General features: G+C 35.0%; 6 protein-coding genes across 13 annotated transcripts; 4 read left to right on the top strand and 2 right to left on the bottom strand.

Annotated features, from left to right (window-relative positions):
• Positions 1 to 57,118: 57,118 nt before the first annotated feature.
• On the bottom strand, positions 57,119 to 85,269 carry LOC147406255 (2-methoxy-6-polyprenyl-1,4-benzoquinol methylase, mitochondrial-like). Of its 4 annotated transcripts, none has more exons than XM_086434218.1 (10): positions 84,879 to 85,269; positions 77,137 to 77,272; positions 72,117 to 72,235; positions 70,434 to 70,560; positions 70,270 to 70,331; positions 59,894 to 60,052; positions 59,642 to 59,786; positions 59,026 to 59,097; positions 58,419 to 58,527; positions 57,119 to 57,673 (listed from the first exon to the last, which is right to left on the bottom strand). In XM_086434218.1, the coding sequence occupies exons 3-10, from the start codon at positions 72,208 to 72,210 to the stop codon at positions 57,572 to 57,574; spliced, it is 870 nt and encodes a 289-aa protein (XP_086290344.1). In that variant the 5' UTR covers positions 72,211 to 72,235; positions 77,137 to 77,272; positions 84,879 to 85,269; the 3' UTR covers positions 57,119 to 57,571. The 4 variants fall into 4 exon arrangements, with proteins under 4 accessions (XP_086290344.1, XP_086290345.1, XP_086290342.1 ...); XM_086434219.1 differs by lacking the exon at positions 84,879 to 85,269 and adding an exon at positions 78,396 to 83,739; XM_086434216.1 differs by lacking the exon at positions 77,137 to 77,272 and having other exon boundaries at positions 84,879 to 85,267.
• A 6,473-nt stretch (positions 85,270 to 91,742) lies between these two features.
• Positions 91,743 to 98,630, top strand: LOC147406254 (uncharacterized). 5 transcript variants are annotated; one of them, XR_015176374.1, is made up of 4 exons: positions 91,743 to 91,903; positions 93,365 to 96,785; positions 96,898 to 96,961; positions 97,685 to 98,630. XR_015176374.1 is itself a non-coding variant. In XM_086434215.1 (2 exons), the coding sequence occupies exons 1-2, from the start codon at positions 91,890 to 91,892 to the stop codon at positions 95,619 to 95,621; spliced, it is 2,271 nt and encodes a 756-aa protein (XP_086290341.1). In that variant the 5' UTR covers positions 91,743 to 91,889; the 3' UTR covers positions 95,622 to 98,630. The 5 variants fall into 5 exon arrangements, 1 of the variants encoding a protein (XP_086290341.1); XR_015176375.1 differs by lacking the exon at positions 96,898 to 96,961; XR_015176373.1 differs by having other exon boundaries at positions 96,898 to 98,630.
• Positions 98,631 to 101,709: 3,079 nt separating this feature from the next.
• Positions 101,710 to 102,096, top strand: LOC147406253 (uncharacterized). Its single transcript, XM_086432766.1, has one exon. The coding sequence runs from the start codon at positions 101,798 to 101,800 to the stop codon at positions 102,014 to 102,016; it is 219 nt and encodes a 72-aa protein (XP_086288892.1). The 5' UTR covers positions 101,710 to 101,797; the 3' UTR covers positions 102,017 to 102,096.
• Positions 102,097 to 105,796: 3,700 nt separating this feature from the next.
• Positions 105,797 to 106,195, top strand: LOC147406252 (uncharacterized). Its single transcript, XM_086432765.1, has one exon. The coding sequence runs from the start codon at positions 105,897 to 105,899 to the stop codon at positions 106,113 to 106,115; it is 219 nt and encodes a 72-aa protein (XP_086288891.1). The 5' UTR covers positions 105,797 to 105,896; the 3' UTR covers positions 106,116 to 106,195.
• A 9,031-nt stretch (positions 106,196 to 115,226) lies between these two features.
• On the top strand, positions 115,227 to 127,918 carry LOC147406251 (beta-glucuronosyltransferase GlcAT14A-like). The gene is made up of 4 exons (XM_086434214.1): positions 115,227 to 116,133; positions 126,643 to 126,718; positions 126,829 to 126,944; positions 127,045 to 127,918. The coding sequence occupies exons 1-4, from the start codon at positions 115,635 to 115,637 to the stop codon at positions 127,563 to 127,565; spliced, it is 1,212 nt and encodes a 403-aa protein (XP_086290340.1). The 5' UTR covers positions 115,227 to 115,634; the 3' UTR covers positions 127,566 to 127,918.
• Positions 127,919 to 129,895: 1,977 nt separating this feature from the next.
• LOC147406250 (Endosomal targeting BRO1-like domain-containing protein) lies at positions 129,896 to 143,937 on the bottom strand. The gene is made up of 8 exons (XM_086434213.1): positions 143,186 to 143,937; positions 141,471 to 142,421; positions 137,313 to 137,402; positions 135,752 to 135,820; positions 133,518 to 133,658; positions 131,601 to 131,649; positions 130,808 to 130,911; positions 129,896 to 130,707 (listed from the first exon to the last, which is right to left on the bottom strand). Exons 1-8 carry the CDS (start codon positions 143,861 to 143,863, stop codon positions 130,180 to 130,182), a joined length of 2,610 nt encoding a protein of 869 aa, XP_086290339.1. The 5' UTR covers positions 143,864 to 143,937; the 3' UTR covers positions 129,896 to 130,179.
• Between the last annotated feature and the right edge of the window lie 242 nt (positions 143,938 to 144,179).

Here is a 144,179-nt window from a genome sequence, read left to right as displayed (position 1 = left end):
AAAATACACTTCCACCCTTACTTTATGAGTTATTTACAAATGAACCAAGGGCTACTTTTCACCTACCACTTCACCTTTACACATGTCATTCTCCCATTCACCCTCCCAAAAGTACTTTTGTTCCCCCATGGTCCATTTCAAAAATACACTTCCACCCTTGTTTTATGAGTTATTTACAAATAAACCAAAGTCTACGTTTTACTTATCACTCCACCTTTACACATGTCACTCCCTTATTCACCCTCCCAAAAGTGTTTTTGTTCTCTCACCTCTATTTATCAACAAATCAAGGACCAAATAATGCTTTTAGGATTTCTTCACAAATGTCATCTTTACCCCCATACAAATGAAAAATCTAAAAAGAAATAACCTAAATCTTATGTCCATTCTTGTTATTTTTAGGGTTGGACCACTTTATCCCCAAAAGTTCTCCAAAAACTCTATAAATACCCTTATTTTCTAATAACAATTCATGTTCTCAAGCCCCCTTCTCTCAACCTAAAACTCTACCAAAATCTATACTCATCTCTCATTTCTCAACCTTCAACTCTCTCAACCCTCAACTACATCCTTCAACTCTACAGTTCATTTCTCAAGCTCAAGTTCATTCAAGACCTCCAAGGGGACAATGTGGGATAATAGTTAAACCACCTATGACTGAACAAGAGATGAACACTATATTCATCTCTACTCTGGGCCACTCATTTTACACTCACCTGGTGGGCCATACGACTGCAAGCTTCTCGTCATTGGTCCAAGTGGCGGATCGAGTTGACGACAGTATCCGATCAGGTCTGATTTACGACCTGTCCAGTCTAGGGGCACCAACAGGGGGATCTACTCAACGAAAATCGGTGGTCTTGAATAAGAAGAAAAATGATGCCCAAGTTAACAATGTGCAACCTATTCATCCTTTCTTCATCTCAACACCAAACCAGAGGTCGCCAATACCTCAAGTCCCTTTCAGGATAAACTCACCTCAAGCTGCACCGGCTCCACCGACATTTCAGTTCGGACAAAATCCAATGTTTGGGTAAAACCCACAATTTGCCCAGAATCATCAAACTGAGCAGCGCCGACCCAACAGGATCCCTCGAGTCTTCACCCGCTTACCTATGACTTTGTCAGAACTACTCCCAACATTACTCAGGGGAGAATATCTTACTAACAGACAACCATACCCTGAGACGATAAAGGGACCAGGGTATAATCCCAATCAATTCTGTGAGTTCCATATGGATGCACCGGGGCATGCCACCGACCAATGCTGGCAAGTCAAGCACCAAGTTCAGAATCTAATCGATAGGAAAACGATCATCTTGGATGGTCTGGCAACCCAAGCACCTCAGTAGAATATCTATCAGAACCCGCAACCAACGCATAATGAGAGAGGTAATGGGTCAACAGTCAATGCCATAAAGAGGGATGTGTAGACACCCCATTTTTGCATTCATCTAATTAATCAACTTGTCAATCCGATCGCAACGATTCCCAATGATGGATGTTTATTCCATTGCTTTATTTTGTTACTAGATATGTTTCAGAAATTCGGATGAGGTATCTCAAACTGACAAAACCTTAGAAACCACGCTACACTAGGAAAATATAATCCTAGAAGCTTAGAAATCATCATTTTTCAAACATAAAGAAGCTTCACGATAAAAATTACTAAAAAATTACCAAATTACCAAAATACCCCTAATCTTAAAATATTCCTAGAACCTACGTTATGCTTAGGAAAACCCATTCAAACACAAAAAATAACAAATCGAAATCAAATAAATCATTTTACCAATTTTCAATAGAATTTGATAAAATTATGAAAATGCCCCTCATAAAGTTCACGTTCATTTCATACAAAAAATTTCATAAATGACACAAACCAATATTTCCATTGATTTCTTACGAAAAATCGATTCTAAAACATCTTAGAACATTAAAAATCGACTTAAAACGCGAAAAATCCTCTCTGGGGTAAAACGATAATTTCACAATTTTTATAATTAAAATTTTCAAAATTAATAAATAAAATATTAAATAATTAAAAAGAAATATTAATGAAATTAATTTAAAATTTTGAACTAAAAAAATCGATCAATCAGGCTCTCAGGCAAAATTGTTGAGGGTTTGAAAGATATTTCTTTAAGGACCCCTCCATTTGGGGGTCCAAAGAATTAAAGATATAATAGAGGGGGGTTCTCTAAAAAATTAAAGTCAATCAAGCAAGACTAAAGTCAATCAAATAAGATTAAAGTCAAAATTAAAGTCAATTAAGTAAGACTAAAGTCAAGATATTAAAGTCAATCAATTAAGATTAAAGTCAAAATCTTAAAGTCAATCAAATAAGACCAAAATTCAAAACCCTAATAGAGTTTCAATTAAATAATAATTCTATTTAATAGATTTCTAACTAAAATATAACTCTAACTAAAAGAATTCTAATTAAACACTAATTCTATCTAAATAAACCCTTAAAAAAATCTATAAATAGGGGTCCTCACACCCTATTTTCGTATCAAATCATAAACCCTAAGAAAAATAGGTCAAGACACCTCCCCAACCTTCCCAAAACCCTAATTTTGAAGTCCTAACTCCTTACCTAACATCCATACCTCAACTTTAGCCCAAAAAAACACCCAAAAACCTTTCCAAAATACCTTCAAATCCATAAGAAAATTAGAAAACTCACAGATCTAAGAAAAAGATACCTCAACTTTGAGATCAGAAATCAAATCCGGTGACGGGCGAATAGCAAGGAAATACATACGCAGATACTCTTCGCTGGTGCTGAGGAAATCGTTGTAATCAGCAAGGTAACTTTCTTTTATATTTTTTTAATTATAATTATTTATTATTTTTGATCTATTTTGTAATGTAACCGATTTTTGGGAAGGAGTAGAGACCGGCACTTGCCGGGCGGGATTGGTGCCTAACACCTTCCAACCCCGTAACGTGATCCTCGGACCCGTATTTTCTTTCGTAGATTAGTTGTCTTTGTTTTTAGAGTCAATGATCGGTTCCTAGACCATAATAACTAGGTGGCGACTCCCAAACCTCAAAGGTCAAAAGCGAATCCGCGCACCCCACGGATCGAGAGCGCTTTCAATGGCGACTCCGCTGGGGACTATTGAGGATCAGACTTGAAAAACCCCCCAAGTATGGGATGCATTGCCAGTAGAACATTTTTTTATTTGATTTTTAGTTATTTGTTTATTTGTTTATTTTTATCATTTTTTTTGCTTAATTATGGATCATTTGTTTGGATTCCAAATACTTTGTTTTGGCACATTTTCATGGTTCAATCTATGATCATTCGGAATGACCCCAAATAATGCAGGATGTCAAGAGGATAATAATGTGGAAAAAATTGTTGTTAAACCATTATCATTATTTGGTTTATTTTATATTTTTTTGGTCGTATTATTTTATTTTTTTTTCTTGGCATTATTTGGATTGATTTTGGATACGTCATTTCGGAGTATCCTTTTTTATGATTCAATTTAGGGTCGTTTTGAGATGACCCTAAATAATGAAATATTCAAATTGACATAAATTGAGGATGGAATGATGGTGGTTGAGATGAGAGTTATGATTATTATTATTATTTTTTTAAATTGGATGATTTTTTTTTGGTGCGTTACTAGGCATATGCGGTGAGTTGTGAAAAAAAAAATTATTTTTTTAGTGATGCACTAAAAAAATGAAAAAATTGACTTTTTTAATGTTGTTCGTGATGGAGAGAGGATTCCAAGAAAAAAAATCATAAAAAAATTTTACAAAAAAAAATATTTTTACGTGGTGTGCCGTTAGCAGAAAATAGTCTTTACTATTTTTATCTTCTTTTCCACAAAGAAGAAGACGAAAATCAGCAGCAAAAAGACATCTCTCTCTTTCTCTCTCTCTCTCTCACTTCTCACTCACCTCCCCAATCTGCAATCGATTTCAAAGGTTTCAAGATGTTTTGAAATCACCTTCTCTAAAGTATTCATCTTTGTGGACTCACAAGGGTTACATCTCCAGGTCTTGACTCGAGTCCAAATTGACTCACTCCTTGATGCCGTTTGCTGCACTATTGTTTCCTAGCTCTCCAACTCCAAGTTTGACTCGCACGTGCTATCTGAACCAAGCTTATTCGCTCACCCTCTTAAGATAATCATCAAGACCCGTGGAACAACTAAGCTACTCTTATCGATCCCACCAATTCTTGAACTCGCTGACTCATTCTCTCTTTCAGCTTTCTCTGTGAAATATTCTCGTGGGAGCTTTATTTTTCCCAGTGCCCAACCTGTCCCTCAGCGTAGCTTTTCCGAAGAAGTCTCCGTTCTAAACAGATACTTTGGGGATCTTTCTTCTAGTGGGAACGCGTATGTAATTGATCCGTCCATACCGAATCATTTATTCGGCATCTCAGAAGTCCAAAATCTATTTCATTTAAGATGGATCCAACTGCTATTTTTTTTATTTATAAAAATTTGGTGCATATGTTTTGTGTGTGCTGGCAGCAACACATTAAAAAAAAGGGGGTTGAGTGTTGGGTTGTGTTGGCAGCCACATGATAATGATAAAAAAAAAAATTTGTGAGTGGTACATGCGTTTGGTATTGCTAGCAGCTATATGTGTAAAAATTTTTTTTGTTATATGTTGCTAATAGCAGCATATTTATATATTCTTTTAAAGAAAAATTGGATGTATGTTATGACAGCACCATAGAAAAATAAAAAATAAAAATCTGAAATGTGCAATTTTGGCAGCAATGTACACATAAATTTTTTGAATTGTTGTGTTGGCAACATGTTGTTGGAGGCAACAACATACAAGTAAAACAAAAAAAAAATATGTTTTCCTAAATAAAAAAAAAGTTTTTCTTTCCTGCCTTCAAAAAAATCTAGAGAGTGAGACTGGCCTTACTAACTTAGTAAGTTTTCCTTTGTTATTGAGAGTTGTTGAGCTCATCACGTACCATTTGAAATCACGATTCAAGGTCATAGGCCTATGGAGGTTGAAAGTCGATTTTTTTTAATGTGTTCATTAATCCTTATCTCAATAATGACTATTCTATCATCGATTCAATATTTATTGAAATCTCGACTTGTTTAAGATCACCCAAAATGATTTTTGATTGGACCATGAAAAAAAAATAATTGTACTTGGATCTGATTGATTATTCTGTGTTAGATCTGATTGATTTTCCATCTAATATGCTATGATCTCTACAGATATATTTTGGATATGCTTGTTTTGATTTTGATGCTATGAATTGTGTATGCTTTAATTAATATTAATGTGAGATTCATATTGTGATGGTTTGATCTAGCCTATGGGCTCATTTGTTTAAAAAAGGCCCCGGGCACACCCCACCTTATTTTGCACACACCACTAGCACGTTTACTATTTTGCACGCTTGCACATCCCATATAGCCAACGTGGCACTAGTACGTGGCCCGGTCTCTTCGGAGATGCGACGTCATTCATGAAAATCACAACTCCAATCACGTACCTTAGGGTATATCAAACTGGGGCATCAGTATCGTCTGATCAGGTGACTCTGAAAGGTATATTGATGCACCTAGGCTGGAGCGACTTGAGCATTTGACCTATTGTGAGCCACACAGTCACATGTCCCGATTGCCAACGTAGTACTAGTACGTGGTCGGTCCCCTCATGGGATGTCAAACCATTTATGAAAGCTACAACTCTTGACTCGTACCTGTAGGTATATACAAGATAATCCAAGTATATCAATTGCATTTCTTGGTCAAAACTGGTGCCTAAGCGAGATCCTGCCCCGTTGTACCCTACTGTACGAGGAGGATAAACTACGTCTATTCTAGACGAGAGGTATTTAAGTGGGCCCTTACTCAGCATCGTGCCTCACCTCTCAACTGGGGATCAAACTGGCTATTTTTGGCTTCAGAAAAGTGAATTGAGGTTTTAGATTATCACCTATACGGTATATCAAACCAAGTCACCACGTATCGAGAGGTATATAGGTGTATTTGGGCAAGGGTGGCCAGATAAAAATGCATTGCACTTAGTACGCTTAGAGTCTAGAAACCTTCCCTGTAGGTCACGACTCGAACTTATCGTGGGTGTTCCCGGGTTGTTCATTGAATGGGACCTTGTGAATGATGAATGTATGTGAATGATGAGATCAGAATACATGTGAATGATGAGGTGAATGTATGTGAATGATGAGATCATAATGTACGGTTTTGTCCTCAAGGAACAATCTTTTCTGTTTAACTTGATCACTAGGTGCACCAACCCAATAAAAAATCCATTTTTAACTAGACACAGTCCATCTCGATCCAACGATCATTATGGGCCGAGCCATTTGAATCAAAATGAAATTCAAACTTTTTTCTAATTCGGATTTTTAACCTATTTTAAAAGAAGAAAAAATATTTTCCAGAAGAGAAATGCTTTTCAAAAGTAAAATATTTTCCGGAAGAATAAGATTTTCCAAAAGAAAATGTTTTCCCAAAAAAGTTTTCTAAAAAAAAAAAAGAAGAAAAATATTTTTCAGAAAAAAATGGTTTACAAAAAATCTATTTTTGCATGAAAAATTATTGAAATATGTTTGTAGAAGTTGTTATTCAATGAAAACATTATTTGTCAATATTTTTCAAGAGTGCAATAAAATTATTTTTCTGGATTGGTGCACAGAATTCAATAAAATCTCAGGATTCATTTAAAATGTTATCAAGGGGGTGATACTGAAACTAGTTAAATTCACCTTCAATGAGGTTTAAGGGTTATCATTGTACGTTGTAACTCCGATCAGTTAGAACAAACGTCAATATCAAGTCAATACTCAGAATGACCTCAAAATTTCTCAATATCGCCCAGTTGTTCCTTAAAGATCATAGTGCCTCAGTCCTACTGGTTGTAAGCAATATCTCGAGTCCGTCATCCGTAATCAAGCCCGTTGTGGGTACTTGTCTCAAGTTTTCATGAATCATGTAGTTTAACTTGAGTCCAATTCCTTTTATCAATCCATCAAGGTCATGTCTTCTTTAGATTGAGTCTATTCTTTTCTATGAGTCGAATTCGTTTGTTAAGTCTAGAATGACGTGTGTCGCCCCATTTGAATAAAGAAAATTTTTGAATACCTCGAGCGCATTAACGAATTAACTAATAATCTGGTTTCAAAGATATATTTTTCTCTTGAACAAAAAGATAAGGGTTGGGCTCAACAACTTTCAATCAGAAAGTAAAGGTTATTAACCTCGGAACAGAAAATAATTCATAAAGAGATTCAAATAGAAACCATTCTATCCCTAGAGAAACACAAGGGGATAATGAATTTTCTTAGAAATTTCAAAAGACTTGTTCGTGTAGGCCTATGAGGATATGTTAAGTGCAAGCTTGAGTGTTGTCTGACACAGAATAGATGCTGGCTTGAGAAAATGAGATCAAGGAAGATGTTACAAAATGTATTAGTGCTACACTTCTTAAAATGGTAGAGCTCCCAGAATAGATTACCATTCTCAGATTAATGACACAGTTAAAGCGGTATTGATCTCTGATAATGAGTCGTACATTTAAGCTTAGGTTATCACTTTGTATTCAAAGTTCGAGACTCGACATCACGTTATCTCTCTACCATCCTCAGCTTAATGGAAAGGTTGAAGTAGCCAATAAAATATCTCAAAACAATCATCAAGGAAATGTGTCAATCATACCAGGATTAGTTAGAGAAGTTACCATTCACACTAGGGGCGCATCATACTTCAATACAATCTTCCACTGGAGCTATTCCCTACTTTCTAGTGTATGATATGGAAGTAATCTTACCAGTTGAAATGGAAATCCCGTATCTCAAGGCCTTCAAAGAAAGTCAATTGTCAGAAGCAGATTGAGTTCGTCAACGGTATGAAGAATTAAAGTTGATTTAAGAAAAATGACTAAGAGCTTTGTATCACGTGTAAGCTTATCAAAGAAGAGTGGCCCGTGCGTTTGACAAAAAGATCAAGGCCCGTCATTTCAAGTCGGGGATTTAGTACTCAAAGACAATCGGACACCTATCTTTGACCCTAGAGGGAAGTTAAAACCTGGGGAGGGTCGTTCATCATCAAGGAAATATTACTAAGAAAAGCTGTCAGGCTTCAAGATCATGATGGAATCGAATTACTAGAACCAACCAACCAACCTTGACCAAATCAAACGGTACTACATTTAGGAAGCCATCTTTAGCTGAATCAATCCTCATATTACTTAGTTACCCAATTCAACATATCCTTTCTCAACCCCTTTGCAGTCTTTTCAAAAAGAAAATTTATGCCTTTTTCTTTCTCAGTCCGATCACCTAACCTAGGGGAGAGAAGATTCGAATTACGTTTTGGTCTGATCCCAAAATTTTAGGGTACGTAGGCAACCTGAGAAGTTACTTCAAGCCCGACCACATCAAAATAAAAAAAATCTATTTCTCCACACAATAAAAAATCAAGAAAAATTAAAAAAAAAGAAAAATATCTTCAAAATGGGAAAGAAAATTCAAGGCAAAATAAAAGAAATGCCACACAAGGGCATTCGGGTTATTGAGCCTCAAAATCCCTTTCTTTTTATACCCAGTCCTAACCTTACCTATAAAAGTCCTCCTAAGTACCGTGCGAAAAGTCAAGGAAGATAGCAAAGCATGATCAGACAGCAATTCCATAAGGAAGAAAAGAAAAAAAAAAGCCTGCTACGTTGAAAACCCCAAAAGGGCGTCTTAGGCAAAAATTAAGGCAAGCTCGTAAGGTTGAAAATCTGAAATGACAACTTTGGCAACAATCAGAGAAAAGAAAAAAAAAAGAGGCTTGCTAGATTGAAAACCTGGAAAGGTGATCTAGGCAAAAGTTAGAGCAGGCTCGCTAGATTGAAAACCTAAAAAGGTGATCTAGGCAAAATTTAGAGCAACAAGGAAAAAATAAAAGAAAATCTTCAGGGAGTTAAAAAGTTAAGAACGGTCCGAGCTGAAACATGAGAAGTCCGAATAATCAAGTTCAATACTCAGCTTAAATCAGGCACAGACTCGGAAGCCACAAGCATCTTCTCTACGATCAATCTGAAATTTTTTACTTCCCCAAGTAAACCAAGGGAGATAAGGGTGAATTCTACGATGAGTCTCAAAAGAAAATAATTTTGTTCTCTTGAACCTGACTCAAAACTTTCAATAAAATTAATAAAAATTAAAAGTTGAGTCTTTATTGCGCTTGTGGTAATCAAATATTTCAACCTTCATACAAGGGGCATTTTCTTTCTTCTTTAATGTAATTTTCCCCCTTATACTAGGGGCATTTTTTTAATTTCTGCATGATGTATTTAATTATTTTCAATGCCATGTTTATGGTCAAACTAGGGGCATTTTATTTTTGAGCAATGTTAATCCTAAAAGATAATGAGAACCCCAAACTTAAGGTTACCCTCTTGATAACAGTTTTTCGAAAAACTATTGAAGTTCAAAAGAAATAAAAACTCAGGTTTTAAATTCATAAAACTTTTGGATAAATCCTTGAGATTCAAACAAAGAGGTTTTTGGGTGTTTTTTGGGCTAAAATCGGAGTAGGAGTGTTAGGGAAGGAGTTGGGACTCCAAAATTAGGGTTTTGGGGAGGCTATGGAGGCTTCTTTACCTACTTTTTCTAGGGTTTTTTCTTTGATACGAAAATAGGGTGTGGAGGCTCCTATTTATAAAGTTTTTAGAAGCATTAGGGTTTGATTAGGGTTTCTTTTAGGGTTTCAATTAGGGTTTGACTTAGTCTTTAGGGTTTTAGGGTTTTGACTTTAGTCTTATGAGATTGACTTGATTAGTTTAGATTAGGATTTTGATTTAGGGTTTTGACCTTAGTCTTATGAGATTGACTCGATTAGTTTAGATTAGGGTTTTGATTTAGGGTTTTGACTTTAGTCTTATGAGATTGACTTTAATATTTAACTCTAGTCTTACTTAATTGACTTTAATTTTGACTTTAGTCTTGCTTAATTGACTTTAATACCTTGACTTCAGTCTTGCTTGATTTACTTTTAATTTTTGGAGAACCCCCCTCTGAAATATCTTTAATTTTTTGGACCCCCAAATGGAGGGGTCCTTAAAGAAATATCCCACGAACCCTCAACAATTTTACCCGAAAGTCTGATTGATCAATTTTTTAGGTTCAAAATTTTAAATTAATTTTATTAATGTTTTACTTTAATTATTTAATGTTTTATTTATTAATTTCAAATTTTTTAATTATGAAAATTATGAAATTACCATTTTGCCCTCGGAGAGGATTTTTTACGTTTTAAGTCGTTTTTCAATGTTCCAAGATGTTTTGGAATCAGTTTTTCGTAAGGAATTTAATGGGAATGTTGGTTTTTGTCATTTATGAAGTTTTTTGTATGAAATGATTGTGAACTTTATGAGGGGTATTTTCGTAATTTTGTCAAATTTTGTGAAAATTGGCGAAGTGGTTTACTTGGTTTCGATTTGTTGTTTAATGTGTTTGAGTGGGTTTTCCTAAGCTTAATGCAGGCTCTAGGGTTGTTTTGATGTTAGGGGTAATTTGGTAATTTTAGTGATTTTTATCGTGAAGCTTTTTTTTGGTTTGCAAGATGATGATTTCTATGTTTCTGGGGTCGTATTTTCCTAGCGTAGCGTGGTTTCTAAGTTTTGTCAGTTCGAGATACCTCATCCGAATTTCTGAAACATATCTGGTAACAAAATAAAGCATTGGAATAGACATCCATCATTGGGAACCTTTGCGATCGGGTCGACGAGTTGATTAATCAGGCGAATGCAAAAATGGGGTGTCTACAGATGCCCCTCTTTGGCAGAGGGTTGAAGCAAACTAGATAGCAAATCTATTTTGGTAGATAGTGCGATATCTGAATGCCAAAGCTAGTGACAGTTCATTTTGCAGCCTGATTGAGCAATTAGTCGGGGTGTTCGGATCCTTGAGGGTAAACTCTCCCCGAACTAAAAGAAAATTTCAGGTCCTTGAGCACGAGCTCTCACTGACAGTGTCAAATCCTTGAATTTAAAAAATTCTCATTGACTGATATAACAACTGTGCAAGTGTGTGATTTAAAATCTGAGATAAATTTGAGTAAAATATGAGTATAATTTGAGCATAATCTGAGCATAAACTGAGCATAATTCTGAGAAAACTTTCGACGAAAACTGAGCAAAATCTAAGATAACCCTTAACGGCATCTGAGCAAAATCCAAGATAACCCTTGGCAGAAACTTAGCAAAATCCAAGATAACCCTTGGCGGCAACTGAGCAAAATCCAAGATAACCCTTGGCAGAAACTGAGCAAAATCCAAGATAACCCTTGGCGGCAACTGAGCAAAATCCAAGATAACCCTTGGCGGAAACTGAGCAAAATCCAAGGTAACCCTTGGCGGCAACTAAGAAAAATCCAAGATAACCCTTGGCGGTAACTAAGCAAAATCCAAGATAACCCTTGGCGGAAACTGAGCAAAATCCAAGTTAACCCTTGGCGGCAACTGGCGGAGCATAATCCGAGCAAACCCTCGGTGGCATCTGGCTGAGCAAAATCCGAGATAACCCTCGGCGGCAACTAGCTGAGCATAATCCGAGCAAACCCTCGGTGGCATCTGGCTGAGCATAATCCGAGCAAATCCTCGGCGGCAACTGGCTGAGCAAAATCCAAGATAACCCTTGGCGGCAACTGAGCAAAATCCGAGATAACCCTCGGCGGCAACTGGCGGAGCATAATCCGAGCAAACCCTCGGTGGCATCTGGCTGAGCAAAATCCGAGCAAACCCTCGGCGGCAACTGGCTGAGCAAAATCCAAGATAACCCTTGGCGGCAACTGAGCAAAATCTGAGATAACCCTCGGCGGCAACTGGCTGAACATAATCCGAGCAAACCCTCGGCGGCAACTGGCTGAGCAAAATCCAAGATAACCCTTGGCGGTAACTGGTTGAGCATAATCCGAGCAAACCCTCGGCGGCAACTGGCTGAGCAAAATCCAAGATAACCCTTGGCGGCAACTGAGCAAAATCCGAGATAACCCTCGGCAGCAACTGGCTGAGCATAATCCGAGCAAATCCTCGGCGGCAACTGGCTGAGCATAATCCGAGATAACCCTTGGCGGCAACTGAGCAAAATCCGAGATAACCCTCGGCGGCAACTGGCGGAGCATAATCCGAGCAAACCCTCGGTGGCATCTGGCTGAGCAAAATCCGAGCAAACCCTCGGCGGCAACTGGCTGAGCAAAATCCAAGATAACCTTGGCGGCAACTGAGAAAAATCCGAGATAACCCTTGGCGGCAACTGGCTGAGCAAAATCCAAGATAACCCTTGGCGGCATCTGCGCAAAATCCAAGATAACCCTTGGCGGAAACTGAGCAAAATCCAAGATAATCCTTAGCGGCAACTGAGCAAAATCCAAGATAACCCTTGGCGGCAACTGAGCAAAATCCAAGATAACCCTTGACAGAAACTGAGCAAAGTCCAAGATAACCCTTGGCGGCATCTGAGCAAAATCCAAGATAACCCTTGGCGGCATCTGAGCAAAATCAAAGATAACCCTTGGCGGCAACTGAGCAAAATTCAAGATAACCCTTGGCGAAAACTGACTGAGTAAAACTGAGAACAAAGAAATAAATCTGGGAGAGAAACGATTGAAAATGAGTCTGGAGTGAAAATGAGTCTGGAGAAGAGTGGTTGAATCTGGGAATGAATAAATTTGGGACAGAATGGATGTCCTATCTCCTATGTGAGATTCAGAATGCATTTGTTTGAACCTCAAGATTTTAAAAAAGTTTTGTAAATTTAAAATCTGAGTTTGAACCTCAAGAGTTTTTTGAAAAACTGCTATCAAGAGGGTAACCTTAAGTTTGGAATTCTCATTTTAGGATTAACATTGCTCAAAAACAAAATGTCCTTAGTTTGACAATAAACATGGCATTGAAAATAATTGAACACATCATAAAGAAGATGCCCCTGGTATAAGGAGGAAATTACATATCTAGATGAAAAAGAAAAATGCCCCTGGTATGAAGATTTGAAATATTTGATTACCACAAGCGCAATAAAGAATCAACTTTTAATTTTGATTAATTTTATTAAAGATTTTGAGTCAGGCTCAAGAGAACAAAATATTTCCTTTTGAGATTCATCATAGAATTCACCATTCTCTCCATTGGTTTACTTAGGGAAGTAAGAATTTTCAGATCGATCGTAGACAAGATACTTGTGGCTTCTGAATCTATGCCTGGTTTAAGCTGAGTATTGAACTTGATTATTCGGATTTCTGACGTTTCGGCTCGAACTGCTCTCAGCTTGGGATTTTCTTCTGTTTTTTTTTTATTGCTCTAATTTTTGCCTAGATCGCCTTTCCAGGTTTTCAATCTATCGAGCTTGCTCTAACTTTTGCCTAGATCGCCTTTTCAGGTTTTCAATCTAGCGAGCTTTTTCTTTTTTTTCTTAGCTCTGATTGTTGCCAAAGTTGTCCTTTCAGATTTTCAACTTTGCGAGCTTGCCTTAATTTTTGCCTAAGTCGCCCTTTTCGGGTTTTCAACTTAGCAGGCTTCATCATTTTTTTTTTATCTTTTTTTCTTTTCCTCTGACCTTCTAGAATCATTGTCTGATCATGTTCTACTACCCTCCTTGACTTTTTCACACGGTACTTAGGAGGACTTTTATAGGTAGGCTTGGGACTAGGCATAAAATGAAAGGGATTTTGAGGCTCAAAAACCCAAATTCCCCTTGTGTGGCATTTCATTTAAACTTTTTCTTGAATTTTCTTTCCCATTTTGGATGATATTTTTTTGCATTTGTTTTTTAGATTTTTTCTTCATCAGGGAATCTATTTTTTATTTTAATGTGGTCGGGCTTGAAGTAACTTCTCAGGTTGCCTACGTACCCCAAATTTTTGGGATCAGACCAAAACGTAGTTCAGATTTTTCCCTCCACTAGGTTAGGTGAACGGGCTGAGAAAGAAAAAGGCATAATTTTTTTTTTTTGAAAATACTGCAAAAGGGTTGAGAAAGGATATATTGAACTGGGTAATAGGAGAATTGATTCGGCCAAAGATGGCCTCCTTAAATGTAGTACCGCTTGATCTGGTCAAGGTTGGTTGGTTCTGGTAGTTCACTTCCATCATGATCTTGAAGTCTGACGACTTTTCCAGACAGTATTTCCTTAATGAATGAATTTCTCCAATTGGGTTCAGACTTTCTCTTATAATCGAGGAGGAGTGTTCAATTTTCTTTGAAGTCTGATAGTTAAATCCTTGACTTGTAAATGATGAGCTTTGACCTTTTTGTCAAATACACGAGTGACTCTTCTTAGATAAGCTTGCACATGGTACAGGGCTTTAACTCGTTTTCTTCGATCAAGTTTAATTCTTCATGCTGCTGACGAACCCAATCTGTTTCTAACAAATGATTTTCCAAACAGACCCTGAGAGACGAAATTTCCATTTCAACTGGCAAGACTGCTTCCATGCCATACATTAAAGAGTAGGGAGTAGCTCCAGTAGAAGATCGAATTGAAGCTCGATATGTTCATAGCGTGAATGATAATTTTTCTGACCAATCTCGATGTGATTGACACAATTTTCCTGATGATAGTCTTAGACTCTTACTAACTGCTTCAATCGTTCCATTGATCTGAGGACGGTAGGGGGATGATTTGTGCTTCCGGATCTTCAACTTTAAACATAGAGTAATGATTTATGCTTTGAAGTACGACCCATTATCAGAGATCAGTTCAAAAGGTACCCCCATATCGACTGATAATATGTGATTTGAAACTCAAGATGTAGTAAGGATAGTGCTGATACATTTTATAACATCTTCTTTAATTCCATCGATATAGACGAGTATCTATTTCGTGTTGAACAACACCCAAGCTTGTACCTAGCATACCCTCATATGATCACACGAACAAGTCTTTTAAAATTTCTGAGTAAATTCATTATCCCCTCGTGTTCCTTTAGGGATAAGATGGTTTCTATTTGAATCTCTTTAGGAATTATTTTTTATTTCGAGGTCAAAGACCTTTCCTTTCTCGATTAAAGGTTGAGCCCGACTCTTATCTTCTTGTTCAGAAACGAAATCTATCAAATTATTAGTTAATTCGTTAATGCGCTCGAGGTATTCAAAAATTTCCTTTATCCGATCAATTTCAGATGGGACAACAGACACCTCTATAGACTCAATGAACTAACTTGACTCAATAGAAAAGAGTAGACTCAATCTAAGGAAGACATGACCTTGCTGGAAAAAGGGACTCGAGCTAACCCAAATGACTCTTGAAAACTCAAGATAAGTACTCATACGAGTTTGATTAGGACTGAGGACTGAGATATTGCTTATAACCGGTAGGATTGAAGCACTATGATCTTTAAAGAAAAACTGGACGATGTTGAGAAATTTTGAGGTCATTTCTGACTGTTTGACTTGATATTGACGTTTACTCTAACTGACCGGATTTACAGCCCTAGCTAGACGATAGACGATTGAGCTTAGATACAATGATAACCCTTAAACCTCTTTGAAGGTGAATTTAACCAATTTCAGTGTCACCCCCTTGATAACATTTTAAATGAACCCTGAGGTTTTATTGAATTTTGTGCACCAATCCATTAAAAAATTCATCCATTCAATGATTATTCAGAAGAAAAATAATTATGTTGCACTCTTGAAAAATATTGGAAAATAATGTTTTTATTTCACAAATCTGATTATTTTTTGCAACATTTTTTGGTAGTTTCCCAAGGTCCATAAAAACTTTTCATGCAAAAATAGATCTTTTGCAAATTATTTTTCCTTCTTTTTCTTTTCTTTTGGAAAACATTTTCTTCTGGAAAATATTTTTTCTCTAGAAAATAGTTTTTAATTTGGAAAGTATCTTCTCTTGGAAAATATTTTTTGGAAAACGTTTTTTCTTAGAAAACATTTTTTTTAGAGAATAATACTTTTTTTGGAAAACACTTCTTTTGGAAAATATTTTTTCTGGAAAATATTTTTTCTGGAAAATACTTTCCCTTTGTAAACTATTTTTCTTCTTTGAAAATTTGTTTTCTATTTCGATTTAAATGGCCCGGTCCATCAGGATTGTTGGATCGAGTTGGGCTGGGTCATTTGCAAGAGATGGATTTTTTATTGGGTCGGTGCACCCATTTTGATTTTCAAAAATAACATTTTTTATCCTTGAGGACAATCATACACTCTGATCTCATCATTCACATACATCCATTTCATCATTCACATGCATTCTAATCTCATCATTCACATACATTCATATCAATCACAAAGTCTCATAAAATTTCATTCAATGAACAACCCGGGAACATCCAAGATAAGTTCGAGTCGTGACCTACTAGGAAGGTTTCTAGACTCTAAGCTTACTACATGCAATGCATTTTTATCTAGCTACCTTTGCCCAAGCACACCTATATACCTTTCGATACGTGGTGACTTGGTTTGATATACCGTGTAGGTGATAATCTAAAACCTCAATTCACTTCTCTGAAGTCAAAAACAGCCAGTTTGCTCTCCAGTTGAGAGGTGGCGCACAATGCTGAGCAAGGGCCCACTTAAATACCTCTCGTCTAGAATAGACGTAGTCTATCCCTCTCGTACAGTAGGGTACAACGGGGCAAGATCTTGCTTAGGCACCGGTTTTGACCAAGAAGTGCAATTGATATACTTAGACTATCTTTTATACCTACGGGTACGAGTCAAGAGTTGTAGCTTTCATAAATGGTTTGGCATCCCACGAGGGGACCGACCACGTACTAGTACTACGTTGGCAATCGGGACATGTGACTGTGTGGCTTACAATAGGTCAAAGGCTCAGGTCGCTCCAGCCTGGGTGCATCAACATACTTCTCAGAATCACCTGATCAGATGGTATTGATGCCCCCAGTTTGATATACCCTAAGGTACGTGACTGGAGTTGTGGGTTTCATGAATAACGTCGCATCTCCGAAGAGACCGGGCCACACACTAGTACCACGTTGGCTAAATGGGACGTGTAAGTGAGTAAAACAGTAAACGTGCATGTGGTGTGTGCAAAACAGGGTGGGGTGTGCCCGGGACCTTTTTCAAACAAATGGGCCCATGGATCCAATCAAACCAATCATATATTTAATCAAAACCAAAATCATTAAAATCATATGAATATTCAATTAAGATCACATTATTCCCAGCACATAAGCACATTAACATTACGATCAACATCAATCATGTATTTCAAGCAAGATCATGGTAAATTAATCAATAAATATGGCATATGATAATGATCAAACAAACATTGCAAAAGCATAATTTTTATAATTTTTAAGGTCCAATCAATGATCACTTTTGAGTGATCCAAAATAAATCGAGATTCCAATAGGTGTTACATTGATGATAGAATGACAATGGTTGAGATGAGCTCACTCTCAAGAACATTAATTGTGCCAACATTAGATAAATTCAGATTTTCTGTGAATTAGGAAAATACAATCTGAACTTGCATCGATGATATCTAAGGCTCCCGATAATGAAATAGAGTGAACTCAAGTTCTAAATTAATCTACTCGATGGGATCTACATTTTATTAATAGGTGTCCAGACTTAGTTCTCACCAAAATGTTCTGTAAAAACGTTTTAACGTTGCTATCCCAACTTTCATTCAGAAATAATTCCAGATTTACAGATTAAACTTGCATCGATGATATCTAAGGCTTCCGATAACGAAATTGAGTGAACTCAAGTTCTAAATTAATCTACTTGATGAGATCTACGTTTTATTAACAGGTTCCCAGACTTAATTCTCACTAGAATATTCTGTAAAAAAGTTTTAACGTTGCTGTCCCAACTTTCATTCAGAAATAATTCCAGATTTACAGATTGAACTTGCATCGATGATATCTAAGGCTTCCGATAACGAAATTGAGTGAACTCAAATTCTAAATTAATCTACTCGACGAGATCTATGTTTTATTAATAGGTTTACAGACTTAATTCTCACTAAAATATTCTGTAAAAAAGTTTTAACGTTGCTGTCCCAACTTTCATTCAGAAATAATTCCATATTTACAGATTGAACTTGCATCGATGATATCTAAGGCTTCCGATAACGAAATTGAGTGAACTCAAATTCTAAATTAATATGCTCGACGATATCTATGTTTTATTAAAAGGTTTCAAGACTTAATTCTCACTAAAATGTTCTATAAAAAAGTTTTAACGTTGCTGTCCCAACTTTCATTCAGAAATAATTCCAGATTTACAGATTGAACTTGCATCGATGATATCTAAGGCTTCCGATAACGAAATTGAGTGAACTCAGATTCTAAATTAATCTACTCGACGAGATCTATGTTTTAATAAGAGGCTCCCAGACTTAATTCTCACTAGAATATTTTCTAAAAGTGTTTTACTATTTCTGTCCAACCTTCATCATTCCATCATTTTCATAGGTCAATCTGAATATTTCATTATTTAGGGGTCATCAAAAAGTGATCCTTAATTGGAGAAAAAAAAATGCAATACCAAAAATCATCTACAATCAAGATAAAAAATAAATAAATAGAAAAAATAAATAAAATAAATCCAACTAAATAATTAAAAAAAACTAGGTCATCTTGGCAATGCTCCCATACTTGGGGTTTTTCAAGTTTGATCCTCAATAGTCCCCAGTGGAGTCGCCACTGAAAGCGCCCTCGATCCGCGGGGTACGCGGATCCGCTTTTGACCCTTGAGGTTTGGGAGTCGCCACCTAGTTATTACGGTCTAGGAACCAAATTGACCCTACAATGGATAAAAGAACTAATCTACTATAGAAATCTGAATCCGGGGATCATGTTACGGGGTTGGAAGGTATTAGGCACCAACCCCGCCCGGCCAATGCCGGTCTCTACTTATCCCAAATACATCTACATTGCTAATGACAAACCTAGATTAAAAATAAATAAAAAAAATTTACCTTTTGATCTGCAAAAGTGTTATTCCCTCAGATCTGGTGAGAATGGCTCCTTGTACCGTAATCCTTACTTCGTTCTATATCCGGATCTGATTCTTGATCTCCGAGGTAAGGTATCCCCTTCTTGGATCTGGGTACTTCGAATTTGTTGTGGATTTTTGGGATGTTTTTTAGAGGTTTTTGGGTGTTTTTTGGGCTAAAATCGGAGTAGGGGTGTTAGGGAAGGAGTTGGGACTCCAAAATTAGGGTTTTGGGGAGGCTATGGAGGCTTCTTTACCTACTTTTTCTAGGGTTTTTTCTTTGATACGAAAATAGGGTGTGGAGGCTCCTATTTATAAAATTTTTAAAAGCATTAGGGTTTGATTAGGGTTTCTTTTAGGGTTTCAATTAGGGTTTGACTTAGTCTTTAGGGTTTTAGGGTTTTGACTTTAGTCTTATGAGATTGACTTGATTAGTTTAGATTAGGATTTTGATTTAGGGTTTTGACCTTAGTCTTATGAGATTGACTCGATTAGTTTAGATTAGGGTTTTGATTTAGGGTTTTGACGTTAGTCTTATAAGATTGACTTTAATATTTGACTCTAGTCTTACTTAATTGACTTTAATTTTAACTTTAGTCTTGCTTAATTGACTTTAATACCTTGACTTCAGTCTTGCTTGATTTACTTTTAATTTTTGGAGAACCCCCCTCTGAAATATCTTTAATTTTTTGGACCCCCAAATGGAGGGGTCCTTAAAGAAATATCCCACGAACCCTCAACAATTTTACCCGAAAGTCCGATTGATCAATTTTTTAAATTCAAAATTTTAAATTAATTTTATTAATGTTTTACTTTAATTATTTAATGTTTTATTTATTAATTTCAAATTTTTTAATTATGAAAATTGTGAAATTACCATTTTGCCCTCGGAGAGGATTTTTTACGTTTTAAGTCGTTTTTCAATGTTCCAAGATGTTTTGGAATCAGTTTTTCATAAGGAATTTAATGGGAATGTTGGTTTTTGTCATTTATGAAGTTTTTTGTATGAAATGATTGTGAACTTTATGAGGGGTATTTTCGTAATTTTGTCAAATTTTGTGAAAATTGGCGAAGTGGTTTACTTGGTTTCGATTTGTTGTTTAATGTGTTTGAGTGGGTTTTCCTAAGCGTAATGCAGGCTCTAGGGTTGTTTTGATGTTAGGGGTAATTTGGTAATTTTAGTGATTTTTATCGTGAAGCTTCTTTTTGGTTTGCAAGATGATGATTTCTATGTTCCTGGGGTCGTATTTTCCTAGCGTAGCGTGGCTTCTAAGTTTTGTCAGTTCGAGATACCTCATCCGAATTTCTGAAACATATCTAGTAACAAAATAAAGCATTGGAATAGACATCCATCATTGGGAACCTTTGCGATCGGGTCGACGAGTTGATTAATCAGGCGAATGCAAAAATGGGGTGTCTACAGCCGCTGAGGGTTTTCTCGAAATTATGCTCAGATGTCGTCGAGGGTTTTCTCGGAATTATGCTCAGTTACCGCCGAGGGTTTTCTCGTAATTATGCTCAGTTTATGTTCAAATTATGCTCAGATTATGCTTAGTTTATGCTCAGTATATGCTCAGTTATGCTCAGTTTTGCTAGTTTATGCTCAGTCTATGCTCAGATTATGCTCAGTTTATGCCTAATTTATATTCACTTTGTGCTCAGATTTTACTCAAACTCTCTGAAATTTATCTCAGATTTTAAGTCCACACACTTGCACAGTTGTTACATTAGTCAAGGAGAATTTTTTTAAAATTCAAGGATCTGACACTGTCAGTGAGAGTTCTCACTCGATGACCTGACAACCTTTTAATTCGGGGAGAGCTTTACCCTCAAGGATCCGAACACCTTGACGAATTGCTAAATCAGGCTGCAAAATGAACTATCACTAGCTTTGGCATTCGGATATCGCACTATCTATCAAAATAGATTTGCTATCTGGTTTGCTTCAACCCTCTGCCAAAGAGGGGTATCTGTAGACACTCAATTTTCAATTCGCCTGATTAATCAACTCGTCAACCCGATCGCAACGATTCCCAATGATGGATGTTTATTCCATTGCTTTGTTTTGTTACTAGATATGTTTCAAAAATCCGGATGAGGTATCTCGAACTGACAAAACCTTAGAAACCACGTTACGTTAGGAAAATATAACCCGAGAAGCTTAGAAATCATCATTTTTCAGACAAAAAGAAGCTTCACGATAAAAATCACTAAAAAATTACCAAATTACTAAAATACCCTTAAACTTAAAATATCCCTAGAGCCTACGTTACGCTTAGGAAAACTCATTCAAACACATAAAATAACAAATTGAAATCAAATAAATCATTTCGCCAATTTTCAACAGAATTTAATAAAATTATGAAAATGCCCCTCATAAAGTTCACGACCATTTCATACAAAAAATTTCATAAATGACACAAACCAATATTTCCATTGAATTCCTTACAAAAAATCGATTCTAAAACATCTTAAAACATTAAAAACTGACTTAAAACGCGAAAAATCATCTCTAAGGGCAAAACGGTAATTTCATAATTTTTATAATTAAAATTTTTGAAATTAATAAATAAAATATTTAATAATTAAAGTGAAACATTAATGAAATTAATTTAAAATTTTGAACTAAAAAAATCGATCAATCAGGCTCTCAGGCAAAATTGTTAAGGGTTTGCAAGATATTTCTTTAAAGACCCCTCCATTTGGGGGTCTAAAGAATTAAAGATATAATAGAGGGGGGTTCTCCAAAAAATTAAATTCAATCAAATAAGACTAAATTCAAGATATTAAAGTCAATCAAATAAGAGTAAAGTCAAAATTAAAGTCAATTAAGTAAGACTAAAGCCAAGATATTAAAGTCAATCAATTAAAACTAAAGTCAAAATCTTAAAGTCAATCAAATAAGACCAAAATTCAAAACCCTAATAGAGTTTCAATTAAATAATAACTCTATTTAATAGATTTCTAACTAACATATAACTCTACCTAAAACAATTCTAATTAAAATACAACTCTACCTAAAATAACTCTAACTAAAATACAACTCTAACTAAAAGAATTATAATTAAACACTAATTCTATCTAAATAAACTCTTAAAAAAATCTATAAATAGGGGTCCTCACACCCTATTTTCGTATCAAATCATAAACCCTAGAAAAAATAGGTCAAGAAGCTTCCCCAACCTTCCCAAAACCCTAATTTTGAAGTCCTAACTCATTACCTAACATCCATACATCAACTTTAGCTCAAAAAAACACCCAAAAACCTTTTCAAAATACCTTCAAATCCATAAGAAAAATCAGAAAACTCACAGATATAAGAAGACGATACCTCAACTTGGAGATCAGAAATCAAATCCGGTGACGGGGGAATAACAAGGAAATACATACGCAGATACTCTTCGCTGGTACTGAGGAAATCGTTGTAATCGACTAGGTAACTTTCTTTTATATATATATTTTTATTATAATTATTTGTTATTTTTGGTCTATTTTGCAATGTAACCGATTTTTGGGAAGAAGTAGAGACCGGCACTTGCCGGGGGATTGGGGGTTGGTGCCTAACACCTTCCAACCCCGTAATGTGATCCCTGGACCCATATTTTCTTTCGTAAATTAGTTGTCTTTATTTTTAGAGTCAATGATCGGTTCCTCGACCATAATAACTAGGTGGCGACTCCCAAACCTCAAAGGTCAAAAGCGGATCCGTGCACCCCCCCCGATCGAAGGCACTTTCAAATGAACCGAGCTTCAACCCTTCAGTTTTAATAGCACCAATTGGCTCTAAGGTTAGAGTCAATCTGAGGAAATAACCAACATCATCAAGTATCAATGCATTGTCACCAGATACAACCAACCAATCATCATCCCAACTTCCAATCAATTTGGCCAATCTTACCATTCACTCCAACTCCCAAACTTCAAATCCTTCACGACCACCTCTCATTATACCCTACACATTACCCACTTCAAGCTCTACCTCTCGGTCACCTCTCATTATACCCTGCATCATACCGACTTCAGGCCCTTCTTCTTGACCACCTCTAGTCATACCTAACACTGCACCGACCTCTCAAACTTCAAGCTTTTCCTCCCGACCACCCCTCATCCTATCTTACACCAACCCACAAACCCTAAACACCACTACATCAACCGTCAAGCCTAATCCACCACCTCTCACCCTTCATCAAAAACTAGACCCTCAACCCATGACCATCATATACCCTAAACCATTCTCATACCGCTCAAGTCAAACCGTCCCATGAAGTTATAAGACGATGATTGTGACATCCGTAGGAGTTGAGAAGTCGAAAGAGGCGATGATCACGGAAATTGGGCATATGACTAGATCAGGGAGGTGCTACAAAGTACCAGAAAAAGAATAAAAAAGGAAGAACGAGGAAGAGGACAGAAGAAAAGAAAAAGGGAAAGGAAAGCTGGTAGAGAAAGAACAAATACCACAAGGGGAACCAGAGAAAAATAATAGCAAAGTAACTGAAAAGGAGGGAGCTGACCTCCTCAAACTCATTCGAAAGAGTGAGTACAACGTAGTAGAACAGTTGAACATAATGCCAGCTCAAATCAGTATCTTTGACCTGCTTTTAAACTCAGAGCATCATCGGGAAGTATTACTCAAATTCCTTACTAGTGCACATGTACCTGAGACCACCTCACCAGAAGAGTTGGAAAAGACAGTAGACCAGATCATGACCCCCAATCCGATCACCTTCACCGAGGACGAATTTATCAACAAGGGGTGTGGACACATTGAACAATTACACATTATGGTAATGTGCAAAGGTATGATGGTAGCAAGGGTACTGATCGACAATGGTTCGGCTCTTAATGTCTGTCCTCTACAAACTTTGCACAAGTTAAACGCAGATTTATCTTACCTCAGGCCAACTAGAAGGACCGTAAGGGCTTTTGATTGTAGAAAAACTGAGTCGTTAAGAGAACTGGATATCACAGTCACTATTGGATCATGCACGTTTGAAGTAACATTTGAAATCCTAGACATACCCTCAGCATTCAATCTCCTTCTAGGAAGACCCTGGATCCATACCGCAGGGGGAGTCCCTTTTTCCTTGCACCAGCGAGTCAAATTCATCATGGGACAAAGGGTGATATCGGTCCTCGTAGAAAATCCCATACCAGTCGATCGATCGTCGGATGTGCCTTATATCGATGTAGATATGACCGGGGATAAAGAGGGGTTTCACGTTTTCCAGTTCACATCTATCAATCATATCCCAAGAGGAAAGGAGAAAACAAGGGCAGAATGGTCAAAAACGAACCTAATGATCGGACGAGTGATGAAGAAGGTGGGATATTGTTCGAAACAAGGGTTAGGGCCTAAAGGAAAAGGCAGGGACACTTTGATCAGCATGCAAAAACACACTCCCTACTTTGGTCTTAGTTTCAAGCTTACGAGGAAGGACATTTCTGATATAAATGATAAAAAGAGGGAGCTTCGACTTGCACGAAGACAAAACCGAGAGCCTAATGTATGGAACTTGGGCAAAGTACCACACATCAGCATTTGTTTCCCACAATCCTTGAAGAGGCCAGATAACTTATCAGAACTACCACCGACAAACCACCCAAGAAAACCAAGTATTCTAAGTATCAAACCCATTCAATTGCAAGAAGACTCATTCGTTGAGTCCCCACATTCCTTTACAGATGGCATGGAAATCTTGTTTGGAGGGGATTCCGAACGGAGTCAAGAGGAAGAAGAAAGAGAGTCCGCTAAGGCGGAAGTCGGAATATGCGAAGAAGAAAGATCACTGTCCCCCTTTCAAATTGATTGGGGATCTTTCGTAATTCCACCCACCTACAAGTACCCGGACTTGATGACAGTCATTCAGAAATGACGGTCATATCTGAACCATCAAGGAAGCCTCTCTCCCGACATATCTACCCTGCAGAAGAAGGGCAAGTTTTCAAGAATTGGGAGGAATACCTAATCACTTATGAGGCCGCCATGGGGTCCAGAATCCCTATGGCCTCCAAAACAAAACGCCATTAGCAAAATCTCATCTGCCCGAGGACCATAATGAGCTCTCGGGGCTCACCTTCGTCGCTAATGAATTTGCATGATTTATCTTCATCTTGTTTCAGGCATTCGGATAGTCCGCAAAATCCAAAAAAATTAAAAATCTTTCAAAATTCAAAAAAAATCAAAAATCTTTCAAAATTCAAAAAAATCAAAAACTCTCCAAAATTCAAAAAAATCAAATATTTTCAAAATTTCAAAAAAATCAGAAATCTTTAAAATACCTAAGGTTTCCAAAGAATTTTCTCAGTTGAATGAATCTTGTGACAGAATAAAGTATGAAAGAGATGAATACGACTTTGACCTCGAGCTCAACCTTGATCTCATGGGGATTGAAGAAGAGTTAGAAGACGATGTTGAATATCCTCCAAAAGAAATCAAAGAACTCATAGAACGTCACGAGAAAGGTGTTCAGTGAAATATAGAGGATACTAACTCAGTGAACCTAGGCACCGAAGATGACCCACAGATCGTTAAAATCGGAGCCCTATTAACAATTGAGCAGAAAGAAGAGATGACAAAATTCTTACAACAGTACCAAGATATCTTCGCATGGTCCTACCAAGATATGCCCGATTTAAACACAGATCTAGTCATTCACAAATTACCTATCAAAGCAGGAAGCAAGCCGATCAAGCAGAAATTACGAAGGTTGAAACCAGAGTGGACACTTAAGGTCAAGGATGAAGTAATGAAGCAGTTCCAAACAGGGTTTCTCGTAGTATCCACTTACCCTGAGTGGCTCACTAATGTCGTTCATGTACCAAAGAAAGACGGAAAGGTACGCATGTGTGTAGACTATCGTGATCTGAACAGAGTCAATCCTAAAGATGACTTTCCATTACCACACATCGACACCTTTGTCGATAATACAGCGGGGCACGGTATGTTCTTCTTCATGGATGGCTTCTCGGGTTATAATCAGATAAAAATGGCGGAAGAAGATCAAGAGAAGACTGCGCTCATTACACCTTGGGGTACCTTTCACTATAAGGTTATGCCATTCGGTCTCAAGAACGCTGAGGCAACTTACCAACGAGCCATGACGGCCTTATTTCATGACATGATCCACAAAGAGATAGAAGTATACGTGGACGACATGATAGCCAAATCCAATCTCGACGAGGACCATTTGGTAAACTTGAAGAAACTATTTGATCGATTAAGGAAGTACAGCTTAAGACTTAATCCGGCAAAATATGTATTTGGGGCCACGTCAGGAAAGCTATTGGGGTTCATTGTCAGCAAAAGAGGCATCGAAGTCGATCCAGCTAAAATGAAGTACATCATAAATATAGAGTCACCCAAATCAGAGAAAGAGATCAGGGGATTCCTAGGGAGAATTCAATACATTAGTCGGTTCATTGCAAAACTAACTCCGATCTGTGAGTCAGTATTCAAATTACTGAAGAAGAATGAGCCGAAAGAATGGAATGAAGACTGTCAAGAAGCTTTCGACAAGATTAAGAGATACTTGCTTAATCCACCAGTCTTAGTTCCACCTACACCAGGTCGACCTCTACTGATGTATCTTTCCGTGCAAGAAAACTCCATGGGCTGTGTACTGGGGCAACATGATGAAACTAGTTGGACAGAGCGAGCCATCTATTACCTTAGCAAGAAGTTCACAAGTTACGAGGCGAACTATTCGACTCTTAAGAAGACATGTTGTGCCCTGGTCTGGGCATAACAACGGCTACGCCACTACTTGCTTAGTTACTCGACTAGGCTCATTGCTCGGATGGACCCCTTGAAGTACCTCTTCGGGAAGGCGGCACTAATGGGACACACCGCAAAATGGCAACTACTATTATCTGAGTTTGACATCACCTATGTCACTCAAAAAGCTATTAAAGGACAAGCCATTGCTGACCATTTAGCGGAACACCCTTTACCCGATTATGAGCCACTAAAGACAAATTTTCCTGATGAAGCCATTTTGTTTGCTAAAGCCGAGAGCGACGATAAAGAATCTAATTGGAAAATGTACTTCGATGGAGCAGTAAATCAAAAGGGAAATGGAATCGGGGCAGTCCTGGTCAAGCTAGACGGAACTCATATCCCTATTGCAGTCAGGTTAAGGTTTCAGTATTCCAATAACAAAGTTGAGTACGAAGCATGCATTGTGGGGTTGAAAGTAGCAATCGACCTTGAAGTGGATGAAGTAGATGTATTTGGAGACTCAAGTCTAGTAGTCTACCAGACAACGGGAGAATGGAAGACCCGAGAGCAGAAACTAGTTCCTTATCATGAGTATCTCGAGGATCTAAGCTCAAACTTCATCCGGATCTCATTCACTTATATGTCGAGGGCTAAGAACCAGTTTGCAGATGCATTGGCTACTTTGGCATCAATGATCAGCATATCCGAAGATACCATAGTCGACCCATCTTGAGATTGGTATTCAAGATGAGCCAGCATATTGCTTGCCTGTGGGATCGAAGAACCTGAAGAAAAACCATGGTTTGCAGACATCAAGGCATTCTTAGAGGACAGAACTTTCCCACCCAATGCCACAACAACCGATCGAAAGACTATTCAAAGATTGGCAGGACAGTTTTTCTTGAGTAGCAGAGTCTTATACAAAAAGTCACACCACGAGGTCCTCCTCAGGTGTGTAACAAAAACAGAAGCTCAACATCTGATCGAAAAAGTACATGGTGGAGTCTGTGGACCTCACATGAATGGACATATGCTCGCAAAGAAGATTATGAGAATGGGTTACTACTGGATGACTATGGAGAGCGACGGGTACCAACATGTTCGAAAATGTCACTTGTGTCAAATCTATGCCAACAAAATCAATGCACCACCTTCAGAATTGCACAATATGACTTCTCCTTGGCCTTTCTCACTCTGGGGCAGGGATGTCATCGGATAGATCAATCCTCAAGCTTCCAATGGGCATCGCTTCATCTTAGTCACAATCGACTACTTTACGAAATGGGTAGAAGCAGCATCTTACGCCAATGTTACAAGGGGCAATGTCTTGAAGTTTGTGAAGAACAACATCATATGTCAGTACGGCCTCCAAAGCAGGATAGTAACCGATAATGCCAAAAATCTCAAGAACAAAGACATGTCTAAAATGTGCAAGGATTTTCAGATCACACATCACAACTCAGTCATTAACAGACCAAAGATGAATGGAGCAGTTGAAGCCGCTAACAAAAACATCAAGAAGATCATCAAGAAAATGGTCGTTACTTACAAGGATTGGCACGAAATGTTACCCTTCGCTCTACATGCTTATCGAACATCAATCCAAACTTTGACTGGGGCAACGCCTTATTCACAGGTCTACGAAATGGAAGCAGTCTTGCCCGTTGAGGTCGAGATTCCCTCCTTTCGAATATTAAAAGAAGCTGAATTGGATGAAACAGAATGGGTCCAAGCCCGATTCGATCAGTTGAACTTAATAGAGGAGAAACGTCTTTCAGCAATTTGTCACGGTCAAACGTATCAACGAAAAATATCACGTGCTTATAACAAGAAGGTTTGACGTCGGGAGTTTATACCCGGAGACTTAGTTCTGAAGAAGATTCTACCAATACAAGAAGATGCGAGAGGAAAGTTTCGTCCAAATTACGAGGGGCCATTCGTCATCCAAAAGGTACTGTCCGGAGGAGCGTTAATCCTTACAGAGATGGATGGAGAAGTTTTTCCACAACTGATCAACGCTGATACCGTAAAAAAATATTAAGCCTAAAGTCATTCCTTGAAATGAAGAGAGGCCATTTTTGTACTACCTGAACAATTATCTACCTTTAGTTAACCCTTTTTAAGCCATCACATTCATTTCTTAACCTAGGACCGGGGTAAGTCACTGTAGACACCCTATTTTCGCATCCGCCTGATTGATCAACTCGTTAACCCGATTGCAATGATTCCCAATGATGGATGCGTATTCCATTGCTTTATTTTATTACCAGATGTGTTTTAGAAATCCGGATGAGGTATCTCGAATTGACAAAACCTTATAAACCACACTACGCTAGGAAAATATGATCCCAGAAACATAGAAATCATCATCTTGCAGACCAGAAAGAAACTTCACGATAAAAATCACTAAAAATTATCAAATTACCAAAATATCCCTAACCTCAAAACAACCCTAGAGCCTACGTTACGCTTAGGAAAACTCTCTCGAACACATAAAATAACAAATCGGAACCAAATAAATCATTTCACCAATTTTAACAGAATTTGACAAAATTACGAAAATGCCTCTCATAAATTTCACAATCATTTCACACAAAAAATTTCATAAATAACACAAAATAATATTTCCATTGAATTCCTTACGAAAAATAGATTCTAAAACATCCTAGAACATTAAAAACCGACTTAAAACGTGAAAAGTCCTCTCCGGGGGTAAAACGGTAATTTCACAAATTTCATAATTAAAAAATTCGAAATTAATAAATAAAATATTAAATAATTAAAGTGAAACATTGATGAAATTAATTTAAAATTTTAAACCTAAAAAATCGATCAATCGGACTTTCGGGTAAAATTGTTGAGGGTTCGTGGGATATTTCTTTAAGGACCCCTCCATTTGGGGGTCGAAAGAATTAAAGATATTTTAGAGGGGGGTTCTCCAAAAATTAAAAGTAAATCAAGCAAGACTGAATTCAAGGTATTAAAGTCAATCAAGTGAGACTGAAGTCAAAATCAAAGTCAATTAAGCAAGACTGAAGTCAAAATATTAAAAGTCAATTAATTAAGACTAAAGTCAAAACATTAAAAGTCAATCAAATAAGACCAAAAGTCATAATAGAATTATAATTGATTAATAACTCTATCTAATAGAGTTCTAACTTAAAAACAATTCTACCTAAAACAATTCTAATTAAAACACAATTCTACCTAAAACAAGTCAAATTAAAACACAACTCTAATTAAAAGATCTCTAATTAAACACTAACTCTATCCAAATCAACCCCTAAAAACATCTATAAATAGAGGTGCTCACACCCTATTTTCGTATCAAATAATAAACCCTAAGATAAGTAGGTCTAGAAGTTCCCCTAGCCTCCCATAAACCCTGGTTTTGGAGCCCCAACTCCTTACCTAACATCCCCCCTTCAATTTTAGTCTAGAAAACGCCTAAAAATCCTTCGAAAACACCCATAAATCCGCAACAAACTTGAAGAGTTCAGATTCAAAGATAAGGAGATACCTTGATCTAGGAGATCCGAAGTCAAATCCGGAGACAGAACGAAGCAAGGGAGCACGGTACAAGGAGCTCTTTTGTCAGATCTGAGGGAACAAAGTCCTTGCTATCGGAAAGGTAAATTTTTATTTTTATTTATTTTTATCTAGGTTTTAGCAATGTAATTTATTTGGGAATTTAGTAGAGACCGACTTTGGCCGGGCGGGGTTGGTGCCTAACACCTTCCAATCCCGTAACATGATCCCCGAATTCAGTTTTTTTGGTTTTAGATTAGTTTTTATCCGTTTAGAGTCATTGATCGGTTCCTAGACCGTAATAACTAGGTGGCGACTCCCAAACCTCAAGGGTCAAAAGCGGATCCGCGCACCCCGCGGATCGAGGGCGCTTTCAGTGGCGACTCCGCTGGGGACATTGAGGATCAAACTTGAAAAGCCCCAAGTATGGAAACATTGCCGATGACCTAGTTTTTTTTTCTTAGTTAGTTTCTTTTGTTTGCTTATCATTTTTTTTTTTATTACTCTTGTCGGTCCGATCATTAACCATTCGATTCTAGTCATAATACCTTGATCCAACATTTTTATGGTTTAATTAAGAACCATCTGGAATGACCTTAAATAATATGAGATTTCAAAGTGATGGTTATATTGAGGATGGGATATGATCTTTGGGTTATGATTTTATTTTATTTTTTTCCTTTTTTATTCTTGTTTTTTGTGTGTTAATTTGCTTTTCGATATATATATATATATATATATATATATATATATATATATATTTTCTCTTTTTGTTTATTTATTTATTTTTAGGTGTCGATCTGTTTTTTTTTTTTTTTTTTCTTCTCGGAGATGTCATGGTCCTTGGACAATATTATTATTGGTTCGGAGATGTCACGGTCTTTGAACAATATTATTCTTGGTAGTTTTAAAAAAAAAATAAAAATAAAAAATAAAAAAATAGGAATTTTGAGTTGCTGTCAACGACAGCAAGGTATGGCTGGTAAATCGTTTTTATAAAAGGTGTGTTAGTGGTAAAAAATTGGTTTTTACTGTTACACCCTTAATGATTCCAATTCAAAGATGGGTGTGCTTGCAGTAAAAAATCTTTTTTATCCCAATTTATGTCATATTCTCCATCGTCTTCCTCTAGAGACCGATTTGTTCTCTCAGTCCGATCGGCTGAAATTTCAGTCTGATTAGTTTGGAGCTCCTAATAAAGTTGTCGTTCCCTCTTGATCTAGAGATCAAGCTCGAAGATTATCAGCTCCTCTCGAAACCGTTGACATTTCGAGCGAGTTTAATCCATCTTTCTTTCGTTGTCGAAGAAAGAATTTAATTGCTGGCTTTGATTGAGGACAAGATTTCAATTGATTTTTTTTTTAATCTATTTCTTTTCTGAAAATCAGATCTATTTTTTTTATTTTTCTCAAACCATCTTCTCAGATTGTTTTTTTTAACTTAAGAAAAAAACAGCAGCAAAATAAAAAACCTCTTCCCATCTCCTTTCTCTCTTCTCCCACATACTCAATACCGCCAATCCTTCTTCAAAAGAGATTTATTCTCTCTGGGTCTCTCTGGAGAGAGAAGAGGGACTGATAATTCTAGGCAATGTTTGATATAGTGAGGAAGAAGAAAACGTTTTTATTGGGGTACACGTGAACAAGTATGACTTGATATAGTTTCAGAGATTTCTAGTTCAGATTATTAGAGAACTCAAAAATTCGAAGTTAACTGGTGTGATCTCGTCTGAAGAGAGAGAGAGACGAAGAAGAGAGAGGCTTCTCCTTTGTTGCCCCTTTAGCACTTTGAAAACAAATTTTTTGCTGTTTTGGTTGATTAAAAGTAAAGGTTAAAAGATAACTCAAGTGTGAGTGGTTGCTGCCAACAATACTAAAAATAAGTAATTGTGTCTCACGGTGGCAAGCATAGAAATATGAGTCATGACTCAAGAGTCATACATTGTGAGTTGTGAGTTATGAGCATTGTGGCTGTGGCAACAATAAAACAAAAACATGTGAGTTGGATTGTGAATGTTGCTGGCAGCAACATAAAAAATAAAAAAAAATGTTTTGTTTTATAATTTGTTTGGGGGGGCTAGTTTTACTAGCTTAGCAAGGTTCATTCCTTACTAAGGGTCATTGACCTCGCCACGTGGCATTCGAAAAAGTGATCCATTACCACATGCTTGTGGTGAATGAAATTCTGAGAATTTTAAAATAAATATCTATATATATTTTTTCAAAGGAATTCTTAAAAATTAATTTTCATTTTAAATGTTGACTTTAAATTTGATTTCATAGCCGTTCATTTCCAAAACCTTGGATCAAAGCTAAAAAAAAAAAGAGTATTGTGATTTCTATTTTCGGATCCAAACTTTTCCATCAAAATCTACAAGGTTGTGATATTGGATTACTGACATGATGAACCACGTTAATTTGATGACCCTTAGCAAAATTTTGAAATCTTATTGAATTAGTCAAGCTAGCCGATTTCTTACCCCAAAGTTTCTTAGGTAATTTGTTATGGACCTCTCCACGTGGAAAAAAAAATCAATTTGTTTAAAAAAAAAAAGGGGTACATCAATCCTTATGACGATCGTTCTATCATCAATTCAATGTTCATAGAAATCTCGACTTGTTTAAGGTCATCCAAAATAATTTTTTTGATTGGACCATCAAAATAATTGTGCTAGGATTCGATTGATTATTCCTGATTGATTGCCTATCTAACATGCCATGATCTTGATTGATATATATTTTTGATATGCATGCCTTAATCTTGATCTTGATTATTTTGGATAGTTATGCTTTATGATCATATTTTTTCTAATATCCATATTTTATGATTTGATCTGACCCATAGGCCCACGTGTTTGAGAAAAGGCCCCGGGCACACCCCACCCTGTTTTGCACACACCACATGCACGTTTACTGTTTTGAGCACTTACACGTCCCATTTAGCCAACGTGGCACTAGTGCGTGGCCCGGTCACTTCGGAGATGCGACGTCATTCATGAAACCCACAACTCCAGTCACGTACCTTAGGGTATATCAAACTGGGGCATCAATACCGTCTGATCAGGTGATTCTGAGAAGTATGTTGATGCACCCAGGCTGGAGCGACCTGAGCCTTTGTCCTATTGTGAGCCACACAGTCACATGTCCCGATTGCCAACGTAGTACTAGTACGTGGTCGGTCCCCTCGTGGGATGCCAAACCATTTATGAAAGCTACAACTCTTGACTCGTACCCGTAGGTATAAAAGGTAATCTAAGTATATCAATTGCACTTCTTAGTCAAAACCGGTGCCTAAGCAAGATCTTGCCCCGCTGTACCCTACTGTACGAGGGGGATAGACTACGTCTATTCTAGACGAGAGGTATTTAAGTGGGCCCTTGCTCAGTATTGTGCGCCACCTCTCAACTGGAGATCAAACTGGCTGTTTTTGGCTTCAGAGAAGTGAATTGAGATTTTAGATTATCACCTATACGGTATATCAAACCAAGTCACCACGTATCGAAAGGTATATAGGTGTGCTTGGGCAAGGGTGGCCAGATAATAATGCATTGCACGTAGTAAGCTTAGAGTCTAGAAACCTTCCCAGTAGGTCACAACTCGAACTTATCGTGGGTGTTCCCAGGTTGTTTATTGAATGAATGCATGTGATTGATGAATGTATGTGAGTGATGTGAATGGTGAGATCAGAGTGTATGATTGTCCTCAAGGATTAAAAATATTATTTTTGAAAATCAAAATGGGTGCACCGACCCAATAAAGAATCCATTTTTTTTACAATAATGACCCAGTCCATCCCGATCCAACAATCATGGTGGGCTGGGCCATTTAAATAGAAGTCAAATTTTCAAAGAAGAAAAATGGTTTACGAAAAAGTGTTATCCAGACAAAATGTTTTCCAAAAGAAGTGTTTTCCAGAAAAAAGTGTTATTCTCTAGAAAAATATTTTCTAAGGAAAAAATATTTTCTAGAAAATGTTTTCCATAAGAACAAGATTTTCCAAGAGAAAATGTTTTCCAAATAAAAACTATTTTTCAAAGAAAAAATGTTTTCCAGAAGAAAATATTTTCCAAAAGAAAAGAAAATGAAGGAAAAATTATTTACAAAAGATATATATTTGCATGAAAAATTATTGAAATATGTTTGAAGTTGTTATTCAATGAAAACATTATTTGTCAATATTTTTCAAGAGTGCAGTAAAATTATTTTTCTTCTGAATAATCATTAAATGGATGAACTTTTTAATGGATTGGTGCACAAAATTCAATAAAATCTCAGGGTTCATTTAAAATGTTATCAAGGGGGTGACACTGAAATTGGTTAAATTCATCTTCAAAGAGGTTTAAGGGTTATCATTGTATCTAAGCTCAATCGTCCATCGTCTAGGTAGGGTTGTAAATCTGATCAGTTAGAGTAAACGTCAATATCAAGTCAACAGTCAGAAATGACCTCAAAATTTCTCAACATCATCCAATTGTTCTTTGAAAATCATAGTGCTTCAATCCTACCGGTTGTAAGTAATGTCTCAGTTCTCATCAAACCCGTTTTGGGTAGTCTTGAGTTTTCATGGGTCATTTGGGTTAACTCGAGTCCTTTTTTCCAGCAAGGTCATGTCTTCCTTAGATTGAATCTACTCTTTCCTATTAAGTCAAGTTAGTTCGTCGAGTTTATAGAGGTGTCTGTCGCCCCTTCAGAATTGATCGTACAAAAGAAATTTTTGAATATCTCGAGCGCATTAACAAATTAACTAATAATCTAGCTTTAAAGACAAGAAGATAAGAGTCGGGTTCAAGAAAGCAAAGGTCATTGACCTCGGAACGGAAATAAATTCCTAAAGAGATTCAAATAGAAACCATCTTATCTCTAGAGGAACACAAGGGGATAATGAATTTTTTCAGAAATTTCAAAAGACTTGTTCGTGTGATCATATGAGGGTATGTTAGGTACAAGCTTGAGTGTTGTTCAACATGGACTAGATACTCGTCTATATCAATGGAATCAAAGAAGATGTTATAAAATGTACCAGTGCTATCCTCACTACATCTTGAGTTGCAAATCACATATTATCAATCGATATGGGGATACCTTTTGAATTGATTTCTAATAATGGGTCGTGCTTCAAAGCATAAATCATTACTCTGTGATCAAAGTTGAAGATCCGGCATCACACATTATCTCTCTACCGTCCTCAGATTAATGAAAGGGTTGAAGCAGCTAGTAAAAAATCTCAAAACAATCATCAAGACAATGCGTCAATCACACCAGGATTAGTTAGAGAAGTTACCATTCACACTAAGGGCACATCATACTTCAATACAGTCTTCCACTGGAGCTATTCCCTACTTTCTAGTGTATGATATGGAAACAATCTTACCAGTTGAAATGTGAATTCCGTCCCTCAAGGTCTTGTTGGAAAATCATTTGTTAGAAACAGATTGGGTTCGTCAGCAATATGAAGAATTAAACTTGATCGAAGAAAACGAGTTAAAGCCCTGTACCACGTACAAGCTTATCTAAGAAGAGTCACCCGTGCATTTGACAAAAAGTTCAAAGCTCATCATTTACAAGTCAAAGATTTAACTATCAGACTTCAAAGAAAATTGAACACTCCTCCTCGATTATAGGAGAAAGTCTAAATTGGAAAAATTCATTCATTAAGGAAATACTGTCTGGAAAAGTCGTCAGACTTCAAGATCATGATGGAGGTGAACTACCAGAACCAACCAACATTGACCAAATCAAACGGTACTACATTTAAGGAGGCCATCTTTGACCGAATCAATTCTCCTGTTACTCAGTTCAATATATCCTTTCTCAACCCCTTTGCAACCTTTTTCAAAAAAAATTATGCCTTTTTCTTTCTCAGCCCGTTCACCTAACCTAGGGGAGGGAAAAATTCGAACTACGTTTTGGTCTGATCCCAAAATTTTGGGGTACGTAGGCAACCTGAGAAGTTACTTCAGGCCCGACCACATCAATAAATAAAAAAAAAATCTCTATTTCCCCACACAATAAGAAGAAAAAAAATCAAGAAAAAATTCAAAAGAAAAAATTTTCAAAATGGGGAAGAAAATTTAAAGAAAAAGAAATAATTTAAAAGGAAATGCCACACAAGAGGCATTTGGGTTTTTGAGCCTCAAAATCCCTTTCTTTTTTATACCCAGTCCTAAGCCTACCTATAAAAGTCCTCCTAAGTACCGTACGAGAAGTCAAGGAAGATAGCAAAGCATGATCAGACAGCAACTCCAGAAGTCCAGAAGGGAAGAAGAAGAAAAAAAGCCTGCTAAATTGAAAATCCGAAAAGGACGACTTAGGCAAAAATTAAGGCAAGCTCGCAATGTTGAAAATCTGAAAGGACAACTTTGGCAACAATCAGAGCAAAGAAAAAAAAAAGCTCGCTAGATCGAAAACCTGAAAAGGCGATCTAGGCAAAAGTTAGAGCAAGCTCGCTAGATTGAAAACCTGAAAAGGCGATCTAGGAAAAAGTTAGAGCAACAAAGAAAAATAGAAGAAAATCCCAAGCGGAGAGCGATCCGAGCTGAAACATCAGAAGTCCGAATAATCAAAGTCAATACTTAACTTAAACCAGGCATAGACTCAGAAATCACAAGTATCTTGTCTATGATCGATCTGAAAATGTTTACTCCCCCAAGTGAACCAAGGGAGATAAGGGTGAATTCTATGATGAAACTCGAAAGGAAATAATTTTGTACTCTTGAGCCTGACTCAAAACCTCCAATAAAATTAATCAAAATTAAAAGTTGAGTCTTTATTGCGCTTGTGGTAATAAATTATTTCAAACCTTCATACAAGGGGCATTTTCTTTCTTCTTTAATGTAACTTTTCCCCCTTATACTGGGGCATTTTTTTTATTTTTGCATGATGTGTTCAATTATCTTCAATGCCAAGTACATTGTCAAACTAGGGGCATTTTGTCTTCTAGCAATGTTAATCCTAAAAAAATAATGAGAACCCCAAATTTAAGGTAACCCTCTTGATAACAGTTTTTCAAAAAACTCTTGAGGTTCGAAAGAAATAAAAATTCAGGTTTTAAAACTTTTTGATAAATCCTTGAGGTTCAAACAAAAGCATTTCGGATCTCACATAGGAGATATAACATTCTTTCAGTCTCTAGATTCTTTTCCAGATTCAATCATTCTTGGAATCAATCATTTCTCTTCCAGATTCATTATCTTCCAGATTTATTCGTTCTCCGGTTCGTTCTAATCAGTTTTCTCCAAAATTTATTCATTCCTCTACCAGTTTTGCTCAGTTGCCACCAAGGGTTATCTTGGATTTTGCTCAGTTGCCGCCAAGGGTTAACTTGGATTTTGCTCAGTCTCCGCCAAAGGTTATCTTGGATTTTGCTCAGTTGCCGCCAAGGGTTATCTTGGATTTTGCTCAATTTCCGCCAAAGGTTATCTTGGATTTTGCTCAGTTGCCGCCAAGGGTTATCTTGGATTTTGCTCAATTTCCGCCAAGGGTTATCTTGGATTTTGCTCAGTTGCCGCCAAGGGTTATCTTGGATCTTGCTCAGTCTCCGCCAAGGGTTATCTTGGATTTTGCTCAGTTGCCGCCAAGGGTTATCTTGGATTTTGCTCAGTTTCCGCCAAGGGTTATCTTGGATTTTGCTCAGTCTCCGCCAAGAGTTATCTTGGATTTTGCTCAGTCTCCGCCAAGGGTTATCTTAGATTTTGCTCAGTTGCCGCCAAGGGTTATCTTAGATTTTGCTCAGTTGCCGCCAAGGGTTATCTTGGATTTTGCTCAGTCTCCGCCAAGGGTTATCTTGGATCTTGCTCAGTCTCCGCCAAGGGTTATCTTGGATTTTGCTCAGTTGCCGCCAAGGGTTATCTTGGATTTTGCTCAGTTTCCGCCAAGGGTTATCTTGGATTTTGCTCAGTCTCCGCCAAGGGTTATCTTGGATTTTGCTCAGTGTCTACCAAGGGTTATCTTGGATTTTGCTCAGTTGCCGCCAAGGGTTATCTTGGATTTTGCTCAGTCTCCGCCAAAGGTTATCTTGGATTTTGCTCAGTTGCCGCCAAGGGTTATCTTGGATTTTGCTCAGTCTCCACCAAGGGTTATATTTGATTTTGCTCAGTTTCCGCCAAGGGTTATCTTGGATTTTGCTCATATACCGCCGAGGGTTTTCTCGGAACTATGCTCAGTTACCGCCGAGGGTTTTCTCGAAACTATGCTCAGATACCGCCGAGGGTTTTCTCGGAACTATGCTCAGATACCGCCGAGGGTTTTCTCGGAACTATGGTCAGTTACCGCCAAGGGTTTTCTTAGAACTATGCTCAGTTACCGCCGAAGGTTTTCTCGGAACTATGCTCAGATGCCGCCGAGGGTTTTCTCGGAATTATGCTCAGTTACCGCCAAGGGTTTTCTTGGAACTATGCTCAGATGCCGCCGAGGGTTTTCTCGGAATTATGCTCAGTTTATGCTCATATTATATTCAAATTATGCTCAGTTTATATTCAAATTATGCTCAGTTTATACTCAGACTATGCTCAATTTATGCTCAGGTTTTACTCAGTTTCACACAGTGCACACACTTGCACATTTGCACTTTTTAGTCAGGAAGAATTCTCTAAAATTCAAGGATCTGACACTGTCAGTGAGAGTTTGCGCTCAAGGACCTGACAACCTTTTAATTCGGGGAGAGCTTTACCCTCAAGGATCCGAACACCTTGACGAATTGCTAAATCAGGCTGCAAAATGAACTGTCACTAACTTTGGCATTCAGATATCGCACTATCTACCAAAATAGATTTGCTATCTAGTTTGCTTCAACCCTCTGCCAAAGAGGGGCATCTGTAGACACCCCATTTTCGCATCCGCCTGATTGATCAACTCGTTAACCCGATTGCAATGATTCCCAATGATGGATGCGTATTCCATTGCTTTATTTTGTTACCAGATGTGTTTCAGAAATCCGGATGAGGTATCTCGAATTGACAAAACCTTAGAAACCACACTACGCTAGGAAAATACGATCCCAGAAACATAGAAATCATCATCTTGCAGACCAGAAAGAAACTTCACGATAAAAATCACTAAAAATTACCAAATTACCAAAATATCCCTAACCTCAAAACAACCCTAGAGCCTACGTTACGCTTAGGAAAACTCTCCCGAACACATAAAATAACAAATCGGAACCAAATAAATCATTTCACCAATTTTAACAGAATTTGACAAAATTACGAAAATGCCCCTCATAAATTTCACAATCATTTCACACAAAAAATTTCATAAATAACACAAAATAATATTTCCATTGAATTCCTTACGAAAAATAGATTCTAAAACATCATAGAACATTAAAAATCGACTTAAAACGTGAAAAGTCCTCTCCGGGGGCAAAACGGTAATTTCACAAATTTCATAATTAAAAAATTCGAAATTAATAAATAAAATATTAAATAATTAAAGTGAAACATTGATGAAATTAATTTAAAATTTTAAACCTAAAAAATCGATCAATCGGACTTTCGGGTAAAATTGTTGAGGGTTCGTGGGATATTTCTTTAAGGACCCCTCCATTTGGGGGTCGAAAGAATTAAAGATATTTTAGAGGGGGGTTCTCCAAAAATTAAAAGTAAATCAAGCAAGACTGAATTCAAGGTATTAAAGTCAATCAAGTGAGACTGAAGTCAAAATCAAAGTCAATTAAGCAAGACTGAAGTCAAAATATTAAAAGTCAATTAATTAAGACTAAAGTCAAAACATTAAAATTCAATCAAATAAAACCAAAAGTCATAATAGAATTATAATTGATTAATAACTCTATCTAATAGAGTTCTAACTTAAAAACAATTCTACCTAAAACAATTCTAATTAAAACACAATTCTACCTAAAACAAGTCAAATTAAAACACAACTCTAATTAAAAGATCTCTAATTAAACACTAACTCTATCCAAATCAACCCCTAAAAACATCTATAAATAGAGGTGCTCACACCCTATTTTCGTATCAAATAATAAACCCTAAGATAAGTAGGTCTAGAAGTTCCCCTAACCTCCCATAAACCCTGGTTTTGGAGCCCCAACTCCTTACCTAACATCCCCCCTTCAATTTTAGTCTAGAAAACGCCTAAAAATCCTTCGAAAACACCCCTAAATCCGTAACAAACTTGAAGAATTCAGATTCAAAGATAAGGAGATACCTTGATCTAGGAGATCCGAAGTCAAATCTGGAGACAGAACGAAGCAAGGGAGCACGGTACAAGGAGCTCTTTTGTCAGATCTGAGGGAACAAAGTCCTTGCTATCGGAAAGGTAAATTTTTATTTTTATTTATTTTTATCTAGGTTTTAGCAATGTAATTTATTTGGGAATTTAGTAGAGACCGGCTTTGGCCGGGCGGGGTTGGTGCCTAACACCTTCCAATCCCGTAACATGATCCCCGAATTCAGTTTTTTTGGTTTTAGATTAGTTTTTATCCGTTTAGAGTCATTGATCGGTTCCTAGACCGTAATAACTAGGTGGCGACTCCCAAACCTCAAGGGTCAAAAGTGGATCCGCGCACCCCGCGGATCGAGGGCGCTTTCAGTCACCACTATAAATAAAAATAAAAATAAAAAAATAAAAAATCATCAAAAGCCTAAACAAAAATACCAAAGTATACTCCTAGCCCGCATGAGGATAAACTGTGAACGGCTAAAAGTACAAAAAAATCAAAAAGTCGAAAATCTCGAATATTTGATTTCAAGGTCTACCCAAATCTCCTACCTAAATGAGTTCGTGAGACGCTGGAAGGAGACATAGATCATATTTTCGAAACAAAAATAGACCAACCCCGTGTCCATTCTTTACCTAAATAAATCTAGATTCAGCCTTTCTTATCCTTTCATAAACCTAACCTAAGCTCATGTTTCATCCTATTTAAAGTCCTCTTAGATCAGGGAACGGTTTAAGGCAACTCAACTACGGTGGAAGCATATAATGAGAAATATTATCAAGTGCAGTCGATCTTGCCACTCAAATCGGATTTCAAGTCCTCAAAGTCGTTGGAAGACCCGAGAGGGGAGACCAGATCGAATATTCGAAAAAAAAGAGCGACTCAAAGTGTAGAGTCATTAATCTCGAGGCTCAACTTGAGTCACCGCACCATGAAAATCGTCAGAGGAACTAGAGAGGAGAGTCCAGATTTGTTACTCAAGAAAGAGCGCTACTAGAAGAGTAGAGTGTTCGATCTCGTAGCTCAACTTGAGTCACCAAGCCACAAGAGGCACACAGAAATCGAGAAGGTATTCAAAGTGAAAATCTCTAAAGTAAGCATAGACTGAAAGGGTATGGTGAAAACCCGTCAGGGCACTGTGAGTAAAAAAATCAGTCTATGGCAAGATCAAAACCACCGGCACGATGAAAACCCAAAAAGGACGTTGATGCTCAAGAATGTGGAAATCAGGTCTGGTGAAAATCGTAACTGCCGTCAGGGGCAAAAAAAAATGAAAACAAAAAAACAAAAATAAAAAACTCCTGACCTGCAAGAGTATAAACTGTGAACGGTAAAAATCTCGAAGTCCTCAAGGTGCCGACTGATACAACTAAGATAACTCAGTCAAAATTCTCAGTCTCAGGGATGACTCTAAAGAGGCTAAGGATTAGCTGACACTTGTATCCTCAGCATTTGGTAAAGTCACCATGATCATTAACTTTCAGAGTTTTCAAACACAGTCTGTCACAGATTATTCGACAAAGGCAATCTTTTAAAATCTAAAAAAAATAAAAAATGCATCATCAAAATTACTATTTTTGGCCTATGACAAAAAATACAGGACTTTTCTTAAAATCAAGAGTTTTCGAAAGCAGTAGATATATCTGAGGTCACTACGTAAAAAACCTATTTCATTCATTTCAAAAAGTGATACATCATTCTCGTTGAAAGCAGGGTACAAGAAGGAATAACAGGTAAGGAACAACTCATACACTCCCAAAAGAAGCATAATAGGCATCAAGTCTATCCTCTAGGGCTTTGATCTGAGCAGCTTGGTCAATGATAATTCTCTCCGCATCAGAAGTACGATGATTCACTAAGTATTCAACAATCATATCAGCATGCAACCTCGAAGCAAGGCGCTCTCTCAAATCAGTTATTTCAGCTCGGAACATGGGCACCTCACCTCTAATATTCAGGGCTTCGAGCTCGGATGATAATTGGGCAATCTCAGCTTGCATATCCCTTTCAGAGTTGAGCTAAATAGCTCGGATACGACGATGATCTGCTTGAATCTCCTCTAATTGATCACGATAATCAAAGAAACGAGAAGTGTCAGGACGTGCGCGGGGCACAGTTTATACCGTCACTTGGTCGGAAATAAGTTCTCGAATCCAATGAATGTAAGTCAAAAAAGAGTGGCTTGCATAGATGGGATGATCCAAAACTTCTACTCGAGACCATTCTTTCACCAATCGACTCAAAAGTGCAGTGGAAGAATATGACAAAAGGCCAACCAACTCACTGAAGTCCTCAGGAATGAGTATGCCTTGGTCATACCCAAATTGACGAAGAACACAAAGGGGAAAATACTGGGTGGCCCCATGCAGGCCTATCAAAATAAGGAAACGAGCCCCATCAAAAGCAATCACGGGGGAACCCTTCTGTTGGAAAGCCCTAACCCACCTAACAGCCTCGTCTCCAAGATTGCACAAAAAAGAATGCCATTCTTCTTTCCCACCAGGAAACGTGGGAAGCTTTCGTCTCGCCATCATGCATACCAAATCAGCATTCACACAAAAGGGACGATGAATCACTTCCGTGGAGGACATATGATCCATGAACCTAAGCTGCAAGAAAATGGAGTATTCTAATCGCACAATTTTAAAATGAGAAAGATAGATAACTAAATAACCCAATTTATCTGCAAGAGAGGGGCACATCCAGATGTGTGGGTTATGTGGGTTATGTGGAGACTTACAACAAACAACTGGATTGCTGTGTGGATTGAGTAAAGTCTTGTAACAGACCAACTACCCTTTTTACCTGTGGTTTATTCCACCTTGGGCCAATACTACGGGAAATCTTCCTTCAAACCAAAGTTAATTCTTTTCTTGCAAGTAATAATGACAAATCCAGAGTCTAAGGATTCTAATCCAACTCTTGGAGTAAATCTTTCAACCCAACGTATCACCACTACTCTTCTTGATGGCTGAAACTTTTAGTCATGGTCCCGATCTGTGTAACTCTTTCTAGGTAGTAGAGGAAAATCTGGATGGCTCCCTGGGACTATAACTAAACCACTACTTACTGATCCTAAATTTGAATCATGAGAGATTGACAACTGCATTATCCTTGGGTGGTTATTCTACTTCATGAAGCAATGCATCTATACCATGTTCATGTATCATGAGATAATTTCATCTCTATGGTCAGCACTTAATCAGACTTACGCGCATGCCATGAATAACTCGAGGATTTATGAGTTTTATCGAGACATTGTCCAGGTTACCCAAGGGACATAAAGTGTAGCCGATTACTTTGGATTCCTTCAGTCACGTTAGAAAGAACTTTCTCATTATGAGTCTCTGGCTAAGTTGTCTTTCGATGCAATCGATTATGTGGTTAAGAGGATTGTTTGACATCAGACCTACCAATTTCTTATGGGACTCTGTCAAGAATTTGAGGCATTTCGAACACAAATCCTCAACACCACTTCCTTACCTTCTTTATTTGAGATATTTGCAACTATTAACAGTTATGAGCATTATCGCAATATGGCTCATACTCAGACTTAGGTTCTTGACATTCTTTCTGCTCCAGTTACAGATCAAATGGCCATAGCTACCAACTTGAGTTTCTCAAGAAATCGTGATTGTGGTAGCCGTAGTCATGGTAAATGGAGTGGCCTTACTTGTAGTCATTGTGGGAAGAATGGTTATGAGAAGGCTCATCATTTTCCGTTTTATCCTCATCTGATACCAAGATCTTCTTTCACTTCGTCTTTGGGACAAACTGTCCATCATGCCACTATAGTAGAGTCATCATCTTTTCTTCTCACTAACCCTCATTCACTTGGCACGATTGATTTACAACAACTACAGATTCAGATTGCTACTATTATCAGGGATCAAATTCATGCTCACACCCATTCCTCTTCGACTGTGGCCTCTGTTATTATGTCTCTAGGTACATCCTCTAGATTCAATGTTACTTAGTCTGACTCTACTCCTTTGACATGGGTTATTGATTCTGGTGCCTCTGATCACATGACTGGTGAGTCTAGCTATTTTACCTCTTCTAATTTTTTCACCACTCATTGAGATGTTTGCTTTGCTGACGGATCTCTTATACCTATCCACAACAAAGGTATCATCATTTATCCTCTAGGATTTCTCTAGATTTTTTGTTTCATGCCCCTCATTTATTTCTTAATCTTTTATCTGTAAGTAGTGTTACTAAATCTCATAATTGCTTAGTTACTTTTTTTCTACTTACTGTATTTTTCAGGATCTGACTTCGATGAGAATTTTTGACAAGAAGTATGAGAGGGATGAGTTGCACATGTTTGGATCTCAGTTTACTGCTGCTTCGGCTTCTATGATTTCATGATCTGGCAGTCACACATTTTCATCATAAACTCTAGATTTATGGCATACTTGCTTAGGACATGCCAATTTTCAAATACTTATGTACTTTATTTCTTACTTTAAAAACTGTCTATCATGGACATAAATTCCAGTGTTCTGTGTGTGAACTTTCTAAACACGCACGTACTTCTTATATTCATATGCATCGATTTAATACAATATTTGATTTAGTTCATTCTAATGTGTGTGGGCCTTCTCCTGTTACTGTCTTTAATGGTCATCGATATTATGTTACATTTATTGATGACTATTCTTATTGCACTTGGATTTCTTTTATGCGTTCTCGTTCTGAGGTGCTCTCAATTTTTGTTAACTTTCTTAAAATGATTCAGACTAAGTACAGCATAATTATTAAATCCCTTAGGTCTAATAATGGGGGGAATATATATTTGATGGGATTCACTCCCATCTTCATGAGCATGGCATGCTTCACCAGTTGACTTGTCCTTATACTCTTGAGTAGAACAAGGTGGTGAAATGAAAGAATCTCCACCTCATGAACATTGTCCGTTGTCTTCTTCGCAGAATGCATATTCTAAAGGCATATTGGAATATGACAATCCTCACTACGACTTTTCTTCTCAACTGTGTTCAGGGTCACGCCTTAGAAAGACAGATGTCTCTTCATGTCCTTCAACCTGATAGCATTCTCTTCCTATCACACCTTCAAGTTGATTTTGACAATCTTTTATCAGATCATTCTCTTTATCAAAGACTTATAAGTCATCTGATTTATCTGACTAATACTGGATTGGACTTGTCCTTTGCAGTCAGTGTAGTTAGTCAGTTCATGCATACTCCGCGTACTTCTCATCTTGATGCAATTTATAGCATACTTCGATACTTGAAGTCACATCCTGATTTTGGATTTTTCTACTCTTTCATTGCTCAGCCACATTTGTCTTGTTTTATAGATGTTGATTATGTTAAGATCTACCTCAAGTTTTTGTACTTTTTATGGGTAATAATCTTATCTTGTGGAAAAGTAAAAAAATAGAATGTGGTATCTCATTCCTCTATTAAATTTGAGTATCGTGCTATGGCCCTTGGTACATGTGAACTACTTTGGCTTCAATCTTTACTAACAGAGTTTGATTTTCCTATTTTTGATTATTCTACTATGTTCTGTGATAACAAGTTTGCTATTATGCTTACTTTTGACTTAGTTTTTCATAAAAGAACTAAGCATATTGAGGTTGATATTCATTTTCTCAAAGAGAAAATTTTAATATAATGATCTTCAGATAGTCTTCGTTCCTTCTTCAAATCCGCTTGTCGATATGCTTACGAAGTCTATTGGTTCGTCTATCACTAATTCTCATATTGTCAAGCTGGGTTTATTTGATATATTCGCTCCAGCATGAGGGGAGGTATTGAAAATAATTTAGTTGCTATTTTAGTCATAATTATTTAGTAGTAATAACCTGTTATTTTATTTCTTATTTGTAAAGGCATTTTTGTCTTTTGACTCTTTTAATTAATATAAATTCTTGTCAAGCTCTCACAAAGACACTTGACTTGATTCTACTCAAATTCTTTTCTCATTATCCAACTCAGGCTAATGGTAGAATAAGGTTTAAAACTTGAATCAATTATGTTAGTCATCCTTTGATGGCTGCAAATTCTTAGTGATTACTAATCAGCATAGGAGAGACTCCTCGCGGCTAAACTTTCAAACAATGTAGAACCTCAAATGTATTTATATTATATAAAAAACGCCTTTATACACAAGTGATCATCAGGAAAGTAGAGAAAAAAATCCTAGATCTCACAAGCTGAACTACTCTTTGAGGTATCCCATACTACCAAGGAGAATAGAACTTCAAATGTTGTCCGATATTGACCTAAAGTTTTTGAAAATATTGCACCAGATCACCCTTTTTAGGTTTTTAGGATTCATTTATGGTAAACGTTTACTTTTATTTTGTAAGTAAAAATATATGTTTCCATCTTGATACATACAAAAAAAGGTTATGGTAGTGACTTCCAATTAAGAATTACATCATTTTTATCATCTATCCATCCATTTATTGTTTTTCATGTGACGTAGCTAATACATAATACTAGAACTTCGGTTCTCTCTATCTATCCATTAATTTACTAATTAAATATATATCTTCCTAGTCATACCTATTAAAATATATCTTTTTGAATGAAACATAATTCTTTAGACCATTCATTTTGATTAAACAATTGTGACTCTAAGTCTCAACCAATTCCACTTGTGTTATTGATTGATTGGAAACCTCAAAAATTAATATAAAGCTTTCAAATCGATTGGGAATATTATGTTTAATTTGAAAATATTTTAAATGTTCTTTATATATATAAAATGGTAAATCTTTTTTTGGAACTCGTTTTTGAAGTTGGGAAATCATTGACCAAAAATCTCATTTTAAAGAAAAAAAATTATCTTTTCAAGTAGCTCTTAACTAGTCAAAGATTGTCTTCAAGGAGTTCTCGAGTAGATGAAGAGGCCTTCGAGGAGCTCTTGGTGGAGTTTTAACCACTTTCTAGAAATAGTGTAAATTATATTTTTTGCCTCTATTACCTTTGACTAACCCAAAAAATCTTTGGGTAGCTTTCGACTAGCCTGATAAACCTTCTGAGAGCTCTCGACTAGCCTACAACATTCCTTTGCTTCTCACTCATTTTCTCTCTAAATTACATTAAAATCACTTGTTAGAAAACATAATTAAAAGTTTATTTGTATCAAAATATCTAATCATAGATGGATTTCGTATAAACAAACCCATAATAGAAAACCTCAACCTAAATCCTTTGTAAAAACCCCTTTTGTTCTAGAAATTAGTAATTAAAAACTAGAAGGGGAGGTTTCCTACTTGATTCATTGTCACTACGAGGATATTGCCTCGAGAATACTATGATCTTTTCTTGAAATTCAAACTTTCATTCAATCCTATCATAATTTCTTTCACTCAATGTGTAGTTCTCAACGAGATAAAACTTTTTTCTCTTCATAGATTCTCATTTCTCAATTTTTAGTGCTCAAAATCGTTTCTTGAATGTCTAGGGTTTAAATGTTTTGTGTTGAAGATAAAAGAAAATGAAATAAGAAATATCTTAAGTGTTGGTAGTTATATAATAGCAATCACGTTGTTTTTTTCCAAGCAAGCAAAAGATGTTGTATTGCTTAAGAAAGCTTTAAAACGAGCTCACCCCCAAAATTAGAATACAATACAAACATGACGCATATTTAACCTATCTCCTAAAATGCTTTCCTTGCAATCAAGGGAAGGTTTTCTTTAGACTCTATCAAGATGGATCTACAACTTCTTATAGCAAAGTTTGCAAGATCATCGACCACAAAGTTTGTTTCTCTCCAAGCATGATGAACCATCCAATTAACTCTTGATGGTGCAACTTTGATCTTCACCATCCATGGCTGTAATCTATAATGGAGCTTACTGTCTATCATCCTGATTACTAACAAGGATGAGTCTAGTTCAATTAGAAGATTTATATCTTCAAGTTGAACTTCTCCAAAATTTCTAGTAGAGCTTGGGCTTAAGCAAAGTTATTCGTTGCATGTCCAAAAAACCAATACTCTACTTTAACCAATTTTCCATTCTCGTCTTGAAGAAATCCTTCTCCTCTAGCAAGACTTGAGTTTCCTTTACATGCCCCTTCAATGTTAAGTTTAAACCACCCACGTTATGGTTTTTCCCAAGAGGCTGAGTTTAGCCTTCTTGTTGGTAGTTGTCTTAGAGGAATGTCCAAGCTTGTCAAAATGTTGAGTTCGCTTGTAGTTGATGGGATTCTAAAATAGCTTACTCCAATCATCTCCTAAAGCCACCTAATGCACGATTTTTTAGTCTCCTCAGTTGAACATCTTTTATTTTTAAAGATGCATTCATTGCGAGCACTCAAACGCACTATAAAACCTTCCATGGTAACATTGCAACCATGGATGAGAATTTAGATTTCTTTTGTATTTAAACCAAGAAAAAATCACATTTGGGTTTAGACGAGGGACCACACAGTCAAAGTACATTGCTGAAAAATAATTCTTGATTTGCACTGTGAAGGGGCATTTGAAAAATAAGTGCATCAAAATTTCCTCGCTCTTTTCACAATAGAGACGTCTCGAGACTAAGTTTATACCCATCTCTTCCATACAATATCTATTGGGCATGCTTCATGAAACACCTTCCAAGGAGGTATTTATCATTCATATATTTATTTTCTTTTGACGATATCTTGACTCTCGCTCTTCTATCAAAATCTTATTATATGACCAATCATAAATGTTTGATTAAAATTCTTCAAGATACTAAATGGATATTCAAAATATATCACGCCCCCAAATCCAACACGAATCCCAAGAATTTCTCTGTTAGATCTCAAGACATGATAAATTAATCCAACTGATGATAACATCTAATAATACATAACAACTCATAATCTATAATTATAAAGCAGCACAAAATAAACTGACCAATATTCAGAGTTTAGGAAGCTAACATCAATCATAATCTGGATCCATAAACAAACCTCAAAGATATAAATGACACAATAAATAAAACGACACACAATGCCCTGACATAAGTTCCTTAAATGACAAAAAGAATATCCTAAACTCTAATACATCTCAGATTAAAGGAAGCTACTACTCATCGATATGTTCCTCCTCAAGGACTTCCTCATAAAATTCCTTCTTACAAACTCTTCCATAATCGAATAATTTGAAATGATAAATGATAGGGTGAGTAATGGGAAGTTACTCAGAAAGAACCATACTGTTCTAACATCTAGTCACATGCAAAGTATATTCATGCTTAAATATTTAAATAATGTAGATTTTTATCATAACATGGTATTAAAATAATGACTAAAATAAAAGTAGTAAACTTTTGCATAGTCATCAATCTATCATTTCTAACATGAAAATAATCTATCACGCTTCAGAGTTTTTAAAGTAAAATATCTATCAATATTGTATCACAAAATTAAGAAATTTAAATAATTAAATACGATGGTGTAATCAATAACAGAGTTGAGAAACACGTCGATATAATCACCTTGGTTATGACAAATCAAAATTTCAATACTTAACTTTTTATGTCAAATGTTATTATGCTTATCTGATTTTGTGATCGGTCTAACATACCACAATTAGGTGATCATTTATCCGACTTAGACCGGTTGTTGACCAAGAATCCAAACTGAGTTCAATTAATGATGAGATCAATTTTTTCACTACTATAGACTTTTAGTGATCACTAATAGTCTAAGAGAGACTTCTCGCGTCAAACCCTATCAAGAGGCAATACATGTAAATCTCGACTATCTCTACATTATAAAAAGATCACCTTTACATACAAAATTTTTCTAAGAAAAAAGAAGATAAACTCTCGAATCTCACAAGTTGTATTACTCTCCAAAGTATCTCATACTACAAATGAGTATAGAATCACAAGTGTTATCCTAGATTGACCCACCGTTTTCGAAAATATAGCAACACATCATTCTTTCTACGACCCTTTCTGATAAATAAAATAATTTTGTTGAGTATATATATATATATATTCTTCCAAAAATACAAACAATGGCAGTAATCTCTCGTCAACATTATGTTATGTACATCCATCTATCTATCCTTCAATTAATGGGATTTGAAAATTTAATAAAAATACTAAAATCTGTATTTTATTTTTGAACCCAAAAATTAGATTTTGATCGTTTGAGATTTTGATTTTTAAGTCATTTTCATTATTTTCAAATTGGAGGGGGGGTATTCCTTTATTTTCATTAAAAACATTTGTGTTTTCCATTTACTTTAAGTTATTTAATGAAAGTAAGTTATTAGATATATTTAACATTGTGTTGGAATGTATTTGACACAATGCTGAAAACGTGTCAGACATAAGAAAAATAACGATTTTGGCACATATAGATAACGAAATTGTAAAAATAACGATTTTGACATAGCAATTTTGAAATCGCTATTATAGGGACCAGGCCATTATAACGATTTGGAAATCGCTATAATGGCAATCCAAGGGGTGAAACTTTCATTCATCAAGATTTTCTCTCAGATTTTTTTCGAATTTTTTTTCAAAACTTGTTTTACCATATTTTCTTTTAAAAAACCTATAAGGAAATATAAAAATAACTCATTTAACATAAAAATAAGTAAATCTATAAAATCAAATATCTAAACATGCATGATTTAAAGCGAACCAACCTTAAATAAAAAAATCCCAACAAATAACCTATTTGATAAATCTATATTTCTAAAGAAAACTAGCAATTAAAAGGTAAAAGGGAAGATTTTCTATTTGTTTCATGTCTTCTATGATACATCTTCGTCAAAATCGACTCTCAACAATTCTTCTTGTTTGAAACCTCCAAATTTTGATCTTTGTCTTAACTCGAACTCTTCAAATCAACTCAAACTCGTCGACTTAAATTGAAGATCTCGACGAGATGAAGTTTTTTCTCTTCTTCATGAACTCTTGATTCTCGTTCAAGGCTTGCCGAATCGTTGCTTGAAGGTTTAGGATTTTAGTATTCTATGTTGGAGAAGAAAGAGAAAATCTGATTTTCTATCTTAAGTTTGGTATTTATATGATATTAGGAACATAATGGTGATTAATATAATTATTTTTTTAGTTAATAATTTAATGCTCGGACTTCGTTTTATGCAAACTTATAGTTCATCTTAGATAATTTTTAAAAAAGAATCTAATGGTGTTTTTAGATTTTTCTTAAATCTGTTTTTATCAAAAGCTCATATTTCGATTAACCACTTAAACACGTTCATCAAGGCACTTGTTAAATTTTCTTAACCCTTCTCTCCAAATATTTTGTAAAATCATTTTTAATTATTTATTATAAATTCTTAAGGATACACATAGTATAACAATCAATCACCTCGAGATACGAAATATACTTTTAAGACATTACAAGACATATTAAAGAGAGCATCCATAATATGAATTAAAATGTGGAGGGGTATCTCTAAAAAAGTTGAAAATTTTGAAAAGGCCACCTGAAGTTGTCTACCCCTCCCCTTGATTCTCCCCTAGACTAAATATTATAAGTGATTGAAATATTGAGAATAAGCTCATGCCTTTTGTAGTCTATTGGAATTTATGAAAGGAAAGGAATGAGATATCTTCGAAGGAAATGATCAATCTTTACAGGAAGTCGTTATTTGTATTTTAGGGCATGTGTTTTACAAGTGTAAACTATTTAGAGATTTTATAAAGAGCTTTTTGAGGATCTCTTCTTGAGATGGGAGTTGATTTGTAGAGGAAACTGACAATTATGTTCATTGGCTCTCCTTTAGGTGATCATCTTGGCCACCTCATTTTATTTAATTCAATAAATGTTATTTTCATTGATTAAAAAAATATTGTAATGAATGTCTATAAATTATAGAAATTTACTATCGGGTGGATTTTCTATATACATTCATCACTCGCATAGGCCGAGGGTTTTTTCTTTTTTAATAACACAAGTCAACCTAAATTTTGTGAGAGGAAAATTGTGAACCAAACCCTATTTTGTGACTCAATGTCAAATTTCAAATAGTCATTTTAAAAATTAAAAAAAAAATTAGGTGGGTCAAGCAGTGGACCAGTTGTGAACCCAACACTGCTTTTTGGGCTCAAGGTCAAAGTACATATAGTCATTTTTTTTTTTATAGATTAGGTGGGTCACGTAGTGGACCAGCTACAAGAAACTTGACCTTAAGAGAGAGAATTTTAGCCATGTAAACTGACATTATAGCTAAACCATAATTATGTGTGTTGTATAATGTGTAGTAAAAAAACAAAAAAGGAAACTTATTTAAGGGACTCATTTGGTTCATTGTGTGATATAAATAAACATAAAATAGTTAACTAATAAAAAAATTGTTAGTTGTAAAATCTTTAAAAACCATGTACCATCTTGAAGATGTGTGTTGTAAGATATGTAGTGAGAACAAAAAAAAGAAACTAATTGAAGATTACATACTAGACGCAATATGTGATACAGATAAAACAAAATGAAATACTAATAGAAAAGATTTGACAAGGTGTAAAATCTTTTGAAATTATTGTACCATATTTGTTAGTGTATTACATGATGTGCACGTAAGAAATATACTAAAGGCCGCATGTTTCGCTCATTGTGTGATACTAACCTAACAAAATAGATTATTAATCAAAAAAATTGTGACAAGTTGTATAATCATTTTAAATTAAGGTACCATATCTGTTTCTTTAAAATTCGTGAAAAAACCTTTCTATATAAAATCTCAACCCATAGTTGTTGAGGTCTTTGGTCATCTATATCTTTAATATGTCCGTCATTTCTTTTTAATTTTAGATTCAAGATGTGTTCGCATTTGTTGACACAAGTCTTGGTCATTGTTTGTGGCATTTCACAATTTAAAACCAAGTTCATTATCACTTGGAAACAAGAGGTGGCATTCAATTTCTGATTGAATTCTAGAGTGGATTATGAAACTCAAGATCATTATGAGAATGACTTCCCAAATTCTCGTTGGAGCTTAGAAGCAAAAAAAGTATATTGATTGTATTTTCTTTATAACATTTTCATAGCTAGTAAATTCTCACTACTAGTAGATTGGAGATCATTGTTCGCATATATGCTTTGCCGACTTTGACGATGAACCATGTAAAAACCTTGTCCGTTTTATCTTCTTCTTCTATTCTACTTTTTGTATGGTGCACAATTAATGAAAATAGACTACAACTATGACTTCAATTATTCATTCTCAGTAAACTACACACACACACAAACCAAATTTTTGGTTCTATTTTTTCAAATGATCAAGATCCGGTGACTCATGAAAAAAACACATGCATGATCCCAACCATTTAAATATGAAATCTAACGGGGTGAGATTTATCCTCTTGATACGTGTTTTGGAGATACTTAAAAATATTGGCAGTTGGATTTTGTGTTTATACGGTCGGGATCGTGTGTTTTCTCACTAGTCAACAGATCCCAACCCTTTTGAAAAACTCTTTCAAAAAGTTGTTTCCTCCAACACGTTATTTATGTTTGGGTAGTGTTACTAGGCCTATATTTAGTTTTTGGGTCTGGGCAGACTTGAGCTTGGAGAAGGCTCAGGTGGCACAGCCTAGTTTATAACGTATATTATATTTTTATTTTTAATGTATTAAAGCTATATTTGTAATTTTTAAGAAAATTTATGGTTGGGATTTACCCAAGGGTATTTATAAAAGCATCCCATGAATTAATAAAGACAACCCACGTCATAACCAAATTGTTTCGTATTATATGGGTAAAAAGTTTTGAACTAATCCCATCAAAACAAATTCAAAAATCTTAAATCATCCAATTTTTTTTGTAAATCAATTTTGATGGGGTTAGAAGGTTCATAATGGGCTGATTTTTGGTGAGGATGATCTCCTCATCATAGAGATCATCCTCACCAAAAATCAGCTCATTCCGAAACTTTTAACCCATATAAGACAAAACAATTCGGTTATGATGTAGATTACCCTTATTAATTCATGGGGTGCTTTTATAATTACTTTTTTTTTTAATTTATAAAAAAAACCATTAAATTAAATTTTAAAATATATAAATGTGCCCTTCTCAGCATTCACAAGTAAACCCATTTTTTTGTTTATAAAAAAAAGAGTGACATTCTAAAATATAGAAATGGTAAAAATCATTTTTTAACTGTTTAGTTTAATAACAAATAGACTGAAAGGCGGTAAATTAAACCCGTTAGATAACTATGGGGGAGGTAAGTGAATTTGTCATAATATTAGAGGGTTAACATGGAATTATTTCAAACCACAGGAGGTGAAAGAGAAAATGGACTTTGTATATGGGTCTGTGATAATGTTTCCCAAATTGAAAAACTTACAAGTCGAAGCAAACCACTGTACAAGGAAATAGTTACATTATTCTAACAAGGTTATAGTTGGGAAAGAATGAAAATAAGACACTCTGTGTTGATCAAATAACAGCGTTCATCATCACCATCAAAGACTTATCCCAAAGATTAGGGATCCACTGAACGAGTCCTATTCAAAGCCACATCTTTTGGTATTGTTAGCGAGTTCGTGTCCCCGCTTTCACTAGCTCAATCCATGTTCTTTCAATCAAGTAAAATAGTATTACTTAAAATATATACATTTTAACAATGTAGATTTGTTAAATGCGAAGAGCTTGCTGAAATAAAAGTAATGGAAAATTTATTCAAAACATAAATGAACATGTATGATGATTCCACTACTTTTGCATTTAAGTTCCCAAGGCTATTAATATATATATATATATATATATGAACAGCGTTCCTAAGACTCATATTGGGACTCACATTGCGACACACCGTTTTGTCTTATATGGGCAAAAATATTCAGAATGGGCTGATTTTTTGTGAGGATGATCTTTGTGGTGAGGGGATCATCCTTGCAAAAAATCATTACATTCCAAAACTTCTAACCCCATCAAAAGTGATTTACAAAAATTGGACGATCTAAAATTTTTCAACTTGGCTAGAAGTTTCATAATGGGCCGATTTTTGACAAGGATAATCTCCTCACCATAGAGATCATTCTCACAAAAAATCAGCCCATTCCAAACATTTTTACCCATATAAGACAAAACATGTTGTAGCTTTATGAGTAGTTTTATGTGTATACGGATCCTAATCCTATATATATATATGAACAGCGTTCCTAAGACTCATATTGGGACTCACATTGCGACACACCGTTTTGTCTTATATGGGCAAAAATATTTGGAATGGGCTGATTTTTTGTGAGGATGATCTCTATGGTGAGGAGATCATCCTTGCCAAAAATCAGCTCATTATGAAACTTCTAGACCGTCCAATTTTTGTTGAAAAATTATAGACCGTCAAATTTTTGTAAATCAATTTTGATGGGGTTAGAAGTTTTGGAATGGGATGATTTTTTGCCAGGATGATCCCCTCATCACAGAGATCATCCTCACAAAAAATCAGCTCATTCTAAACATTTTTTGCCATATAAGACAAAACGGTGTGTCGCAATGTGAGTCTCAATATGAGTCTTAGGAACGTGACCCTATATATATATATGGGTAGCGTTATTTGGCAAACAGTTTGGCAAACACATTTTTCAAAACATGGGTTAGAGGTCTTGGAATGGGCTGATTTTTGGTGAGGATGATCTCTACGGTGAGGAGATCATCATCACCAAAAATCAGCCCATTCCAAAACTTCTAACCCCATCAAAAATGGTTTACAAAAAATGGACGGTTCACGATTTTTCAACTTGTAAACTGGGGCTAGAAGTTTTGGAATGAGCTGATTTTTGGTGATGATGATCTCCTCACCGTAGAGATCATCCTCACCAAAAATCAGCCCATTCCAAGACCTCTAACCCATGTTTTGAAAAAGTGTTTGCCAAACTGTTGGCCAAATAACGGGACCCTATATATATACATATATATGAGTCCCGTTCAGCACCCTAAGTTTTACCACACTTTAACAAACGTGTTTTGTCTTACATGGGTTAGAAGTTTTGGAATGGGCTGATTTTTGGTGAGGATGATCTCTATGGTGAGGAGATCATCCTCACCAAAAATCAGCTCATTCCAAAACTTCTAACCCCATCAAAAATGGTTTACAAAAAATGGACGGTCCACAATTTTTCAACGTGTAAACATGGGGCTAAACATTTGGAATGGGCTGATTTTTGGGGAGGATGATCTTCTAATCATAGAGATCATCCTCACCAAAAATCAGCCCATTCCAAAACTTCTAACCCATGTAGGACAAAAAACGTTTGTTAAAATGTGTGGTAAAACTTAGGGTGCTGAACATTTCCCCATATATATATATATATAGGGAAATGTTCAGAACCAAACATTTTGGCAAAACATTTTTCACCACATGGGTTAGAAGGTTTGGAATGAGCTGATTTTTTGTGAGGATGATCTCCTCCGAAAATCAGCCCATTCCAAAACTTCCAACCCCATCAAAAATGGTTTACAAAAAATGGACGGTCAACGATTTTTCAACTTGTAAACATGGGGCTAGAAGTTTTGGAATGGGCTGATTTTTGGTGAGGATGATCTCTATACCGAGGAGATCATCCTCACCAAAAATCAGCCCATTCCAAAACTTCTAACCCATGTAGGACAAAAATGGTTGGCTAAAATGTTGGCCAAAATATTTGATGCTAAATGGGACCCATATATATATATATAAAATTTTAAATCAAGTAAAATATTGACTATTGATATCTACATGAAGGTTTCTAAAGGTGCTATTTTTATAGAAATTGGCATTAAAAAAAAATCCCCAAAAATCACTTTTAGAGAGAGAGAGACAGGCAAGACATTATATAACAAAGGTAAATTAATATATATATTATAAAAATTCCTTCAAAATCAAAAGACTGTACAATAGTATTATTGAAAGTTCGAAAAAATTGTGAACCCACATGAGACAAGCGCATTCCATAAATAAAAGATACTATAGGTCATAAGGGAACATTTGAGGGGGGAAAAAAGATGGCAAAATGTTAAAACATCGAACCCAAATTACCAATGAACAAATTCAAACTCAGAAAGGACTTATTTGATTATTGAATAATGAGGGACAACGGAATTGACTGAGAAACAACATATGAAATATTGAAGATTCTAAAGAAACAATAGATCAGATAGTAGTGGGGAAGGGCCTCTCACTAACACAAAGTTCTGCTGGAATCCCACATGCCCATTAACAGTCAACTTCTGATATCGTGACAGAGGTCGAGGGATGACAAGCCCTTTCGACTTCTTACGCCTTCTAAAACTTCAATCCAGAATGGATGGCAACAACCCCCCCTACAAGATTTTCATATTCAACTTTCTGAAACCCTGCTGCGGCAATCATTGACGCAAACTTTTCCTGCATCAATAGAACCCAAGAGTAGAAAATCTGAGAGATAATGGACGAGGACTATACCAAATTTAACCTTGGCATTGCATCCATGTAATAGAAGAGCATCTCAAACAAGCATCCTTAAGCCCCTTTTGGAGAGCTTAAATTGCGCCACATATCATCATCATTGAAGTCTTACTGCAAAGATTTGGTGTCGACTAACCACTTACTCAAGCAACCAAATAATAAAATTAAATTATCTTGGGTTAGGAATAATAATTATTTATTTTCCATCACCACACCCTGTTTCTTCTGACTCCGTTTCGTCCCAAATACAAGGCTAGTAGTAGTTCATAAGCGGCAGCACCATTACTTCTCTACTATTTACCTTCCAAACTTTTTAGCATGATTTATTTATCTTTTTATTTTTTTATGAAACTACATCATATTAATGGGTTTGTACCAATATCCTAATTTTGGTGAATTATACATAATTCCATCAATTGTGGTTTATATAAAATTACAACTTGGAAACACACTAAGTTGGATGAGTAACTGGATGTCTGGTCTGAGTTATGCAGCTATATTCAATTTTCTTTAGAAAAAAAAATATAATTCTCAATTTTAAAATATTAAAAACTATTTCTTTAAACATTTATTGAATTTATATATTCAAATGACTCATCATAATAGACTAGCAAGTCAAGTCAACATTGACTCGCCTCAGTGGGAATTCAAATCAATAAGAGATCTCAACAGTAGTGGAATTCACCTGGGGGGGGAACCGGCGGATGCTCTCCACTAAGTACTTGTAAGATTCCCGATCACTTGCAACTAACTCTCCCATTGCCGGAATTACTGAAAATGAATAATAATCATACCTGTGCCAGAAGAGGAGAAATGCTAAGATAAGGGTTATGTCAGTTATATCTTGCTTTCCATAGTGAATAAATTCAACATTTCAGATGTTTCTAGCATTTTTCAGAATCTAAAGACCAAAAAATCCAACATATCATTCTCCAAGCATGGTTTTAAAGTTTTGTAGCATCTCGGAATGTCTCACTCGAAATTCAAGACAATTCAGTTTACGCCAAGACCACAACGTAACATCTACCCCAAAACAATCAATGTTTCGGGAATGTTGCGAGATTTTCAGAAGTCTCGATCAAGACAGTCTCAGTTTTCTCGTGACAAAGACACTGCTTTGCGAGATTCAACCTTTACTCCAAAGAATTAAGAATTGATCAGAATTATCTGAAAGTGCACACAAGCATGCGCATGTCAGTCAACTAGGCGTTTATTTGGTTGCCTAGTTCTAACTTCTTCCCTACCTCCAAAGCAGGGTTATCCATCTCTAAGAAAAAGTCAGAGACACTCACAATTCTTTAAAGACGGGAATGTCGACATGGCTCAGCTCAAGACATAGGAATCGCCCTCCCCGTTTAAGTACTCTGAAATGAACAAACAAAATCCACCGCTGCAAGCATGAGGACGTTAAGTGATAAAGCATAGAAAATATGTTTGAAGAACTGAAGATGAGATAACTTTTACTGGATAAGCACAAAGTTTTGGACAGGATAGATAGAATCAATAAATTATGTAACAATACATTCAACCCAAAAGGTTGGCCTAGCGGCAAGCCGAGCCTTGATAAGCTACTCAATAAGGGTAGGTTAAGTGTTCGAAACCCCACGAAGCAATGAATTCCTTGGGGCCACCCTCCAGTATCCGGTGGACCCATGACTCAAGCAGTTGCACGTAGGACTCTCCCAAGGAGGCGGTGAGTGTGACCGTGGGATTAGTCTCACCCGAAGGTTGGGGAAACCCACAATAAGCAAAAAAGAAACATTCAACCCAAAAGCATCCATGGTGTGTTATCCTCAAATCTATAAAAAAAATGCTTCAAAATCCAAGAAGGTTTCCAATCGCTCCTTAATTCGAGAGGAAATATGGGTGCTCTTATGAAAAAAAAAACAGATGATTTTATGGGATTACCGATAAGCTTCCTCAAGAGCCTTTTCTATGTGTGTAACATTCCTAATCCCAAAGGCAATTGTATAGCCATCCATTGAACCATCTTCAAAGCTTAAGGCTTCTGCATCTCCCTCCACCCATATAAGAGAGCGGCTTTTTCCAAGCCCTATACATGTCAGGAGATCATTTTTCGTCATAAGCAAGAAAACAGATCATAGAGTTTGCAAAAAAGTGGAACATATAGAAGTTTCAGATTCACTCCTAGTACTTCACCTCTTTCTACGGCACGCTTTTTGCCAACGTTTAACATATTTGGGTTGATGTCGCATACATAAATTTGAGTATCATCCTGTAAGTCATCTTCGAGATTATCTAGCATGGCTCTACGACTGATGCTATTGATGGTTTCCAATATTCTGAAAGCAACATCCCCTGCAAAATTGTAAAAACATTCATTGTCAAATTGCAAAGATATAGTGGCAGATAATTCAAACAATTTTTTTTTTTTTTTTTGAATATATGTATTAAAAGGAAACTAAAAGTTCCATTCCTTCTAGATATACAAGAACCTGATCTTGATGATGATCATCATCATCATCTAGAAAGCCTTGCTTTGAAGTCCAAGGTCTTCAGAATAAGTAGGATTATGGAAAGTCTAACTTTAGAAATGATACACTTAAAAGAAGAAGGCCAGTAAGAATTGTAGGCTAGGAAATAAGTTGAAGTGGCCATTTTTGGTACTTTGGTTTTATGGGAGGTTCTATAATCCAAATATCACAAAATCCAGTAAGTGACCAATCCATCAAGAGATATTGTTTGAAAATCTAAAGGATTCGCCCTCTATACCAATCTCTAATGCCCCTATTATCCAATAAACCTTCATCTAAAGGCCTAAAGACCTTGGTTCAGCTGATGGGGTGAAGGCATGGCTCATTGAAGACACTTTCCAAAGAAAATTTGAGCAATTGCAATCAATTTCCTTGATCACCTAGTTGGGCAGTAGAAAAGTTGATGTTCAATAAACTCGAAAGGAGTTAAGAACCAATATCAGATTAATTTCCAGATGGCCTGCATACGAGGGAAGCTTTTTCCATTCCTCTAATTTGCAATTGACACAATCAATGAGAAGTTGGCAAAGTCGAAAGATCATTAGGCAAGTCAAGATACTTGACCGGTAGTTAACCAAAGCCAAATTGTAAAACTTTGGAAACCGAGCCTCTTTCAACATAGAAGATAATGATTTAGCTTTGTTAGCTTGCAATCCAGAGCATTCGAAGAAATTGTCTAGCAATAACCTAAGGCCATAAACAGATGTACCACAATCCAGAGATCATCAGAGTAAACTGTATTAGAAATAACAGAAGTATTCGAGAATCATGGAAGCTGGATTTTTTTTTTTTTTGATCGATAAAGATAATTTTATTGAAAAGAAAAGAGGGGAGATTGAATGTGGACTATTCTATGAGCAATTACTTCAGTGACTGTTTGTAGAGGAAGTTGCAAATGGTTATGGATCGGCATTCCTCAAATGCTTCGGACCAAAGTTTATATGGGTTGAGGGTTGAAAAGGTAGAATTAAGAGATGTAAGCGTTATACCATGCTCTATTTTTTGAATTGCATCCAAGACCTCATCTCCAATCCAATGTCAGAATAAGAGAATTCAACAAGCAATCCGGGCCTGGGGCCTTAATCTTGGGAGGAAACATTATGATTTAGTGATCTACTCTCGAGAAACCTGGGAATATAGCATCATAGCTGCCTGGATACTATTCAATTTAGTCTTGAAAGAAATATCAGAAGTAGGACCTGATGTCTGAGGGGAGACAATGCCTATGATATAGATAACAGCCAAACCTCCATCTGTTTGTGATCTTTAACAGTGTATCCCATAAGGTCTCCCATTTCCAAAATACTGTTTATAGATACATGATCGGAAATATAGGCGTGAAGATTTAGGTGCGCATTGATCACCTTCTTTAAGCCATCTAATTTTGGTCAAACATTGCTTCTTTTTCAGCCAGTGCAAGTGCAGAGTTAAGAGGCTGTCTTTTGACTATGACCTTCAAGTTAAGTAACTAATTGGAATTCGCAACCATCCTGTTGTTTATGAGGCCATATAGCTCAGAATTCCACTTTTTTTTTTCTTATTGCAGACTCTAGTCTTTTCAAATTTTGAACCACCCCATGGTGGTGTGATGCCCTAAATTCCGGGTATCTATGACCCGACCCGAATGGAACAGATCAACCTATATAACTCAAACCCATGTGTCAAAATTTAAGGGTAATAAATGTTTAACAAAAAACTCAAGAAAACCTAGAAATCTAACCGTCGAATATCACCCCTGAATATACACCTTTAGATTTAAAAAATCGGAATCACCGATAGAATCCTCAAAAAAATTCCTGGTATGGTTAGAAAGACATTCCAGAGAATTTTAATATAAAAATATTTAAAACGTAAGATTATTAACAAAATAATTGAGAAAATCTCGTATATTCCTATGTTACCAGTTCTACCAAAACCCACATAGATTAAATACATTGTACGAGAAAATTTTCTACAGTCAAACAGTAAGGAATTTTTGAGTTCCACCAAAAGGGGTACAAAGTGAACTTGGAAAACTAAAACTTCCGTGTTTTGACTCTTTTTGAAAACTGAAATTTTCTTAGAGCAAAATGGGGCCGAAATAGGACTCATTAGTCGAAAATGTAGAATTATAAAATTTGAATCGTTTGTTTCAAAAAATCATATAAAATTTGAATACTCTTCTGTTTTTTATGATTTTGCCTATTTTGGAAAGATTTTCGTACTTTATCTAACTATTATATTGAAATAAAAACATATATAAGAGCAGATTTATTTCATACTCGAAATAAAAACAATGATCAATCATAATTTTAACTACTATTTGATGAACTTAATAAAATAACCATAACCTTTCTCTTGGATAAGCCATCACATAGAATTTTATATAAATAATAAAATAAACCACCACATTATTTATCAAATTTCCCACAATTAACTTCAACATAAACTCAAGATTGAAATCAAAAATTGAAAATTTTCTACATCCAATTAAGGCATATCCCCTTGACGAGCATCTTAAAACAAAATTTATAAACATGAGATAACTCAATAAGTACCACCACACCTCAACCATTGATTTAACAAATATAATAGCCATATTGAGTCAAAGAAGAATATTGTAAATCAGATATTGAGTAACCGATAATAATATGCAATGCAATGATAATGAATGCAAAAGGTCTCATCCACATAACAAGGGATATGCATAAACTAGATCTAAAACTCACATAACATAGGGTCATCTGCCGGACTTTGGGGCCTTGCACCCTAGAACTCTTTAACTCCTTGTTCACATTAGGATTTTACCAATCCGTTATGCCAATCCAATAACATCATATTCCATTCATTATTATCATAATCTAGTCATCATTAAAGTATCCCTCTCTAATAAATGGTATATAAAAAGAAACACATTTTTCCTTATATCAAGACAAGATGTACAAGAAACTTCAAAAGTAAGATAAAATTATAATAGCCAAAAGATCAAAGAGAAGGTATTGCATGCACCTGCATGGAAAAATTAAATTTCATGGTATTGAGGAGATCTTTGGCTATATTATAGAGTATGACCTCTCTAGCAATTTTTTCTCTTTCGCCGAAGTCCAACGAAATTTCTATGGAACTAGATCTAAGGTTTTTGGATTCTTTAATGGTAGTAGGGTTAGTGAAAAAGACAACCTCCTTTAGTTTTAGAGATTTCCCGTTGTGACCAACCGTCTTCCATGGATCCTTGGAATGACTACATTCCAAATTTGTAAACAAATCAGAGTCACAAGATTTCTCATGTGTCATCCTCACTTGAAATATCACATGAGGCTCTAGCTTCGCCGCCCTTTCCATGGGAGAATTCTCCTAAAGACCAAGATCCAGATTTCTTGTTTTGCAAGGCCCAAATATGTTTCTTCATCTCCACTTCAGGGGACTTAGAGTAATGTAATTACTATGATAAAACATTTGATTGATAGAACAAGACTTGAGCTTTTATTCACATAGGATTGGTTGAAAATATGATTTACATCTTGCTCAGGTGTAATGCACTTTGGATAAGATCAATTAAGATCTACTTCGATTCACAACTTGACAAAAGTCAATCTCGTTCTTCTAGCTTCAGATCACATGTTAGAACTAGATTACCAACAAATGCCACAAATCATTCCCATGCATTACTTTGACTAAATGAAGGGAAAGGGGCTTGGATCTATAGTCCAGCTTACCTATCAAACAAAAAAGAAGGGGCAATCTAGGAACAAGAACCCAAGTGGAAATCATTTGAACCTTCCCTTAAAAGCTTCAGGTCCAGTGTCCACTTCCTCAAAATTAGAGACCTTCCTCACATTGACCAAACGCCTAAAGTTACAAAAGTAATCATAATCACACTATATAGAGAATTTGAACAAGAACCAATCTTCAAGGAAAAACACTTCAAAAGGGCCTTTCGTTTTCCACGTCTTTAGAACAATGGCTTTGAGACCAAAATACTAAGTCTGTTTCCCTAACATATAATCGTCAAGGGTGTTACACCATCTCTTTGACCCCTTGAAAAGGTCTTTGGGAATCTTGCAAAAACATTTGTTTTGGAGACAAAAGTGGAAGGCAATGCACAGTTGCTTTGAACCTTCACAAAAAACACAGTTACCCATCAATTTCGGTTAAAGAATCCAAAAACCTCATCTTCTTCGCTAATCTTGCCACCTTAAAAAATCCAAAAATCTTAGATCTAGTTCTGTAGAAATTTCATTGGACTTCGGCAAAAGAGAAAAAATTGCTCGAAAGGTCAAACTCTACAACATACCCAAAGATCTCCTTAATATTTAATGTTTTCCAGGTATGCGCATGATATACCTTCTCTTGTGTATCTTGTTTTTGAAGTTTCTTTTGTATCTTATCTTGAGGTAAGGAAAAATATATGTTTCTTTTTATATACCATTTATGGGAAATGAATACTTTAATGATAAATGGAATATACTGTTATTGCATTGGCACAACAGATTGTAAAAAACTCTGATGTGAGTAAAGAACTAAAACGCTCTAGGGTGCAAGGCCCCAAAACCCTACGAAAGTCCCTGTGTTATGTGGGTGTAAGACCTAGTACATGCATCCACATGTTTTATGAATGAGACATTTTGCATTACATATTATTATCGATTACTCAATATAAGGTTTACAACATTTTTCTATTACGTGATATGACTATTATATCAATTAAATCATGAGTGAGGTGTAGTAGTACCCATTGAGTATTATCTCACATTGCTTATCCAAAAAAATTCAAATGCTCGTCCTGAGGAGATGCTTGAATTAGATACAAAATATTTTAAAATTTTCATTTGTCTTCAACATATTTTGAAGAAATTATGGGAATTTTGACAAACAATGTAATGGTTTATTCTAGTCTTTATTTAAAACTCTATGTGATGGTTTATCCAAGAAGGTCATGATTATTTTACTAAGGCAGTGTTTGTTTGCGTTATTTTTCAACATTTGATGCTGAAAAAAATTAAATTCAGCACTTTTTGTCAAAATAGCGCGTTTGTTTACTCTATATTTTCAACGCTTATTCCTAAAAATAAGTGAAAAAAATTCAGCACTATTTTGATGCTGAAAAAAAGTGCTGAAGCGGTAAGCACTTCGCTTTTTTCAACACGAACAAGTATGCCCTTCGTTTTTTTTAGCATGGACAAGTATGCCTTTATTCTTAAAAGGATATTACCTCTTATATCCCATGGATAAGTAGATAAGCACCCCACAAATTAATAAACCCACACCATGGCTAAATTATTTTGTCTTATATGGGTTAAAAGTTTTGGAATAAGTTGATTTTTGAAGAGGATGATCTCTACAATGAGGAGATCATCCTCACCAAAAATCAGCACATCCTGAAACTTCTAACCCTATCAAAACAAGTTCAAGAACCGTAAATCGTCCCTTTTATTTTTTGAAAACTATTTTTGACGAGTTAGAAGTTTCAAAATGGACTGATATTTTGTGAGGATGATCTCTAGATCATATAGACCATCCTCACTAAAAATTTGCTCATTCCAAAAATTTTAACCCATATAAAACAAAAAAAATTGGCTATGGTGTGGGTTGCCCTTATTAATTCATAGGGTGCTTTTATAATTACACATCCTTCATTTCCATCGAAAATTATTCATCCAAAATTAAGTTATTTTAATGTTGATTTCAAATTTTGGTGACTTGTATGGCATTATTATTTTGAATTTGCAATTTGTGGGCTTTTATAAATAGAAATTATTATTTAAAAATGAATTGTATATTAATTTTATAAGAATTAATATATTTTATTGTGTTTGATAAGAAATAGGTATTTGAAACATGCAAACAATGTATAATATGATTGTAAGGGTAACAAAGACAATTTACCAGCTTCAGTAACGTGTAACAAATATGATTCAGCATCTAAACAAACAACTTTTTCAGCACTTAAATTCAGCGCTTATAAGTTTCAGCGCTTAATGCTATTTAGCACTTATTTTTTTCAGTTTAACAAACAACACCTAAGTTTATGAAATAGTGGATGAACTTAGAATTGATCATTGTTTTTTGTCTAAAAATGGAACAAAACTGCTCTTATATATATTTTCGGTCAATAAATTATTTTTTGGGGATTATTTCACTATAGTAGTTAGATAGAGGACAAAAATTTCTTTTCAAAATGGGCAAAATTATAAAAAACGAAAGAGTATTCAATTTTATATGACTTTTGAAATAAACAATTCAAATCTGTAATTCTACGGCCTTGACAAATGGCCCTTATTTGGCCATCTTTTGCTATAAGAAAAAATCAATTTTCAAAAATAGACAAAACAAGAAAGTTTAAGTTTTTCAAGTTCACCTTGTAATCTTTTTGGCAGAATTCAAAAAAAAAATTATAGTCTGACCATAGAAAATCTACTCGTGCAATGTATTTGATTTGTCTGACTTTCAGCATAATTAGTAAGATAGGAAAATACGAGATTTTCTCAATTATTTTATTAATAACATTAAATTTTAAATATTTTATATTAAAATAATCGGGGAATATCTTTCTAATTGTATATGCCATGAAAATTTTACTAAGGATTTGACTGATGATCTGGATTCTTTAGATCTTAAAGTGTATATTCAAGGTTGATATTCCAAAGTTAAATTACTAAGATTTCTTGAGTTTTTTTGTTAAACATGCATTACCCTTAAATTTTAATACCTGGATTTCCGATTATGGGTTAATCCTTTCCATTCGGGCAACTTGGGGATACCCGAAATTCAAGGTGTCACATGTGGGACTCCTTTCAACATGAAAATAACAAGCATTCATGAGGATGTCTTCAACCTCTAGTTGCCAGTTGAAAACTGTGAAGACTTTAGGCTCTGCAAACTAAACATCTTTGAGTTGAATAGAGATGGATGAGTGATCTAAAATACCAACAAAAGGTAACCTCAATTTTCCATTGCAAAAAACTTCAACCACCGTATATCGATCAAGGCTCTATCTAACTTGCAGAGTAGGCATCTTTGAATAGAGGACATGTTGCTCCATGACAACAATTGAGAAGAAGTGTTGAAATCCACAAGAACACAACCATGTATACACATGTGACTGGAAGCCCATTCACCTTTTCAACCTGATAGTATTAAAATCTCCAAGAACAAACCACATACCAACAATATTGATTAAAAACTTCATGTAGACATCTATCGACAACTATATGGAGGCATTAAATGAATATTGAATCTATCGACAACTACTTCGAATTTCAGGTTACCCAAATACGACTAAAGGTATATGAAAAATAGTTATCCACAAAATCCCAATCTTTCCTCGAGGTTTTGTGAACTTTCAAAAACTTATCAGCAATAATTTTGGTCCCACATAAGCCCATTAGACCAATACCATTGTTCTTGATGATCGTACATGATTGATCATTTCTTTTTGTGGTTAAACCATGAACATTCCACATTGCCGAGGACATTAAGAACAACAAATATGACAGCCATTCTTCCCTGTGAGGCAAGTTGAGGCCATGTGACATGTCAAATTGTAGAAAAGAATTTTTCTTATTCTAACCGCGTTTTCCATTCCCATCTTCTTGTTGATTAGCAACATTTCCTTTCGAATTCTTAGTAAACACTCAGAATTTAAATTCAAAATGTTCATTTCTTGAGAGTCCTCCACTGTACACAATTTGAAAGGGCATCACCTTGATAGGTTTGGCTTGAGGGATTTCAACTTCATTACTTTCCCCACATTCCATAAGAAGAGATTTTTTTCATGTTTACCTTTTTTTCAATTCGAAGTGGAGGTAAGGGGAGGGGGGTTAGGGGGATTTGGAGGATTTGGAGGATCCACCAAATATACAGTCAAATAGAAGTTGCTTGACATATGGCTTCATTAGGCAAGGGGAGTTAAGAGACCAAAATCTTATTGTAGACAACCTCCTTTAGTTTTAGAGGTTTCCCGTTGTGGCCAACCATCTTCCATTCATCCTTGGATTGGCTGCATTCCAAATTTGTAAACAAATCAGTCACAAGATTTCTCATGTGTCATCCTTACTTGAAACGACATGTGAGACTTTAGCTTCAACGCCCTTTCCATGGGAGGATGGATTCTCCCAAAGGCCAAGATTCAGATTTCTTGTTTTGCAAGCCCAAATCCGTTTCTTCCTCTCTACTTCAGGGGACTTGGGGCAATGTAGATTAATACCATCAAACATTTGACATATGGAACACGAGACCTGAGCTTCCATTCATATAGGATTGGTTAAACATATGATTCTATATCTTACACAGGTGTAATGCACTCATGACTAGATCAATAAGATTTACTTCGGTTCACAACCCAGCAAAAGCCAGCCTTGTTCTCCTAGCCATTAGATTATATGTTTAAACTAGATTACCAACAATGCCACAAATCATTCCCATGCATTACTTGGACTAGAAATGAAAGGGTAGGGGCTTGGCTTGGATCCATAGTCCAGCTTACCTATCAAAGAAAAAAGAAGGGGTAATCTAGGAAGAGAAGCCCAAGTGGGAATCATTTGAACCCTCCCTTAAAAGCTTCAAGTCTAGTGTCCACTTCCTCAAAATTAGAGGCCTTCCTCTTATTGACCAGACGCCTAAAGTTACAAAAGTAATCCTAATCACACTATGCAGAGAACCAATCTTCAAGGAAGATGGATTTGAGACCAAGATAGTAAGGTTGTTTGCCTAACATATAGTTGTCAAGGGTGTTAGACCATCTCTTCAACTCCTCGTTGAGATCTTTGGGAATCTGGACAAATCTCTGTTTTAGAAACAAGAAAAGGATAGTAATGCACAATTGCTTTGAATCTTGTCTCTTGATGGAAAATACTATTTCATAATGTACCGGAAACTTGACCCATTAGCTTGTTTTCCCCTTAGCTTAGTTGGTAAAGTCTTTGGGTGATGATACTAGAGACCTGAGTTCAAATTCTGCTAGCACCGAATTACTGAATTCAATAAAAACAGGCTTACCAATGAAAACAAAAAAGAATACTCTTCACATCTTCCTAGGTAAGTGGAACTAGAGCGTGTTTTTTTTGGGTCCTTGGGTATGTTCAAGTTGTTTATTCCGATGTCTTTGTTCATGGTGGGCCATGTCGACCTCCATTTGTTTGAGGAATGAAATTTTACTTACAAACAAATATACATGTCTATATGATAAAACGGACAGTTGTCCCCCTCATTTGACTCAATCTTTATACCTCACAAGAACGTATCTCGAGCACACAGCTTTTATCTTTACTATCTTTTCTCTTCTTCCACTTTTCAAGGATACCCCCAACTTAATTGGCTTTCATCTTCTACCCATTTCCCCTGAATACCCCTTCAACTTTAAATAACCCTCGAACTTCATTATCTTTTCTCTTTTACACCCTTAACCCCAAAGAGGATGGTTGTGCCTTAGGCATAGGCAAACTCTAGTGTTTGTATATATATATATATATATACTCTTTACATCCGATCCATTCCTCAGTATGCTCATCTCTGCAATGCAAAATCTATGAATACATCATTTATTGATTGCCAAACATTCATTTCCGTAAAGCATAGCCGGTCTTACTGTCATCTTATAAAGCTTTCTTTTAAATTTGATTGGGATGTGTTGATCATAATGCATTCTAGAAGCACACTTCAACTTTAACCATCCAGCTTCAATTATATGGACAACAGCAACATCATCAATCTTTCTACCACCATGGATAATAGAACAAAGGCAGAAATACCATCCATTTTTATAGGCTCTTTTTCTCTGTCATTACTAAAATGCAACTGCACATATTCCGTCTTGATCCTACCTATTATAAAGCCCATGGACTCCAAAACAACTCTCCAAGAGTTATAGTTTTAAGTCGTCTCCTCTCCCCCTAGTCTCATCGACTACCATCATCTTAGCTGTAAATAACATCACCAAGGGACTTGCTCTTAAAAATGAGTATATACTTCATCTATAAATAAAGCAAACAAATACGGAATCCAATCCAATTGCTTGTAAATTAGTTGTTAATTGCAAAAATTGGTTGTACCCAATAAGCTAACCTGTCCCACCAGCCACATCAAGATGCTTCATTCCAGGAAAAGGATGCAATTTGGAAACCAACCTGCAAAGTTGCACAAGAAAGAAGCGTGAAGAAATGCAAGTGAAGTGTGGAAGAGATGCATAATAAAAGCACATCTTTGGGTTCATCTGTAGAAAATTTAACCTATCTTTCCACAATCGATGCAACCCGACGCTCATTAAATCGTTCATGAGATCATAGTTTGAAGCAACTTTACTGAAGACATTACCGACCATTTTGCTTTTTTCTTCTTCTGGTACTTCTTTAAATCCTGTAAAAGTAACTCAAGTCAGTTGCTAGTTTGCCATCAGATCCATAATATTGAAGTAGGGAAAAGATGAAATTTAGTCAAAATTCAAAGCATATCAGATGTCCTTTTGTATAACACTTTTTCTTCAAGTATAAGCTTTATTAAGATCAAAAAAGCAAAAAAAAAATATAACTAAACCTTGGAGGCGAGTAGAACTACAGATGCGGGAAAATAATTAAAAAATGTATAAACTACGACCCCTCACAAAGAATAAAGCCCATGTAAAGACTGGGTCTTCGAAGGGATGCATCCTCAAAAGTATATGCCTCCTTCAGTCCATATTTATGGAAATTTTCTTCCTTTCCCTCGAAAGCCCTATGATTCCTTTCAGTCCATATATCCCAACAATAGTGAAGGGATACATCCTCAAAAGTATATGCCCTCTCGAGGAAAAGAAAGAAAACAAACATTTAGAACAGTAAAAGGCATATGGTCCTCTGCAAGATTTAAAATCTCATTTCGAAGCAATGTTTTAGTCAGGAGAAAAACTGTAATGGTGTCGACCAAAACATTCCACAGCATACATTTTAACCGAAAGAACTTCTTGCGCTATTCATGCTTTCTGTTTTTTGAAACATAAAGAAACAATCCAAAATATTCCCAAAACATTCAATGTTTCAGGGTCAATGTTCCTTTCCAGCCTTGGCCGCAACAGGAATGTTCCTAAGTCAAATTAGAACTTCATATCATAAGGGATGAGATTCGAAGTGTAAGATAGTAAGATCAATTTTCTCCCTCACAAGTTAAGAACAAGTACTCAGATAAGAATATATATAAATCCACCATGATACATCTTATAAAAACAGTTTTCTACAAAATCTTATAAATAAAAATGAACAGTATACCAGCAATCCCGATGGATTTTCATATATACTATTCCGAACTCACAGATATACAAGAAAGATATATTTTTTACAAAGAATCATGATCCAGAACAGTGTCCCATTCCTAAAGAATAGGAACGGTTCCTGCGTGGCACCTTTTGGTAGGAGTTTAAAACACATCGGGCTCCTACTCGAGCCATTTTTTTACATGGCACGCAGCCTAATGTGTTTAGTCTTCAACCAAAAAGTGCCACGTAGACACCGTATGTTGCTATAGGAACGGGATACCAGTCTGGATCATGACTCTTTCACAAAAGGAAACACAAAACCAAATATCATCAATTCATTATCAAATTAAAAGTTTGTCTCCCATCAACAAAATCGTGCATAGACATGAATTTCTTCACATCTATGCTCATTCATGTTTCTTGATAATAACATCACGATAATAATGTTTCTAATTGGACGAAAAGTTCTCGTAAAATACAATATTTATCTGAAAAAAAGCTTCGAGAGAACTTTTTGAAATTTTTTTTCTAGAAAAAACCCAATTATATCTCGCAACTAACAAGTGTATACCTCGCAACTAAATCATTCAGTTGAGGGTGATAGTAGCATTTTCACTTAGTGCAATTGGTTTTATAAAAAAAAAAGGGAAGAGCAACACAGAAAAATAGAGGACGAAAAACTAACCAAAGCTCGTGGCATGAGAATGGAGAAGAGAAGTTCGAGTGAACAAGGATGAGAGCTTACTCCCCGAATTCCTTAAGCTTGTTCGCAATGCCATGGTTGCTATTGTAATTGTGAGATTACTAGAAATGAAATGAAATAATAACATCAAATATATATATAAAAGATTTAAACACAATCAAATATAAATGAAGAGTATATAGTCTATTTAAAATATTGGGATTTTTTTGGAGCTTATACTAATTTGGTTGAGCATGAGGATAAGTACAGTTGCGGAATAGATTTTTGTCACGACCTAAAAATTCATCACGAATCTTGGGGAAATCTATAGTCAAAATTGTCAAACTTTTTGATGAGTAAACTTCACCATTGGATTCAAAGCATAGTTTAAATCTCGTCCAAGACCAAGTTGTCTCGGTATCGTCCACCAATGAGACAAATTGACAAATCGTCTCAAAGACATGGTTTGTTCTAATTCTAAGGCATTTTTTTAAATCTCGTCCAAGACAAGAGGTCAAAACGAGTTTTAAAACCAAGATTCAGAGGCAAAGAAAAAGATTAAGAGGAAAGGAAATTAGAACAATAGAAAGCTTAAAAAATGAGGAACTCTAAGGAAGCTTGAAACAAAGGTAGAAACAAAGTACAATATTTAGCTATTGAAAATTTTCAGATTTATTGTTATAATAAAAATTATGTTCATTAAAGTCTTTTGCATAAAAAATTGCCTTGTCGTAGAATCGTATTGCTTTTGTTGTTGTAAAAGTTTTAATTGAAAGAAAATATTTTGAAAATGTTTCAGCAATTCTCGTTGTTGCCGACAATACATATTCTTAAAATAAATTGAAATTGGTTTTAAAAATCGATTTCAAAGGAGATTTATATGTGTGTATCTACATACATACATATTTAATTGTTATATGTTAGTATTGAAATACAAGTATTTTGATTTTAAAAAAAATGAAGAAATGATTGTATTTGGAATGTGATAACAAGTAGTTCCCCAGGAATTTATTGATGCACATAAAACTACTCAGCTTGGTATAATCAAATTGATTGATCAATGACATCAAATTACAGAAAATCTAGTTGTGTAGTTCTAATTTAAATTGTAAGATCGAATTTAAGAGTTTGTGCTCTTGTAGGTTAATTGAATGATCATCTATTCGAACTTTCTCATTTTTCTTTGTTCTAGTTGATGGAGAGATACTCTTAGAATCAATGACCAAAATTCATTGTATCAACCATTGTAGCATTTTTCCATGCATATAAGTTATCTCCTTTAGTAAGCTCATCTTCTCATTTTGTTTGGAGTTTTTAGTCCCTTCAGCCATATTAGGATCGTCAACTCTAATACCAATTATTCCACACCTAATTCGTAATGATCAAATCTCCAAAAACAACTGAATGATGAAGAAGATAGATAATGATCTAATTTGATGTAGAACAGATATCCTAAACCAATTTGAGATGGTCAATCTCCAAAAATCCAACAAGGGACTCGAAATAATATTTCTTTGATTTTATCATTCATAGAGTCCACGTCATTAACCACTTAACCTACCTACTAACTTCTCCTAAAATAACTGAAAAACTACTTGAAAAAATTCCCTCTTAGTCTAAATAACTATTTTTTACTGACCTTCTCACTTAAGGAACTTAGCTACACATGATTTATATTCCCACGTTAACACAACCTTAATAACCTCTTCTTCATAAATTATGATACCATGATTCACGAGCAATGATCTCATATTCCCAACACATTTTGACTAAGCCATCATCCCCAACACATAGACACATATCAATACACCTTTCTTGAAAACAACCTTGTCCTTAAGGTTAAAATCTCTCCGATCCCAAATGACATTAGAAGCAATTATATCCATCTTAACGCGTTGGAATTTATGATCATGTCCTCACAATCAATGTATTGGATCTCGATATCTTGGCACTCATCGAAATAAATGGCTTGATGACATACTCCTCAAATTTGATGTGGAGAATGAAGTCAAATTCCAAATATCTTCCAAAAATAGCATTTTATCAAGGACCTTCAATATAGGAGGGTCAATTGAATGATTTTGATTGTTGACGCCTCAACAATATTGATTCTAGCTTTGTCTTCTTTAGTGACCTTGGCAATGTCAAAATTATTCATTGTTGCTGAAAGCTCGTGAAATTGTTAACCATTGGTAGGAATATCTTTAAAAGTATATGACTCCCAAATGTTGTCAAATGTGTGACTCATAACTTTACGGCTTTCATCAGTTACTCAATGAGCTGACAACAATCCTTCAAGTTACCCTGCATTGACTTATTATTTCATCTTAGACAGTGTTCTTTATTTTTCTTGGGTGATCAATTCATGGTCAACTTTAGGATTGATTGGTTAGAAAGCTTTAATTGGATTAGTTGACTTAGATCATTAAGGGTTTGGGGCTATTGGGTTGCAGGAATAAGGATAAGTACACTTTTGGGGGCTAGTGAAAATGTGTTTAATTCTTTGTCGGGACTGTTTGGGAGTAGGTTGCCTTTGGTAAATCCGGATCCTATTGGACAGTGGGTTGCCTAAGGTTGGAGTCTAAAGATTCGAAGATGCTACAATTTTTTGGGATCGGGGCTTTGGTATATGCTAATGTATGAGGACAATTGAAGTGACTCAAAGGTATTTTGGGTACGGGCTAAAGATATCTTGGGTAATGCCAAACTGTGGGGTCCACAAACTTTTCAAAAGATGGGAGCTGTGAGTAACATGAAATTGGCTTCAACCTTCATCCCCAACGTAAACGTAAATTAGCGAAGAAAGAAAACACTAACATTTTTAGTTGCAGACTATGGTGAGCAAATCTGGATAAATCGATGCATCAATGGTCAAAGCATTCGTTGAATCTATAAAAACAGGAGATGAATTGATAATGCAGCTCTAAAGAAGTTAGAATGATGAAAAATACAACGATGAAGGATTTCAGGATTTGCTATCCAGCGATGAAGACGGGTCAAGAAAGATTGATCCAAGGGTGTATGTTGTTGTAAAGGTTTGATGATGAGAGATCAAATCTAACACTCTTGTGGTTTATTGATGTTGAAGGTGATGCTAACTCAGGAACAATAGGGAATGTTTAAAAGGGGTAAAGTTGGTGATAGAAGATGATAAAGGAATTGGTATATGGTGAATTGGTATAGCAACATAGACTGGATGGATATTGAGGTGTTTGTTAGCATAATCAATGATGTGCGTTGAATGATGGCAGTTGAGGCGTGATGTATAGCAAAGGTGATTCAAAGGACAATGGTTGCAATGAGATGGTCTACACCAACAAAAGTGGGTGATTAACAGATTATCGGCAGCAATAAAAGTAGGTGACAACAATTGATGATGGAGACAATTTCTTTTCAAATTGTGTGACGATCACCACTTTTCTACCATTTTTGAAGGAAGTAAGAATGTTACGCGACTAGTTCATGCTCAACATACACCAAGATTAGATGCATTATGGTGTATTCAAGCTGTGATGTGTCAGTCTGTTGAACATGCGCAGTTAGCAAATTGGATAGGAGTTGTAAGTGTAGTTACCAGTTTGTGTACGAGTGTTGCTAAGTGGTAGCTTATGTGCGGGAATAGTTCCTAAATTATAGGAGATTATGGTCAAAGTTGTGGTGTATTTAATTTCCTTGGAGAATGGAAAACATAAGTTCATTTTTCCTTGACCCAAAAGAGTTTATCTCAGGAGGTCAGTTACCTCAAAGTAACCATGAATTCTTTCTAAATTGTAAAAGGGGAAGAAATCATGTGACATTGATATCAGAGACAACGGTCCTAACATGGCTGAAGGGAATAAAAATTCTCCAAAATTGATAAGATGAAGGGGTTATTGAAGGAGACGACTGAAATATATAGAAAAATGCTACAAGAATTGATACAACAAATCTTGGTTGTGGATTCCAAAATCAAGCATTTCTCCATCAACTAGAACAAAGAAAGGGACAAAATTTGAATGGACAATCGTTCAATCAACCAATGAGAGCACAAGCTCTAAAATTTGATTGTATAATTTAAACTAAAACTACACGGCTAGATTTTCCACTATTCAATGACATTGATCCTTTGGGTTGGTAAATATGGAGCCAAGTAGTTTTACGTCAATCAACAAATTCTATTTCTCAAAAAGTATTCATGTCTTCATTCCACATGGAAGGGAAAGCTCTTCAGTGGTTCAATTGGATGAAACCATCAGAGGCAATTACTTGTTGGGAGGAGTTTGCCAAAGCACTTCTAGTGAGGTTTGATCCATCTCAATATGAAAACCCTGCAGTTTTATTTTCTAAACAGTGCCAACCTTCTATAGTAGAACATTTATCAGACCCAATCCCAAGAGCTTGCCAATTGAACAGAGGGTATTCATGAATCACTCATTGTGAGTTGCTTCATGGGGGATTTAAAGGAAGAGATTTGTTTAATTGTTCAGATGTTAAAATTGTCAACATTCTTCGATGTTATTGGGCTTGCTAATGCAAGAAGAGACATTAAGAGCCTATGCTACAAAGTCACAATTGAGTCATATTATGTTAGCGTTAGGTATGGAGACAAATGGAGCTATTTTATTTCTTTTGGTCACTCATGCCTATAGGAAAGCATTATTATTTGTAGAATCTAGATCAATAATTCATTCAATAATTGAGACCATTTTACTTATTCTCAACATAGCTCTTAAGGGCAGTTTAATTGATATGACTAAGAGGGGGTGTGAATTAGTCTTACTCAATTTTGATTGCATTCAATGTAAAAACATAAATATTAAAGCAAATAAAAAAGAAAGAGAGACCGTAACACTCATGTGGTAAAACCCCAAACTTGAGGAAACATCCACATAGCCAATCAGGATCAGAAAACAACCACTAAACATTGAAACAATACAAATAATCTTGAGTCAACAAGATTCAATCAATCAACTCTTGTACAACTCGGATCCTGTGTGTAAACTACGCATACATCACACACAAACGCACAAATAGAGACACAAACCTCTTTGTTCTCTTCTTTGGGTATGCAGCAGAGCTCCTTCTTCTGAACCTATTTACATTGACAATGGCTTTTCGAAATAATCCCAAACGTTTGGGCGATAGTTTGATATACAGCTACAAGAATCTACTGTCAAATTCTGCTATAAGAAGTTGTTGTCAGAATCTGCTGTCAGAAACTGGAACACTGAAAGGCTTGTTTGATAGAGCTTTGTAAAAATGTTGTGTTGTTTACTAGAATCTGGTAATTATTGTTTGATATAACTTCTGGATTTTGTTGTAGTAGGGTAAAATGACCAAAATACTCTTACTGTTGATAATGCACCCAGAATGCATAACAAATTATCAAAATACCCTTATAAATATATAATTACACTAAATATATATAAATATAATAAATTTCTATTAAAAATTTATAAAAATTTATAATTCTACAAAAATTTCGACATCATCTCATCTTAAAAATAGACATATGAAATTTTCCTGATAAACAAAATACCTGCATGATACGCAATGTTGATAATGCACCCAGAATGCATCAAAAATTATCAAAATACCCTTATAAATATATAATTACATTAAATATATATAACAAATTAATATAAAAAATTATTTTAAAAAATTAATTTTAAAAAGTTTATAATTCTATAAAAAATTTATAATTCTAGAGAATTTAATATAAACCTAATATCTATATAAAATGTTAAAAATAATCTTAATCTTCATGAACATAATAATGATCTTCATGCGATCACAATATAGTGTATACACCTTATTATAATACATTGTATCACAAATATTAAAATAACTATAATTATATAACAACTTAACAAGCAAGCATTACATAGACCAAATCCATGGAAGTCTCATCCTCCTAAAATTTTCATCTACACAAGCACGAATTCTACGAAAAAAGCAAATAAATTTCAAGAGTACAATAGCTCATAAGTCTTTCAAAAGCATCAATTAGTAGATGATGAAATCCTACAATACGCAAAATCCGCTAACATGAATCGGCCGCTCGTCCTCAAAGAAACTAAGGGCCCGATTGATTCCACTTCAAAACGCGGATTTTCCTGCGTTTGCGGTGAAAAACCGAGTTTTGCAGCTGAATCAATCACACCTTCGCGCAAATTTTCCAAATTTCAAAATTTGCGTTCATAATTTGCGGTTTGAAACGCAAATTGATGAAGCGGCTGAGAGTTGCTTTTTTTTCGCGTTTGCGGGAATTAGATTACCGAATAAACGGTTCACGTGAAATACCTATTTTGCCCCTGCCCATCGATTCTATTTGCTCTCCATCGACAAACCTCACTGTCTTACCTCTCTCTCGCACCTCTCTCTCGCCATCGTTTCTATTTCTCTCCATCGACAGACCTCACTGTCTCTTCGCATCGATTATCTTCTTCGTCTCAGACCTCACTGTCTTCTTCATCTCAGATCTCATTGTCTCCATCGTTTCTATATTCTCTCCATTGACAGACCTCACTGTCTCTTCTACGTCTCAGACCTCATTGTCTTCTTCGTCTTCATCGATTTCAAACTCGCACAGTTGGTAGATCTCAAACCTGCACAGATCTACATCTCAGACCTCACTGTCTCTCTCTCTCTTGCACATCTCTCTCGACAGAGCCTTCACAGTAGGAGTGCGACCTCTGCGCCGCTCATCAACCCTTTCAGGTCTGTCTCTCTCTCTCTCTCTCCATCGAATGTTATTTTAATTTGGGTTTTTTTTTTGTGGATCGAATAGGATTTTTTGTTTGGGGTTTTTGGTTTACAGCATGAGATTACCTTGTATACCCATCACGTTATCGATCTCGAACACAACTCACCAAGATCTGAAACCCCTAATGAAAAATAGATTCAGAAGCTCCCAGGTTTTAGTCCCCTCAATTTCAAGATATATATATATATCCATCTGGAGTTCTGTAAATATGGATTTTGATGTCGATTTGCTTATCCAGATCTACAATTAACATAGGCTTATACCCCCACCTGAAGATCTACAATGTGTGCACACTATTTTTTTGTCAAATGTGCTTTTCTACAAGCTTCTTTTAAGTCCTCTAACTGTAATAGGCTAGCTAGATCAGCCATGAGGATTAAATATCAGCCCATGTATATTTGTTTGACTCAATTTCTGGTTTGGGGACCCATTTAAAGACATTAGAAGAGTGTTTATTATGCTTGTGAACTTTCAAAAAAATTAAATAAACTGAACAAAGAAGATAAGTATTTGTTTTTCTTTTTGATAAGAAAAGAGATGTTAAGTATTATGGATGAATTGCTTTTTAGAAGTTTATGATGAACAAGTATTGTTTTGGAAGAAAACATACCTGGTTATGGATGAATTGCTTTTTAGAAGTTTATGGTGAACAAGTTTATGGTGATAAGTATTTCAATATTTTTATTTTTATTTTTATTTTTATGATGAACAACAAATTCTCCTTAACTGCTCTGCTCAACTTATTATATTTAAGAAGCTAGGAACACTTCTTATGATTCTTTTTTTTTTCCTTTGGCATTGTTCGTCAAATAGGTGAATCATGGGCAAATGGAATTTAGACATGATTTTGTCCATTATGCAATATTTGGTGGACTATTGTGATATATAAATTTGAAACTAAAAAGGCAATCTGATAATAATTCATAGGGTGATTTACACATACCTCTCCATATTTCTACATCTGTTCTCTTCTTTACTAAATTTCTTTTAATTTATTCAACCTTATCTAGAACCCATCATTTTATACTTACCAAAAATTCGTATTCGAATATAAGTTGAACATGATAGAATTTAGGTCATTTTCTATTAGTCTATCATAAGTTTAGACTAGTAGACTAGTTCTTATGTGTATGAATTCTAATATTAGCCATAGATTTTTTTTATTATTTTTAGTTATTTACAGTTTTCTTTTGTTAAACTAGTCATTCTCAAACTATGCTAGGATATTTATCACATATGGTCCTTGTCCAACGCAACATACAAGTAAAAGGATTATCACACAAGGTGCTCACATTATTGTCCTATCACAACATTTTTTTTGCCTTATATGTTCTTTCAATAGAGTTGTTTTGTTTTTATAATTTAAAAATTTATAAAATAAAATAACACACTTCAAACACACACACACACATACACAATAATTACTGTATTTTGTACAATCAAAGATTGAGAACACAGGGCTCCCTCACCGTGGGACTGAGAACTGTGCGTTCTTCCGACTATCTATATGGTAACCTGACATTGCCTCCTGGTTTCTCTCTTTGATTATACACTGTGCAAAAGTTAAAATATATATATTGTTTTCCTTAACTTACACACACACACACACACACAACAATTATTGTTCAACCAATGAATCATGTTATATTATTGAAATAGAATATGACATGTTCCATTCTATGCGCTACTCTTGTTATTACCATTGGCAGATGGAAGATAACAATTCAAAGAGTGCGAAAGCAGATTGGACACCCAAACAACATGAAGTTTGGGTCGAAATCTGTTATGACTTAGTTAAGAAGGGGAGGAGACCGCATAAAGTACTTGACAAGACCGGTTATGATTTCTTGGTCAAGGAGTTTAATAAAAAAACAAACGTTTATTACGATAGAGGGCAAATGAAGAACAAATGGGATAGACAAAAAGGCATTTGGGGACGTTGGAATAAGGTTTGCACGAATACTGGCGTCTCTTATGATATTGAGACTGGCATATTAGATGCAAGTGATGAGTGGTGGGATGGGTGGTTGGAGGTACATTTTTTTGTTAATTTGACCTTTTATTTATTTTAAGATTTTTGTTTCTTTATGTAATTTAGGGTTTATATTTTTTATAGCATCATCCAAAAGATGCAATATTCCGAAAGGAACCTCTGAAGTTTGCGCAACAATTAGATTTCATTTTTGGAGGCACATATGCCACTGGTAACCGCATGTGGTCGCCTGCATCTGGTACAATGCCATATGCATCAACACCTCGGAATGAGAATCTTGATGCGGATGATCTAGATGATGTTATGGCGACCCAACCTCCAGAGTCTGATACACCTTTAGACTTTACTCCTGATGCTGATAATGAGTTTGAGGATGATGCTAACCATACTGTACCCCTACCCACATACCATGCTCGACGTAGAAGTGGTGATCATCTACCACCTCATGGTCATAGGCAAAAGATGACTACTGCAATGCAAATTAGTCAGTCATTGGAGAAACTCGCAAATGCAGTTCATGTTCAGACATATGCTGCTACCAATCCCACTAATATTAAAAAAGGCAGTATTCAAGAGTCGGTGTCTCTCTTAGATGAACTACCAAATTTAACCCCCAAGAGTGATCTTTATCGTTTTGCGTTGAAGATGTTTAGTAAGAACAAACAATTCAAAGAAATATTTTGTGCGTTACGATCAGCAGAGATTCGTCTTGGGTGGCTGGAGGACGAGATGTCTGATTTTATGACTGGGAAAGATGTTTAGACATGTTTATATGTTACTTTAATATTTTATGTGGGTTTTATGATGCACTTATAAGGTGCAATATACATTGGTTACTTTTTGGATGTGTTATGGTGTAATATACTATGAAGTTTGGATCATATATTTTTTGTTGATGGATATCTGATATTTTATTTGTTGTTGGATGGATATTGTGATTAATATTTTTTGTTAGATGGATATATAGGACTAATATGGATTTAAAAGCAGGTCATATAGATTCAGATGATACAATTGATACCACGATTACTATCGATTTAGATGATACGATCGATACCATCGGTTCAAATGGTGATACCACCAATACTGTCGAGTCAAGTGGTTTACGTATGGCCACTACAGGAGGCGTCTTAGGTTCATTATTTTATTGCGATAATTTCTTATATAAGGAGCCACATAGTAATAGTCAGTTAAAGGGGATTGACTTTGTGCGGGAAACACTAGATGATAATCGTGCGACGTGTCATGCACTATTTAGAATGGAACGACACCTATTTCTAAATCTGTGTAGTATTTTGGAAGATCAAGGTCTATTGAAGATGGGACGCTAGTTTACTATTCAAGAACAACTAGCGATATTCTTATTGGTAATAGGACATAATCAAGGTCAAAGATTAATTGCAAATCATTTCGATCACTCACCTCAAACGGTTAGCAAGTATTTCAACAAAGTTCTTTTGGCCATTGTGAACTTGTCAATGTCCTTAATTGTACCTCCCGACCTCAATGAAGTCTCTTCGCACATCCATAACAATCCTCGTTTTTTGCCATATTTTAAAGTAATTATGTATATATATTTGAAAAATATTTGTTTTATTAATGTTTATATATTAATATACCTTAAAAATATGTAGGATTGTATTGGAGCGATAGACGGAACGCATGTTAGTGCATTTATACCAATTGCAGAACAAATACGATATCAAGGACATAAAGGACTCACACAAAATGTAATGGCAACATGTTCGTTTGACATGATGTTCACTCATGTGGTGGTTGGTTGGGAAGGGTCGGCTAATGATTCACGTGTCTTCCTTGAGACAGTGAATACTCCCAGTTTAAATTTTCCATATCCTCCACCAAGTATATATTTAAAAGTTTGTCAATTATATCTGTTTATATTCAATCCTAGAAATTATTAATTTTTTTTTGGATAATAGGTAAATACTATTTGGTAGACGCTGGCTACCCACTCATGAATGGTTATCTCGCGCCTTATCGAGGTGTTCGATACCATCTACAAAACTATAGAAGATCACGGGCAAATGGTCGAAATGAGCTATTCAATCATTTACATTCATCACTTCGAAACGTGATCGAACGAACCTTTGGGGTTTTGAAAGTAAAATGGCCAATCTTGAAGTTGATGCGTTCATAAAATTTGGACAAACTACGAAACATTGTTGTTGCTTGTATGGCATTACATAATTTTATCAGAAAACAAGCGATTGTCGATGAAGAATTTGCTCTATTCGAGGAAGAAGGATCTATGGGAGCGGAAGAAAGATCTACAGGAGTGGAAGAAGAAGGTATCACTAATCAAGAGTATCCAGTTCCCCCATTAGTAGGTTGTCAGAGTCAACAAATAATGAAAATACATAGGGATTTAATAGCTGATGCCATTTTTACTGGCAATCATTGATACATTTTCATATTCTGTTTTTTTATTTTGTATTGTAATTATAAATACTATTAAACGATGTTGGAATAAAGATTATACTGTTTTTAAGTATATTTCGAAGATTCTATGATTATTTATTTATTGTCTTTGTGTATGATGAATAGCATTGATGGCAAACTATACGTATCCACCATGTTATTCATGTGGTCGAGTAATGACATTAGTCACAGCTAAAATGAAAGAAAATTATGGGAGAATGTTTTATAGGTGTCCATCTTGGCAGGTAATATGGTATTGATATTAATGTTGGGTGCGTATTTATATTTGGTGACATTGATATTAATTCATGTGTTATTTTACTTTATAGAGACATGCAGGGTCTTTTTTCTGTGGGTAGATGAAGTTGACATTATCAATGATAATGTTCCTCAAGATAAAGTAACGGAGTCAAATAAGAAGAATGAAAAATATCTTTTGTATGCATTTGTTGGATGTATATTTTTCATGTTTTTTTTTTATTTCAGTTTTACTTATTATATTAACTATGATTATTATGTTTAAATGATGTCAGAATGTATATTAGATGTTATGTGGATGTGTTATGTATATACGATGTAATGTGGATGTGTTATGTACAATGTGAATTTTAGATTGCGTATTATGCAGGTATTTTGTTTATCAGGAAAATTTCATATGTCCATTTTTAAGAGAAGATGCTGCCGAAATTTCTATAGAATTATAAATTTTTCTATAATTTTTATAGACATTTTAAAATTAAAATAATAATTATTTTAATTTTTATATAATTTTATATATATATATATATATATATATTTGGTGTAATTATATAATTATAGGAGTATTCTGGTAATTTTTAATGTATTCTGGGTGCATTATCAACCTTAAGGGTATTTTGGTCATTTTACCCTAATACAGCAAATTCTTGAAGCTGTATCAAGTAGTAATTACCAGATTCTGACAGCACAGTAGAAAGCTCTATCAAGCAAGCTTTTCAGTATTTCAGATTCTGACAGCAGATTCTAGCAGCAGATTCTGACAGCAGAAGCTGACAGCATATTCTAGCAGCTGAATCAATCAAGCCCTAAATGTTCCAATCAAGATGGCGAAACAATTGTAGTCTCAAGCCTTACAAAATTAAGAAACAAGAATGAATTTAACAAAGAAATCTAGATCCTACACATCAACAGAAAATCATCATCAATTCCAACTTAATTAAAAGCATTAAAATTCCTAGATTTGTTGTTGTTGTTGTTGTAGAAACAATAGTTAGCTAGGTCTTCCTAGTAGGATGGAAATACTTGGTAAAATTTTCCCATAATTTCAGACACAAGTTCCCCCAATTGCAACCTTATTTACTAAAAAACTAAAATTGATCAAATTTCTTTGTTACTATACCTTTAGAACCCTAATGGAACCCAAAACCAGTTACTCAGATCAAACTTTTCCATAATTTAACTCATTTAAGCAGCCAAAATTCTGACTTTAACCCTAGCCTTAAACCCATCTTTAATGAACAATTTCCATCAAAACCCTAGCCATAGAACAGAATCAAACAAAATATATGATATGAAAGCAAGAATTATAATACAAAAATCAATCAAATACCTCTCAAATTAATCTTCGAAAATGCCGAAACCAGAAATCGTTATAAACAAGAACGAAAAAAAAAAGATCTTTGGAGTGAAAATCGAAAAAGAAACGAAGAGAAAGAAATCGTCTTTAAGAGATTGCAGGAAGAATGGAGAAGAACAATGGCTGAACGGAGACTACAATGAGGATACGAGAGAGATGTGCGAGGGAGAGAGAGAGACCGACCAGCTGTGCGCAGCTGTGTGAGATTTTTGTCGACAGAGAAGAGAAGAACAGCACAGAGAGAGAGAGATTCTGTCGAGAGAGAATAGAGACGAAGAGGGGCATATACGTTATTTCAATCGAACCGTTTTTTCGATGCGAGCTGCTCCCGCATACGCGAAAAAAAAAACGCCTGATATCCGTTTTTAATATTTGCGTCTAAAAACGCAAAAACGTGACGCAGCTTCTTATATTAAACGATAATTACGGATCAAAACGCAGATTTTCAGCACAAACACACTAAAATCTGCATTTTAATGCCGAATCAAACACCCACTTTATTGTTATTATTATTTTATGCTATTTAAGTAGGATTGAGAATGGATACCAAACCACTATCAATTCAAAATCTTTGGCCTATGATCCAAATCCCATCCGATCGGATCAATGAATCTTTGATCCAAATCCCATCCAATCAAAATTTGACTTAACCCAAAATCGAACCAATCCGATACCATGAGCTTTGTTCATGTTTATTTTTATTTTTTTTTTCTTTCTAGAAATTGGGTTTTAGAAGAAAGATCGATTGGGTTTTTTAGAAGAAAGACAGAGCGAGAGAGAGACTAGGGTTTGGGGGAGAGACAATAGAAAACATGTATTACCATCTAAATATACATACAGTGACTTACATTCATAAGATCTTCATGGAGAACGAAGAAACGCAAGATCCATAACATCTCGTTGCCATAATCAGTTTAACCAGACATCAAATGAGAGAGAGAAAGAGAGATCACATCGTTGTGGATGACTTTGTTGCGTGCCTACTTAGATCGGATCACAAAAATAATAAAAAAGAAGAAAAAGATTGAGATTAATCTCGTTCGAGGGAGATCAGATCTCCTAAGACACCAATTCGAGATGGTGAATCTCCAATCCAATTAAGAACTAAATATCTTTTCTCCCTTTTCATTAATTTCACAATTAATTTAAATATAGAGAAATACTAACTTAACTACCCATTTATCCAAACTACCCACTCTCATATTCAAGGAACTATCCCATAACTATTACTCCTACACAACTAATTAAAATTATAAGACAATTAAAAAAAAATACATCAAGATGCATCAAATCTTGATACAAGAGAATAATTTCTAGACACATAACATTCTCTACCCCTTGTAAAAAACCTTGTCATCAAGGTTTCAATCTAAAAAGTATTCCCTCCCCCTTCATCTTCAATTTCATCTCTATCATCTCGCCCGTTGATTTTGCCTGTTTCCTCTTGCCAATTCCCCTCTAAAAGGAAAAGTTGTTGAACTTTACATTCATGGCGTTGGGAGAATTTCTCATCGCAATTATAACATAACCCACTGTCTCTACGCTCTTTCATCTTTACAAGTGAGAGTCGTTTGAGGGAAACTGATAATGATTTTCCTGAATGAACAATTGTGTTGGTGTCGTTTGTAGGGTTGTTTAACCGTCTTCAAGCCCATATTTTTTATTCTTACATGCAAGCGAGGCCGATCGTATCAGCGAGTGTTGTTGGTTTCAACATCTGAACACTCAAACGAATTTCTTCCTTTAGTCTTCCCACAAAATAACTCACCACGAAGAACTCATGAAGACCTTCAGTTCTGTTTGCTAATTCTCAAACTGAGTTTGATATTGCTCCACCGAAAACGTTTGTTACAATTTAGACAGCATAGTAGTTAGATCTTCGTATGGTGAAGAGCTGAATCTAACTTGCAAAGCAAAAGCAAATGACTCCCAATCTGAAATCGTTCATGACCATTCCATCCAACGAAGCCATTGGAGTGCCTTCCCTTCCATGTGAAATGAGGCTATAAGCAGCCTTTGCATGGAGGATGTCTGCTAGTGTAAGAAGAATTGCTCTGCCCTATAAAGCCAACCATTTGGATCCACTCCAATTGAAAGCGCCCTCAATCCGCGGGGTGCGCGGATCCGTTTTTGACCCTTGAGGTTTGGGAGTCGCCACCTAGTTATTACGGTCTAGGAATCAAATATAGACTTAAAACGGATAAAAACACCTAATCTACTAAAGAAAAACTGAATCCGGGGATCACATTACAGGGTTGGAAGGTGTTAGGCATCAATCCCGTCCGGCCAATGCCGGTCTCTACTTATCCCAAATAAGATTACATTACTAATAAAAAATCTAGATAAAATAAAATATAATAAATTTTACCTTCGAAATGCAACGATTTTATTCCCTCAAATATGATAAAATCGCTCCTTATACTGTACTCCTTACTTTGTTTTGTCTCCGGATCTGATTTCTGATCTCCGAGGCAAAGTATCTATTTCCTAGATCTAGGTTCTTCGAATTTTGTTATAGATTTTGAAGTATTTTTGAAGGGCTTCTAGGTGTTTTTCAATCTAAAATCAAAGTATGGGTGTTAGGTAAGGAATTGGGGCTTCAAAATTAAGGTTTATAGGAGGCTAGGGAAGTTTTTTGACCTACTTCTCCTACGATTTATTATTTGATACGAAAATAGGGTGTGGAGGCTCCTATTTATAGATTTTTTTTAAGTGTTTGTTTAGATAGAATTAGTGTTTAATTATAATTCTTTTAGTTAGAGTTATATTTTAGTTAGAATTGTTTTAAGTAGAGTTATATTTTAGTTAGAATTCTATTAGGTAGAGTTATATTTTAGTTAGAATTCTATTAAATAGAGTTATTATTTAATTAAAACTCTATTAGGTTTTTGACTTTTAGTCTTATTTGATTGACTTTAAGATTTTGACTTTAGTCTTACTTGATTGACTTTAGTCTTACTTAATTGACTTTAATTTGACTTTAGTCTTACTTGATTGACTTTAATACCTTGACTTTAGTCTTACTTGATTGACTTTAATTTTTTGGAGAACCCCCCCTCTATTATATCTTTAATTCTTTGGACTCTCAAATGGAGGGGTCCTTGAAGAAATATCTTGGCAACCCTCAACAATTTTGCCAGAGAGCCTGATTGATCGATTTTTTTAGTTTAAATTTTTAAATTAATTTTATTAATATTTCACTTTAATTGTTTAATATTTTATTTATTAATTTCTAAATTTTTAATTATAAAAATTGTGAAATTATTATTTTGCCCTCGGAGAGGATTTTTCTCGTTTTAAGTCGGTTTTTTATGTTCCAGAATGTTTTAGAATCGATTTTTCGTAAGGAATTCAATGAGAATATTGGTTTGTATCATTTATAAAAAAAATTGTGTGAAATGGTCGTGAACTTTATGATGGGTATTTTCGTAATTTTGTCGAATTTTGTGAAAATTGGCAAAATGATTTATTTGATTTTGATTTGTTATTTTATGTGTTTGAATGGATTTTTCTAAGCGTAATGTAGGATCTAGGGTTGTTTTAAGGTTAGGGGTATTTTGATAATTTGGTCATTTTTTAGTGATTTTTATCGTAAAACTTCTTTTTGTCTGTAAGATGATAATTTATATGTTTTTGGGATTATATTTTTCTAGCGTAGCGTGGTTTCTACAGTTTTGTCAGTTCGAGATACCTCATCAGGATTTTTGAAACACATCTGGTAACAAAATAAAGCAATGGAATAAACATCCATCATTGGGAATCATTGCGATCGGGTTAACGAGTTGATTAATCAGGCAAATGCAAAAATGGGGTGTCTACACCAGTAAACCTTAGAAATTCCAAGTGTACTGTCCGAGTCTGAATTCCTTTGTCAACATCAAATTGATGAGGTTTACTAGGTCAATTAATTGTTATGTTGGAACTCTCCCATATCTCCTTACCTTGTTCTTTAGAAAAGTGCTCAAATTTGGTGTACAAACTTAAAATCTTCATCACTAGCTCATTGAACATCTTCCCATGGATCTCTGTGATTTCTTTCAAAAGACCCATCATCTCATTGAGTTTGGCATTTCGTATTCCTTCTGTCATTCTAGAATCTACCGCTCTGATACTAATGTTGCGTGTCTACTTAAATCGGATCACAAAAATAATAAAAAAGAAGAAAAAGATTGAGATTGATCTCATTCGAGGGAGATTGGACCTCCTAAGCCATCAATTCGAGATGGTGAATCTCCAATTCAATTAAAGACTAAATATATTTTCTCCCTTTCATAAATCTCACAATTAATTTAAATATAGAGAAACACTACCTTAACTACCCACTTATCCAAACTACCCACTCTCCTATTCAAGGAACTATCCCATAACCATAACTCCTACACAATTCGTAACTACCCTTACCCATTACCTAAGATTCCCTAACTAATTGAAACTATAAGACAATTAAAATAAAATACATCAAGATGCATCAAATCTTGATACAAGAGAATAATTTCTAGACAAATAACAGACTTGGTGAAGGATTAGGACTTTTCTTCTTCTACTACTACTTGTAAGGTTGTTGGCTACAAATCTTTGGAAACTCTATCATCCAAGATGAGAGATTTTGGGGAAGGTCTGGTAGAGTTTATTTAAAGAGGATGGGATTTAGGGAGTTTTATTTTTAAGAGGAGGGAGAAACTAGGTTTTGTATTATAGATAAAACATTAGATCGAGTTATGTTTGATTGGATTTAGGCTCATTCGAATCCAATTCGTAATTTGGTCGGATTTTAAAATCTAAATCTGAATCCAATCCAAAACCCCAATTTCTACCTTTGAATCCTATTTTTCGAATCGGATGTCGAATAAAAGCCTGGCCATTGCCAGCCCTACCTTCACATAGGACTTAAAATGGGTCGAATATGGGTTGGTGTCCCTTGATCGAGCCGGATCCGGGTCAAATACAGACCCATCCCTATTTTCGTCTAGATCCAAATGATATATTACTTTGTAAGTCATATTTCATATTTTTTATGGTATTTATTTTACAACTAATGAGTGTTGGGCAAAGTGGCTAAGGCCTCCCTCAATAAAAGAAGAACTTTTAAGTTCAAGTCACATTTTTAGTGGTTTTTATTGAAATAATCTTGAACGATTTGAAATTATTCAACCCGACCGACTTAAATCAATTAATTCGGTTGGGTCGAATACGGGTTTGGTAAAAAATAAAAGGGTTCGGACATGGTTTTAACTAAATAAAAAATTCAAATATGGATATACTCATATCCAGTCTCAACCTGGACCCTCTTAAGCCCTATTCTCAAGACCTCAACCTCATCTCTCCTTATCTCTCCTTATAATGTTTTGAAATGCCCAAACTACCCTTTTTCTTATCTTATTCACTTAGGTTTTCCAATAACGATTACGATCATTATTTACTGTAGATGATGAATGAAGAATGACATACTCCTAATTTTAAACATTTAGTGCATTTTTTTATTTCAATAATTAAAAAATATATATATGAAGAACGAAGTTGAGATTCTAATTTTTTTGAAGATTAGGTTGTAAGTTTTGATTCGAGTGTCCGTTTCACAACTATGATTTAGGTTGGGTATTTCGAGAAAATTATCCAGTGTCGAAGTTGAAAATTAAAAAAATGAGTAAAAATAAAAATCTAGATCGCATTTATAGTTAATTGTAACCTGGATGATGAAGAACAAAACCTCTTTGTTGTTGAAATAATCATTGGCATATAGTTCTCAACTGAATCTCCATGATAACAAATGCAATAGGGAAAATGTCATTGTTTTCGTCCACCTCTATGGTGAAAGGTTTATGCCTCCAAATTTTAAGAAATTGAAACATTTTTTTTTTAAATAAATACCATAAAATTTTAAGAAATTGGCATATTGTTTTAAAATTTTAAGAAATTGGCATATTGATTTCTTAAAATTTTAAGAAATTGAAACATTTTTTTTTTTTAATAGTTTAACAAATTTGAAACATTTGAAATTTTCATCAAATCCTAAACCTTCAAAAAATTAAAATAGTTATTCATTAAAATAAAATAAAAAACAATTCCAAAGCCCTTAAACAAAATGAAAATGCATTTTTGGTCAAGATTTCAAAAACATTGAGCAAGTCAATTTAAAAGCTTTAACAAATGAATAGCGAAATTAGAAAATTTTAGGGGCTCACATTTTTATTGGTCGAACTTGTCTATATAGGTCCTATTGAAATCTTAACACATTTGGAAAGTCCTACTCATAGTGCACCTTGGGAGTTCATAGAAACAAAAAGTTTAAATAAGAAAATTCGTAAATATTAAAAGTGATGAACTCACAAGTTGGTAGATATGTAATTGTGAACAATGCACCAAAATGCATGTTTTGGGAAGTAAAATGAACAGTGTACCAAACCTGTATTTCCTCATATTCAGAGCACGAAATGGAGATTCACTCAAAGAAAAATGTAGATATAATAAAAGATAGCTGCTTTTGGCATCCCAATTTTTACTTATTACATCCTAATTAAAAAATGTAAAAACAAGAAAGTCCATGATTGAGAATAAGTAAAAGCTAGGGTGCTAACAAAAACTCTCTCTCCTGTTTAGCTTCCTATTCTATTTGTTGGATTTAGGATTTTGTATGAGCCTAATCTGTTGAAGTTGCATGCTTGTGTTATAATGCTTTGTAATGTTGAAGTAATGACTTGACCAGACTTTTGCTATGTTTGAGTTATTGAGTGGTGTGTTTTAGTCTTTAATTAATTTAAGAAATGGGGTGTGATAAGTAAAAGTTGGAGTGCCAATCTCCTTGAAAGAAGGGAAGGGATCAGTATCTACGTGCGTGTTCGTGTCCGTGGACGTGTAAGTAGTGTTGTTGGTGTGTGTAGTGCACACAGACGAATGGAAGAGTGAAGAAGAACAACGTCTCTTCAACGTAAACTTGCGTCGCTGGGTGGCTTAGATTTTCTCTGGATAGAGCGGAGAAGCATTTCGATGAGAGGAGGAGGGTAAGTGATTGAAACAGATTGTTTTTCTTTTTCTTTCTCATCAATGGGTTTGTGTTGTTTTGGTCCATTTTGTTGCAAATTTAGGGATCTGATGTTCATGATTTCTGTTATTAGTTAGTACTTAGTAGGGCATCTAATATTTATTTCAATTCAAGGTTGATCTTCTAATAATATTATAGTTTAGATTGATCTTCATCTCGTCCATCTACCTTTTGATCATGGAAATTCGTATATTTTCCCACAATTTTGCAACCCAATTTGCTATTTCAAATGAATTAGGGTTCAAAGTGAAGTCAAAAGAAGATCAAACATTGTTACTGAGATAAATATCTGAAAAGTTTTAATACAGCTAAGCCAAACCATTTTCTATTCTGCTTATAACAAAAAATATCAATATTAAAAAATTATAAAAATACTTCCTCAACTCCCCAATGGAGTACCTGATTTTGGGTGTCCGTTTTTAAAATCTTGTCTTGATGCAATGTTGGTCGGTCGGGAGAAAAACTGAGACTATCTCGATTGAGAGATTTAATATTTTGATGTTGTTCTGGTCTCAGCCAACACTGGAATGTATCGGCTTAAAATTTCAAGACAGTAGTTTGGGGGTGGATGTGAGCCTTCTGGTGACCAAAGTAGCTAACTAGGTTTATAGAAGACGCAACAATTATCAGACCAAACTGACAAGGATGCATCCACCAGTCCCACTAAATGTGGAAATAAGGATGGATATAATAGTTTTCATATGAAAGCTTCAATGCCTTGCAAGCAAGAAATAGATTACACTTTATTTTTGTTAGATCGAGTTAATTTACATGTCAAATATTGGTCTTATAATTGATGTTCAAAATGTTACAACTCCCACAGACTTCTTTATTAGAATTGTGTGATTTTCTTTACATATTGCTGCTATGGTGTAACTATCTCTGAAAGGGGTCTTTGCATTTCACCAACTCAGCATCTGTCCAAGTGGCAAGTTTCAGGGAAATAGCACAATGTCCAAAAGAGGCATGTCTTTTTGCCTATTTATGCTTTAAAAAACATTTAGAAAACTTTCATTGAATGTGATTCATCTGTGAAAGTACAATATATGTTGGGTATAGGCACGACATGGACAATGTCACTATCTACGTGGGTAGTCCAAAGGGTTGAAATGGATAATCTGGATCAGCGTTGTGTCGTTCCTCCCCCCCCAACCCAACCCAACCCGAAAAATCTCACGTAAGAGTCCATACCTTTCCAATGAATGTTCAGATTTTTAACTCCAAAAGGCCTTCTCCAAATGAGAAAAGTTTCCTTATTTTTTTTAGTACGGTACTCTGGTCTTTGCTTTACTATTATCTTTGAATGTGGAACTAAGTACTGTTATATGACTAGGAATATGATTTTCTTCTTTGGAGGTTATGGAAAATATTTTATCAAATCAAAACTACTGATGTGTTATTCCTTTTTTTCTTTCTCTAGGATCAAAATGCATGTATACGAAGGAGGAGCAAATTTATTAATAGAAGAGAAAACATTTGTTGAGAGTGAAGAAATTGAAGAAGAACCCGCAGAGCTAACTGCCACCCCACTCAAAAAATATGTAACAATAGTTAGAAGTAGGAAAGAGGGGAGCGCTTGCAAGTGGACTTGTAATTTTGGGTGCAGATCTGAGCCGTACACAGGGACATATTCTCGTATAAGAGCCCACTTGATTGGTTTGTTACCTGGACAGAAATCACAAGGAGTAGCTTTATGTCCGAAAGTGAACAAGGAAGAGAGAGAGAAGATGAAGAAAGAAGAAGTTGAAGCAAAGAGAGCTTTTGGAGGTAGTACACATAGGGTGCCTCTACCAAGTTTTCCAATTGTTTTGCCTATGTGCAAGACTAGTTCTAGAATGAAAACAGAAAGAGGGACCAAGGACTCGGTCAATTCTTGTTCGAGACATTCTAGACATGAAGTTGATGAGGTAATAGCAAGATTTTTCTACGGGAATGGGATACCTATTGATGTAGCAGAGTCGTCTTTTTGGTTCGATATGGTGAAGGCTATTAACGAAGCACCTAAAGGATACAAGTCTCCAAGTGTAGAGAAGATAACTACTACACTTCTTTATGAGGAGAAGATTAAAGTTGAACAAGCTTTAATCCCATTGAAGCAACGATGGCCAACCTATGGGGTTTCAATTGTCTTGGATGGTTGGTCAACCATCAAGAGCCAACCGATACTCAAGGTAATGGCGGTGTCAGAAGGCAAGGCAATGTTCATTACTGGTGTTTATTGCTCTGGTGAAGAGAAATCGTGTGAATTTATAGCTGAGCTTTTGCTTAAAGCTATCGAAGTTGTGGATGCAGTCAACGTCGTGCAGGTTTTGACTGATAATACATCCGTTTGTAGGAGTGCAGGGGAAATTGTTGAGACAAAACACCCTCATATATTTTGGTCTGCTTGCATGGCCCATACTTTGAGTCTCTTGATGAATGATCTTACAAACTCAATGCACCCAAGTTTGGATTTCGTTGGAAATAGTTATAAGAGGGCAAAGGCTATTGTGAAATATATAAAATGTCACAGTTCTGCTATGAATATATTTCAAACATATTCGACAATGGATGTTATTCAAGTTGAAAATGCAAGTCTTGGACATCAATTTGTAGTGTTTGAGTATGTTCTTTTGGTGAAGAATGTTCTAATCAGTATGGTATTGAGCGAGGAATGGGAAAAACTCGAAACTAGTGGTGGGTCGAATTCAAATTTGGAGCGTGAAGAGGTGAAACGGACTATTTTGGATGATGACTTTTGGAAAAAGGTGAAGACTGTATTGGAGATCTTGAAGCCATTATGGGGGATGATTCGTTTTTGTGACTCCTATGAAGCCTTTATTGGGGAAGTTTATCAAAGGATGGAAGACATGTTGAGATGCATTAAAGAGTCGTTGTCTGATAACGTCGAGACATACAAAGTTATCAAAGATATCGTTATGGCACGAAGGAATGAGATGAATCTCCCTTTATATAGTCTTGCATATGTACTTACTCCTCGTTATTATTCAGAATCTTGGTTGACGAGTTTCACTATTGAAGGAGAGAAAAGAAGGAAGCCTCATGCCGATCCCGACGTTTACAAGATTTACTTAGATGCATTGGACCAACTTGCGAAGGATTCAAAGGAAGCACATTTGGCACGTCAACAACTTAGTGATTTTGTCAGTAATAGGGGAGTATTTGCTTGCCATCAAGCAATTAAAGATAGAGAGATGATGTCTGCAGTTTCATGGTGGAATTTATATGGTGTAACCGCTAATGAACTTTACAATGTGGCAGTTAAGGTATTAAGTCAAAGTGTTAACAGCTCGTGTGATGAGAGGGTGTGGAGTACTTATGGGTACATTAATATCTTCAAGAGGAACAAGTTGGGTGTTGATTGTGTGGAATCTATGCTATATGTTCATTATAACCATCGATTGTTGACACGATACAGAGAGGAATATGAGGGGACGTATAAGAATTGGGATAATTTTGTTAATGATGATGATTTGGAAAATGATATAAAAGCTAGTGAGGCTAGAGAGTATTGCATACTTCATGAAGATCAAGTTTCACATGTTGCGCCACGATACCCATCTTCTAGCACTGCAACATACTTGCCTCCCCATGTCCCAACTCAAGGATCATCAACTTCAACAGAAGCAGTAAGAGTTCAGGAGATTGTAAATGGTAAAAGGCCACGTGTGGGGTGAAATTGAGATTATTTATAGTTGTATGCTTTTTTATTTTTTTCCTTTGAAGCACTCAGAACGTAAATCAAGTTCTGTGAGCTTGCAAGTTGAAATATTGAAGGGATGGACTTGGCATAGCATTTTTTTTTTTTTCTTTTTCTTTTTCTTTTTAGAAGTTAAACATGTAAATAGACTAATGTTGATATATCTTGTTAGATTTTACACTTGTGTAAAATCTCACAGAACCCTCGTTTCTTTTAGGGTTTTTTTTTTTTTTCCTTCCACGGATGGTTTACCAATGACCATATAACGATTTTATAGACATTGAAATGGTTTAATGTTCATGCAGAATTAGAGTTTAGAGTAGTGTAAAATCTCACAGAACCCTCATTTCTTTCAGGTTTTTTTCCATGGATGGTTTACCAATGACCTTGTACCTCTTCCAAGGAATTGATTTGTTCTATATTTAGTGTTCACTGTTAGGCCTTATTCCAATCTGATGGCTGCTTATAAATGGTAATATCTTTGATGCTGGGTTCTGTAGGAACAAGCAACCATAAAATGAGGAAGAAGATGCCCCAGAAATCACCCCATTCTTATTGTGAAATTGCTGATAACAATGTTAACTAAGGCATTTATGCTCATTAGACTAGAAATGTTGCTGGTTGTGTTAGTTGCTGTTTACAATTTTCTATTTTCTACTTCAAATCATAAGTATTTTGATTCTACTTGTTCTCTTAGAAAGCAGCAGTTTTGTAGCCGTGGGGAAAAATAATCTTGCCCCTAGACCTTGAGATGTGTGTAACATTTGATGAAGTGTCGAAGGAAGGCTTCCCCCTCACATCTTTGGTGCCATTTGTGGGATCTTTTCCACATCCCAGCTAAGAACAATAGGAATGGAATGAATGACAAGTCCCAAATCCAATGCTGGAGAGGGAAGCGAAGTGAAGTCGGAGGACTGTTGTCAAATGTGTCACACGTCTTGAGGTGTTGGAGAGTAGCTCTCCTTAGTAAGTTGTAATCGTGTGCATTCAATGCAACCTTTCACTGAGTGCATGAAGTATGCATCTGTGTAGTTTGAGTTAAATTTCCAATATCCTCACCTAATGCTTCAGATGATAAGTGCGTGCAGCATCATTCAAGAATCCCAAAGGACCAATTGAGGTACTAAATCATCGAATGCAGGTACTAATCTGAGTTTTATATCCCAATAGACTAATGCTTCTATTGTGTTTTCTCTTTGATTTTTTTCCTTTCATGACTTCATTTTAATATTTATGTGTTTCACTTACATCAGTAATCAAGTTAACATGCTTTACACAGTATGATCCAGACTTAACCAAACAGTTCTCGACCTTCGTGTAAGTGCCCGTAGTTTAAATGCCAAAAATCAAATAATAAAATCACTTCAGAACCTTATTAGGAACTAAGATATATAAGATTTTTTATTTTATTTATTTTTAAAACCCATTGAAAAAAATGATGAAATGGTTAATTTTTGTCAAATTTTGCTCTGCTGGAACTTTTAGTAAAAAAATGATAAATTACTTAAACAGATAAAACGGTAAAATGATTTTGATTTTATAAGCCTTGCTTTATTGGATAAATAATAGCAAATTGATGTGGTCTCCTCGCATAAGATGCTATGCAAAGGATGCAGAGATCAAAGCACTCACAATATTGGCCATCCCACACAGTACTCTCCATTTTTCTCAAAAACTTGGTGATAAAAGAGAAGAGAGTTTCTATTATTAACACACCGAATTTTAACATCAATCTACATGTAAACAACCGTTCAATTTCAAAAGGATTGGTGTGCTAATAGAATCTTTCTCTCAAAAAAATAAATAAATAAATCAAGTACTCACCCAACCGTTCCTTGCATACATAGAGAAGAGTGCAATCACTCTTCTACTAAAACTCTCCTTAGGTTGTCAGAAATTTTAGTGGACCAATACACTTGACTAGCGACTTCTAATTATAAGATTTGATGATGTTTTATGTTTGATTCCTAGTCTAATTTGATTATGTTTGTTACTCATCACCTCTAATTTTAAACTATCACTAAACTATTTTTTTTATAGATCCAAGAAGAAATGGTCAGCATCCCTGTTGGTGCTTGTCATGTCATCAATGCCATCCATGTGTTCAGGTGCATCTTTGACACCTTACTCTACGTGGACGCTTGAGAGAAAGATGGCTGTTTGACCTTTTACAAGGCCATAATAGACCAAGAGAGGGGCAGGCCATAGTAAAGGATTGGTGGCACATGAGAAGGTACATCACGGGGCCAATACCAGATGTTTGGCATAATACCTGGCATTCCTTAACTATGGACAAAAGGTTTTGAAAGAGAGTCAGGAGTGAGCCGTCGTGGACGGGCAGGAAAGAAATTGGAGAATCTTTCAAGGTTCTTCCATTCCCAAAGAAATCATCCTTAAGAAGATTAAAGAGTTGAGGGTAGACCAATCGTAGAATACCCTTTGGGAGTTAGTGCGTAAGAAGATAATGGAGAACTGGGACTGTAACTTCTCCACAGCCTTGCCTCATTCAATCTCCTTGTTCTGGTCTTGCCCTCCTCTCATTGAGATAAGTTGGGTTGGTGGTTCTCTCAATTCTTCCGATCTTTCCTTTTTGGAGGCTTCATGGAACCAACGTGATGAACTGGACATTAATTATTACTATCGAGCTGATTGCAATTCGTGAAGCTCTCTAAAGGTTGCTAGAACAAAGGAGCACTCAAAGCTTATAAATTAGTTGCATGCATCACCCGGCCGGTAAGGAACATCAAGGAACTTGCAGACACTTCACTTTGAATTTCAATGGAGAGAAGAAGCAAATTAGACCAGGATCGATAACAAGGATTAATTTAATTTAAGATGATCTGAATTTATTTCCCGTCAGTCTCCAATGCATTTTGTGAATATTGATCTCTCATGTAAAAGTATATGAGATTGTAATGGTTGGGTGGGGTTCCTTAACTGCAGCTTATCAATCAAAAAAAGAAACACAATTTTTTTTATCACGAAATGAATTACGTTTAGTGTGAATTGCAATATGTTCAAGTTGCTCATTTATGGAGCTTGTCAGATTGAGATGAAACTCAGAGAGGGCAGTTCTGTTCATGTTATGGTATTTTGTAAATATAGTTTGAGATGCAAAGGTTGGTTTTGATAACCATGCAGCAGCAGACGCAAGCTTCAAAAGTCGTTGATATGACTCAACCTTGTTGGATTATATAGTGTCAACTCGATACTAAATTTAGCTCATTTGAATCATTGTTGAGTTGAATTTTGAAAGTGGGATGAGTCAAATTAAAAAATTGTGAGTGCTCGACCAAATTTTTTATATTATATAGTTATTGGATTCATCTTTGTAGCAGAATGGAGGAAGAAGAAACTGGCTCTCAATAGAGTGAAATGGTGGAACAAGATTTGTTTAGCCGACTCCAAATATTTGGGATATGGTTTTGTTGTTGTATTTGTATTTCATATTCTTTATAAAAAAAAAATAAATACAAATATAATTTCATCAACCTTGAGATTCCATCTCCTTCAACCTTGAAACCTCAAGAACAAACAAGATAGAAACTTTGATTTTTTTTAAGAAGAAAAGCAAGAGGTGTTTTTATTGGAGACTGAAAAGATTTAAAAATCTCACCCCAACTTTTTTGTTTAACACCCCAATTATTCTGTCACACCAGCTTGTTATTATAATTATAACACTTCAAAAGTAGATATCTTTCCATCCCTCTCCCCTCTATTATTTTTGCTTTTGTTTTTTTTTGTTTCCTTCTCTTATTAGGAAATTCGGAGTTGATAATGTTGGTCTCATTAGGTATTTTATTATGTGGGTAAATTTCTTGTGATCTTTCAACCTTTCCTAATGTTTTCACAATCTATCCGTAAGAAAAAACTGAATTCTAAATACTTTGGTGAAGTAAAGCGAATGGGGTACCGCTTGGGTCCTTACAAAAAAAAACTATGATAATGTGTAATCTCGACTTATCGCCACATACTACAAAAAAGACTATATTTATATATTTGAAAATTAAGGGGGGCTTAGGTAAACCCCCAACCAGAAAATAAAAGGTCCTTACATTCTTTCATAAATGTGCCAGCAGGCATCCTTACATAAGATGGTCTTGAGACTACTAGGGAGGCTTGGAGGATCCAACCTAATGCTACTAGGGGCAGTAAGGTAACTAGCTAGGAAATCCGTAACTTGATTTGTCACTCTAAAGCAGATGGAGAAGTCAATCTTGTGGTACAATGAGGTTTTAGCTTTAATGGTTTTGACCAATCTCTTTTCTTTCCAAGGGATCTTGTTGAGGCCATTGATACAGTTAATAGCTATTTTTGAGTTTGCTCTAACATTCAAGGATCTAATGTGAAAGGTATCTGCCATGTCCAAACTTTTTAGGATTGCTTGAAGCTCATGGAATAGAATTGATTTCCCATGGGTGGTTTCCACTAAGGCTCTTATTGTTTTTCCTTGGTCATCTCTAATTATAGCTCATCTCCCCCCCCCCCCCCCCCACATTGCTTTTAAGGAGTCATCGATATTGATTGCACATTCGCCTTGAAAAGGCTTAATGCATTAGCATCTCACGGTGTTCTTTACCTCGAATTTGGTGATGATGTTCTAAGAGTTCATAAACTCTCTATTCGTAGCGTTGTCTTTAGTGGTTATGTCCATGCTTCTAATTCTAAAGATGACATCTCTAACGATAAAGTTTTTCAACAGATTTGAAGGAAGGAGCTATTCTTGAAGATTTTTCTACATCTTTCCAATCATCCGTGGTGTATGAATATTCTATAAGCAAGTTTTTTAACGAAAGAGCTTAGGGAGTTCCCCTTGATGTGGTTACTCAACCACTCTACCTTAGATTCTTAATCTCAATTTAAGTGGTTTATGTTGCTTCTCCTTACCAATCTCTGCCATAGCCTGAAAGCATAGTTGCACCCCAAGGAATATGTGGCTCTCATTTTCGGGGGCATTCCTACAGAAGCAACAATTCGAGCGTTGGGTAATTCTCATGACCATTAGTTTGTCATGGGTTTTAAAGCCCTTGTTCAATCAAAGTCATGAGGTAACATTATGTCTCTTGATGTTGTTAGGGAACCAAATTAGCTTGTGTCATATGACTTATGGGTTGGATTGTTGCAAGGCTTTGTAAGTAGATGTCAATGTGAAGACACCTTTTGAATTTGATTTCCATATCACTTTGTCCTCTTCAATGCCATCCAACTATAAAGTTCGAATGTTATCTCATATGGGCCCCAAGATGATAGATACATGCATAAGGAGAATCCATGAGTATTGGTGAATCAATGAACTCACTTTTGCTTCTCCATGAAGTCTTAATTCTATATTGGTCTCTTGTTGACTATTGTACATCAAAGTCCCTACAACGCTATAAGGATCATACCATATGTAGGACTTACTACCATCCCCTATTCTATGCAAGATTAGATTTTGAAAAACTTCCCTACTTTAAACAAAAAAAAAAAAAAGGAAAAAGACGAGGGACTATCAATATATATATTTTAATAAATAGACATCGATTTTTGACAAATGATTGAGCATGAGGGTGTTTAAGTCATTTTAAGCTAGCTAGCATCTTAAAGATGACTGTTGTCAAGGTTGTGAGTCTTGAATCTCATCTTGCTTCCCTCAATCAATCAATACTTAAAAAAAAAAAGAATAAGGAAAATGATGAATGACGCGTTCTTCAAAGGCGGTTAGGGTAGCGGCTGACGTGTTAAAAGTTACAGAAGCGCACATCTTTTTTCCTGTGTATCACGATCGTTCTCTGTCTTACGTGCTCCAACTATTTTCCTACCGACTACACTTGAGATCGTGTAAAAGTAATTGACTGACGTTTAAATATCTCCTCAAAATATCTCATGTGATTCCCCACCCTGGGGAGCATAGGATCCGAATTCTTTACTGTATATCTAACTGACACGTACTATCATTTTTTACTTTCCACGTGTCATTTATTATTAAAGGAGATGCGTACAGAACACGTTAATTAATAATAATAAATAAATGGTGTGTAGAATTGGCTATAAAAGAGATAGAGATGTCTTAATTAACTTATCCATGATAAAACTCATCTTCTTCCTTTACTCTCTCTCTCTCTCTCTCTCATCTTCTTCCTTTGAAATCAAATTTCTGTCTCTTTAGTTGCTATGGTTGGGTTATGTGTTCAGTGTGGAACAACAAGTAATCCATGTCGATGCAAGGTGGTGGGACCCACTCTAGGGTTCGTAGCTTTTCTTATTGCAGCGGTTGTTGAGTGGCCCGTTGGTGCACTGGTTTATTGCTTTCGTCACGCCAAAGGTCGTCGTATCATGGGTCATCCATCTACTGTTGTGTATCCCAAGGTTTCTAATGCAATCCCTATTTGAATGGATGCATGTGTATCAATTAATGCTGTACTTGGCGATACTAATTATATAAATATATAAATAAATGTCTTTTTTTTTTTTTTTTCTTTCCCTTCCCCTAATCTAATGTGTTGTTTTTGTATGAGCCGTGATGATTTTGCTTGAGAGATTTACTGGGCAGACCTATGTGTTCTAATTTTATTTTATTACAAAAACTTACTTACTTTGTCAAGTTTGTTACCGAGCAAACTTTATCTTTATCTTTATGACACAGGCTAGCATGACTAACTTAGTAGGATTTTAAATCTTACTAAGGGTTGTTGGTTCTACATGAATTATAAAATTGGAAATCCAACTTCACATCCTTCTTGATTTCATGGAAAAACTCACATTCAAAAGAATTTTAAAAAAAAAAATCCTTTTTGAACTTGATCTTAGGTGTTGTAAATTGGTGGCAATCAAACTCTAAAAATTTTACAAAATTGGATAAATTAATGATACCCCCTCACAAAATACAAGCTGAGGTCTGCCCCTTGACTTTGTTGACTTGGTCAAATCATTATCGACGTTTTTTTAATTAAATTACTTTTATAACATTTAAATTATCAAAATACCCTTCACTTACTTGACAAATCTTTATATTCAAATTTGATCTACACCGTTGGATTGAATGCATTTAGATTGTTGGATTGAAAGGCTAAACCCCAACTTCATCTTCTTTAAGAAGATGACGATGATGTTTGGATTTTTTCCATTATGGCACCTATTGAAGCTGACGTTATTGTTTGATTATTGTTGTCATTGTATTCATTAAAGTCATTGTTTCAAAAAGTTTGAACTCTTTGGTGAGCTTTTTTTTTTTTTTATATACTATTTTGACATCAAGACCCTTGTTAGCAAATTTGAAATATGGCAAAAATTCGATTCATGAAAAATTCGAATTTTAATTTATTTTGGATTACAAAAATCCAGTTTAAAATTTGGTCAAAATTTTGATTAATGAAAAATATGCGGCATATGTTTTATACATGTATTATTTGTTTTATTTCAAAATTTTAAAAATCAAAATTCTGGCCATATGATAATGATGGTAATGATGAAATTGGTGATGATAATAATGATGGTGGTGATGATGAGGACATTGAGGTTATTGTTTCATTGATTTTTAAAAGAAAATCAAAATCAAGGGATAAATCATCAATTTGAAAAATTAAGGTGTAATCTCAAATAAATGTAAAGAGTCATGTCATTATCTTTTTAATGATAAAAAAGAATATTTGTCATGTAAAAATGTGGATTTTTTTAAAATTTTGAAGCATGACCGCTTCAAAGTTGATTTGCGTTACACGTTACAACTTACAAGTTTGCACTTTGCAACATACAACAAGTTATAGTAACATTTTTTTTCCATTGAATTTTATAAAAATTCGTAAAAAAAACGTGTTTTATTCTTTTCAAACTTAAAATCCGTGAATTAATTGAAAATAGTTCAACAATCCGGAGAATAATACTTTCATTGAAAAAAAATGAAAAATTCAAGAATTAAACAGGTGCTTCCTAACAAGGATCAAGACTTAAGTTGTTGTGAAAAATAAGTCAAAAAGTTATTTTTGTTGTTTATTGTGCAGGGTGGTAGAATTAATATCCATATTTACAAGAGGGGTATTACTAAATTCATTTTCTTCATTGTTTCATCTTTTTCTCTTATGTAAAGCTTTAATTTCAATTTCAATTTCGATTTTGGGTTAGATTGAATTTGAGATTCTATATTTCATGCAATAGATGGAAGTTTGGACTCTCTTGTGAGAGTTTTTATATATACTATTTTGACATCAAGATTCAACACTTGAGTTTTTGTGAAGAATAAGTTAAAAAATTATTTTTGTTATTTGCTAATTATTAGGGGGGGGGGTAGAATTAATATTCATATTTACAAGAGGGGGTATTACTAAATTCATTGTTTTATCTTTTTCTCTCATTTTTTTGTTTCAATATTTTCCATTTGAAGATTTTAAGCATTAGGGGTCAAAAAATGGCTTTAGGTTGGGATGAAAACAATAAGATTGGGACGAACACCATGATATTAGGTTGAAAAATATGAAATTTGGTTGATAATGATGAAAATGAGTTAAAAATGATGAGATATTGCTTCAAAACAAAATTATGTTGGTTTAAATCGACGAGAAATAGGATTGAGAACTATTAGGGTTCTCATGACTATCGTGTTTAGAACAATTAAAACAAACACATTTAGGTTGTTTAAATTGAGAGACGTTTTCATAATTTCAACACATGAGGGTATTTTGGATATTTTATTATCTCTGCTAAGAAATTGACGTATTTATTAACGATTTCATCGGGTCAAAAAATGTCAAGCGAGCAAACCTCCTCTTACATTTAGTGGGGTATCATTAATTTTACCAATTTTATAGGGGGGTAAGACTAAATTTCTCAATTTAAAATTATAATTCAACCACACAAGAGTATTTGAAAAACGTGGAAGAAAGATTTAAGTATGTTGATAAATCGCTTGCGGGCACTTTGATGGCAGAGTTGATGACTATGAAGTACAATGGGGCGCGAGGAATACAATACCATATCCTCAACATGACAAACAAAACTATAAATTTAAGAACATTAGAAATAAGTGTAAATGATTCCTTATTAGTACAGTTCATCCTCATCTCTCTCCTAATTTAGTTCAGTCCCTTTAAGATTTACTACAACACTAATAAAGACAAGTGTAGCATGAACGAACTAACTAAAATGTGCATTCAAAATGAGACGAGATTAAGAAAGGAAGGAAAACAATCTATTTTTGTGATGACTCAAGAAATAAGAAAGAAATGAGAAAAGTCAAAGAAATGGAAGAAGAACTCATCAAGAAAAGATACATAATACACAATGGTAGAGTAATAGAATTAGAGAGTTAGGATTCACGACTAAATCGCTCCCAATAAGGGCATGATATTATAATACTTTACTGGCTTTTAATTCTTGATTTTGAGGTCAATTGATGCAACGTACAAAACTTGGTTGACCATTATCCGGCTCAAGCTGATCATTTGACGTGATTGTAAGCAATAGGTCTTTTTTCGATGTTTTAGAACGTTCGACTATTTTAAATTATTAGTAGTCACTAACCAATCATCTTCGTTTATGCCTATCATGCGTGCATGTGATTCCAATTATACATCAACATTTGTGTATAATCACATTTACATTACAAGTTTATTGGTAAAAATAGAAAGGAATAAATTCGGATTTCAATTGTGACTCCACTTTCATCTGCGTCCTTACCACATATGAGCTTGGTTGTCCCTAGCATACATTCTAGAATAGTATATGACTCCGAATGATATGACAAACTATCATTTTAGGTATTCGCAAGCTCTTTAACAATTAACAATATATATATAGATAATTTTTCTTTGAAAACAAATAATAAATTAACATTACAGAATTGAGAATGAATATCCAATTTCCAACTATGTAATTGTGGTTCACCGGCCTAAAATAAATAATAGTACACAACACATAATCGTAAATATATATGCAATCGAGAATAAATTACTTCTAGATATTCATTTATCAACCTACACCTAGCACAACAAAGTAAAATGTAGACATCATCACTCGGGTGTGATTCTGATATTTTACCATATTCATTTATCTAACTGACACGTACTATCATTTTTTACTTTCCACGTGTCATTTATTATTAAAGGAGATGCGTACAGAACACGTTAATTAATAATAATAAATAAATGGTGTGTAGAATTGGCTATAAAAAAGATAGAGATGTCTTAATTAACTTATCCATGACTCTCTCATCTTCTTCCTTTACTCTCTCTCTCTCATCTTCTTCCTTTGAAATCAAATTTCTGTCTCTTTAGTTGCTATGGTTGGGTTATGTGTTCAGTGTGGAACAACAAGTAATCCATGTCGATGCAAGGTGGTGGGACCCACTCTAGGGTTCGTAGCTTTTCTTATTGCAGCGGTTGTTGAGTGGCCCGTTGGTGCACTGGTTTATTGCTTTCGTCACGCCAAAGGTCGTCATATCATGGGTCATCCATCTACTGTTGTGTATCCCAAGGTTTCTAATGCAATCCCTATTTGAATGGATGCATGTGTATCAATTAATGCTGTACTTGGCGATACTAATTATATAAATATATAAATAAATGTCTTTTTTTTTTTTTTTTCTTTCCCTTTCCCTAATCTAATGTGTTGTTTTTGTATGAGCCGTGATGATTTTGCTTGAGAGATTTACTGGGCAGACCTATGTGTTCTAATTTTATTTTATTACAAAAACTTACTTACTTTGTCAAGTTTGTTACCGAGCAAACTTTATCTTTATCTTTATGACACAGGCTAGCATGACTAACTTAGTAGGATTTTAAATCTTACTAAGGGTTGTTGGTTCTACATGAATTATAAAATTGGAAATCCAACTTCACATCCTTCTTGATTTCATGGAAAAACTCACATTCAAAAGAATTTTAAAAAAAAAAATCCTTTTTGAACTTGATCTTAGGTGTTGTAAATTGGTGGCAATCAAACTCTAAAAATTTTACAAAATTGGATAAATTAATGATACCCCCTCACAAAATACAAGCTGAGGTCTGCCCCTTGACTTTGTTGACTTGGTCAAATCATTATCGACGTTTTTTTAATTAAATTACTTTTATAACATTTAAATTATCAAAATACCCTTCACTTACTTGACAAATCTTTATATTCAAATTTGATCTACACCGTTGGATTGAATGCATTTAGATTGTTGGATTGAAAGGCTAAACCCCAACTTCATCTTCTTTAAGAAGATGACGATGATGTTTGGATTTTTTCCATTATGGCACCTATTGAAGCTGACGTTATTGTTTGATTATTGTTGTCATTGTATTCATTAAAGTCATTGTTTCAAAAAGTTTGAACTCTTTGGTGAGCTTTTTTTTTTTTATACTATTTTGACATCAAGACCCTTGTTAGCAAATTTGAAATATGGCAAAAATTCGATTCATGAAAAATTCGAATTTTAATTTATTTTGGATTACAAAAATCCAGTTTAAAATTTGGTCAAAATTTTGATTAATGAAAAATATGCGGCATATGTTTTATACATGTATTATTTGTTTTATTTCAAAATTTTAAAAATCAAAATTCTGGCCATATGATAGTGATGGTAATGATGAAATTGGTGATGATAATAATGATGGTGGTGATGATGAGGACATTGAGGTTATTGTTTCATTGATTTTTAAAAGAAAATCAAAATCAAGGGATAAATCATCAATTTGAAAAATTAAGGTGTAATCTCAAATAAATGTAAAGAGTCATGTCATTATCTTTTTAATGATAAAAAAGAATATTTGTCATGTAAAAATGTGGATTTTTTTAAAATTTTGAAGCATGACCGCTTCAAAGTTGATTTGCGTTACACGTTACAACTTACAAGTTTGCACTTTGCAACATACAACAAGTTATAGTAACATTTTTTTTCCATTGAATTTTATAAAAATTCGTAAAAAAAACGTGTTTTATTCTTTTCAAACTTAAAATCCGTGAATTAATTGAAAATAGTTCAACAATCCGGAGAATAATACTTTCATTGAAAAAAAATGAAAAATTCAAGAATTAAACAGGTGCTTCCTAACAAGGATCAAGACTTAAGTTGTTGTGAAAAATAAGTCAAAAAGTTATTTTTGTTGTTTATTGTGCAGGGTGGTAGAATTAATATCCATATTTACAAGAGGGGTATTACTAAATTCATTTTCTTCATTGTTTCATCTTTTTCTCTTATGTAAAGCTTTAATTTCAATTTCAATTTCGATTTTGGGTTAGATTGAATTTGAGATTCTATATTTCATGCAATAGATGGAAGTTTGGACTCTCTTGTGAGAGTTTTTATATATACTATTTTGACATCAAGATTCAACACTTGAGTTTTTGTGAAGAATAAGTCAAAAAATTATTTTTGTTATTTGCTAATTATTAGGGGGGGGGTAGAATTAATATTCATATTTACAAGAGGGGGTATTACTAAATTCATTGTTTTATCTTTTTCTCTCATTTTTTTGTTTCAATATTTTCCATTTGAAGATTCTAAGCATTAGGGGTCAAAAAATGGCTTTAGGTTGGGATGAAAACAATAAGATTGGGACGAACACCATGATATTAGGTTGAAAAATATGAAATTTGGTTGATAATGATGAAAATGAGTTAAAAATGATGAGATATTGCTTCAAAACAAAATTATGTTGGTTTAAATCGACGAGAAATAGGATTGAGAACTATTAGGGTTCTCATGACTATCGTGTTTAGAACAATTAAAACAAACACATTTAGGTTGTTTAAATTGAGAGACGTTTTCATAATTTCAACACATGAGGGTATTTTGGATATTTTATTATCTCTGCTAAGAAATTGACGTATTTATTAACGATTTCATCGGGTCAAAAAATGTCAAGCGAGCAAACCTCCTCTTACATTTAGTGGGGTATCATTAATTTTACCAATTTTATAGGGGGGTAAGACTAAATTTCTCAATTTAAAATTATAATTCAACCACACAAGAGTATTTGAAAAACGTGGAAGAAAGATTTAAGTATGTTGATAAATCGCTTGCGGGCACTTTGATGGCAGAGTTGATGACTATGAAGTACAATGGGGCGCGAGGAATACAATACCATATCCTCAACATGACAAACAAAACTATAAATTTAAGAACATTAGAAATAAGTGTAAATGATTCCTTATTAGTACAGTTCATCCTCATCTCTCTCCTAATTTAGTTCAGTCCCTTTAAGATTTACTACAACACTAATAAAGACAAGTGTAGCATGAACGAACTAACTAAAATGTGCATTCAAAATGAGACGAGATTAAGAAAGGAAGGAAAACAATCTATTTTTGTGATGACTCAAGAAATAAGAAAGAAATGAGAAAAGTCAAAGAAATGGAAGAAGAACTCATCAAGAAAAGATACATAATACACAATGGTAGAGTAATAGAATTAGAGAGTTAGGATTCACGACTAAATCGCTCCCAATAAGGGCATGATATTATAATACTTTACTGGCTTTTAATTCTTGATTTTGAGGTCAATTGATGCAACGTACAAAACTTGGTTGACCATTATCCGGCTCAAGCTGATCATTTGACGTGATTGTAAGCAATAGGTCTTTTTTCGATGTTTTAGAACGTTCGACTATTTTAAATTATTAGTAGTCACTAACCAATCATCTTCGTTTATGCCTATCATGCGTGCATGTGATTCCAATTATACATCAACATTTGTGTATAATCACATTTACATTACAAGTTTATTGGTAAAAATAGAAAGGAATAAATTCGGATTTCAATTGTGACTCCACTTTCATCTGTGTCCTTACCACATATGAGCTTGGTTGTCCCTAGCATACATTCTAGAATAGTATATGACTCCGAATGATATGACAAACTATCATTTTAGGTATTCGCAAGCTCTTTAACAATTAACAATATATATATAGATAATTTTTCTTTGAAAACAAATAATAAATTAACATTACAGAATTGAGAATGAATATCCAATTTCCAACTATGTAATTGTGGTTCACCGGCCTAAAATAAATAATAGTACACAACACATAATCGTAAATATATATGCAATCGAGAATAAATTACTTCTAGATATTCATTTATCAACCTACACCTAGCACAACAAAGTAAAATGTAGACATCATCACTCGGGTGTGATTCTGATATTTTACCATTTCATCTCATTTTTTTTTATATTTTTACTTTTCGATTTTTCAAACACAACATTCATTTTCTGATATTCATCAACTCAATATGAGTTTATTAAATATTAAATCATTTTTAAAAACTTAGAAATTCATTTTTTTTATAATTTAAATTTAAAAAAATTACAAAAATTATATTAAAATGTGGTCCGAACAGTACACATAAACTAAACTAGCGAAAATAATCGGGTAGAATGTCTCACTCACATATAATTTGTTATAAAACACGTCAAACACATATATTTCTCATGAATTTGAAATAAATGATAAAATTTTTATGTTTAGAATTAAATTAAAAAATTTATAAACATCCTAAATGTATTTTTGAAATCTACGATTATTAGTAAGAATCATAAGCTCTTACTACTCTCTAAGTGTTAGAATTGAAGAACATGCACGGAAATCGAAACCCTTGTATATGATACGATTGATTTTTGATGAAATACAGAGAAAGAGAAGAGAAAAAGAAAAAGGATCGGATAAGATTTGTATAGTACAATGTTGTGAACGTTTTTTCTTTCTTCGTCGAGCATCAACAAAGTCTTATTCATGACGAATCAGAGAAACAAAGTTGATTGAAATCAACATTGAAACAAACATATGTTTGGTTGCTATTAACGGATTTGGGAAAGTTGAAATGAAATAACAAACTTTTAAAAAAAATTATTTCGAATATTGGGATGAAATCATCTTTTTTGAAGTTGTTTCGTTTGATGATAACTCAACTTTTCAAACTCTGAAACTGATAAGTGAATACTTATTTTTCTATAATTTTTTATTATGAATCTAATGGCATAATTGAATTCTATAAATTCTCGGTCTAACAAAAATTTACATTTTCAGTTCAGTCCGACCCCAAAATTGAAGTTGTTTTTATTTTTTTACGATAATTTGACTTTTTGAACTCTAAAAGTAACGAGTGAATACTTCATATTTTATCATTTTTGTTGTGAAATCAACGATATGATCGGATTTTACAAATTCTTATTATAGAAAAAATTCATTTTTTTATCCTCTCCGATTTGATAATCAAGGAATTTGTAATTTTTCTATTCAAACCCGCATTTGAGTATGCTTACAGGCTAAAATATGTTTTCCGACCATTTTTAATCTGATGATGAGGTCAAATTTCATTAAAAATAATCAAAAAAATATTCTAAAATTTTACCCTAAATCTCACTTTTAGAATTTTCTCAAATTTACTATTTTTTTTCTCAAGATACGAATAAAAACTTGAAACATTGTAATATTAGTAATGGAATCAAAACATTATTACCATTGTAAATAAAATCAGTATGGTATTTGATTGTTGAACTTTTGACAGAATTAAAGAAACCATAAATGAGATCCTTTGAATTTTATGTGAATTCTCATGCATTTTGATAATCCCAATAAGTGTGAGGGATTTGTTGATCGTTGGATGATTTGACATATTTCAAAGTTCAAAAAGTTACTTTCCATTCGTAAAAAGAAGTAATCTTTTGAATTTTAATTTGGAATATTCAATATTACCTTTTTAATCAAGGTTGTGAAATATTATTGCACTTTGAGATTGGGTTAAAATGACTTCACAAAATTTTGAAGAAAGATTTGATTGCTTTGGATTAAAGAGAGTTTTTCGTGAAAATAATTGACTTTGAATTTGAGATATGGTCATAGATTCAAATTGCTCTTGAGATAGGATAAACATTGCTTAATTGACTTTCTGAATGTATTCTGACTTTAGGGCAATTGGAGAGAATCGAGACGGAGAAATTTGAATTTCTATTGAAATTTTCTCCTTGCCTTTTGATTTAGTTTGTCTTTTTGATGAACTCATTGGGACTTTTGAAGAAATTTTCTGGTTAGAAAATCAGGAAGATACTTTTAAAAACTAGAAATAAATTCTATATCAAATTCAAAAATTAAAAGTAGGACCTGCCATTTGGGAAAATTTTGTTTTAATGCAAAAATTTTGACATCTTATTATAAAACATTTTTTTAGGCATATACATTTTATTTTCTAAGGAAAATCTTAGAAACTATATTTTTGTTTGAAATAATTTAATTTTTCTTTGAGAAAGAACAAGTCTATTTTTTAAAATAGCTTTTCTAAATATATAAAGATACTTTCAGTGGATATCTATATTTTGGAGAAAAACGAAAAGAGACTGTAAACATAGTTTTGTATTTATTGGGTTTTTGGATTTGAATTTGTCAAAATCCTGATTTTAGATCGAATTTTGAAAAAAATATTTGCATTAGTAAATCGGTCAATAAGATCTTGTTTATTGGGAATATGATATCTTATAGATTGTATTACTTTATTAAAAGATTTGTAATTTATTACAAGTCTTGGATAGCCTCAAGTTTAGTTGCATTTTTAACATTAAAAAATAACCCAACTCCACGTAGATTCAGATTTTCTAATCAATTTTTTGTTAAGAATATCTTAAATTTCCTTTTGACATAATTCTATATATTTAGAATTCATTTGAATTGAGCAAGCTTTTGTAGGAATATCTTTTTTTATTAAAGATGAGATATAAGGGAGAGCAACTTGATGAGTTTTGTTATACCAAAAGGAACTGGGAATGTCTGAACAACAAATTTTTATTACTTATTTTTGTTTAAAGGTTTGAAAATTTTAAATTTTGCTTGATTATTATTATTATTATTATTTTAAATTTTAGTTAACAAAGTTAAGTTGTTTTTCTTTTGATTGGATCGTGTTTAACAAAAAATCAACTTTGCCAAATGTAGGAGAATATATGAAATTAAAGAGAACTTCTTTGTCTCTAAGTTTATAGATGATTCCTTCTAGAGTCATTAGAAACGGTTGTATTATATTAAGGAAAGGAGTGCTAAGTAATACTTCTTGTTACAATGTTGGAATAACAAGAAAGGTGACTGGGAGGCAGACATTTTATTTGCAAATAAAGAAATCTATTATTTTGTATTTAATATAAATGAATTTACCAGTAGCTATTGATAAAGATGTTTGTGTCGGCTCACAAGAAGAGAAAGAGATTTAGCCTTCTTTAATGTAATTCATATCTAATCTAGAATCAATAAGGGCGATGAATTTTTGAGATTTTTTTTTAATTTTTATTGTGATTGAGGTGTACCATTTTTATAAGTAAATTGAGTCATAGTATTAAGAAATTGATTGGTTTAATCTTCGTGATTAGAAATTTTATTTGAATCAGTATGGTGATCAGATGACATTTGTAATTCTGCTACTTATTCCTTTAAGATTCTAATTTATTCCTTTAAACTTGAGAGATTTATTAAAGATGTATTTTCTTTTGAAGGCTTTTTAATTGCTTTTGAATAAATATCTCTTAGTGAATATATATGAGTTGAAGTATAAGGGATTTGAATCTTTTCTAGTAAAAATTTATTTTGATTTTTAAAATTTTCTAACATTTGTACTAAATGTTGATCGCGTTGGTTTTTATTAAGAATTTTATCTAATAATTTTAACAAAAACATTTTTGTTTTCTGTTAAAACATTAAATTAGAGCTTATTTATCGAAGAGGACGAAGATGAGATTGAATTTAAATGCCAATGGCATTTACAGTTATCTTCTGAGGAGAAATGAGGTGCTTCGGAAGAGGATAATTGTAATTCATTGACTTTTCTTTTAAAATTTTAATATGTCATCTATTTGGAGTGTGGCCATGTTTTCCAAATTTATAACAAATAATTAATTTTTATTCTTTTTATGTTTTTATGCATGTTTATCTATTTTTCTTTTTAAAAATTTTCTTGAAAATTTTGAAGGAAAATATGTTGATATTTTCTTTGGTTTTATTTTTTATTTTTGAAGAGGGTGCTCGAAACATTTTTTTTTCAAAATGATAACAAAAGTCTCCTAATTCTTTTCAAAATTTTTATTTTTCTATTTGTTTTTTAAGTTTTAGATCGAAACAAAACTTTAGACCTATCATATTGATTCTTTGAATTAGTTTACCAAATGTGAACTGGTTATAGTCGATGCTATTAAAAAGGCCTTTGAATTCTTTTCTAACATTTTCGACGAATAATGCTAGTAGACCGGAAATAAACTATTCTTTCAGAAAAGATCATTATATCGTGATATTTGATAAAGTTTGGCTAAGAAAATATCTTTGTACCATCTAAAATCGATTAAAGTTGGGCACTTAAGACACATTAAGATTTCGTAATCTTTTTGTCCTAAATCACCAAGTCTTTCAGAGAAATTATAAAGAATGTTTGAAAGAAGGGTGAGAAATGGATCTAATTGTCTTTGAACTACCTTTAGATATATTATATATCTAAAAAATATAAAAACGATTAGAGAGATCATATGATAGATAGAGAACAACAATTCCAAATATATTATTAGCTGGATTCTTTTTCGACTGAGAAAAAAATTGGATTAAAACAAATCCAAATATTCTGCAGAAAACCATTAAAACTTGTCTCATACCACCAATCATTAATGTTATTTGGCTATATATTTTTCATAGATATAGAGTATTACTTGATTTGAGAGAGAGAGAGAGAGAGATTTAATTGATTTAGGGGGTTCCATGCAGTTTCTTGGCGTTAATGGGCAGTATCCTCCAGTGTTGGATGTGTGGAACATCATTTTATACGATGGATTTTTATTTTATTTTATCTTTTTCATTTTGACAAAAGTAACCCAAGGTGGTTTCAAGTAGTTTTTTTTTTTTGGTAGAGTTAGTGGAGAATACTCTCAACCCTTGGATTTTCACAACTCTATCTAATATGGTAAATAGTATTTATGACTCGGACAAGAACCTTATTTTGTATAATAAATGTGAAAATTCACATGACATCCATTAGTTGGAGTACAATGCTTTAAAGACATTTCTCATCCCAAAAGTACCTCCTAAGGTACGCTTTCCTACCCATTATTCTCTAAATTTCCATCATAATTATTGTTATACCTATCATAAAAAACCATCATGATTATTAATTTTAAGATGTTTGAACATTACTTTCTCCTGTGTCATATAATGCATCAATAAAATCATTTCACTACAAAGCGATAGAAGTGTTCAAATATGATAATTAAAAATTACCAATCAATCAATCAATCAAATTTTATCACATTGGCAATCCAACACCACACCCTCTAGATTTCATGTAAAAAATTCAAATAATTTTTTTTTTTTTTTTTTTGCTTGATCCAAATTTTTGAAAATGAACAACTACCAAACTTTTACTAAATTCCCAAATTTAAAATTAAAATACATCTGTCAATTTTTATTTTTAAAATTTATAGAATTTTTTTCTCTACAACGATGTAGCATCAGATCATGTTTTTTTTTTTTAAAAGCAATTAAGAGACTCCAAGGACCCTTAGTGAAGACTTTGAAATATTTAAGATTGCAGTAAGTTTACTCTTACTCCAATATCAAATATTTGATAATGTCATAATATAATCCATTTTTGGTTGTTGGACACTAACGGCTGAGAGAGATGGAAAGACATTCTTACGCATTTCCCAACATAATTTGATCCCTATCACGTCGTTGAAACGGCCACGTCTGTAAACCGAACCGTTTTGGAGCAGCTCCGGCTCACAAAACCTGTTTTCTTCATGTTGGTACACCTGTAGTTTCCGTACTCTTTCTCTCTCCCTCTCTGAAGTACCATCTTATTTATTTAAAATTTAAAAAAAAAATACAAGAAAAAATAAAAACACACACACACAGTGAATGAATCACACACTCTATCCATCTGAATCTCAACCTCTAAACCCTAAATAGTTTCCATTAGTTCAAGACTTCTTAAACAAATGAAATTCTTTCGAAAACCCTAACTTACTGATCCATGAACACCAAAATCCCAATTTCAACTAAAACCCTAGAAATCAATGGCAGCGGAGAAGAAATGGCTTTTCACACTCTTCTCTGCAGCCTTCCTTTCTTTACTGTTCTTCCTCTCTTCAATCTCTGGATTAATAACTTCTTCTTCTTTCACTACCAATCGTTCATTCCCTTCTCTCATCCGTTACGGTTCCTCATACCCTCCTGCCTTCTCTTACTATATTTCTGGTGGTAAAGGCGATAAGGATCGGATTATGCGATTGTTTCTCGCAATCTACCATCCTCGAAATCGTTATCTTCTTCATCTTGGATCCGATGCTTCTGATGAGGAACGGACTCGATTGACTGTAGAGGTACATTCCATTCCCGTTATCCGTTATTACGGTAATGTAGATGTTTTGGGGAAACCGGATCCTGTTACTTATATGGGATCTTCGAATATTGCTGCCACGCTTCGTGCGGCTTCGATTCTTTTGAGGGTTGATAGTGGTTGGGATTGGTTTATTACTTTGAGTGCTGCGGATTATCCCCTCATTACTCAGGACGGTATGGGTTTCTTCCTTATTAGTTGTATTTTGTTTTAATTGAGTTTAATTTTATGAAATTTAAATATGTAGCATTTTGATTCAAATAATTGAACTTTTTTCCTATTGTAATTTTGATTGTTTCAGTTCTTCAGCCGAGAAATTGTATTTTCTTTTAGTTCTTCAATATTGCATTTTGACAATTTTTATGTTATTTTGGGGAACTACTTGAACCATTTATAATTGCATTTTGATTCTATGGTGGTGTTATTTCTTATTTCTTGTCGGGAAATTTGAATTTTTTCTTTTGTCTCCTGCTTTAATTTTAATGTTAGTTCTTGATGTGACGAATGTATATGTGGCTGCTCAGATTTCTTTGCTATAATGCATGGAAAAATTATTGGTGCATGCTTACGTCTCTTTTTTGTTATTCATATGATAATGATGCTAATAATTAATAATGTGATGCAATATCTTATAATTTGTATCATATACAGATGGATAAGAGAGTACACATAATGTGATATTTGTTAGATATAGAACTTCAATTGGAAAAAATCTTTCCTACGGTTAGTCTTAATCAAAATCTTGCAAGTAAGGGGAAAAAACAAACACATCAAGCTTTGGTATGTGGTGAATAATTGGTTAGATTATCATATTATAGACGAGCTATTTTGTAGTTATATATAAAAATAAATAAATAAGGTAAAACCATTGATAAAGTTATAAAATTTATAGGGTAAATACATTTCAGTCTTTGTTTGTATGTGCTACATGTAGTCATTATTCTACACATTGGCTCAAAGGTTTGGTGTGCTGACTCCAATTTTTGCCTAGGTTGAGTTTATGGCCGTTTGGTCACTGTTGTGTCAATCATAAACGAAGATAGAGATGGACATGAGGGAAATGGCTCAAAGAAGGGATTAAGGCCAGTATGAGAGAGATTTTTTTTTATATCGGTGAGCATGTTTCTAATGAAATCAGTAACTTGGTGATGTCAGAATTGAACTTTGGTCTATGGTATCATCACCCAGAGACTTTACCAACTAAGTTGGCGGTCACCCTCACGAGAGAGATCTTCAACATAGCTCTAAATCTCCAAGTAATATTTTCCCCTTCTAAATGATCCCGATGGCTTATTTATTTTGTGGGCTAATGAGAAAATATAATTATGCCTTTGGCTCATTAGTGTAGCCCTGTTGGCATTGATACATGTTTGGATTTGGTGACACATGGTGTTGCGTCAACATACTTGCTCAAGCTGCTGTTTTGAATAGGGATGGAGATAGAGATTGACATAAGGGAAAAGTTTCTAGGAAATGATGAAGGCTTGAAATAGAGAAAGCTTCAACATAGCTCTAACTCTCCAAGTAGTATTCCTCGAAGGCTTATTTATATCGTGGACTAATGTGAAAAGATGCATTTGGTTATGAATGATAGCCTTGTTAGTATTAATGTGTCAGGACTTGGTGACACGTGGCGAGTGTGTCATCCTATTCATGGTTAAAAATATTATATTGTATCGGAATGTCTCGACTACTATGTACCGATTTTGAACATTCCAGTACGAAACGTTCCCTTCCCTGAATTAAATGTAACGATCAGTGCTGGTTTGTATCAGTATGTGCCAGAATGTTTGACTGAAACGTTTCAAAACAAACCAAAATAATAATAAAAAGAGAAAATATTTAGAAAAATCAATGGATTCTCTGCAACAATGTAACATTAATTAAACATATTTTAATGCAATCCAACTTAGTGTAGTCATTAAGCTATGGGTATTTGATAGCTTGTTGAAACTTGAAACATTGAACATACTTTAATGCAATATAACTTTGTGTATTCACATCATATTAGTGTCTACTAGTACGGATCAACATAAACAAAGGCTCTATACTTAAAAAAATTGTTGTAACATTCATTTCATAACCCAAAATATTTTTTTTAAACATTCTTTATTATTAAAATGTTGATTTTTGTGGATGTTTGAAGAATTTCTAATATTTCATTTTGTATCGACTTTTTTCCTTCGACCGAAAGATTCCTTTGAAAGGATATTTTAAACCTTGATCCTACTCACTTAAACCTAATACATTATTGGCTCGTTTTCTATGAGGTGAGTGGCTTCATATGGATATCTTTGTTGCTAGCAGATTGGATCCTACAATATTGTGAGGTACTAATAACCAAAATTTTCTCCAACCACCAAATGCCTCCTGAGTTATCGATGTATGCTAGATCATGTACATGGAACCTAGCCACCTACTATAGTGTACCATTTCACTTCACTCGATTTGTTTACCTTAGCATTTTGATGGTTTCTCTCATGTGAGGATTCATTTCACGTGGTATGGGGATCCAAATGCACGATTTATAGGAGAAAGTTATCCGTTTCTTATCAGACGGGGACTAGAGTTGACCATATTTTTAGGTTAGAGCAAAATAATTAAAAAAATGGATAATTTCTAATATGAAGTTGATGGTGAATTTGTGTTGAAGGGTCAGTCCTAAAATTGATTAGTGTACTTATCACAACTAAATAAATAGTAATAAAATTGTGAGGTGAAAGCTTTTTTATGGAGCATCGCACTTTAAGCGAAGGAATAGCAATAAACTTACTTATCTTATTCCATTAGAATAATTAGTGGAACGTGCCATTGAAGTTCATCGTTGACAATGGGGAGTTAGACAAATTAAAGATCTTAGAAGAGTAGGAATCAATTTTCCAAACTTGAAATGAACTAGTCTTTGTGGTTTGATTAGCCTATGTGGCGTTTTAATGGCTTCACTAGGCGTCTAGTGGCAATTTGTACAAGGTGGGCAAGACCCAAAGTGCTCCATCTACTCAAAATAAGGAATTTCTCGTTTTCATATCCCACAAGGGCCAAAGTTCATCTTATTTGTTAAGGTTAGAGGAAGAAAATTGGATAATTTATATTGAGTTGATATTGAGGCTCCCTTAAAGGGTAAGTTAAAAAAAGGATTGATGTACCAATCACAACAAAAGAAAAGTGGAAGCTTTTTGGTGAGGGATGTTTGGAGCATCATACTTGAAGCTAGGTATATGAAAACTTATTGATGTTGATCCATTAAATTGAATAGTTGAAAATACTATTGAAATTGAAGGTGCCAGGTAGCTTAGAGTTGGTAAAGGTTGTGGGTGTTGATACCATAGACTTGGGTTCAGTACTCACCACTGCCATCACCTAAGTAAACTCATTAAAAACTTGCTTACCGATAAAAAAAAGTGCTACGGAAATTCATCATTGACAATGGGGAGTTAGACAAATGGAAGATCTTAGAGGAGTGAGAATCAATGTCCCAAACTTGAAACAGACAAGTCCTCTTGATGGTTTGTTTCCCTTGACCAACTTGCAAAACCTCCAAAATGATATGGCCAAGGAATTGTATTTCTCGTAGTAGGGTTTACGAGGATTGGATTCAACGTGCTAAGGGCTATCTGAAATTTGAATACATTGGTGAATATCTTATAAATCCATATATTTTTTTGATCAATAAATCCATATATGATGACATGATCACGATGGGTTAGTCTTAGGAATCCAAATCATTTGATCTATGGGAGATCCATGGTGTGAAAAACACAAGACAAAAAGAAACTCCTTTCAAAAATTAACAGAAAATAAGAAACAATTTGATATCGTAATATTTTAATGAATTTTTTTTATATTGCTCAATGTTATCAAATAGCATATGCGACCAGTATATGCTATGCGCACATGCGGTAGCATATATCACAAACTAATATTTTATTTCAAATAAATAAATAAAAATAAGGAAAAAAGAAAAAAAAAATTTTAAATCAGAAAAAAGGAAAATTAAAACAAACCTAGAACAATACATTTGGATGGCTTTCGTTATCCAAATTGAATAAAATTGATTATGTTTAGTAATTTAGTAATAAGAATAAAAGAAGTCAATGAGCTAAATAGTCAATAATGTATAAGCTATTTCATGATATGAATGTAGCTCCACTTTAATTTTCAAGTTCTAGTTAAAATGGACTCCACTTTAATAATTTAATCGCTGGATACCATGACATCTTATGTTTGAATACATAAACTCAATATTTTGAAAAATAATAGTATAAATATAATTTAGAGAGAGTATTACGTGAGTGAAAGAGTAAAAGAAATAGCTTAGAATGATGCAATAATAGGAGGTGGGAATAGGGTATTTGTAGGAGAAGATAGATTAAAAAAATTAAATTAAATTTAGCTCCAACAGTAAATTTTTTGACTTTTGGAGTAATATGCCATCGCATAGTTTTGTATGCCATGGCATAATGATCTAGAATCAGTAAATCGCATATGCGATCGCATTTGGCCACACTGATATTGCTTTATATTTTCAAAATTTTAATTTTCATTCAATGGTAAAAATGAATCATTGCGATTCCAAAACTAGCCTTTGGTCACTCCCTTCTACTTTTGGACGTTGGTCATAACACAAGTTGATTGTTTGCTTTTCACTTTGAAAACATTTGGTTGAAGCATCCTAATTTCATAGACTTAGTAAGAAAATGGTTGAATCCATTGAAGGGCCTTCTCTTTCTCTCTCTCTCTCTCTCTCTCTCTCTATATATATATATATATATGGCTGTTACGTGGAAGATAGGAGAAGGAGAAGACATAAGAAGAATGTTGAAGGGAGAAATTCAAACTCAAGGTTTGGCCTACTTTGTTTAACATATAATATAACACAAAGTGGAATGACTATAATACCCTTTACACTAAATATACTATATATATGTCCTATATTTACCCTCAAGTTTGAGCATGTAGATCATGCATGCCAGCTTGTTATATAAAACAAAAAATGGAATTTGGTTTAACGCTATATATGGAGTAACACGATCTTCTTGCTTAGACCCATGTTTCTAATAAAGTAGTAGTCGACTTTAATTTACTTAATCCCCACATGAAACGCTAGGTTATATGCAATGAAGATACTAGATATTTCACCCACATCATTTAACATGTTTTATGAGCCATAGTCCTTGGTCCTATATTTTGCCATTGCACTCGATCTAACATCCACATTTTGTTTGTTTTACTTCCCCACATGGCCAAGTACCATCCACAATATCACAATACCCTGATGTAGTTCATCTATTAGAATGATTGTTAGCCTAGTTTGCATTGCACAAACTTGTTACCTTTAGGTGCTAGGATTGTTTATACAAAAGGTCTTTACTTAGAAGACATTTAAGAGATTTCAAAATCGGTACACAACATCCCAATGTGGTTGACGAGGTGCATGCATAAATTGACTCAACTCCAACCACAAAGGTAATACATGGATGAGTTATTGTCAGATAGATTAGCTTGCCAATTAGCCTTTGTTATTGTCCAATATCACTATATAACCCCCTTGCTCATTCTCAAGCTTGACAATGGAATCCATAGGAGTATCAATGAGCTTAGAACACCCAGCATGCCCATCTCTTGTAATAGGTCCATGACATACTTCCTCTATGAGATACTACGCCCTTTGCATATTGTGCTACCTCAACACCAATAAAGTATTGAAGATAACCAAGATCCTTGTTGTTAAAATGCTGGTGCAAATAGGATATTAAATCAACAATCCCAACGGTGCCACTTCCTGTGATAACAATATCATACACAACAAGAATAACTACTCCAATAGAAGTACGAAGAACCAACACAAAGTGATCAAAGTAAGTCCACTGAAAACCATACTTCACTGCAATTGTACAAAACTTATCAAACCACTGTGGGCATTGCTTGAGCCCATAAATGGTTTTCTACAATCATCAAACCATGTCAGGCTTATCACACATTACATAGCTCGATGATTGTTCCATATACACTCCCTCTTGCAAATCACTGTGTAAGAAATCATTTTTTAATATCCAACTGATATAAAGGACAACGTAAGGAGACAACCATAGATAACATAACTCGAACAAAGTTTTATGCACAACAAGAAAAAAAAATCTGAAATTAATTCACACCAAAGGTTTAGGTGTACTCTTTAGCAATCAATCGTACCTTTAGTTGTTCTATCATGCCATTGAGATGATATTTGCTGACATTCATCCAACGACAACCAACTGCCTGTTTACTCGGGGAAGAGGACTCTGTTCTTAAGTACGATTATGTGGAAAGTAATAATACTACGGGTATGTTTGGAAGTGGTAGTTAGTTAGAATTGCAGTTGTTGTTGGAGTTGCTTCTAACTCTTGAAATAAACTTTAGCCTTAGGTTTCCTATAGGAATTCAGTCCAGGTGTTGTACAAAACTCCAACTTTTTCATTTGGCAAGCTAAGTCGGAATTGGAGTTGGTAGATTTACCACATAAATTTAACCAAAAAATGACATTATTGGTGATTTGTGAAGATGGAAGTTGATCATTTTTCATGCAGTGATATCTAGACATTGAATGTGAATGTTCTATTTTTTCAATTTTTTTTTTCTTCTAAATATTGTGATTTGTGCACCAAGTATATTGTAAATCAAAGAGCAAAAGAATGATAATTGTGGGTTGGTTAGAATACTATTAGCTGACAATGTTTGGATATCTCATTACTCAAAATCTATAAATAGCTACAGTGTTACTAAGTAGACATCTGATTCACAGTAAATCATAGAACCACGTCAAGTTTGTATTCATCTCATCATCTTCAATCTCTTGGAAAAATCCTTTAAAATAGCCTCTATATCTTTGTTATCTTCATATAATTGTATTGGCAATATTCTAGATGGGAGTTGTTGCAATGGGTTCATATTCGAGATGACTAAGGCAACCTAGTAGCGTATAAAATAATTTAAATCATTGTAACAAACTAGAGAAGCTTATAGATTTTAATATTTCCTACAAATTATAATTAAAAAAAAAAAAACTTGGCTAAGAAACCATATAAATTTTTGTGGGAAGTGCTTGATTGGTCTGTCAATATCAGTTGGTTCAAAAAAAAAAAAGTGTAACATCCCATGGTTCTCAACTGTATAAAACCCCAATCAATTTAACCGATCTATGTTGACTTTCTACGCATGAACATGAATAGCCACAAATTATATATGAAGGAACTCTGAAATAGAGCTAGGAAAACCAGCAGCACAGTGATTGGAGCAGGAAAAATTACATTGTATATATGTCACTCGTACCACTGCCACCAAATAAACTCTCCTCCCTGCTCCAAAATCAGCATCATGTGGCATTGTCATAGACCAACGCATAAGCAAAATAAAAACAATTGCTTCTGCTCTTGAAATCACTATCACTGAGACTCAGAATTGAATCTTTCTTGTAGATTTTGCCATTGTGACCACCTTCCTTTATTTTATTTTTTTGATGGGTAAAAGAAAATTTCATTAGAAAGTGGTCGGGATGACCAACGAGGCTTACAAACAAAGACCATCCCCCTTTATTTTCTTGAACTACTCCTCACCCTTTTTTCATCCTCATCATTCCAGCATTATTAACATCATTATGTAGCTTAAAACACCTCTTGAAGCAAATCAGCAATCCATAGAGTAGAACCAACACAATCTATAACAGGAAGAACAAATAGAAGGGAGTTAGTGGACTTGACCCAAAAGTCATTGAAGGATTGCATCCAATGTGAGGTTTCAGATACACAAAATACTTTAATCTAAAGTTCCCTCAAGGACATACTCAACCCACTTACTCCTTTTTAGATTACATACTCTACCACCCCCCCAAGGGATTGGCCTTGTGGCAAGCCGAGCCTTGATAAGCTCCTCAGGAATAGTAGGTCAAGTGTTTGAAACTCCATGAAGCAATGAATTCCTTGAGGCCACTCACCACCCTCCAGTGTCCATTTGACCCTTGACTCAACCAGTTGCATGTAGGACTTTCCAAGGGGGCAGTGTGTGTGACGTGGGATTAATCTCACCCAAAGGGTGGGGATACCCACGATAAGCACAAAAAAGAAAAAAAGAAAGATACTCTACCCACTTCTCTGTGATATAACAGTAACAATGAAAAGTATACTCCAAACTCTTGAAGGTAAAAAAAGAAAGTCCTATGTAGTGCCTAGTTTCTTCAATTTAAGGTCTGTCACTCTTAACAATTGTCTGCATGAAGTGGTAGTATTGCCTATTTATCTTCATGTAAACAATATCCAATACAAAGGGCATTTGCAGACCCGATACACAAAGTGAACTTCCTTGCAGCGACACCTCATCAGAGGAATGAAAACATAACACCCATTTTTATTTCAGAAAATTAGTGTCCCTGATTTTGCAAGCATGAAAATGGATTCTTTGATCTTTGCACGTTCAACCTTTATAAAATTACTTGGGAGGATGCAATGAAGCGTTTTTATAATTATTTTTTATTTTAACTGACTTATTCAATGAGATCGTTTAATCTCAAATTCTTTTGTTTCATTCTATTTTTTTTCCTTTCATTGTCAATAATATTTATTTCTTTTACTTTATTTAGTGAAATTTCAATGTGATTTTGACTGCGCTGTAGCTCTAATTGGAAATTTGAAGTTCTGTATTGGGAAGTGGAGTTCATGGAATGCTAGTTGTAACATAATTTTGATTTCTTCAAAATAGGTTTCTTAAATTTTGAATCTTTAGTTCTCTATCGATTTCCGAAGTTTTAATTCATTTACTCTTTCTTGTATAATTGGGGATTGAATTAAAGGCACAACAAGCAAATTTCCTTCTTTTTTTCAGTCCAGAACTTTGAGATCCAAAGAAGTGTGTGTGTGTGTGAGTTTTAACATTTGTAAGCTCCACATATATGAGCATGTGCTAGACATACCAATCTAAACATTTGTTTTAGTGCATTGCTGATTTACACCTTGAGACCTCCAAATTAACATAGCAGATAGTGGCAAGGTTCTAAAATTTTGATGGCTTGTATTTTGGTTAGATTAAAAAGGAAGTATTTAAAAAAGGAAGTTTCATGTAAATATTTTGGAAGACAAGAAATTAAGCATTTAAATTTTGATGGGAAGCAAATGGTAGGAGAGGGGGCTTTAATAGCTCTAGCATCGGTACCTTTGATTTATAAATAATCTAACCCGTTTTTTTTTTTATATGATAAGATTGTGTAGTAATTCTTCTATTATAAAGAATTATATACATTATTATTGATAATATTTCTACTTATATTTTCGTACTACTAGTTCAGGCCACGAAAGTGAAACTCTCTTAACTCTCTGGGTCTGCCCCTGTTGCCTGCAGAATCACTTCCATAGACTAGAGAAGAGAAAATGAGTCCTTTTTAGAGGATCATGAGACAGGATGGACCTGTAAGTCTGAATATTACATATTAGCCTGATTGGAAGAAATCAAATATAGAAAAAAATTAGTCAGATGGCTGAAGAAGATATCCATCACATTCTTTTTGATAAGTATAAAACTTTATTGATAAGAAAGAAATAGGAAGGGAGGCTGAGATAGCCCCCAAACAGGGAAGTACAACCAGAAACCAAAACAAGAGCAACCAAAAAAAACCAAAGAATAAAAGCTACAAAAAAGAAAAACCACACGTCACAAATCGAACTCCATCTGAAAACAAAGTCTTGGAAAGAAACTCCCACAAAATCTCTAATAACACGGAGTGGGACATTCACCTTTCTCTGGAACACCCTGTTGTTTCTCTCTTTTCATAGGTCCCAAACAATGGCAAAGGGAAGAATAGTCCGAAAGTGTCCTTCTAAGAGAGAAGGTATTGGAGGACCACCCTTTCAAAAACGAAAAGAAAGTTTGAGGTAATACCTAATCCACCTGGAAACAAGACAGAAAAATCATCCGGATATCCTCGGAAATGATATCTTTCTCAGACTTCTTTGGATAGGTTGGAATTTGATCAAAGCAGCTCAAACCATTTCTCTTTGTTGGAAGGTCTGATTGAGGAGAATTCTGAATGCTGTTAAAGAGTTGGAAGGAAATAATGCTTTGAGTCCTGGTGGCTTCTCTATTGGGTTCTTCGAGAAATATTGGGGGTAGAGAGCTGTTTTTTGAAGGTGGTTTATGAGTTCCACTTCTCTTTTGGCATGGGGGGGGGGGGGGGGGGGGGGGCTAGTAATACTGTAATAGAACTTTCCTTGCCCTCATCCCAAAGAAGGAAGGCAAAGCGGAGTTAAAAGGTATTTCATACCCATCAGCTTTGTTTGCATGATATATTAGATTTTAGCAAAGGTGCTTGCATCTAGATCCGGGATTGATCGTATCACCTTACTATGCTGCTAAAGACTGATAATTACACCAGTTCAAATGCATTATTTTAATATTGTTATATACTTATATTGTCCTTTTGTATATCTTAGCAATACTACCTATTATTCCTAAGATTTTACTTTGCAACTAATTTGCTGGCTTTATGTTCATGTCTTATGAGCTTTTAATATCTTAATTGACATGAGATTCCCAGTAATAATCGTCCCAAGATTTTGTTTTTTTGTTCTTTCATCAATGCATTTTCGCCTCTTCAGTTATATTACTGGGCCACCTTTAAAATCTATGCTCCTTTCATCCGTGCTTTGTTTTTAACCTTTCAGATTTGTCGCATGTGTTCTCTTCTGTGGGGAGGGACCTCAATTTCATTGATCACACCAGTGACCTCGGGTGGAAAGAGTATGAAAACGTTCCCTCTAGTTTAATTTCAACATGATTCCCTTACGTAACCATATATAAGCTCCTTTCACTTTTAATTGTGCAGTTATTTACAATTTCTATTGTTCTAGGCACCAGAGAGTCCAACCAATTGTAGTTGACCCAGGGCTCTACTTGGCCAGGAGGAGTCAAATCTTTCACGCTTCAGAAAGGCGGCCAACGCCTGATGCTTTCAAATTTTTTACAGGCAACTTCTCTTCTCTTAACTGTTGAAGAAATAATTCTCAACACTATTTATACGACTACGTATTTTTTGACAATATATGCCTGTCATTCTTACTCAACAGGTTCACCGTGGGTTATTTTGAGCCGATCTTTCCTAGAATTCTGTGTCATCGGTTGGGATAACCTGCCAAGAACACTTCTAATGTATTTTACAAATGTACTTTTATCCCAAGAAGGCTATTTCCATTCTGTTATTTGCAATTCACCCGAGTTCCGAAACACGACGGTGAACACTGATCTAAGATACATGGTTTGGGATAACCCTCCAAAGATGGAACCCCATTTTCTCAACATTACCGATTATGATCGGATGATAATGATGCAGAGTGGAGCTGCATTTGCAAGGCAGTTTCAAAAAGATGATCCAGTGTTAGACATGATTGATAAGAAGATTCTTAGGCGCGGTCGGAATCAAGCTGTTCCCGGGGCATGGTGTACAGGTCGGAAGAGCTGGTGGATGGATCCATGCTCCAATTGGGGTGATGTAAATGTTGTAAAACCTGGGCCTCAAGCAGAGAAACTCGGTGAGTCCATGACAAAGCTTCTTGAAGATTGGAATTCAGGGTTGAATCGGTGCAAATAACATCATTAAAGCTGTAGATAGAGACGAGACCCTTCTTTGGACCAAGCATAACACGTCTGAATTCGATTGTATCGACTAGATTAAAAGACTAGGATCATTGAAGGTATATTCTTTGGTCTGTAACTCCTCTCGATTTTCTTTTTGGGTGGTTCTTCCATTCCACGGGTTATTTATTGTGGTAGTAAGGTGGGATACAGTGGTGAGGGGGGGAATAGGCTATTCTTTTGAGATTTTCAGGCTGTTGTGGCTTTGAGGGTTATTTATTAGCACTTGAGCAGCAGTTGTACTCCTTTGTTATGGAGCCAATTAGCAGTCTTTGAATCAATAAAGGGAAGCTCCTTATTTGGTAAGCCTCTTGCATCTCCTTTTATTTTTTTTGGTCTTTTCTTTCTTGGTAGGTGAGCTGGGAGGGAGCCAATGCATAGTCTCAAAACAATGTTCGAAACAAGCTAACCAACAACCTCACCGAGCCAGGGAGTGGAGTGGAGTGGACTGCTTTTATTTTCAGTTGTGAATGTGGTTGACCCTGACATGCACCTCTCACTTGTGGCTAGGTGGAGTTGTCCATCTGTTGCAGCAATCAACTGAAAAATTTGAGGCCTTGGAGGATAATGCCAAGAGGAGCTTGTAACAACATTACCTATAAAATGACCAAAATGTTTTCCAAGCATTAGAAGGTTTTCATAGCTAGCAGACTGTAAAATCTTTGCCACCTCCCATCCCAACATGATAAAAAAAAAAAAATAAATAACATTTTCTCAAAATGTAAAATTTTTGTATAAACTTCTTTGAAAACACACACACACACACACACACACATACATATATATATATATATATATATATGGGAAATGTTCGGCGCCCTACACTTTACCCTACGTGTTTTGTCCTACATTGGTTAGAAGTTTTGGAATGGGCTGATTTTTTGTGAGTCGGTATATATATATATATATATATATATATATATATTCCAGGAATTAGGTGGGTCAGATATAGCCACGTAACGTTAAGTTGGCATTACCATTAAGATCTTGATAATGTCATCTACCGGCAATCGTGTAGCTATGTGGACATATATATTCCCAAAATAATAATAATATTAAAGGAATTTGAATTTAAATATTAAACTATGAAAAAGTTGGTCATTGTTTTTTCATAAAATGCTGGTCTGATCAACCAATTGAATTTCAGTTTGAGGCCCCTAGGGAAAACCTTTATAATTGGTCATTTTACTGAAAATGACGACCTATTTTCCAAATAGCAAAACAAGCGCCCGTGTCATGGCACATTATTGTATAACAAATAACGTTTGGGCTTTCTTTTGAGAAGTTGCAATTTGTACAAGTTGGTCGCAGATGTGCAGGATTTTCTTGACAAAATAATTAGGAAAGTATCCATGAAAAGGACCATCAATATTTTCTAGACCAAAGATTTTGTTGATGGTAAGTTAACAAACCCAGAATTTGCAACCGTCACTATCCTCTATGAACAGAACAGTGGAGGGATCACGTGCATTATGTGCCCAGGCACAATATCTTGATACTAAGAATGACATGGCATTGAGTCAATGGGTCCGAGCATTGGTGAACATCAACCTCATAGGATACACAGTACCTAAACCACAAGCATTTGAGGGTTCTCATGTCATGACATAAGCTAGAGAACTTAGTTGAAATGGAGCGCATTTGAGGACACTAGAATGCCAAGCTTTATACCTCCATTGTTAAACATACAAGATATGCTTGATACATTTCATTAAGAGCTGACCGACAACATGGGAGTCTACTTCACCATTCAACAAGACTAAACAAACTTCATGCACATATCAACCTGACTCCATCCACTTCTCCATCCATCAGGATTTGGTACTGGTAATGCAAGCATAACTTCAAAGTATCCAAATATTGTTTTCAATATCCAAATGTCCCTACCCATTCAATGTAAGAAGCTTCTCTACAGTATCATCTGGTAGCACAGCAACTAAATGGCTCTCTCACGCATCTTAGGAGCGATGTTGGACAACTAATTCCATAACTTGAAATGTCATTCCATCATCAAGGCCTTTGTTCCAAAAAATTTGGGGTACATGCTGAACAAATCTCGTTGCTCCAAAAAAAAAAAAATTCATTCATTGATGCAAAATCTATTAATAAAGAAAAAGATGGAAGGAACAATGACAAATACCAACGGGAACAAAGAAAAAAGAAGGAACAATGATGTTGGGCTACCAAAAAACTACGTAGTATGATCTCTTCCCGTACAAGCTCCTATCTAAAAAATGAAAAATCTTCAAAAGAGTGATATCATCAGTAGAGAAAAAGTCCCAACAATAACTCATCTAAACCCATGGCTTCAATGTCATTAAACTAGACATATGATTATTCATTCATAACAATAATGTACACAGTATTATTAAATACGAAATGTGCAACTACTCATAGAAGATAAAAAAGCTCGAATCTGCTGTGCTGATAGAATGAATTCATTTACCAAGTAAAATGCCACTGCCAAGGGTAAACAAAGAAATAATAGGTGGAGAACTGTATGTACTGTTGGTGCTTGGATGAGGTGACGCACAATAAACAACAATCAAACAAAAGTAGTATATGTACTATTATTGGGGCTTGTAGTAACCGCTTTGATGTGGGGGAGGGTATGGTGAGGGAATAGTGTAAGGCGGGGGAGGATGTGATCCAGGTTGCGGCCCATGGGCATTGTAGTAAGGGCCCCGCCACCCGGGATAAGCAGGTTGCCCATACTCATGGCCCACAGGTGGTTGTTGCTGGGTTTGTGGGGGCGGATAAGGGCTACCAGACGTTGGAGGCACTTGGTAAGGAGGCAGTGGTTGCTGTGGGGAGGCATACGAGGGACGAGGGTGAGAATACCCTGCTGGGACTGGCTGCGATGAAGTCTGATAGTACTGTGACGAGGGGTCTGGCTGCTGCAGAGAAACGTTCCTCTGAGTTGGATGTGGTGGTTGCCCTACTGGAGGGTAGTTGCCGTTGTAGCCTCCTCCACTCTTACTGTCCTGGACACTGAAACCTGCCATTTTTCTCTGTACATCTTCCATCATTTCTCTGCATTGGATGTTTCTCGTCATTACATAATCACTGCACTGCTGCTTTACATTCGTGATTGCATCCTGTTTAATAAACCGAAAAACAGATCATTTATGTTAATATATTTAATTGGTAATGATGATGTTTAAAATGTGTATGGAAGAAAAGCTACAATCAGGTTACCTGAAGAGTAACATAGAATTTCAGTCCCTCATTAATGTTATCCTTGATTTCTTGGAACTTTGAAATGGCAGCTGCAATCTGTTTATAGCTCTTCTCACGAGATGCTGACAGAAAGATTTCAGACAATCAATCAAATGTCACACATACATGGGAGGGAACTTAATGATTTTATTTGAACTGAGAAATCCATGGGGGCAAACTTCATGACCTGTAGTAAAGAAATACTACTTTTCAGTGGCAACTGATTTGGAAGATCTCTCAAGGTTAAATTTCTTTTGAAAGCTAACAGAGAACACATGGGGAAAAAAAATTGGATCTCTCTTTTCAACAGCCAGATTATGGGGCTTTCAGAGCAGCCCATGAGAAACATCATTTCATATAATAAAATTAGGTTATGTAGTTCGAGCCTTGTAAATAGGTCAAGAAGGAATCTTTGGCTCTAATGCAACAATGGTTGCGTCACAGATATGAATTGTTCTGATTATTATTTGTCCAATAATTTATTGTTTGTTCTATTTGTTTCATCGAATACATCTACTACTGTTATTGTAATCCTAATTGATTCATTTCTAGAAATATGATGGATTAGAAGCACATCACAAATTTCAAGGCTTTTAGTTAAAGATCAAAATTGAAGTTTTGAAAAAAAAACACATGCTACGGTTTGAGCACCCAAAGTACTCATTAACATACATAAAATGCATGACTTAATCACCCATTGCAAAATAAGAATTCACCAGATCCAACAAATGTATTTTCACTAAGATTTATATCAACAGCAAATGACACTCACCTTTATAGTCTTCAAGATTAAAGACAGAAGCGAACTCATCATTTTGAGCCTGTAAAAAAGGGGAAATTGACCATATCAGCAGTAAAATAACTATTCACCACATGTCCTCTGCCTATAAATTAATATCCTAAAAGCAACACCAAAGTAGACACATTTGCAATGAGAAACAGAAGCAGCAAAGTACAGCATTCAATTGAAAATATAGGTGCCATCATGTTCTGCATAAACATCACTGATAGGCACAATTTCTTGAAATACAACATAAGCTTTATACCTTCCTAGGATCATTTATGAACTTGAGCTAACATTTGTTATATTTAATTTGGGGGTGGGACTCTTAAAAGAAGCAATAGATTAAGGGAACCTTTTTAATAGAAATGTCCATGCACAAAGGATTTCATGTACATTTCCAGTGAAAAGGGCATGGCATCAGTACCTAGTTCTAAACAGGTGACAACACAAAATATTCATATAATACACTCTGTCTCAAACTCATACTTGTGCGCCTCCATGGCCTGCCTCTTTACTAGGAACCCAAGGAATGACATTGGAGAGGTGCCATGTTTCAAACCTTGGTAGAAGACCTGTATAGATAATAAGGGAAGGGGGTAAATAATCATTTTTAACTTGTGTTGTACCAGTATTTGGTGTGTAGCATTACACCTTATCACATCTAGATTGTATCCTCATAAGATATAGAAGGATAAGGAGATCAACAAGGGAATCATTTGATCCCTTCCCAATTTATTTTCTTCATCTCTTTGTGATATCCGAAGGGTGTTAATCTATCTTTGCCTAGAATTTCGGGATCGTTGCAGTCATGATATCAGAGCTACCAACTGAAAAAGGAGTGTAACGAAAGATCAAAGCTTCCAGATTCTTTTGCCCTTCATAGAAGTTGAGCATGATGTCTTAGCCGACGTTGGATTTTTTTTCCCCCAGAAATTTCTTTCAATTTTTTGTTTGGGGCTTTGTAGGGAGAATTGTTGGATCCCTAGGGACTCTTGGATCTTTTTCTGGAGTTGTTGGAAATTGGTTGGGTTTTGCTTAATCCGATTTTGCAAATCTGGAAATTTTGTATCAGATACTGGTTGTTAGATCCGGTCCAACTCTTTTGAGCATTGTTATCATGGTCTTGTTCGGATTTAGTTGGACTAGGTAGTAGAGAATTTGTGAACCACATTTTGACACAATTGAAGGAATATAGTAACATTCTTTCTCTGGTTTGCAGACACTAGTTGGAATTAGAATTTCAGCAGCCTTTTCCAACGCTGATTTGACTCAAACAATTGCTATTATGCTTGATGGAAAGAACAACAATCTTTGGTTCTTTCATTAAGAGAAGCTAATTGAGGGGTGTGGGAAGCCTTCGTTGTGGACTGGACTCGGACAAAGAGATCAACTACCAGATATGAATTCAACTATTTCAGAGGTTCTCGCAGAACAAGACCTTCCTCCGACTCTCACGCACTCAATTAGGGCATCAGTTAACTCCTAATTTTGACTAAAAGGGAAGCAACAAAACATTAATGAGGTGCAGTTGTATAATTGCAAGGACTTTTAGACACATCTCCACACAGTGCCCCAAACCTAAGTTTCCCACTTATTTTCAGAAGTTGGGACATGAGGTCCTGTAACTATTGAAGACTAGCCCACAATCACAATCCCTAAGCTTCAATCACTTATTTCTCAGAATTATATATTTATCTCGATTCTCGAAATTAAGGATATAAAAATAAATAAACTTGACAGACAGGAAAAAATTGTACAGAAAAATTGGGGTCGTGGGGGAATCAATGTGTCTGACACTTTGAACCAATGTCAGACACTGACAAGAATCCTAATTGCTGTTAATTCTTAAATAGACCAGTACCAAATAGGCTAACGATTATATATAGCATTAGGAAATAAACCGACCTGAATCTGCATCAATAGTTGTTCTTGCGCAACAATATTCTGGGATATCTCTTCACAGATATGATCATACTTTGCTATCTCCTTCCTAAAAAGATCCTCATAGGAGCCAGTGGATGTCATCAACTTGGGTAGTATATCATCCTGAAATCAAACACACAATAAGCATAACAAACAGGGACATAAGCAGAGCTATAAAGCATTAAGTTAATTTTCTGCATCTATGATCAGATGCATCAATAATGCTCTGTTCTTTTTTTTTTCAATTCAAAAAGCTGGCAGCATATGTAACAGGATAAAAGCGATCATAATTTGAGTACGAACCACAACATTTTATTACATTAGCCCCAGTAAAAGCAGGATGTGGGGAAACAGCAAAGGGATCCACTGTTTATGAAAGCAACATCACATTATACGCTCTCTCTTGATAGAAAGATGGATAAAAGGATTTACAGAAGTAAAGAAAAAGGAAGGTGGCCACCCCCAAGATTAAAAGAAAACAAAGGAAGCAACAAACTAAAAAACTCTCACGCATCACATAGAATATCCCATTCAAACGCAAAGTCCTTAAAAAAAAGGACTTCTCTAAACTCCTTAAAACTCTTGCTCCAATAAAATACGAACCCCAAGATGGATATAAGAATCTTAAGCAAGGGATATTCCTTACCCTTCAAAGACACTACTGTTCCAACCAATACCCCAACACACAACAAATGGGGTTAATAATCATAGGATTCCTTCTTTTTTGAGAGGAATTACTTTGAGGTGCTAACTTCAAAATAAGGCTACGAGCGAGGATGGTAAATGCCAAGAATATCGAAATAGTAAAAGAAAGTGACCTTACACCTGTCTTGAAAAGGGAAAAAGAATATGAATATGATCAATAGATTCCCTACACGATTTACACAACAAACACTAGTTGGCTAAAGAGAATCCTCTAACCATAAGAATGCCCATTGTGAGTAGTTTCCCAAGGCTAGCTGAAAATATAAAGAATGACATTTTGGATGGTATTTTTTTTTTACCCCAAATGGCAATATCCAGAAAAGAAATGAGGTCGAGTGAGTTAACTTGAAAAAATATTTAATAGAAAAGAATTTATCTTTGTTAGATTCCTAGAGACGAGTATCCTCCACCAAAGAGCAGATTTGGATCAGAGACATACTATTGATTATAAAACACCATTGCATTTATGAAAACCCCGTTCTACATCGATTATGCTTCCTGTAACTTCCTTTAGCCTTCCCATGAATGATTTTGCCACAATCTTGTACTTTGATCCTACAAGGCTCATTGGCCTTAAGTCCCGAATATCTTCCACTCCCATTTTCTTGAGGATCGGAACCAAAAATGTATTGTTGAAATGATAGTCAAGGAAATCATTCTGTAGGAAGTCCTTGACTACAAACATAAATTTCTCACCCATAAGATCCCCACAAACCGTAAAAAAAATGCCATTGAAAATCCATCTGGTCCATGGGCACTATCTCCATTCATATCCACAATGGTTTGATAAACCTCACCAACCTCAAGGGGTTTTTCTAGCCAAAAAAATTGAGCCTCGGAGATACAGTCAAATCCCAAATTGTCTAGGGTAGGGCAATCCACACAATAATTGGATGGTAACCTTTTACAATATTGGACCACCCCATTCTTTTTGTTCTCCTCACCTTCCATCTCCATCCCATTGATCTTGAACCTTGAAATGTGGTTTCCTCTTCCACATCCAGTAGCTACCCGGCAAAAAAACCTTGTATTGTTATCTCCTTCCTTCAGCCAAGTTTCCCTTTAATTGGAAGGAGTTTAAACTTCTAGGCTCAAAAGGAAAAGAAACCCACCAGATACATCATGAACTTGGTACTACATACCAAACTAAAGCTGTAAGCCTACAAACTAAGACCATTGTTCCATAAAATAAAATTATAAAAAGGTCAAGGGACAGAGCATATGCTACAATTGACTAACACCATTGTACAAAATGATATGTTTCATCCTAGGAGGCAACAATTGTCATCTATGACTATTTTCATGAACCCCTAGTTGCATATCAATAAATAGATAGCATGCATTAAGTATACAGAACAGACAAATAGAATCCTGCCACATAATCAATGCTGAGAGCAAAGAGTATGTAGATTCACGCCCCAAACAATAGATGTTTTGAAAACGAAAAACTCACTGCAGAGCTAGGAACTAGCAATCATGAAAAATAATCCCAATCATGCATACAATCATACCTTCCTTTTCATCTCTTTAAGCATGTCTTCAAGGCCAGCCCGTTGTGCGCCAAGAGTCTCCAAGTGTCTCTGCATAAAAAATGTACATAAATTAGTCCCAAAGTAGCGTATATGGGTTGAAGGCTAATCGACAACTACATGAAAAACATTTAAAATCATGTATGGCATAAATCCCTATTCATCTCATGTTCACAGCTTTGTACATTACGCGAAAATTCCAGTAAGATGCAACAAATCATGTTTATAAAATCCAACTGCATAGTGTCCCTTCTACACTACTATGCCGGCCCCAAGCCTAGTAAAGGAGGATGATTTCGTCAAGCTGGCAACCGGTGTAAAAACATCTTGATGTCATAGATATCATTCTTTTTCCTAACACTCAAACAAGTAGATCCTGACTATGAAGTACAGATTAATAAGAAGTAGCATTTCATATTTAACCCAAATTCAATTACCATATACTCTAGTTTCCCCTGAAAGTACTGACTTGAAATTGAAAACAAAAATAAATAAATAAATAAGGGTATTTGAATTGTGTAATTGTAAGATTTGCAAAGATTGTCTTTAAGAAAAATATGCACAAATGCTCCATAATGTTGACAACCATTTATGACAGCATTTCCACTTGATACATGTACAACAAAACGAGGTTTGATAATGGAAACCATCTCATAAACTGAAAGTCCCTGCCTCCCTCTTAATTTTGACTCATCGAAACTAGATTTGGAGAGAGCTTAATATTTTATATGGCATCACAATTGCTACAGTGCATAGAGACAGGTAAAATACCAGGGAGGTCAACAAAGCTAGGCAGTGATGAAAATATAATGGAACTAGAAAACCAAAAGATACATTGCTTCCACTTCCAACAAGCTGATTCTATTGGACATCAGTATTTCATACTCGCCCAGTTATGCAGCATGGTTTAAAACTCAACTCGGGTAAGCTATCTAGGACAAGGAGGCCTCGTACCAGTTTTTCCACACTAGAATCATCCACCTCAGTTACATACAAAAACTGGACCACATGGCCGACTGCAGAATGGTTTTTAAACTTGGATGTCTGAGACTCTGAATCACTAGGGTGAGTTGTCTAGGACCAGGAGGCCTCAAAGCGGATTTTCCACTGTAACCACCTCAGTGACATGTACAAAAAAACCGGTCTAACTCAGCGAATTTTTGAAAACTCAGCCGAGTGGACCAGTATGTATTCATTTTGGTGATTTTTCATATAAATATAAATGACTTTTAACAATTTAAATGTTTGTGATTTATATAAAATTAGATTTTGTGCTTGTAGCCATAAGATTATGTAGGAGAGATGGCCGAGTAGTTCAAGGTATATCATTGATTTACAGAATAACCAATTATTTTCCAAATATAACTTTATGTTTATCAAATCCTTCTGTTTAGGATGAATTGACTCATCCAAGTCAAATCAGATCATCTATGTTAATTGGAATCAGTGGGTACTGATCTGATTGTAGAATGAAGTACTAAGAATTTAAAAAACAAGAAGAAGAAGAAGCAAGGCATACTATAGCCTTAAAAGAGGACATTACCAAGCTCTGCTTCAATGCACCCACAATAGCATCTTCATTGGCATCCAAGGACATTATTGGCCTCGCGAGAGATGGAAGGGCAGATTCTATCTGATCCAGTGAAAATTTTACATAGGTTAGGAATGTATTATCTACTCAGCATCAATGGTTTATAACAAACCAAAAATGAATTTTTATTGGCAATAATAGATTATAAGATTCAAGAATGGTAGCTAAAAATATAAAGCATCTGCAAAGTAAAATTTATGAAAAACAACCCATGTTGCAGCAATCCACTTAAGAGAGACAGTCAATGCCAAAATCAAGCCAAACCAATAAAAAAGATTTTACCAATGTCATATATATATATATATATACAGAGAGAGAGAGAGAGAGAGAGAGAGAGAGAGAGAGAGAGAGAGAGAGAGAGAGAGAATAAAAGTGGTGCTAGGTTCAAGTTTCAACAAGATCTTTACAATTGGTTTTTGCTCATGAAAGATAATAGATTCCAAATAACAAATTGGAATTCTAGGGATCAGATAAAATGGAAAATTATATAATTGCATCAATTATAATTTCTTCGACTGCGTAGTTGGCAAGACACTTCAAAATTTCTTGAGGTGTGAGGCAAGGAAATCCCCTTTCCCTTTGTTGTTCATAGTAAAAGGTGAAAGAATAGTTCCCTCTATACCCACATCGTTGTTCATGGCAAAAAAGAAAGCCTTGAGCAAGATGATTTGCAAAATGGAAAGTGGAGATGTTGTTTTGTTTTAAATTTGGTAACTTGAGCCCATCTTTCTCCCATAGTTTATATGTCAAACTAATCCACTTTGGGAATATTGTTAGATGTTTGTAATTAGTATTTAGTCATTGGATCAATCTTGGTAAAAGTTGTGTGATTGCTACTGGCTAGGATACAAATATGGATAAGTTTCTAGATCGATAATTTCTCTACTACCTATCTTAATCTTCTTTTAGGGGCTCCACAGAGAATGAAATCAAACTAAGACCTGATATTGGAGAGTGGAAAGAAGATCCTAGAAGAAATGTTTACTGTAAGGTGTACCCTAGCTAATCTTTCGAGTTGTTTGTTTGTCTATATTTTCTATTATGGTGAACATAGCTAAGAGGCTAGAGAAATAGGTCAGTGATTTTCTATGGCATGACAATAAATAACCGAAATTTATTTAGTTGGCAAAAGTTGTCGTATGACAAAGAGGTGGGAGTGTCAGTTATTATGGTTCAACGGATATAGACAGCTTTTCTTGGAAACAACTATTGCATTTTGGATATGACAATGATTGCCTATGGAAGCTCATAATTGTTAGTAAATTTAGTACTGCTCATAATAGTTGATTTTCAATCTCTCTGAGCTCTTCGTATCATTGCAGTGTAGTAGGGCATTTCTAGTTTGCCTACCCTTTCTTAAGATGGTATTTGGATAAGCCCAGGGGGAATATCCACATCAGATTTTGACAGACCTCTGGAGTGTTGACACGCCTTTTTTTGAAGTTTCCTCTAATCTATAATACTTCCAATGCAAAAGGTGCACTTTGTCAAAAAGGAATACAATAACTTGGGACTAGATTTGAAATGCAACCCTAAGGATTTGGAGATTGGTATGTGGTTGATTTTCTAAAAGGATCAATTCATATTCGATTCAGTCTTCACTTCTAGATAGTGCGGATGGAATTCGAACAAGAGGTTCAAAGTTAGATCCTGAAATACACAGTTGACAGAATTTGACTATAACCCTTTCCTAGTTGTATCTGGATAGCTAATTTGGATAAGATTATCATAGTGGATCATCTGATCTATCAAGGTTTTAAAAATTCCCATAAATATCATATGTGTAGATGTGGGAAGGGACTATGGACAATTTTGGACCTGATCTTCCTTTTGTTACTGCTTGGATCATTTTCAAATAATAAAGTGCAGAGATCTTTGACAATAAGGATGTTTCTATCAACAAAGTAATTATGAATATCAAGTTGATTTCGAGTCATTGGTCTTCGATTATTGGGGATTTATGAAGCGTAGAGCTGAGTTTGGACAAGATGTTTACAGATTTCCTGGGGCATGATAAAGTAGAGAAAAGCAAGCTTCATTAGTTGGAGAAATGTGTATCCTATCAAGAAGTTGGGGGATCACGACTTCAGGAAGCTTGGGAGCCTTAATGGTGCCTTACTTGGAAAGTGGTTATGGAGATTTCGGGTGGAACGGGAGGGTTTATGGTGGAAGGTGATAGTGGCAAAATTTGGGGAAGATCCGTTGGTTTGGGAAGGTGGTGTAGCTAAAATTCCATACAAATGCGGGGTGTGGAAGGGTATTTTGAAGGTTTTACCTCAATTCAAGAAAAGGGTCACATATAAGGTGGGGGGAGTGGGGATGGGAGGATACTTGGTGTGGGGGAAACCCTTTGAGGGAGAGATTTCTTATGATATATGCGTTTTTTGTGAAAAAGAACCACCCTATTGCAAGCTTTTGGGTGTTGGAAAGTAGTTCTATAGGGTGGGATTTGGGCCTTAGGAGGTTGTTGAATGATTGAAAGTTGATGGAGGTTTCTAAGTTAATGGGTTTGTTTGATAGTGCCTCAGGAGATGCTCAGGCGGACGATGTGAGATTGTGGACTCCCAACAAGCAAGGTTTTTTCTCGGTTAGGGACTTCTACAAAGATCTTAGTAAGAGAGGAGAATCAGCTTTCCCTCATGTTGTGGTTTAGAGTCCAAGGATGCCCTCCAAAGTTGTTTTTTTTTTGTTTGGACGGCAATTTGGTAAAGAATTCAAACGCAAGATCTTCTTAGGAGAAGAGGTTTTTGCGGTAAGAACGGACGTTGCATGTGTTTATCTACAAGGAATCCGCTAATCATTTACTCGTACACTATGAGATAGCAAAGGTGGTGTGGGATCATGTATTCTCCTTGTTTAGGGTGGAATGTTGTGTTTTGGGCACCATTAGAGGTATCATTGGGGAATGACTTCAATTGGGATTGAGCTTTCGTCATGCTAAGAAGTTAATTTGGACCTTTAACACCTTTAGCAATCCTTTGGGGCATTTGGCTAGAAAGAAATGCTAGAACTTTTCAACAAAAGGCGAAGTTGGCACAAGAGTTGACAAGATCAATTCTCGGGCTCTTATTCTTTTGGTGCAAAATCTTTAAGGAGTTTAGAGAGGGTTTTTTGAGGACTTTTTTTCTTGGTGGGATTTCGTTTGTAGCATTGAAATGCCTTAGTGGTTTGCTGTTCTTTTGATTCTCTTTATGTTTTTTCTTTTCCTTTGAGAGGGTCATCTCAACATTCCCCTTTGTATTTTTGTTCCCTTATCTTATCAATCAAAATAGATATATATACCTTAGTGGTTTGTTGTTCTTTTGATTCTCTTTATGTTTTTTCTTTTCCTTTGGGACTCAACATTCCCCTTTGTATTTTTGTTCCCTTATCTTATCAATCAAAATATATATATATACCTTAGTGGTTTGTTGTTCTTTTGATTCTCTTTATGTTTTTTCTTTTCCTTTGGGACTCAACATTCCCCTTTGTATTTTTGTTCCCTTATCTTATCAATCAAAATATATATATATATATGGGTAGCGTTCAATGGCAAACTTTTTGGCAAAACATTTTTCAAAACATGAGTTAGAAGTTTTGGAATGGGCTGATTTTTGGTGATGATGATCTCCTCACCGTAGAGATCATCCTCACCAAAAATCAGCCCATTCCAAAACCTCTAACTCATGTTTTGAAAAATGTTTTGCCAAAAAGTTAGCCATTGAACGCCCCCCTATATATATATATATACCTTAGTGGTTTGTTGTTCTTTTGATTCTCTTTATGTTTTTTCTTTTCCTTTGGGACTCAACATTCCCCTTTGTATTTTTGTTCCCTATATATTATCATAATATATATATATATATATATATATTGGAGATTTTAGGGGGAACATGATTTGATGATTCCTTCTTTTAACAGGAAGATATTCTATAACAGTGATTTTGTTTGTATCTTTCTTTCATATTTTGGATTGGTGAGGCACTCACAACAAAATCCACTTATTTTTTAACAATGTTCCACTATTTGATCATCTTAAGCTGCTTAATGGTGAAAGAAACTCTGTAAATGAAGGATCAAATTATAATTATCTTGCACGATCAGGAAAAGAAATGAAGGAAATAAACATACTGGTCGGCAATCAAGGATTGCCATTAGTGCTGAATGATCTCTCACAGCACGCTCAATTCGTGCATCGCTTTCTCCAGCTTGTTTTAGGTTTGCAGCAAATCTGTTCAACCTATCCTGCAAGTTCTTTGTAAGAGTGCTAGACTGCGGTCTCGTCCATCGAGTCCCGAATTGACCTCTAAATTGAGCGTCCTCCCTCGCTTCTTTCTCTAAAAGCTCTTCAGTCTGGACCAGCAATTCCTGGTTCACCCTTCTCAAATCCTTAAGTTGCTGCAATTCAGCATCCAAACCCGATGGTCCCCCACTGATCTGAACTGCCTCTACATCTTCCTTAAGATCCATTGGTAGACAAAAATTTCCTTCCAATGCAAGAATAGAATCAGGCAAGTCCATTTCCTTGAGCTTCACTCGGGTTATCTCACTACCTTGTTGTAGTTTCTCAGCCTGAGTCCTGATGATGTCATCGACCATTTCAGTATACCTAGAAAGAGCCTTGGCACTGCTGTCTGGAACAAGACTTGCAAACATCTTCTCTTTGCTTGCATCCAAGACTTCACTCATTGGCATAGATTTCACCAGAGAATGTGATGGTAGTGAAGGTAAGGAATTGACCGAAGGAACCCTCATGAGATACACTCTATCATTTTCCTTCACAGCCCTCTCGAGATTGCGATTTAGATTGGCTTCTAACTTAGTGACTGCATCTAGAAGTTGTGGTGCAACCCCTTTTGTGGATTTTTTTGCATCAGTTAAAGTGCTAATCCCACTCTTCAACCGTGCAATTTCTTCTGATATCTCCTCTTTCTCATGCAATTCCAAGCCGTACCTATAACAAGCTTCGGCGTAGTATTGAGCTGCCTTTAGTTGTACATGAGATATCCAAGTCCGGTCAAAATGCTGGTTGAGAGGAGGAACACTCAATGCTGCTGAAGCCTCCTCATAGTAAAGACCAACCTGGATTTAACTCTCATATATAAGAAATAAGAAATGCAATCGAAAAAATGATCATGACAAAAGAGGAGAAAAACAGTTTCCAAGTACAATCCCAATGTCATCAAGAAAATTTTGACAAAGAGTACGATTTTATTTTTTTAGCAAAAGGTCTTCTAGAGGGTTGTTGCTCCAAACCTCTTCAATGCAGATTCAGATTCAAAGAAGTCAATTAAATGGACACTTTCTAGATTGACAACACCAGCCCTCCCCCTCCGGCTTGGCACAGATTAAAGGGTCTGGTCTGGAGAAACAAAGATACACTTTTTTTAACTACTACATACCAACTTAGGGAAATTTTCGTCCAAAACTTGACTCCAGACCCTTTTTTTTAGCTAAATCAACTGAAAGAAATTTTCATCAGAATCATGATTTTCAAAATCAATAAAAAGAAAATTTACAAGAAAGACCATAAATTTTCATCAAAAACATAATTTTCATGATCATTTGAAAGGAAATTTACAAGAATAATCAGAAATTTATCAAAAACACGATTTTTAAAATCAATTTAAGGAAAATTTACAATAGTAAACAGAATTTACATCCAAAAATATGACTCTTGTGATCAACTGAAAGAAAAATTTAGAAGAATACACAGAAATTTTCACTAAAAACATGATTGTTATGATCAACTAAAATAACATTTACAAGAATAACCAGAAATTTCATCAAATTATGATTAATTGAAAGGAACAACAATCATCAAAACAGAAAAGAAACCTACTGACCTTCCTAGAGACTTTGGCGCAAAGACCAGGCGTTCTTCCCTCAGAAATAACTTTTTCAAAGAAACATTCTTGCGCTTGAGCAAGCATAAGCCTCTCAAGCATTCCAGCACACTCAGCCGAGACATCCAACGTACAGGTTTGCCCAGTCGAAGCCTTCATCGACGAATTATCCCTAAGAAACGCAAACGATCCAGCAGAAGCCATAAACGAATTACACGCGATCTTCAAGCCATTGGCAGAAGATCGATCCGCAGCGAGAGCAATCTGACTATAAACAGCTCCAAGATTAAACAACACCGCAGCCTTCTCTAAATGGATGTTCTGCTGAGCCGCCTTGTTCTTCTGCTTGAAGGCGTCGTACCATGTGAAGGTTATGGAGTTGATATGATCCGAATTGGGGGAAATTGGGAACCTAGATTCCATTAAACATAGGGCTTTGAAGTACTTTTGAAGGAGATCGCGACGAACATCAGATGAATCTGAAGATCTTTCTAGATCTGATCTAAGTTGTTTAACTGTGAGGAGATCGTCTTCTAGGTTTTGAGCTTCGCGTTCGGAATAGTGAGAGGTGATGTAGTTGCGAAGAGGACGGTAGAGATCGATAGAGATGGTTTTCTTCTCGTGTATCGCTAGCATCACGTTTGATGCAGACGAAGGAGATGATGCAGGAGCGGCCATGGTTGATGCAACAGGTCGTCTGGTGAATTTCTGTAATTTTCTTCTTCACCAAGGAAGAAGAAAAAAAATAGAAGAATTTATCATGGAATGAAGAAAACTTTCTTCTTGTATAATAGAATTTTTTTTTTTATGCCAATTGTGCCCTTGATTTATTTGGTGAATATTTGATATACCCCTTTGTTTCCAAATGAATGACTTGCCCCTTGACTTCGGTCTTCTCTTATACATTAATGAAAAATGATCTAAACACCCTCATCCATGGTTTTCAATCTTGGTTTCCTGTCTTAACTCATTCACAAACAATATCAAGATGAGT

Source organism: Akebia trifoliata, chromosome 3 (genome assembly GCF_017979445.1).
Source record: "Akebia trifoliata isolate Shusen 1 chromosome 3, ASM1797944v1, whole genome shotgun sequence".
Lineage (NCBI taxonomy): Eukaryota > Viridiplantae > Streptophyta > Magnoliopsida > Ranunculales > Lardizabalaceae > Akebia > Akebia trifoliata.
Note: the sequence above shows the minus strand (reverse complement) of the source record. Positions and strands in the feature narration are given on the sequence as shown.

Excerpts from the sequence above, each read along its gene's own strand:
- LOC147406252 (XM_086432765.1), top strand. The coding sequence starts at position 105,897 with ATGGTTGGGTTATGTGTTCAGTGTGGAACAACAAGTAATCCATGTCGA.
- LOC147406255 (XM_086434218.1), bottom strand. The coding sequence starts at position 72,210 with ATGGCATTGCGAACAAGCTTAAGGAATTCGGGGAGTAAGCTCTCATCC. Across the intron at positions 59,098-59,641 it reads GCTCTTGAGGAAGCTTATCG|AGTACTTAAACGGGGAGGGC; the intron begins GTAATCCCATAA and ends TGTTCATTTCAG. Across the intron at positions 58,528-59,025 it reads ATTCCCGTCTTTAAAGAATT|GTATGATTATTATTCATTTT; the intron begins GTGAGTGTCTCT and ends CTTCTGGCACAG.
- LOC147406250 (XM_086434213.1), bottom strand. The coding sequence starts at position 143,863 with ATGGCCGCTCCTGCATCATCTCCTTCGTCTGCATCAAACGTGATGCTA. Across the intron at positions 137,403-141,470 it reads CAATCCTTGATTGCCGACCA|ATAGAATCTGCCCTTCCATC; the intron begins GTATGTTTATTT and ends TCACTGGATCAG. Across the intron at positions 130,708-130,807 it reads AATTCTATGTTACTCTTCAG|GATGCAATCACGAATGTAAA; the intron begins GTAACCTGATTG and ends TTTATTAAACAG.
- LOC147406253 (XM_086432766.1), top strand. The coding sequence starts at position 101,798 with ATGGTTGGGTTATGTGTTCAGTGTGGAACAACAAGTAATCCATGTCGA.
- LOC147406251 (XM_086434214.1), top strand. The coding sequence starts at position 115,635 with ATGGCAGCGGAGAAGAAATGGCTTTTCACACTCTTCTCTGCAGCCTTC. Across the intron at positions 116,134-126,642 it reads TCCCCTCATTACTCAGGACG|ATTTGTCGCATGTGTTCTCT; the intron begins GTATGGGTTTCT and ends TTAACCTTTCAG. Across the intron at positions 126,945-127,044 it reads TGCTTTCAAATTTTTTACAG|GTTCACCGTGGGTTATTTTG; the intron begins GCAACTTCTCTT and ends CTTACTCAACAG.